General features: G+C 40.5%; 1 protein-coding gene and 1 long non-coding RNA gene across 5 annotated transcripts; one reads left to right on the forward strand and one right to left on the reverse strand.

The window, feature by feature from the left end:
• Positions 1–21,029: 21,029 nt before the first annotated feature.
• On the reverse strand, positions 21,030–68,590 carry LOC135253451 (uncharacterized). The gene is made up of 2 exons (XR_010329619.1): positions 68,479–68,590; positions 21,030–21,766 (listed from the first exon to the last, which is right to left on the reverse strand). It is a non-coding gene; the product is annotated as an uncharacterized LOC135253451 (long non-coding RNA).
• LOC135253444 (acyl-coenzyme A thioesterase 9, mitochondrial-like) lies at positions 30,993–91,829 on the forward strand. Of its 4 annotated transcripts, XM_064332738.1 has the most exons (16): positions 30,993–31,151; positions 40,264–40,358; positions 45,563–45,589; positions 47,709–47,754; positions 48,622–48,792; positions 49,138–49,175; positions 50,833–50,916; positions 51,238–51,341; positions 54,636–54,709; positions 54,824–54,891; positions 62,908–63,019; positions 63,722–63,812; positions 64,043–64,128; positions 77,039–77,126; positions 89,799–89,949; positions 90,681–91,829. In XM_064332738.1, exons 1-16 carry the CDS (start codon positions 31,003–31,005, stop codon positions 90,737–90,739), a joined length of 1,443 nt encoding a protein of 480 aa, XP_064188808.1. In that variant the 5' UTR covers positions 30,993–31,002; the 3' UTR covers positions 90,740–91,829. The 4 variants fall into 4 exon arrangements, with proteins under 4 accessions (XP_064188808.1, XP_064188809.1, XP_064188811.1 ...); XM_064332739.1 differs by lacking the exon at positions 45,563–45,589; XM_064332740.1 differs by lacking the exon at positions 40,264–40,358 and having other exon boundaries at positions 31,032–31,151.
• Positions 91,830–105,982: the final 14,153 nt, after the last annotated feature.

The following is a 105,982-nucleotide window of genomic DNA, read 5'->3' on the forward strand; positions in this document are numbered from 1 at the left end:
TCATAGCAAATATCTGCAATGCGTAGATTGTAAACAAAATTGAAGTGCAGGTTTTGTTTTTGCTGGTTATTCTGAAAGCTAACATGGTAGATAACAGACTGGTGTATCTTGTTTGTTTGTCTAGACTACTTGGTGATTAAAATAGATTTTTAATGGATAAATTGAATTTATGATTTAATCCCCCTAACACGGTATGAAGACGCTATGTGTTAGGCTACTTGCCAAGATTAGTCCGATCGTTGGCACGCTTGATAATAGAGGAAAATTTACTAATGAAAACAGGTTGAGATCAGTGATTAGTTTAGAGGAAAGTTTTGCGCCCCACCAATTTTCAGCTCACCAGTCGCCGCTGAAAAAACGTTATGTATGTCGGAAATATTTAATCCTATCTTAGCTGCTGACCAGAAACCTGCTGATTTTGCTCAAGCAATCAAAGTTGTCGTTAATAATAGCCGGCGTTCGTGGGGGCTGTTTATTCATCTCTCTTTAAAATGTTGCATAGATTAAATTACATGTAAATGAAATTACCTACCATGTCTGCTTCCAAACAATCAAGACAATCAACAATATTTTTCTTTCTGTGCCTGTCTATATAAACGACTGTTCCTCCTGTGTTTTTTTCTTTGGATTTTTGATTTGGTTGAGCAAGTAACTGGCTCAAGGGAACACATGGACAGGAGCATACGAAAAATGGACTGGATTGCCATAGTTATTTGTAAAACTGCCGGTCAAAATTAATTATTAATTTACCAAAGGTGGGTGGACGCCGTCCACCTGCGTCCACCCCAAATTTAACCCGATTCCAGTCTACATGTGTTCTGTGGATTTGGAGAAGGTCTATGACTGTGTTCCTTGGTGGTATTTTGCCGGAGGTTCTGCGGGAGTATGGGGTGCCGTGGTCTCTACTATGAGCCATTCAGTCTCTGTACACTCAAATGAGAGCTGTGTTTGCATTCTTGACATTAAGTCAAGCTCCCCTTCTGTTCCTGGTATTCATGGACAGGATCTTCTGGAGCAGACGAGGTCTGTAGTTTGTCCGCATTGGAGACACAGGGGTGACATCTCTCCTTTTGGCTTCATTGTACTGTGATGTTCAATGTATACTAGAACAGTTTGCTGTCAAGGATGACACGGATGGAATGAGGATCAGCACCTCCAAGTCTGTGACCATAGTCATCTCCTGGGAAGAGATGGCTTCTCCCCTTCAACTGTCCCCTCTCACATGGAGTTCAACTATCAGGAGGTCTTATTCACAAGTGAAGGTAACAGGGATCAGGAGATTGACCGCCATGCACAGTGCCTTCGGAAAGTATTCATTAACTTTTTCCACATTTTGTTACGTTACAGCCTTATTATAAAATTGATTCAATTAATTTTTATTCTAATCAATCTACACACAATACACCACAATGACAAAGTGAAAGCATGTTTTGAATTTTTTGCAAATTTATTAAAAATAGAAAAATGAAATATCACATTTACATAAGTATTCAGACCCTTTACTCAGTACTTTGTTGAGGCACCTTTGGCAGCAATTAGAGCCTTGAGTCTCCTTGGGTATGACACTACAAGCTTGGCACACCTGTATTTGGGGTATTTCTCCCATTCTTCTCTGCAGATCCTCTCAAGCTCTGTCAGGTTGGATGGGTACAGTTGCTGCATAGCTATTTTCAGGTCTCTCCAGAGTGGTTTGTTTGGGTTCAAGTCCATACTCTGGCTGGGCCACTCAAGGACATTCACAGACTTGTCCCGAAGCCACTCCTGCGTTGTCTTAGCTGTGTGCTTAGGGTGTTGTCCTGTTGGAAGGTGAACCTTCGCTCCAGTCTGAGGTCCTGAGCGCTCTGGCACAGGTTTTCATCAAGGATCTCTATACTTTTCTCCATTCATCTTTCCCTCAAACCTGACTAGTCTCCAAGTTCCTGCGGCTGAAAAACATCCCCATAGCATGATGCTGCTGCTACCACCATGCTTTACCGTAGGAATGGTATTGGCCAGGTGATGAGTGGTGCTTGGTTTCCTCCAGATGTGACGCTTGGCATTGTGGCCAAAAAGTGGCCAGCTCGAGTCCTGGTGGTTCCAAACTTCTTTCATCGAAGAATGATGGAGGCCACTGTGTTCTTCGGGACCTTCAATGCTGCAGAAATTCTTTTGTACCCTTCCCCAGATCTGTACCTCAACACAATCCTGTCTCAGAGGGCTACGGACAATTCCTTCGACTTCATGGTTTGGTTTTTGCTCTGACATGCACTGTCAACTATGGGACATATATATATATATATATATATATATATATATATATAGACAGGTGTGTGCCTTCCCCAATCATCTCCTATCAATTGAATTTACCACAGGTGGACTCCAATCAAGTTGTAGAAACATCTCAAGGATGATCAATGGAAACAGGATACACCTGAACTCAATTTTGAGTGTCATAGCAAATGGTCTGAATATTTATGTAAATGTGTTTTTTTATTTTTAATAAATTTGCAAACATTTCTAAAAACCTGTTTTTGCTTTGTCATTATGGGATATTGTGTGTAGATTGATGAAAATAAAAATGAATTTAATCAATTTTAGAATAAGGCTGTAATGTAACAAAATGTGGAAAGAGTGAAGGGGTCTGAATACTTTTCGAAGGCACTGTAGGTGCAGCAGCCGCAGTGATGTGGGCATTGTATTGGCCATTAGTGGTTAAGAAGGAGCTGCCAAATCAAGAGCTTTGCCAAAAGGGGGCCCCCTGTGTGCCTCCCTTTGGAGGTCATTTGGGGACATCCAACTGGGAGGAGACCCAGGGGCAGACCTAAGACACACTAGAGGGATTATATGTCTCACCTGGCCTGAGATTGCCCAGGATGAGCTGGAGGAAGTCAGTGGAGAGTGGGGCGTCTGGACTGCTCTGCTTGCCTTGTTGCTAACCGTGACCCTTACTTGGATCAAGCTGTGAGAAATTGTATGGATGTTGATACCCATTTTTATTAGGTACCTAATTGTGTAATGACATGCATTAGTGTTCAAATATATGTTTTAGTTACTATGTGACCTTCTGAAAAGATGTTTATAAACAGATAATGTAATTAGAATTTTTCCCTTGGTAGCTAGCCAGGTATCACCAGCACAAAATAGAAAAGCTAGCAATGCAGGATAAATCTACACCAGGTAATTGTGATATAAACCAATTTGTGTTGGTTAGTTGTAGGGCTGGGTGATCGTTTGTCTCTTTAGAGTGGCCTAATATTACCCGGAGGGATCACCGAATGTCTTGCCCAAGGGGGGGGGGGTGGGGATGGTAGGGGGGGATCTTGGGTTTCTCATTAACAGGTCAATTTTGCAGTTTGCCGTTTTGATTAGTAAAAACTGACTGACTAGCCTAGCTAGCAATATAGCAATATAGCTAGCTTCTCTATTTTGTGCTGGTGATAGCTATAGCTACTAAAAGGAAAGACTGTAATTGGCATGACCAAATTGTACTTTTAAAAAATCGTGTTACTCTGGCATCTGGCATTTCATTGAGGAAGAACAAGAGTATAAGAGTCTCTGGCTAACAGGTCTCTCGTTGCAGTTACAGGTCCACAGCAAACAACTACAGCGAGAAGTGTGGACGGTTGGTATGGCAATGGGGACTGGTTACCATCTTTTGAGGGTGATCAGGTAAAGGCTATGCCAGGTTAATGAGAAGAGAAAAAGAAAAACACTAGGCAAAAATAATACAGAAGAAAAGGAAGAGGGAGAGAAGGGGCCTATATCTACAAACTTCTACCAAGTGAAAAAAAACACTATATTGAGAAGATATGGTCAATAATCAGTGTGAAATCTTACAAATTGCCAGCTAGGTTCTGGAGTGGAGATCGAGACAAGCTATACCTTCCCACCTATACTTGGACATTGCTATTTATTATTAAAACATCTATGTGTAGTGTGGAAGAGCTCCTCTCATTCTCCAATCCAAACAGAGAAATGAGCTGTGAACAGGATCTTTTTGGGAGGGACACCAATACAACTAGACATTGGGCAAGGGGAATTTGATGTTTTCCCAAAGTTGTCCCACTGTCAAGTAACTGAAACTGAGACACTGTGAATGATATGACGTTATGTTAGCCTTGACGAAACAATATTGGAGACAACACTGGACATTGTTAGCCTGGATCCAGACCCCGAATTTCTGTGCCTGCATTATCGTTTTCTTTTTCTGGCAAGAAAACAAGAATGCTGACAAGACAATTCAGGGTCTGGATAATCCAGACAGATATTGCCTATTCTGTAAAACTATAATTCGTTCAACACCCAGTTGAGTAAGTTACCCAAGAGTAAGTGTATTGTCTTCCAAGCACACTTTGGAATAAATGATGAATTCCAAGTTTATGTCATGTGATTTAGCTCATAAGAAAACACTTCTGACAATGTGTATTCAGTGTCTAATGGCAGCCATGTTCTTACAGGGAGCAACTTTTCCTTTTAAAATTTGATTAAAACTAGAGTATACTTGATGCCTGCCAAGGATCATGTCAGTATCCAGTATGCTTCATGAGAAGATGATTCTTAACTATTATTTTTCAAGATTGAACAATGGGTGTAAAAGCTGAATTCTCAAATCCTCTCAACAAATATCTTTTTTCAGTATTGACACAATTCTCATTTTATCTTGTTCATGAGGTTATGTCCTTTCATTCAGTATGTGATTTAGGCCAATATTCTAATTATGGAATTAATTATTTACATAATTTTTTTACATTTAAAAAAATGGCCAGAGAATGCAGATTATATAACACCGTGTTGAGGCCCACAGAGTTTGAGAATGATTAGCTCTCATTTATGTTTAACCACAAGCTAGGTGGATCTTGATCACAACTCATTTCTCTTTTATTCAGTGAAACTTTCAGAAGATATAACACAAAACAAGACTGACTGTATAACACAAGCTGGCTGCCCCTTTTATACAGCCCTGGGCTCAGTATGCAAATCACACTCACAAAATCTCACACATTGTCTCACATACATCACACATTGTCTAGCTAGCCAATCTGTGGCTCGCTTGGTATTCCCAAACACTGTTACGACTCTCAGGCATCTAGGGGTAGGAGGGAGTACGTAACATATTTATTGTTAAATAAAATGACCGGGTGAAAAGGTGTTGAGAGCGTTTAGTGTAAATAATCAAGACAGACAAGATTGAAGATGCTATTAAAGGTGTTATATTATAAAAGAGTGCAAGGGAGGTACTATTTACATTTTTACAAATATTTACACAAAATAAAGACACCATTAGTTCACAAGGCCAAGGTACATGGATGTTGCCAAAGAAATGAAATAAACAAAACCAAACAGAGCTAGAACAAAAATAAGCGGATTAACTAACTAAGTACAACAAAAGACTGCCTATCTAACTGCCTTGACCAAAAATACATGGTTGGCACCCACCCCTTACCTAATGTGTCTATACAGAAGTTCCTTCTGCATGTAGCACCGGTGTATAGAGGCCTCTGTCTTACCTGCCCCAGGGCCTGAACCACACACAGACAACCACACATCCACACAAGCAGGGGAATGATCACCCACACAGGTCTTTGGATCTCTACACGTGCACACACACAGCGAAAATGGAGAGAGATGAATGAGAGAGACTGCAAGCAGCAGCAGCCACACAGATTTTATCTTCCAGAGGAGGGATGTGATTAGTGGAGGTGGGACCAGAATAATGATGATTGACAGCGGGGACAGCGAATGGAATGGTGAATGGCCTCCTGCAGCATTACAGGGGGAAAAACCACACACAACGACATGGAACGTAACACACACGAAACACATATACAGAAACACAAATGATATACAACTAGCTCCTGGGTAGCTGAACAACTTGGCTAGCCAGTTACACTATTCCTAATTTAAGCAACTCAGGAACAACTCCATTACTCCATACTTGGGGGGAGGGTGCTGCTTCCGGTACAGGAGAGGATAGTAGTTTGCCACACTTGATTTTGGCCTTTCCAGTGCTTGTGAGAGAAGTGCCAACAGAAGCCTGAAACCTTCGCAGGGCCATTGGTTTTTTCTTGTCTCTTCTGTAGAGGTTCCATGCATTGATGACTGCCACTGTGACAGTGTGCTACCAAATGTACAAATACCATCTTCGGGATTTGAAGCTGAACTTGTAAAGTGCAGACCGCATATCAAGGAGGTCAACACCTCCCATGAATTTGTTGTATGATTCAACAATGGCTGGTCTGGGAACCATTATGTGTGTTTTGGATTTTCGATGCCAATGTTTCACATTTCCCACTGGTTCAATGCCAACAAAAGAAGAAAGTAGGTTCACAGCTTTGTGGTCACACCATCTTACAATGATGTTGTTTTCCTGGTTTACTCTAAAATCCAGTGACCCTCTCCCTTTTTCTTCAAATCGTTTTCATCCATCATGTTGCATTCTTTTAGGTCTGCCCTGTTCATCTGCCTATGTGGTAGATTCCTCTTTCTTTCAGGTGTTCCACCAGTGGAACTGATGTAAAATAGTTGTCAGCAAAAACCTTGTGATTTTTTCCTGCTGGAAGGGTTGATGTCATTTTCAGGACAACATCTCTAGTAACACCAACATCAGATTTCTCTTTGTCTGGGTTTTCTGCACCTTGACAAACATCAAAATAATAAAGAAAGCCACTTTGTCCAGCACGTCCCCACATCTTGAAACCCCATTTGTGAGGTTTTGCTGGCATGTAGACCCGTAGATGATATCTTCCCTTGAATGGCACCATAATTTCATCAACTGCATGGCATTCTTCAGGAGGTATGCAAAGAAATTGTTCTCATAGTTTTTGTAACCATGGCCTGAGTTTCCACAACTTATCTTTCTTTGCATCATCAGACACATTGAGGTTGTCCTGAAAGTGAATCAGTGGCAGCAATTTCAGGAATCACTCTCGAGACATCACATCACCAACTGTGGAGTGCCTTGTCTCCATCTCCCAATAGGCTCGTACATTGGGCATCTGTACTAAACCCATGTGCATGAAGAACCTGTTTCATTTCCTTGGCAGTTGTGTTTACTGACTTTCCCTGTTCCTGTACACTGTACAAGTTTGTTTGTTCTGCAATTGTCTGTAGCATTTCATCAGTAACAAACTGTTTGAAATACATGTATGGTGTCCAGTCTGACCTGTCTTCTGAGGCTTCCTGAACACATTCATCAAATTCAACAACTGGAGGTTCAAACTGTACTTTTCTCCACCTATACGCTTTCCTTTTCATTTGCCCCCTCATCTGCTCGACACTTTCATCTTCCTCAACACTTTGCAAGTCTTCCTCATCACTACTATCTGAGCTTCCCTCAATACTCCCTGTATTAGGAGTCCATTCCTCCTCATCATCCTCATCCTCATCTTCCCCTAAATGCTCCATGTCATTAGAATTGCCATCCATAAGCATGCTCAATACATCGTAAACATTGTACCGTTTTGCCATATGAAAATACACACATTCATTTTTTTATTGTGTATTCGGAATTTCTTCTCTGAATTGGTCAATATAACAGACAGATTATGATAGCCAGGGCATTGTTTTAGTGAAAATCAATGAGAAAAAGACAATTATTAGAAAGTGATTCATTGCAACATAACTGATTATCATGATTGTGTTGGTTGCATATAAAAATACATTAAAATATCTAAATTTCCACTCCAAATATATCTTCATTTCAATCTTTAATTAAATAATGAAAATAGTGTATTATACATTGTGGTAGGCATAATGCATACTGCATCGTGAAATGCAATACAATGACGATTGAGAGGTTTACAGATAAATTACCTTATATACCTGCTGCATCACATTTAATACATACGATTTTACTATAAAATAACGTACAAAATATGAAGTTATTATACGTTTCTTCAGTACAGTGAATATTCATATTGAAATATTAGTAACAAGATAAATGTTATTCTTACTGTAACTTTTTCAAAATTAGAAAAGATTTCCCTGCAAAACACATGCCGCTCCCTACATGGAGGCAGCCATTTTGGGTATTACAACTGAAAGACCCTCTACTGCCTGCAGTGCACAGATAATCCACCAGTGGGCAGAACATATGTAGATTGTAAGATTGTATACAACAGGTTTTTCAGGAAAGTATTGATCATGTTGATGACCTATAAGTCTCAGAAACTCATGTATCATATGTGGTACAAATGGCGCTACAGGGTTAAACAATTAATATCCTATCATGCTCTGTGGCATGTATAATAATGCTGAGTGGGCCCAGTTGACCTTGATTTTGGACTGCAAGAGGAAACAATGTAAGTGACTTTGAGAGAGGGTTCATTATTGGGACATGGATGGCAGGAGCTTCAGTCACAAAGACTGCTCAACTGGCTAGTGTATCAATAGGGTCAATGACTGAAGTGGCATCGGCATTTAGATCAATGGGAAAGGCATCAGTAAATAGGGTCGAAAGTGCAGATTCAATGACCGTGGATGCTCGTGAATTAGTGCAATTTGTATTCATACAGAAGAACAACTGTTCCTCAAGTGACTGAGAATGTCAATGCAGGACATGGTCAAACTGTGTCAGCAATAACAATCTGATGACAACTACATAGAAAGGGATATTATACTAGGGTTGCAGTGCATAAACCCTTTATTACGAAGACAAATGCACATGGCCCCTACAGTGAGGGTCCGGTGGCTCTATTATGCCATGGTTGGATTTTTCTTGGTATGGCTTGGGTCCACTTGTCCCCTTAGAGAGAAGGGTCACTGCAAATCAATAATCAAGTTATTCTGAGTGATCACCTTAATCCCATGATGAAACATTTCCGTCCTGAAGGGAGTGGTCTCTTCCAGGAACACAAAGCCCCATCCACAGGGCACGAGAAGTCACTGAATGGTTTGATGAGTATGAAAATGAAGTGAATCATATACTATGGCCTTCACAGTCACCAGATCTCAACCCAATTTTACACTTATGGGAGCTTTTTTCCTGACATGTTAGACACTGCTCTCCACCACCATTAACAAAACACCAAATGAGGGAATATCTTTTGGAAGAACAGTGTTCCATCCCTCCAGTAGAGTTCCAGAGACTTGTAGAATCTATGCCAAGGTGCATTGAAGCAGTTCTGGTGGCACGTGGTGGACTTACTAAGACACTTTATGTTGGTTTTTCCTTTAATTTGTTATCCGTCTTTATATATATATATATATATATATATATATAATATATATATATATATATATATATATATATATATTAGGGCTGTCGACCGATTAAAAAAAATTAGCTGGTTAATTTTTTTCCATTAGTTGGATTAATCAGTCGATTAATCTGTAAATTTTAAACCCGTTCATTCCAATGAATTTTTACGTTCCAATGACATCTTGTTTCAGAAATCTCCTTTCTTTGCAATGAAAACTTAGCTTAACCACAGCGTAATCAATAACACAGATTTTGTTAATCAAAATTTTTTTATTGAAGCTTCTTTGACAAAATATATATTTTATCCCTTAGTAACATTCCAACAGGAATATATTTTTCTCCACAGAGCACTCTCCCTCAATCCTCCGAGTCCGACGTAAATGTCCATTTGAATCCCACGGAATCCGACGTAAGCTTATCTCTCCATCTATAGATTTCTCATGCTCTCTCTCTCACTCGTGAACCCTGAAAGTAGATAAGAGAACAGTATTAAAACTATTAGAATAGAAACTATTCAAGCGGACTATAGTAAGTTTGTCTAACAACATCACTGCAGCCACTAATGTTTCCAATAACATATAGCTACTGTAGCACTAGAACAACCATCGCATAGTTTTGTGCTGCCCAGTTTTTCAAAAGCTTCTCAATCACTATACTTGCAGTGCCATCTAATGATCAATAATGAACAAAAAAAATTGGCCTGTAGTTTAAATAGAAAATTCTTACCTGGAATTATAGTTTCATGTCCCTCTGAAGCCAGTTATGTAAGCAAAGGAGGATGTTGACATTCTCCGGGTTGAGCGGAGACCGCAGTTTATTCACAACCAGTCCTGCCATGCTGAATACCCTCTCACATGGTACAGAGGTGGCTAGGACGCAAAGCAGTCGCATGGCAAGCTTTGCAAGCTGTGGCAGTTGCAACTAGTGGATCTACCACCATTCAAGGGGGTTTGCAAAATCATCAGCCAGCGATTTGTAGACTGCCAATTCCCCTGCAAGTGTTAGCCTGGGCTGCTCTGAATCCACTAAGGTGTTATCGGCATGGAAACAAAGTTTTCTTTTCTTCTGAAAGACTGGAGCTATCCAGGGGGCTCGTCCCATCTTGGGAATTTCATCCCAGACACCTTCACGTCTCTCTGTGGCAATGCATTGAAGTGTCTTAAAGCGAGGGTCGAGAGCAGTGGCCACCTCGTATTTCTTGATCCATGACCAGTTGTCCTTTTTCAGAAATTGTCATCTGCGCCCGCAAGTGAGATACAGCTGGAATGACAACACTGCCAGTGACATACTTGCTTCCACCGAGCAATTCTGTAACATCCAAGCATGCTTTCAGTGCAATTTTCAGTTTGGCTAGCTGCTCCCACTCGACCGCGAGAGAGCCCTCAGTGTCGGTTTTGTTTCAATGATGCTGTCGACAGCATCTTTCACTTCAAGTAGACTGCTGATGATGTTGTGGGTACTATTCCATTGCGTGGGGATATCTTGTTCCAAACATTTGTCAGGGAGTCCAAGTTCCTCTACTTTTGAACATAGCTCGTTCTTGCTAACAGAGCTGTGCTTAAAGTGGCAAACAATTTTATGACAGCAACTCAGCAACTTGTCAATTGACGCAGTCTCCAAATCTTTCTTAATGCTCAACTGGAGTGGGTGTGCTGCACAAAACACACTGTCAAAGTCCGTTCTGCTCATGCCCAGAGCAATATTCCTTGCATTGTCCGTGCATACAGCCTCAATTTTGCCATTCAAATTCAATTCTTCGATGACATCTCGGTATTCAATTGCACACTGGTCCACTGTGTGGCGTTCGGTGACATGTTTTACTTGCAGAGTGGCACTACGAAAAATCCATCCATCATCAATCCAATGCGCTGTGACTCCCAGATAACTGTTATTTGATGTTGAGGTCCAAAAGTCCCCTGTCAGACTGACAAAGTTAGCTTTACTTAGCTCTTGTTCCAGCTTAGTTTTCCCCTCCTCAAACAACTGCTTTATGTTCGTTGTCACCGTCGATCGTGCTGGAATTCGATATTCCTTGGAATCCAATGCGAGTTGTAGGACTGCTTCTAACCCCCTGTCCTCAACCATGTTAAATGGCCGACCACTTGATGCAATCCAGACTGAAATTGTGTTGGTAAGTGCTTTTCTTTTTGATGCACTTAGTGTTGTTGACTTGAAACCTAGAGTAGTTTGCTTAATGTTATGTGCTGCTGAGTTAGCTGAGTCAGTTGTGACAGGGTGTGTGGAGGTTTTCCCATCACGATTTTCGTTTAGCTCACTAGCTACGAATGCATGCTTTGCTTGCATATGATACTTTAAACTACTTTTTATGGTCAGTCTTCCATCTGCATCTAATTTATAACCAAAATGTTCATGTAAATTCCCCTTGAGGGAAAGGGCAGCTGTCATCCAAAACGCCCATCGAGTGGACTTCAGAACACCAAACGGTTGTGGCGAGGTTTGTTGACATGCTTACACATCCACCTATACTAGCATATCCAGACTTTGACCTACCGTTTGTGTTACACACAGATGCTTCCAACGAAGGCTTAGGTGCTGTTCTTTATCAACACCAGCATGGTAAACTTTGGGTAATAGGATATGGATCCAGAACTTTGACCCCAGCAGAGCGCAATTACCACCTGCATTCTGGAAAGCTTGAGTTTTTAGCCCTCAAGTGGGCAATATGTGCTAAGTTTAGGGATTACTTGTACTATGCACCAACTTTTACTGTGTATACCGACAATAATCCGCTGACTTATGTTAACAGCACGGCCAGACTTAATGCTGTGGGGCATCGCTGGGTCGGTGAGCTAGCCAATTTTCATTTCGAGATAAAGTACAGGCCTGGCAAGCAGAATGCAGACGCAGATACTCTTTCGAGGTATCCTGTGAATCTACCAGACAACATGAGTTAGTACACCGAAACTGTGTCACCTGGTGTTGTTTCCACAGTGTGGCAAGGAGACAAAGCAGTCAGAGATGATGATGTGCCGTGGGTAGCTTCTCTGAGGCTCAGCTCATCAAACAACATGGAGGACGAGATCCAGTATGGCCATGTAGTCGAAGGTTTAAATCTCAGTGCTGGGGGGAAATACCAACAAGCTGTTGGTACACATAGCCTAATATTTGGTGATTAGTTTGAATGGCCTTGGGCTTAAGAGGTAGCTAAGCCACTGACTGACATGCTTGTCACAATCAACAATCTGAGCCGACCAGAGGAGGATGGGTTTCCCCCTTGAGCCTGGTTCCTTCCAAGGTTTCTTCCTATCTGCCACAGGGAGTTTTCCTTGCCACTGTCGCCTTAGGCTTGCTCCTGCGGGGGTTAAGGCCAGGGTTGTCCGTAAAGTGCACTGTGACAACTGCCGTAAAATACACTATACAAATAAATCTGATTGATAGAAGCCAAGGCCATATACGTAGGCATAGCCTTCAACATTACAAATAGTATTTTCCCCTGGTTAAATTTTACTCTTGCTTCAGGGGAAAGGCCAAAAAAGCTTGGTACACATAGCCACTGACCCACAATGTTAGAACGGCCTCGAGCTGACCGGATGAAGGGCCCTTCCGGTAGCCGAATGGCGTTTCACATAGTCATCACTTCAGCCGGAGACTAAGTACTAACAACATGTCGGCGTATGGTTGTTTTGGGGTTTTTTGCTGCTGCCCCCTCCCGGTCTTGTCCATGCATGCTGTATGGATGGCAATGAGTGAGGATTAATTTACACTGATGCAGGTAGTAGCATATTTCCCCCGGTTTAGTTTAAATCTCGGCGCTCGAGGGGAAATACCGACAAGCTGTCGGTACACATAGCCTAATATTACATCTCACATAGTATGTTCCCCTGGTTTATTAATTAATAATTCATCTAACTATTGCCCTCAGGGGAACGTCCAACATGCTGTTGGTACACATAACCACTGATCCATGTAAAAAATAGACGGCCTCAAGCTGAATGGCTCGACTGGACGAAGGGCTTCCTCCAGGTGGTCGTACACAGTCATCACATCAGCCAGAGACACTTATTAATATCATGTTGGCATATGGTTGTTTTGGGGTTTGGCTGCTGGCCTCCCGGCCTTATCCACGCGGGCTTCGTGGTTGGCGGGAGAGCTCCAGAAGAGAGCCATACCGCCAAACATAAGTGTATTGCCTTTATTGTCAATAAAGTTCTACTTTGATGACAGTGGTCCTGACAGAAATGGAGCATCGCATAGTTCTGGCAGGCCACGAGAGTCAAGCACTCCGGCTGAATCAGCCGATGGCTCAGCTGAGTGATGTTCGCCTATCACAGTACATTCACTAACACGGCGGTCTACTGAAACAGCCTCCCTCTACTCATTCGGCTGCTCATCCTGCATGCAAGCGCTGCACGTTGCTTCGTAAATCCCCTCCACCACCCCAGCTCCATCCCCATGCGTCAAGAATGTGCATTTCTCCATTCCTATGTGTTAAGAATTTGTATTGCTCCATTCCTATGTGTTAAGAAATTGCATTGCTCCATCCCTATGTGTTAAGAACTTGCTTTGCTGCTGGATCTGTTCTGTGTGTACCCCTCTAGGGGGGTTTGGCTGCTGGCCTCCCGGCCTTATCCACGCGGGCGGGAGAGCTCCAGAACAGAGCCATACCGCCAAACATAACTGTATTGCCTTTATTGTCAATAAAGTGCTACTTTGATGACAGTGGTCCTGACAGAAGTAACTTACCTGTTGTGACCGTTGTAGTGTAGTTGTAAAGAAAAAGAAGAGAACAAATACAGCCGAACACGAAGAAGAGGTAGCTGAGAGCTCTGAAGAAGAGGGATGGTACTATCCGCTCATGCTCCAAACCCGTTGAGCCAGAGTAATCTCAGACTAAAGAGGCCTCAAACAGAAGAAAGTACTAGATTGAGAGTGACAGCTGAAGAGTTTCGTCCAGTTACAGCACAAGAACTAGAACGTGTTCATGACGGTGAAGTCCAGGAAGCTAAAGACCAGGTCCAAGAGGAGAATGAAGTGGATGAAGAACGGGTTCAAGATGAACTGGAGGGGTCTGGCGGATTGGAGGAATCACTTCAGTCAGTGGAGATGTCACCTGCTGGACGAGAAACCGAAAGCGATTATAGTGATAAAGAGGAGGAACAGAAAACACTAAGAAGATCTAGCAGAACTGTTAGACCGAAAGAATTACGACACCCTCGGTGAACCATCATTCAGACAAAGTCAAGTCAATCCGGTTCAAGCTTACTTAGTGCCAGGAAGTTTAGTCACGTACCCTGTTGCAAATCAGTTTCCCTGGTGGCAAGCTTTCCCAGCTAGGCTAAATAATTTTCGAAATTGTCTCTGCGCCCGCAGTTGAGATACGTGTCTGGAATTGACAACCTGCCGTGACATACTTGCTTCCACCTGAAGCAATTCTGTAACATCCAAGCATGCTTCAAGTGCAATTTTCATTTGGCTATCTGCTCCCACACCTCTACCGCGAAGAGCCCTCAGTGTCGGTTTTGTTTCATGATGCTGTCGACAGCATCTTTCACTCAAGTCGACTCTGAGGATGTTGTTGGTACTGTCCTTGCGTGTGGATATCTTGTTCCAACATTTGTCGGAGTCCATTTCCTCTACTTTTGTAACCTAGCTCGTTCTTGCGAACGAGCTGTGCTTAAAGTGGCAAACATTTTATGACAGCAACTCAGCAACGTTTTCAATTGACGCAGTCTCCAAATCTTTCTAATGGCTCAACTTGGAGTGGGGTTGTGCTGCACAAAAACACAACTGTACAAATCCGTCTGCTCATCCCAGAGCAATATTCCTTTGCATTGTCCCCTTCTACATCCTCAATTTTGCCATTCAAATTCAATCTTCGATGACATCTCGGTATTCAATTGCCCACTGGTCCACTTGTGTGGCGTTCGAGGGTGGCATGTTTTTTACTTGCCGAGTGCACTACTACAAAATCTCATCCACCAAAAATCCCCCAAAATCATCCATTGCGTTGTGACTCCCAATCACTGGATATTTTGATGTGGTAGGTCAAAAGTCCCCTGTCAGACTGATCAAAGTTAGCTTTACTTATCTCTTTTGCCAGCGTATTTTCCCCTCCTCAACAAACTGCTTTCATGTTCGGTGTCACCGTGTTGCGTCGTAGCTGTAATTCTCGTCATTTCCTTGAATTCCCATGCGAGTTGTAGGACTGTGCTTCTATACCTCCTTTCCTCAACCCACTTTTTTAATGGCCGACCACTTGATGCATCCAATGAAATTGTGTTTGGTAAGTGCTCTTTTCTTTTTGATGCACTTAGTGTTGTTGACTTGACCCACCTAGAGTAGTTTGCTTAATTGTTTATGTGCTGTTAGCTGAGTAGCTGAGTCAGTTGTGACAGGGGTGTGTGGCTGGTAGGTTTTCCCATCACGGATTTCGTTTAGCCACTACTACGAATGCAATGCTTTTGCTTGCTAAGTACTTTAAACTACTCACACTACCCTGTACAACATGCTTCTGTTTGCAATGCAAACAATACCTCGGGTCGTTTTTTTTTATGGTCCAGTCGTCCGCTGCATCTAATTATAACCACAATGGTCTGTACATTCCCCCTTGAGGGAAAAGGGCAGCTTTCAGCCACACCGCCCATCGAGTGGACTTCAGAACACCAAACGGTTGTGGCGAGGTTTGTTGACATGCTTACACATCCACCTATACTAGCATATCCAGACTTTGACCTACCGTTTGTGTTACACACAGATGCTTCCAACGAAGGCTTAGGTGCTGTTCTTTATCAACACCAGCACGGTAAACTTTGGGTAATAGGATATGGATCCAGAACTTTGACCCCAGCAGAGCGCAATTACCACCTGCATTCTGGAAAGCTTGAGTTTTTAGCCCTCAAGTGGGCAATATGTGCTAAGTTTAGGGATTACTTGTACTATGCACCAACTTTTACTGTGTATACCGACAATAATCCGCTGACTTATGTTAACAGCACGGCCAACTTAATGCTGTGGGGCATCGCTGGGTCGGTGAGCTAGCCAATTTTCATTTCGAGATAAAGTACAGGCCTGGCAAGCAGAATGCAGACGCAGATACTCTTTCGAGGTATCCTGTGAATCTACCAGACAACATGAGTTAGTACACCGAAACTGTGTCACCTGGTGTTGTTTCCACAGTGTGGCAAGGAGACAAAGCAGTCAGAGATGATGATGTGCCGTGGGTAGCTTCTCTGAGGCTCAGCTCATCAAACAACATGGAGGACGAGATCCAGTATGGCCATGTAGTCGAAGGTTTAAATCTCAGTGCTGGGGGAAATACCAACAAGCTGTTGGTACACATAGCCTAATATTTGGTGATTAGTTTGAATGGCCTTGGGCTTAAGAGGTAGCTAAGCCACTGACTGACATGCTTGTCACAATCAACAATCTGAGCCGACCAGAGGAGGATGGGTTTCCCCCTTGAGCCTGGTTCCTTCCAAGGTTTCTTCCTATCTGCCACAGGGAGTTTTCCTTGCCACTGTCGCCTTAGGCTTGCTCCTGTGGGGGTTAAGGCCAGGGTTGTCCGTAAAGTGCACTGTGACAACTGCCGTAAAATACACTATACAAATAAATCTGATTGATAGAAGCCAAGGCCATATACGTAGGCATAGCTCTTCAACATTACAAATAGTATTTTCCCCTGGTTAAATTTTACTCTTGCTTCAGGGGAAAGGCCAAAAAAGCTTGGTACACATAGCCACTGACCCACAATGTTAGAACGGCCTCGAGCTGACCGGATGAAGGGCCCTTCCGGTAGCCGAATGGCGTTTCACATAGTCATCACTTCAGCCGGAGACTAAGTACTAACAACATGTCGGCGTATGTTGTTTTGGGGTTTTTTGCTGCTGCCCCCTCCCGGTCTTGTCCATGCATGCTGTATGGATGGCAATGAGTGAGGATTAATTTACACTGATGCAGGTAGTAGCATATTTCCCCCGGTTTAGTTTAAATCTCGGCGCTCGAGGGGAAATACCGACAAGCTGTCGGTACACATAGCCTAATATTACATCTCACATAGTATGTTCCCCTGGTTTATTAATTAATAATTCATCTAACTATTGCCCTCAGGGGAACGTCCAACATGCTGTGGTACACATAACCACTGATCCATGTAAAAAATAGACGGCCTCAAGCTGAATGGCTCGACTGGACGAAGGGCTTCCTCCAGGTGGTCGTACACAGTCATCACATCAGCCAGAGACACTTATTAATATCATGTTGGCATATGGTTGTTTTGGGGTTTGGCTGCTGGCCTCCCGGCCTTATCCACGCGGGCTTCGTGGTTGGCGGAGAGCTCCAGAAGAGAGCCATACCGCCAAACATAAGTGTATTGCCTTTATTGTCAATAAAGTTCTACTTTGATGACAGTGGTCCTGACAGAAATGGAGCATCGCATAGTTCTGGCAGGCCACGAGAGTCAAGCACTCCGGCTGAATCAGCCGATGGCTCAGCTGAGTGATGTTCGCCTATCACAGTACATTCACTAACACGGCGGTCTACTGAAACAGCCTCCCTCTACTCATTCGGCTGCTCATCCTGCATGCAAGCGCTGCACGTTGCTTCGTAAATCCCCTCCACCACCCCAGCTCCATCCCCATGCGTCAAGAATGTGCATTTCTCCATTCCTATGTGTTAAGAATTTGTATTGCTCCATTCCTATGTGTTAAGAAATTGCATTGCTCCATCCCTATGTGTTAAGAACTTGCTTTGCTGCTGGATCTGTTCTGTGTGTACCCCTCTAGGGGGGTTTGGCTGCTGGCCTCCCGGCCTTATCCACGCGGGCTGCGTGGTTGGCGGGAGAGCTCCAGAACAGAGCCATACCGCCAAACATAACTGTATTGCCTTTATTGTCAATAAAGTTCTACTTTGATGACAGTGGTCCTGACAGAAGTAACTTACCTGTTGTGACCGTTGTAGTGTAGTTGTAAAGAAAAAGAAGAGAACAAATACAGCCGAACACGAAGAAGAGGTAGCTGAGAGCTCTGAAGAAGAGGGATGGTACTATCCGCTCATGCTCCAAACCCCGTTGAGCCAGAGTAATCTCAGACTAAAGAGGCCTCAAACAGAAGAAAGTACTAGATTGAGAGTGACAGCTGAAGAGTTTCGTCCAGTTACAGCACAAGAACTAGAACGTGTTCATGACGGTGAAGTCCAGGAAGCTAAAGACCAGGTCCAAGAGGAGAATGAAGTGGATGAAGAACGGGTTCAAGATGAACTGGAGGGGTCTGGCGGATTGGAGGAATCACTTCAGTCAGTGGAGATGTCACCTGCTGGACGAGAAACCGAAAGCGATTATAGTGATAAAGAGGAGGAACAGAAAACACTAAGAAGATCTAGCAGAACTGTTAGACCGAAAGAATTACGACACCCTCGGTGAACCATCATTCAGACAAAGTCAAGTCAATCCGGTTCAAGCTTACTTAGTGCCAGGAAGTTTAGTCACGTACCCTGTTGCAAATCAGTTTCCCTGGTGGCAAGCTTTCCCAGCTAGGCTAAATAATCTGGCTAACGAATCTGTGCAAAATATCGCTAAAAGGAACACGGATCCCCTCTCCTCACCCCACCGGCGTAATGGAGGCATATGCTGAAGTTGTTCAGGAATTAGGCTACATATTTTAGCGAATGAAATAGGACACCGTATTCCTCTTAGTGATATTTTGCACAGGTTCGAACAGGTTTCAGAGGAGATTTGCCAGGCGTCGGCATCACACAACCTGCATATCGACAACCTAGTGTGGAGGAATTTATAAGATGTACGATTCCAACTACAACGGCAACTGTACCCACATCCTGGTCAGCCGCAGTGCAACATATCGCTATCAGCATTGTGATCATACGTCAGTTTTGGCCTGAGGGCTCCTGAAATAGCGGGTTTATTTGGAGTGTCAACAAGAATTTCCCATCGTAAATATGGTCAATTATGGTAACATTAGGAAGCTAGCTAGCTAGCTCGCTAACTTGGTGTATACCAGATTTCCCGGCTAGGCTAAATAAGCTAGCTAACATTAGTCAGCCATGAAGGGCTGAGATGGGGATACTATCACACCACTCCTTTGATTTTGTTTGTCTGGCTGTCATTTCTGATAAGTAGTTATTTGCTGATTTTGTTTGTCTGGCTGATAATTGGCTATTTATTTTCATTTTACCTTTTAGTGCTTGTACGATCTAGGACCCGTAGGTACGGGAAATTTAATCCTGAAGAAAACTGCTGCTGTCGCCTGTGTGATCTCTGCTCGATTGCTCTGTCTGTCCAACGATGCTGCTTAGACCTTGTCACCTCATTATAATATTGCGGCCCGAATGTGCCACATTCTCAAATATAATATTGGAGCAAGAAAATAGGAAATAGAAGAAGGAAAATACTAAATAGAAATACAATGAATATTGGAGCAAGAAAATAGGAAATAGACGAAGGGAAATACTTAAAAAAAAGTGGTGAAATTAAATATAAAAAATAAAATAATAAATCTGTGATTTGTGAGCAAAATACTAAATACAACAAATAAATTAAGTACTAATTAAATAATTTAAACTATATTTATTTGTGTCCATTTACTATTTGAGAAGGTGGCACACAGGGGCCCCCATACCATTTGAAATATGGCATTGGTTATCTATCGGTTTTAAAACTGTCTGGACAGCTATCGATCTTCCCTCCAACCCAAAATATCTGTACCACTCCTCTCTCTCTCTGACTCTTGCGCCTTTTTTTTCTTTTTTATCTCCTCTTCTCTCACTTTGCACCACATAGGCTACGGAAGCCTTCTCAGTCCAAAAGTATATGAATGGATACAGCAGTTCAAGCTCACGTCTCACAAATTAGTTGGCTGCTCCGAAGAACTGAACGGTCTTATCACTCTGCGAATCCAACGGCCGGCAAGAAAATGGCCAAAGATGCCATTGTGGCAGCAGCTGTGTAGAGGGGAGTCAAACTGGCTGACATTTGAACGAGCCTGGGGCCTGGGACTCATCCTATACTTCAAAGGACCCGAGAGTCTTGTAATAAAACAATAGATTACTCGGACTTCCTCTGGATGAGCAGGCCGTTGGCTCATCTGGACAAGACTGAGATAAAGGGAACTAGACTATTTGTGACAGGTGCTGGTGTTTTGGTCCGCAAGTAGGGCAAGGTCATTTTTCAGTTTTTTTACAGATTACGAAAGTGCAGATTATAAGCTTTCAAATGATGTGTCATACATTGAAATCTGAAAATAGTTGAAGAAGATATGCTTATTTGAATGTTGGTACTCCTAAAATCAAGTAGCAGAGAAAATCCCCTTGAAAGATCTTGAACTTTTCACACTTCTCACAGGGAGATAATAGGTGGGAACAATAGCTAGTTAACTCCACCCCAACCACTCCCCCACTAGAGTACCTGTAAATCCTTGACCATTTAGGGGTTACCCTATTTAAAGCTTTATAACTCCAGATGTGAATACCACAGAGACTAGAAAAATGTCTTAAATGAGGCAATACATTTGTACCATTTATAATACTAGCTTAGATTATTTCTTACAAAATTATGAATATAAAGTAAAGTGCCACAAATGCAATGGTCAAGGCAAAAAATCTAAAATGAATTTGCTCCTTTTTTAGTTCGCAATGAAATACTGGGAGATTGCGGGTTAAAGTATACATGTCCTGGATCAAAAACTTCTTGACCACAAGTTCATAAAATCTAAGGGTGGATATGTAGAACTACTAAAGATCTATGAAGCAAAAACTAAGCAGTGTACCCAGCATCTCCAAATCTACCCACAATGTCTCAATTATTAACACTGGTCTAAAATAGCTAAGGGTCCAGAAACAAATCCAAAATCTCTCCAAAAAGGAATATAATGCTTTTTGTCCATTGTAAAGCATATGAGCCCCTTATGAAGGTTTAAGATGAAACATAGATATAATTTAAACATAATGCAAACATATAGTCACACAATGCTGCACAGTACCTAAATGTGTAATAATTAACTCTTGTATGTAGCCTATTTCTATACTCTGTACACTCCTATGTTTTCTTGTATGGGAATGGGACGATATAAAAACATTTTTCAGCCGTCCACCACGTTTTGGCAATGTTTCAACACTCTCCTCATCACTGTTGTATGCGTCACAAAAACCATTACACTACTAACTAATGCTTACATTACAGTGTGAAATATCCACATTACATAATACCACTAACCTATTTAAAGACACTCAATTTCTAAAATAACGTAATAACCGAAATATTTTGAGCAGTAATACTTACATAGCAATGATTAAATCTTATCTATGTTCAGTAGATGGAGACAGAGACAGTAAATCAATGACAGTTATATCCGCTTCTGTTTTGCTCCAGAAAACGATGTCAGATAGGTCTATCAGCAAACATATGGCTTAGCTATGCCCAGAATTCCTCAATAATAATGGTATTTTCCAAGGAATTACGAAAAATCGTTGACAACGTTTCATTAGGTGCAACGTCTTTTAATGCTACCATATAGAGCGAATGCCATGGTAAGAAAATGTTCGGTTACGCTAACCTATAAAACGCTATTCCAAAAGCAAAATTAGACATGTTATACATCGTTAGAAAGCTTATACTCTCACCTACTGATTGAGCGTCCGCCATTTTAGCAACCTCACACAGTAAACAAACATAGGCTACTACCACACGGCTTTATTTATGGGCGGTGGCTTGACCGAAACAAAGTGACAATAGCCAACTAAATCAAACATGCTAATTAAACTGCACCCCCATCACGCCTCCAAAACCCGGCTGTAAGAATCACTAAAACAAGCCGACTTTGCTAACAAATTATAAGTATTTAGTGACCCTAAATATGTTGTTTATTCTATTGAGTGACTTCTTCAACACTTTAACTTTCGTAATATGAAAAAAAAGGAAAGGAAAACGGTAAAAAAAAATTTTAAAAACCTTTTTTGCCTCCTAGCGCGATTTCAAGATTTGCGACTTGCGGACCTTTTCTCCAGCACCCGTCACATTTGTCTATGGTTGTGTGTGCGTGTGTGGTTTGGGGCCATTAAGGGTGGAAAGATCATCAGGTCTCTGGCAAAATGGTAGGGCAACTACTCTTGACAGTACCACAGTGCCCTCATGTGGGCCCCTCTGTCATTACACTTTTTATTTCTTTCCTGGATCTGGACTCTAAACCGTCTGTTCATAATATTGAAAAACCCTGTAAAACCTTACAAACCGTGCACATGTTTTTGTTATATTGCTGTATTATGCCTTATGTAGTAATAACATGGATTGCATGTAAAATGGTTCAACAAAAGGGTATTTTCATGACAACTGCACCACAATATTAACATGTTTGGTATGGACGTATTCAGGGAAATTTAAGAAATTGAATGAAATTCAATGAAAATGTTTCATACCAAATAAAGTTTATAAAGCATAGTTTCAGAAACTCAGGGAAAAACTATCACAATGGAATGTCCTCTCTGGTAATCATCTCCTTTTCCCCTCCCCCCACTAATTGTTTTTACAACATCCTCCAAACGGTGGGGGCCTAAATTCCGGATTTTACCACCCGTCCAGGTTAATTTATGGCAATGCCGCCTGGATCAAACGCGTGATTTGGGTTAAAAGGGAGGGAGACAATCCAGTTGGGGAAGATTGTAATCGACTTCCCACACTGCGCATACTCTGTGTTCCGTGTGTAGCTGAACAGGCTGGGTAAAAACCTTTTACTCTGTATTTACGTTCTAAAAATTCCGTATTTTATTATTGACTGTGAATTCTAAGCTAATGACCTACCTGCCTGTTAATAAATTCTTCTTATTTTTAACTTATGTGGTCTTCATGACTGTAATCCAACTTATGTTATTTTCAGACAAAATTCTGACTAAATAACTCAGGGGGACAATTCTGACTAAGACCCACTGATCAGGGGTCTAGTACAGCGAAAGTCTTTAGTGAGGTCCTCAAGTTAGATTGGCGACCACGCTCTGCCCGCTAACGGGATTGGTGTTGTATTGGTTCTGGAGTTTTTGGCTTAAGAGGACCCTTGGGCGTTATACGTCGGTTCTTGTCAAATTCGCCTTAAGGAGCTTGATAAATGCGCACTGACCTGGGCTCATAACTGTCTATGCAAAGATGAATGTATTGTATTATGGTGGTCAGCCTTCTACCCTCTGTAGGCTTCACCGAACTGAGATTTAGCAGTAGTGCTAATCCTGGGAACATATACTGAGGAATGATGGCACAAGACAGAGTCCAGTGTAACCACTCCAAGCTCCACGTATGGTTAAAACCAAATTTTAAATTCTAATTTCATTTGGAGTCAGATAATTACGAGAGTAAACCATAGTAACTGTTACACCTACTTGCTGTGGTCATGGATATATTTGATGTGTTGTTCCGCTCCTTTGTGAATATTCTGATGCTCCCATTGGAATATTGACAGTCCGGCGACAGATCAGATATATCTCTGATGACAACATAGCCCCATGTGCGAACGGAGAGTAATAAGAATGTTACTGGTCCGTTTCAGGCCAGTCTTAAGCGGGATATGGAGCAGCGCATTCATATCTGACCCGTGGCGACGGATCCAGTGCATTCTTAAGTATAATTGTGCCCTGTTCTTACGAACAGAGGAAAAATAAATAACATCTCTGGTTTTGACTCCAGCCAAGGGAAAACACGTTATGCCTTCCCTTCCAGCTACAAACCCCCATTGGTCTAGCTGTGAGGTGTTTACAGCTGTGAGCATAGGCGTAGATTTGGGGGGGGACGCAGGGGATACGTCCCCCTCAATATTTAGAACACGTGCATATGTCCCCCCAATAAAAACTGAATTTAGTGTTTTCCTTTACATAAATAAATACAGGGCACAAATCGGTGCATAAAAATTCACCAGAATGCAGGAAATGAAGTGTTTGACGCTCAAAATTTCCTGGGGGAGGACCCCCACACCCCCGCTTAATGTGTCCCCCCAGTGTTCAAACAAAGTTGCTTCTGCTGAGTAAATATTAAATATAAAAAAATATATAAATGAATTTAAATGATTTTTTTCCTAATAAGTTCTTGTCATGGGTCATACTTTACCATCCATATGCTATAGTAGAGCCGCCACCAGTTTGATCCTAGCTGTTGTCATGGGGGGGGGCTGCTGCGCCGTGCTCTGCGCTCTGTATATTTTCCTGCTTTCTTGCCCTTTGCCACATGTCTGAATACTTTGGGATTGTCTCGGTTGTTGGAGATCATTGTAGAAAAATAAGCTTGCCTGGCTGTTCTGATACTCCGATTATAGCTTGCAAGATTATCTTTTAAAATTTCATAATGGATGTGCAATTTTGTTTTCCCCCACTTATGTTCTGCCTTGCGGCAGGTCCTTTTAAGCTGTTTTAACTCCTCATTTTTCCATGGGGCTTTGGGTTTGGATGTGACCAGTTTTTGTTTCAGCGGGGCCACAGAGTCAATGGTTGCCTTCAACTTTGTACATAAGCTATCTGCTAGTTCATCACAGGAGGAGGGCAGGAATGGTGATGGACTATCCTTAAAAAGCGACATACAATTTTCAGCTGAGTTAAGATAATGTTTCTTAACAGTACGTTCAGTATTGATTAGCGCATTGCATGCTATTACAGTAAAATAAACACAATAATGATCAGAAAAAGTAACATCACAGGTAGAGGTAATATCTATGGAGAGTCCCAGAGTAATAACAAGATCAAGTGTGTGTCCATGTTTGTGGGTGGGTCCTTTACCATGTTGTACAAAGTCCATAGAATTCAGAAGGTTAATAAAATCAGTGGCTTTAGAGTCTGCAGCATTGTCTACATGAAGGTTACAATCTCCCATAACAATAATCCTATCATAGTTTGAATGAGTGATTGGCAGCATTTCTGAGAAATCATTCAGAAACTATTACACTGTACAGGCCCCCTAAACAATGTCTGTGCTATAGTCTGTGATCATGTCAAACTTCACCTACATGACCATTCTGCTAAAACATATTGTTTCAACTACTCAATTTCATAATTTGTCCTCATTTCTCTCTTACTATTGTTATTTTATAATATGCAAAGATTGCTGGGACATATGCATCTACTCCTATTCTCCACTATCCAGTGTTCCGGTTCTACTACTTCCAATTCTCACATAAGATGACTGATCTCGCTAAGCAAAACAGCGAAGGATTCCTACATTCAGATAAGCTTATCAAAATGCCTTATAAACCTTACTAACACGAAAGGTGGATCTCGACGAAATAATAGAAAATGAACGACAAAAGGGTACACAAATTGCGACCTAGGGAGCTCTAATTCTACGAGCTTGTTGATAATTTTGTCAATCAAGGCTTGTTGAATGGCCGTCAAATCCGTGAGTACATACCAGAGACTGTAAAAATATGGACAAAGCTTCTGTGACGTCACCCATTGACTCTCCGTGGGTCTCTAAAACACGTTTTGAAGCTCAATGGCTCAAAAGCCCATCAACCTGAATGAAGGATTGCAGAATGAACTTGAGGCTAGCTGACTGTCTGCTGTTATGTTTTAAAATATACTATCAAATGTTTACGGAGTTTAATTTCCATCCGTGACTGTACTGTGTCATGTAATCACGTTATATGTGTATGACATTAATAATACAATTATGTTCAGTTATCTTCAATTTATGTTTCTCAGCAAAACGAATATGCTTAGCTAGCATATCAGCTTGCCAGTGAGCTAGGTAGGCTATCCGTGGTTAGCTCACGCATTAGCAATATGAACCACAGGGGAAGAACATTGACTACACTGATGGTCAATCAATCAGAGATGTGTAGGCTACTGGTGATTTGACTAGGCTAATTTTCATATAACTGTCTGGTAGACCTGCTGTTAACCAAGCAAGTTATCGTCGTAGGTTTTCGCCACAGTCAATTAATGAGCCAGTAACTGCTACTCCATCGCCGTTTGTGGTGTTCACTTGCTGGGTGACGCTAGCTGACCGATCGTTCGCATGTCACTTTTTACCGAATAAAAATTAACACTGTCAGCAGTGATTAACAAATCTACCAAGTATTTTAATAACTGATCTGCAGACATGTAAATATGACAACGCACTTTGTACAGCAAGTTTTCCACCCGGTGCATGAAGACAAAAATAATGTACATTGAATTTTCTAATTATTATTAGGCTAAACCAATGGAGAAAAGCCAATATGTCTTGTCTAACATTAGGCTAACTTAAGCTGTCTTTACTCTGCCGAGCCGGGTTAAAATGCTGTAGCAGACCTGGGATAGAATTAGTGATGATCAATTTCCACAAACGTTCTTTATCCACCTTTTGCTCGGTATGAACATCTTTACACTGCAGAGAAGAATTCGCGGGATTCGCTGTGGTTCGTGCAATTATGTATCTCGTGCACAATAAACAGTCTTTTTCGTGAATGATTGTTATGTGATATTTTTTGAAACAACTGCCTTGTTGTTTCTGGTTTTGCGAGCTAAACTGTTCGAGAATAAAGCTGAGCTGGGTGTTAAATTAGCAATCAGAACAAGAAGAATAAAACAAAAACAAAGGAGATTTCATCAAAAAAGGGCATCAAGGCTGAAGGAACACGAGGAAGCGTAATAAAATAATAACAACGCTAATCCATACTGCCGTATTCTTTTATTTAGTTTTCTCCGGCTTGACGTCTTTACACAGAAATCAGACCCGCTCTGCTCCACCTATACCCCGGCTTTATTCCGATCAATATATTGATGAACTTGATGGCAATGTAAATAACAATAACGTTAAGGCCAGTTCAGATCAATGATTCGCAACGAGACGAAACAGTTTTAGAATGTTGCAGAGAAAATTGCAGCGGTGTGAACTGGTTAGTTGCAGAGCGTCTGAAGCCGTTGCCTGGGGTCTCAAAAGACCCACCTTGTCAAATTGCTAAGTGCAGTTTTAAAACATTTAAAAATCAGACGTCTAGGAATTTTGCCTATTAATATAAATTAATATAATAATAGGCTCAATCACCATTGTGTTACCTAATTCAGCGATAGATAGTGACTTAACAGACATTTATTTTAATGAAAATCTTCGAGATTATTAGCCTACTTCAAGTAGTTTGCAGACTAGCAGTAGTTTCCAGTCAAAATTTCCAATACTTGTTTAACGCTGGGTAAATCAAGTAGCATACATTTGACTGCCTCTATTCAGCTTGCTGTAGAAGAAGTGTTGCAGATCCCAGTCATTAATAAGCAAGCAGAGACTTTTCAGAGATTTTTACACAACAATGTAGCATTCTACACCTCTACATACACAAGAGCAGAGAGGAGGCATAACTCATCTCTGAAGTTTACAAATGAAGATTTCGGTGAGCTGGAATTGTTTGTACATGTAATACAAACAGTGAATGCCAGCCAATTCCAATTATCATTGTAAGGTCCTATAACATTATGCCTGATGTTGTTTTTCTAACAGACAGCTCAGTGTGACATCAAAAAATATACTCATTAAACTTGAGATGACTAGCAGGACACATGCATATCTGCTGGCAGACATTGAACGCAAATGTATTTATGTGGATGGCTGGCTTCATTCACTTCCTAACAGATATGAGAGAGATTAGCAACACAGTTGTCTAAGGAAAATATGGCTAATGATCTGGTGGCAGTGTGGACACAGCTAAATTTAAGCCAGGGTTGTCCAAACAAGGTCGTTGGAATTTACTGTAATCCCAGTTTCACAGGTGGACTTGGAATCTGTCTAGTGCAATTATAAGAGCTTCACTAACTATTATCTGGATAACCAAGTTATGACTACATGGCTTTAATACAGTGGCAAACAAATTAAATGTCATGTTCCGGTGTTCCTGTCTGCGTTTTCCCTGTTGGGCCGCCAGATGGCGGCACTTCTGTTTTGTGTCCTGTTCCCCCCTGTTAATTGTATTATTGGTTGTCTCGTTATTCCATCATTGTTCCCACCTGTGTCTTGTTATCCCCTCCTTCTGGTTTGATTGTTTTTTGAGTTCACCTGTGTCTTGTTACCCCTTGTCTATTTAAGTTCTCTGTTCCCTTGACTCGGGGGCTGGTTCCTTGTGTTTGTTACCTGACTTACATGTACCTGCCTGCTTGTGTTTGTTACCTGACTTACATGTACCTGCCTGCTTGTGTTTGTTTCCGAGGTCTGTTTGAAAACCGTATGTACCTGCCTGTGTTTGTTCCCGATATCTGTTGGTTTCAACCGTATGTACCTGCCTGTGTTTGTTCTGACTTGTGTTTTGTTTTCAGACCGATTATACCTGCCTGTGTTTTGTTTGACCTGCCCTTGTCCTCTACCTGCCTGTGTTCTGCCCTGCCCATGTTTGTGAGTTCCTGTTTTCTGTTTCACTAGATTATTTTTTGAGTTTGTGTTTTTGTCCATTGTGGCCCTGTTTGTTTGCCTGTGTTAGTAAAGTCTTTGTTAAATTTCCCTTTTGAGTTTGTGTTTTTTTTTTTTTCTTCCCTCTGCGTTTGGGTCCCCCCTACCCGTACCGTGACATTAAATACATGGATACAACTGTGTTCCTTATTACATTTTTTTCTGCTCAATTTGTGATTATTAATGTTAATACTACATGCAGGAAGACAAACTGCTCTAAGTGCATTTGAAGCTTGGTGAAGCCCTAAATAACTTGATCACTTTGTTTCCTGTAAATAATAGCTACATTGCATACAGGATTTTGAATAAGCTGAATTTATGTCCAGTGTTATGAATCTGAGTGTGTGTGCATTGTGTGTTGTGTGAATTAGACTACATATTTATTGTTACACACCACTTCCTTTCAATATTTTCTTAAGTTTGTTATAAGGTAATTTAGTCTAACTTAATTTTCCTTATTCAGTGTGGACACTCAGCCCAATATTAAACTGGATTGCCTGTTTTCGTTTTGACAATACGAATATGGAAATGTGATTCTTCATCTGGTGTTAATGTTTTCTTCAAACATTTAATTGTGTTTAAAATTACTATGTAAATTATTACAATGGGATGAACTTTACACAATGTATAATATTCTACCGAAAATGTAGTATAATATCCTACAAGAATATTCACAATGATAAATTACCCCCGTAAATGACCTCCCTAGCTATGACCTCCTGGCTATTCCTAGCCAGCGTGACTCTGATCTCAAGCATAATGCACCGTTGTGAAAAGCGACTGCAGATTGGAACAGCTAGCTAATATAATTAACTTGATTTATCTGCTTTCTTTGACTTGAATGCCTGTTAGGTGCATGAGAAAAAGCAAAAGATTTAATCAATCAAGTTTTATTTTTTATTCAAATGGAAACATGCAATGTGCTTTATATTTATATGTATATTAACAATGTGTAGTAATAAAATAAGAGCTTGTCACCTACTGAAATATTGGCTCGTTTTACTTGTTTACAGGAAAAAGTACAATACGGGCAACGACAACCTGTCGATACGATTTGCTGTAGGCTACTGTAATGTTGTTAGTCATGCTGTCCTGAACGGGTAGTGACAATCTAAGCAGTACAAGGAGGAAATTATTCAAAATGCCATTGCCTAGTGCTGATAAATGTACCCCATCACTTAAAAACCGTCCCGGTTAATTGTGCTTTGTGTCTGCGTGTTCTTAAAAAATAATGAAATACACGCTAAGATCCAGTAAATCCACTAAAAAAATGAACGTTCGCATCCTTAGAAAAACGATGAGTAGCCTACAATTAAAAGGGAACCGCGAAGCGAATTCTACATCAGTGGAATTCGGTTTATCACAGCACACAAACAAATTTTCGCGCTGTGCGCATTGAACTATGAGTTAGCCAAGACAGAATAAATAAATGGGCAAAATGCAAAAATTTACGTAAACTCTTGATAAATTAGGCTTATGTATTATATTCATACAATCATTATCTTTGTAAATAACATGTTTATCATCTTCATCACCACTTCATCTTAACCAGCAGTAGGCTATTTGAAAGATAATTAAAGAACAAATTAAATATAGCCTATTCTCATTATTTAATTTATGTTGGCCCGTTTATTTTTCATAGCCTGTGATTACGTTGTCATCATCAGCACCATCATCATTCAAAGACAGAAATATTACAACTAATAGCATTTTAATGATATTATGCTATTAGTAGAAATATCAAAATGAGAATGTAATCTAAATAATATTGTGGAATCAGCATAACAGAATCTTAATTTAAGAGCCACATATGCTAGCTTTATTAGCTACTAAATATTTATTTGTTACGAGTCATTCACCATGAACAACGGACAAAAGAAAATTATGGCAGGTAACATTACTATTATTAATATATCAAAATAACAACATAATCAAAACAATAATGGCGGTGGATTCATGTTGTTTTAGGTCATGGTTTAATACTCTGCGCAGATATATTGGTTCCGTGCAAGCAACTCTGAATTCAACCCTTTTCTACATCGATGAGTCATGTACAGTCTTATACCCGGACACGTAGGCTATGAGACGAGCGGGTGTGCTTGTCTCGGCCAGAGACTGTAAAAAATAGCAGTTACGAGCATATAGTCTATGGTTACGAGCACTGTGACGTAAAACTATGCGGACCAAATTGGAATGAAATATAAAATCCTATATCTTCTTCTGTGGCTGAGTCGTAATTAGATCAGTGTGAAGAAATTTTAGAGATAAAAAGTTCTGTCCAAAACAATTTAATTTGGCCAGGGTAAATTCGTAGTTTTGAATGGACTTGAATGGGGAAATTTGCTTTTTGGCACCAGAGGCTTACTAAACTGCAATACCTTGAGTAACCACTGGAGTTTATGAGCTTCACTGAGAATGGCAATCCCTGGTCCCCTGGTTTGAAGGAAAACTTGTCTCTAGTTAAATATACAAGTCTATGGTTACGCGTCATATCTGTGCGGAAGTGCATTATAAATTTTCAGTTGTTGGAGGGAACTCTCCATCATTCCGGTTCCTCCATATTTCTGTTGGGAAGCTATATTCGGTTATTTGTTTAGGTGTAAGCGAAGACATGCTGCCATCAAGGTGAGTAGGCTATTCAAGGATAAGCAATATGTAGTAGTTAAGTTAACGTTTCTACTAGTTAATAACATGTCAGTTGTATTTGCATCGCAGTGGATTATTATTGTAGTTGATTATGCCACGAAGTGCACTGTCGACTGACTCGCAAATTTCTTTGCTATCTAACTAATTTCTCCATAGCTAGATTAGGCTATTTTGCGCGGTGAAGTTGACATGAAATTCTTCCCGACCGTGATAACTGTCTGACTTGTTTACATTTTGGACAGATGTGGCTTCTGAGTTTTTTCTTCTTCCGTCGCAGCATTTTCGACACACGCAATATCGGAAGCGCTATCCTAAAATTACCGTGACTTTACAGTATAGTCAAATGACAACATATAAATCGCTAATTTGCCAGAATATAACTGTTGTTTCCTATAATACGATTTTAAAAATAAGATGCTTCCCTTCGCATGTAATCACTGTCGTTTGAGGGAAATGCATCATCACCTGTGTGACGTTTAGGGTGGGGTTATCTGTTTTATAAAAATATATGTTAAAATGTTGTTCAAACTAGTTTTTCCGGTGACATAGCCACCAGAAAACATGTACACTGGCAAGCAGGTCATAGCTAGGTGTGACTGTTCGAACTCCTGGGGATTCGAAATCCAAAGACGGCGCATGTCTCCTATTCATCGTAATTACAAAAAACACCTATTCGTAAAACTCATGCTTTATACCACACTATAGACAAGACCTTGGCGAAGAAATACATGCAAGGATCTTGTTGTTCAAATGAGTTTTCCCCGTGACTTAGCCACCAGAAAACATGTACACTGGCCGCAAGTTATAGCTGGCTAAGGAATACTATAGCCTATCTGCTGGGGATTCGAAATCCAAAGACGGCGTGTGTCTCCTTTTCATCGTAATTACAAAAAACACCCATTCGTAAAACTAAAATGCTTTATACCACACTGTAGATAAGACCTTGGCGAAGAAATACGTGTTAAGGATCTTGTTGTTCAAATGAGTTTTCCCCGCGACTTAGCCACCAGAAATAATACAGTTACAAGCATGGGATGTATGAAAAAACAACACCGCAATATTGGAGGTATTTTCACGAATGTTCAGTTCACATTAGTTCGCACGTAGCGCACATTCATTCTGTCACATTTCACCCGGTGAAATGCAGTACATGCAAGTAAAAAGACGAGACCGTTTTTGGGGAGGGGGGCCGTGCTTCCAGCGTCTTGAGCAATATGCAAATTAAGTTGTGACGATGGTGCGTCTAATCCAATCAGCAGTGCCAATAACAACAGCATCCTGAGTTGCAGGCTGAAGTTCAAAATAAAAATCTGCACTAAAAGATGAAGACAGAAAAATATGCTTTTATGCTCACTACGAAACACAGCAGAACAAGTGGGATTTCAAAACTGCATGCAGTACAATGTATCACTTCAACGAACACAAAGTTACATTGAGATAGCAACAAAGTAAAAAGACTAGACACGTGTCTTCAGTAACTTGCTTTATTATATCAAAACCACTAGCATACGGCGCAATGTTAGGAAATTAAAACGATTTTGAAAATATAACGTTAGCTAAATATATAGCTAGCAAGCTGAATTATTTAGGAATCGCCCCTCACTCCTTCCCCAGCCCCAGAATACAGAATTGTCAGCATTCAAGGCAGAGCTTGGGTTGGACTTTAGTACATTTGCCACAGACAAGTCGCTTACACTTGTCACAGATGTCACAAGTTTTGTTCCCTCCACATCTGGATACCTGGCAGCGTTTTCTTTTTAGTGACTGCTCTCGCTGCGGTGTGTTGGGGGCTTGTGGACTGCACAGTGGCGTTAGGACGGTACGCCATGGAGTTTGGAAGCCTAGAGCTGCCTTTGCCATGTGACTTCCATCACATGGCAACTCCTTAGCTAACTCAAGAATAAAGCTTCTTCTACTAATTGTTTTGTCCATGCACTGCGTATACAAAACATGGGCATTGATAGCAGCCAGATACAAAATGTTGTAAAAAATGGCAACTGGCCAACGATGACTGCCCCCCCTTGACCGAATACAGCCATGCCATCTGGTCCAAAACATCCGCTCCCATTTTTGTGGCGTTATAATGGGCGATTGTTTCTGCCAGTTTTTTTGGATTGCTGTCGATCGATACTGTTTTGTGCATAGTGCTCAAGATGCACACATTTTTCTTGGGCTAGCACTGATAAACCGTGTTCAGCTCTCCAGATTGTGGTGGAAAATCTCTCTTTATTTTGTGCCTTCACAGAAGGGTACCTTCATGGTACCAACCTATGTAGTTTTTTTTTGCATGTAGATTGTTCGCCAGAGCTATTGAGGTGAAGAAATTGTCTGCGGTTATATTTCTTCCTTTTCCGATGAAGGGTTCCACAAGGCGCATTGTTCGCCGTCAGGCCTGGTCTCATATTTCCCAAGGTATGGGAAAGCGTTCAGCATATATTTGGTTTCAACGTCAGCTGCTATCCAGAACTTTATTCCAAATTTGTCTGGTTTAGTAGCTATGTACTGCATGAAGCGGCACCGTGCTTAGGTAGGGAACAACTGCTCATCAACAGTTATGTTTTCTCCTGGAGTGTAACATGGAGTCCTGTTACAAATTAGTTACAGATTTCGGAAATCATGGCAAATTTGTCTTTCTCAAGATGTGTTGCCCTTGTGTCCTTGTCATCAAATCTGAGAGAGTGCATGATGTCCCAAAATCTTTGCCGTGACATAGTTTTGTTGAAAAATTGATTTCCCAAGTCTGAAGACCAAAAGTCTTCTAAATCCATGCTTTTACCACCACTGATGCCTCGTATAGGGCCCAATTCTTTTTTCGTAAGACATTGCATGATATTTCTCTGCCCAGAGCATTACCAGCAGTCTGTTCTACTGTTCCATCGTTTGCCCTTCCGTCTCTCTCTGAGACAAGCTCAGCCTCATTCTCAACTTCAGAATCAGAATCAGAACCTAAATCACATTCAATATCAAGCTCAATCTCCTCATTGCCCGAATGCATTTCATTTGCATTCTGAATCAGGTCTAAAGCTTGCTTGGCAGTGTATCGCTGTGGTCGTCTGTACATCTTTGCAACCGATACCAAACCGAACCGGTCGCTTAAATAATTATGCTTCTCCTTTATAGCTCTCTTTTTGTAGCCCAATAGTAATTAAAATAGAAATTATTATAACTGCCCCGCCCATGCCATTATAGTTTCAGGTGTGAGGGGCATGGTGTGGTGTGTGAAAAGCCAATTCCTTGATGGGGTGTAAAATCCATAACATGTTACATTAATCTTTTCAATTAAAACTTTGATAATTATGTAGCCTATATTGTCTCAAATAGCCTAAATGTGAATACTAAGTGTAACATTTAAAAAAAAAAGATCAAGTTACACATAATAGCAACATGTGCAACATGTAGGATATTTTTTTTCCATTGTGTGGTATTTTAACATGGATGCATTTCATTTTAACCCTTAGCCTATATCAATTTTTCTACTTGCATAATAACTATGTAGGACTATGATTTCAGAACATAAACGAAAGGCATAGGCATTAATGAATGATAACAATACGTTTGCAATATTTAAAATATTTTTAAAAGGAATATAAATAATGATAGAATTTATTCCTGGTCCTTTGACGTGGTTCTTGCATGGGCTGTCAATAGCCGTGTTTCCACCGCAGGAACTTAACCCCGGAACTAGGAACCTTTTGAGGAACTCAGTGCGTTTCGACCGCAGGAACTAGGGTCTAAATTTAGTTCCGGGGGCTTTATTTTACCCCCAAAAAAGTTCCTGCTCGGGGGGTAGTACTTTCCAAAAGTACCGGAACCTTTGGGGTGGGGCGCAAGCGCTGAAAATTTCTGATTGGTCGACTACTTGCAGTGTTTTATTTCAACCGCCATGTTTAAAAATCTGCAGCCGCAAACCGATGTATTTTCATAATAACTTCAAATCAAACTTGTATGTTATGCGGCGCAGTAGCCTAGTTTTGGTTATAGCCTGCCAATGTCTTAGCATTTTATAAAACGAATACTAAAGCAAGAAAAGAACAGAAGAGCACACGTTATAATTCCAAGCATTCGTGCTGGGACAGCATATTACGTACCAAAACATTCAAACGGATTAATTCGGTTGCTGAATATTTTCTTCCGGATTTTCTTTGTTAGCCCGTTGTAATTGACTCAAAACGTTTGATACAGTTATGTGAGGTATGCGGTAGTTCTGCGTAATTCACATTGGTGATACAGTAAAAGAAAATTGGAAATCACCTTCCGAACTTTTTGTCAGGGTAATATAACAGGTTAATTCTAGTAATCGTCCCTTTAGCTTTTTCAGACTGCCGTAATTTTACTCTGCCATTCTTCAATTCCACAAAAAGACCAGGGAGACTATGGACTAATTTATGGTGCATGGTTCGCATCTGGAGGGCACGCTTCGCTGCTCGGCTAGCAGTAACTTCGAAGGAAAGCAAACGGTGGCTGTACCATTGCTAATTTAAATTTTCACGCAAGTCCAAGTTTTCGTTCTATTCTTGTCATTTTGCGATTAGCCTATATGGAATTGACGATGAGAAAGTAATCAAACAGCAAATTGTTTACAACGTGTGCATGTTTTCTGCTGTTGTTGCCAGTTATATTGGAAATGTGAATGCATTCTGTCGCCTCGGATGTCAAGACATGAAAGTGAATGTTCGCATAAAAACATAACATAACAAACATCTGTCCTATGATTTCTTCTGTAACCCCATACTACCACCGAAGTAGCCTACATTATTTTCTAATAACCGGGACAGCCCAGAGGGGTTTATTCCACTTATATACAACGGGCTACCAACAATGACTGTATATGGTTACTTTTGTATTTATTGATTTTTATCGATTTAATCACCTGGAATTGAAATATTCTTCTGCAGCCGTTTGGGCTATTTGGCTATTTTACCGTTGTCAAGCAAAACTGTTGTTGGTAGTTGAACTTGGACCGTTGTTATGCAACAAATAGGATATAACAGGCCAATAGTCAGATTGTAACTGTTTTATATATCCTCGCAAACACATTCATTATGTCTTGACATCCGAGGCGACAGAATGCATTCACATTTCCAATATAACTGGCAACAACAGCAGAAAACATGCACACGTTGTAAACAATTTGCTGTTTGATTACTTTCTCATCGTAAATTCCATATAAGCTAATTGCAAAATGACAAGAATAGAACGAAAACTCGGACTTGCGTGAAAATTTAAATTAGCAATGGTACAGCCACCGTTTGCTTTCCTTCAAAGTTACTGTTAGCCGAGCAGCGAAGTGTGCCCTCCAGATGCGAACCATGCACCATAAATTAGTCCATAGTCTTCCTGGTCTTTTTGTGGAATTGAAGAATGGCAGAGTAAAATTACGGCAGTCTGAAAAAGCTAAAGGGACGATTACTAGAATTAACCTGTTATTTTACCCTGACAAAAAGTTCGGAAGGTGATTTCCATTTTGCTTTACTGTATCACCAATGTTAATTACGCAGAACTACCGCATACCTCACATAACTGTATCAAACGTTTTGAGTCAATTACAACGGGCTAACAAAGAAAATCCGGAAGAAAATATTCAGCAACCGAATTAATCCGTTTGAATGTTTTGGTACGTAATATGCTGTCCCAGCACGAATGCTTAGCATTTTATAAAACAAATACTAAAGCAAGAAAAGAACAGAAGAGCACACGTTATAATTCCAAGACGTTGGCAGGCTATAACCAAAACTAGGCTACTGCGCCGCATAACATACAAGTTTGATTTGAAGTTATTATGAAAATAAATTGGTTTGCGGCTGCAGATTTTTAAACATGGCGGTTGAAATAAAACAAATAACACTGCAAGTAGTCGACCAATCAGAAATTTTCAGCGCTTGCATGAAAGGTTCCGGTACTTTTGGAAAGTACTACCCCCCGAGCAGGAACTTTTTTGGGGGTAAAATAAATTTAGACCCTAGTTCCTGCGGTGGAAACGCGGCTTTACACTTTTTTGCCTTTGCTACACATCCCCCCCCCCCCCCCTTTCGGACACCCACCACCACACCAAGAGATCAATTCCACAGGAAACACTGTGTAACGTGCAAGTAGTTGGCTATCTCCCTGGATATGAAGTAAATGATTTTACCAATAAATAATAAATAAATAAATGCGATTTTATCCATGGAAATAGCTATACAAAAATGCAAAATAAATGTTGTGTTTGCAATTGCCGTCGTAGATGTCAGAAGGAAATGTCACTGACAAAAAAGACGGGCTGGAAACGAGCTGTAAGAGCGGGATATGCACAACACTGCCTACTTATTGGCTACTGAATCTTACAACAATGTACAGCCTTGGAATGCTGGGCGCGTTTCAACAACAAAATGTCTATCTATGCTGACTGTTTGGCTAGCTAGCTAAGTTAGCTAAATGACCACGTTGTCGTGCACATCAATGTCACCAAGCTAACGTTATTAATAAACAAGTGAAGTCGTTATTTAGATGGCGATTACTACATCATGTAATGTTACAATGTATCGAACGTCACATTCATGCTACTAGTTTAACGTTACCTACACACTGCTTAAGTTAATATAAAAAGAATGTACTTACCGACGAGATGAAGTGATAACACAGTTTGTAACGAGGTTAGTTAGCCTACTAAAGAAATGGTGCCTTGCTAGGTACCGTTAGCTTGTGATAGTTGGAAGCATCAAGTGTTGAACGTCACTCTATGCACAATGAGGGTAAAGAACAGACCTGCTGTTTTCCTATAGTGCGTTCACGTTTTAACCAACAGATGTTGCTGGTGAGCTTTCCAACCAAGCCGCCCCACTGTAACTAGTTTAAAAAACAAAAATATGTTTAAAAAAAAAAAAAAAAATCCCTGATGCTTAGGCCCGGCAGGGGGTCTATTTAGGCCCAGCGGCCCGCCGGGCTTGCAATACACTGGCGGAAACCCTGAATATAAAACATTAGTAAATGTTAATATTAGTAAACATTAGTAAATGTTAATAGTAAATATAAAACATTAGTAAAAACAAGCGCAAATCCGCAATAGCTGCGACCGCGCGTGCACCCACAGGAGGACATTTTAGTGGACCGACCGACCAACAGCTAGCCTAAAGAGCTGCTGGTCGCCTCTATGCCACGGAGTTTGTAAGCTCAGAGCTGCCTTTGCCATCATGTGACTTGTACGCAACTCCGTTGCCAGCTTGGTCGATAGCACATTGCTCAAGACGCCGGAACAGCTTCCCCCCCCATCACAAAAAGTGTCTCATCTTTATACGTGCATGCATGAATGAATGCACGTATAAAGTGAAGAATGCTCTCATGGAACATTCACACGTGCCATGCTTCTCTAAAGCAGCTGAAGTTTTTGGTGTTCTTGGGTGGGAGAGTGTTCTATTCTATTAGTCCGGAACATAACATTATTATTGTTATAAATATTAACTACAAAGTGTAATATTACTCGTTACTCGTTTTGAAAGTAATAAAAGTACCTTACTTAGCCGTAATTCGTTACGCTACAAAGTATAACTTGTATTATTTTGCTACACAGCAATCTCTTGCTTATACTTTTTTAGTTTTTTCCATTTAACTTATACTGTTTGATCCAGTTTCCACGGAATAATAGCATACGACACATAAACACATCACAAGATACTTCACAATTGAGAAATCTTTTTTTATTGTATGTAATGGTGACATTTATTTTTCTCTCAAGTAGCCTAAATGTTAATACTATGGAAAAAAACTACAGTTGCACATAATAGCAATATTTGTAATGATGCTATTTATTCTAAGCAACTGCAAAGCCTAGCCTAACACGAACATCGTGTCACCCACCACTCGTGTGTAACTCACTCACAGGCTGTGATGGAAGTTTTCTCCACAATGTTTTTTTCCAAAACCTTTACTCTCTGAAACGAATGTCCCCTCCTTTCTAGTTCCTCAAGAGCAAAATGTGTCACAACTTTACCTTTTTACCTCACAGAAAATAGGATATGATACAGCTATAATTTTGAGAATGTTTTGAAAAGTACATTCACTATAATCTGTAATTTGGCAAATGGCAAATTTACATGAGCCTCTATATCACTCAGCACAAGGCTCAACAATATCTACGAGCGAGGTATGCTTCAGCACTCACAAAGTCCACTATTAACAAGTGCACTAAATAAATGTAGTCCCTATGGGAAAAATGCATTGGAAATTTGCCGAGGGAACCCATAGTGGAAGAAACGTCCGGGTTGGCCTACAAAAAGACGTCTTCACTGCAACACTCTATAAATAAACAAATTAACAGCTGAAACAAACTATGCTATGATTCAAAGATATTTTTTATCTTGCTGTATTGTACTGGTTTCTTTCTTAGATAGTTTTTGCAATAGAGTGTTACAGTTTGTAGTCCTAAAACCCGGAAGTAAATTGGCATTTTCGAGCCATGGGTTCCCTTGTCAGATTTACAATGTATTTTTCCCATCGGGATTTCGTTTTCTGACGAAAATAATGTTTGTGGTGAACATAGTGACTTGCAGCAATTAATTATTTAGTCATTTTGATTTGGACACACTGCTTACTTTTTGCTTCATAGATCTTTAGTAGTTCTGCATATCCACCCGTAGATTTTACGCACTTGTGGTCAAGGACTTTTTAATCCAGGACATGTATAAGTTTAACATGTTTTATATATGGGATCTCTCAGTATTTAATTCCAAACTAAAAAAAAAAAGAGCAAATTCATTTTTGCCTTTTTGCTGAGAAAATTGCATCTGCGGCACTTTATTTCTTCCTTAATTATGCATATAAACAAAATCTAAGTTAGTATTGTAAATGGTACAAATGTCTTGCTTCATTTAGGCTAAATCATTTTCTCTGAACAGTGTTTGTATTAAAGGATATAATTTTAAAGAATCATGCAATTTGGTTTGTTATCTCTATTGTTTGTTTTATACAGCCTTCTTTGCTCATCTTTATCAAGATTGTCAATAATTTTGGAGGGCACTGTACACAAATGGGGCTGAGAAGTAGTCTGAGCATATTGTATACATGTAGCCAGGCACATTTGGATGTCACTCACAAAACATGTCTTGTCTTATGCCAGATTCCAAGTGGTAAGAACGGCCTCTTCCTTGATGGCCCGGCCCCTGTGCCTTGGGTCCAGAGTCTTACAGGGGAAGGCCCCTGACATGGCAGAAGGTAAATCCGCTTCCAATCCAGATCAGAAGGACAGTAGCTACAGGACTACAGCTCAATGAAGCTTCACTACACGTAGCAGAGTTTCCCTGAGAAAAGATGTCTTGGGGGTGGGCATGTCGTCACTTGGACCTGAGAGTATTGACTTCAAGCTTAAACATTGATTTCATTAGCATCCATAACAGAAAACTACCCTAAATAAATAACTACAATTCAAATAACATTGCTACTTCACATATATATTGGATGTGGAGAAAAACATATTTCTGAGACAGGCTACTAGGTATTGCATATTCAACTGGCCATCCCTTCATGTAACGATTAATAATAACTCATAATCTTAAAATCTACTATCTGGCCTATAAAAAGAATGACTCAGAATAGAGAATAGGCCTACCAATTAATGAGCATTAAGACATGCTCACACAATCGGTAAAACAAGATTAAAGCCAGCAGCAAACAAAAAGGTAAGTAATATTATAAAATAAAATTAAGTGCAGTGAAACCCCCTGCAAAAGACTGCTAATAGGCTATTTTCCTGAAGGCTGTAACATATCTGAAGACAAACACATTTCAAACACACAAGTTACTTGCACATACAAAGCAGTGTCTATACGTTATTAAGACTTGCAAAAACCTAGGCTTGCCACTAAAAAGTACTGTTATCAAAATTAGACCAAATTTCAAGAAACAATATTGTCTATCTTAGCTCAAACAAATGAAACATACCATTTTAGAAGCGAAAACGCGTTCTCTGGAGTGGTGAATCACTTCACTATCTGGCAGTCTGATGGACAAATTTGGAGAACGGGGCCAAGGGAACGCTACCAGCCCAAATGCATAGTGTTATTTACATTTTGGTAGAGGAGGAATAATGGCCTGGGACTGCTTTTCATGGTTTGGGCTAGACCACTTAGTTCCAGTTCGGTGTGAATCTGTGTATCTGCGTGTGTGTTTGTCAAAGGGGATGCACATACCCATGCCCCTGACCCCTTTTCTTTTTCATCAGTTAAAATATGTGGCTTTCTTGTGGTCAGTTAGTTAAGTTTGGGCGACGTGGAAGGAAGTAGCTTTTGTAACAATTGGAAGGTTGCATTTGAGTCCTACATCTAGGCCTGCCATTCTACATTTCATCTCTGATTCTTTTGGTTTCTGCATTTTGAATTACTTTGGATCAAAAGCCGTGGTTTGATATCTGTTTCAGTCATTTCTTGTGTGACTGTCCATGTATGTATCCTTTGTTAATTGTTTTAAGGTAATTGAACCTCGTCTTTAGATTAGACGTGGACACTTGTTGTGACTTGTGTGTTTTAACTATTGATGCACTTGTGTTCGCGATTCAGTGTGCCAGATGTCAAATGAGGGTTTTAACGGTTAAAACTGCTGGGTTCTGAAAATGAAACATATTTTAATTAATCCTCACCTTGCTGACAGTGTGGAAGAACTCGCCTGCACAGAGCCCTGACCTTATCCCCATCGAACACCTTTGGGATAAATTGGAACGGCGACTGCGAGCCAGGCCTTATGCCGAACATAATAGCCCAACCTCAATGCTCTTTTGGCTGAATGGAAGCAAATCCCCGCAAACGTGTTCCAAAATCTAGTGGGCATGCTTCCCAAAAGAGTAGAGGCTGTTATAGCAGCCATATTAATGGCCATTGTTTTGGAGTGTTTTTAGAACGGCAGTGTCCTACCTAGGAATCAAACCTATGCCCTTTTGGTTATAAGCCCAGTTCCTTACCCTCTATGCTACACTGCTGCTCCAAACAAACTAACGTCAGAGAAACAATCAAACCACTTGAGCCACGTCCCAGGAACTACTTTTCAAGGAACTAAAAGGTTCCTTCAGCCCATTGTTGTCTGCGTTTCCACCGCGGTCTAAAAACCCGCGAAGATTAGGCAAATTAGTCCACTGACGTATGAATTCTTCTGTAACCCCATACTACCACCGAAGTAGCCTACATTATTTTCTAATAACCGGGACAGCCTGGAGGCGTTTATTCCACTTATACAATGGGTTACCAACAATGACTATATATGGTTCTTTTAGTATTTATTGATTTTTATCGACTTAATCACCTGGAATTTAAATATTCTTCCGCGGCCGTTTGGGCATATTTTACCGTTGTCAAGCAAAACTCTCGTTGGTAGTTCGACTTGGACCGTTGTTATGCAACAAATAGGATATAACAGGCCAATAGTCAGATTGTAACTGTTTTATATATCCTCTCAAACACATTCATTATGTTTTTATGCGAACATTCACTTTCATGTCTTGACATCCGAGGCGACCGAATGCATTTTCATTCCACAAATAACAACAGCAGAAAACATGCACACGTCGTAAACAATTTGCTGTTGAATTGATTAATTCGACTCTTACCGTCATTTCCAATATAGGCTAATCGCAAAATGACAAGAATAAATAGAATGAAAACTCGGACTTGCGTGAAAATGTAAATTAATATTGCAGTGGTACAGCCATTGTTTTCTTTACTTGAAAGTTACTGCTAGTGGAGCAGCAGAGTGTGCCCTCTAGATGCGAACCATGCACCATAAATATGTCTAGTCTTCCTGGTCTTTTTGTGGAATTGAAGAATGGCAGAGTAAAATTACGGCAGTCTGAAAAAGCTAAAGGGACGATTACTAGAATTAACCTGTTATTTTACCCTGACAAAAAGTGCGGAAGGTGATTTCCAATTTGCTTTTACTCTAGGCTATCACCAATGTGAATTACGCAGAACTACCGCATACCTCACATCAACCTCGTATCAAACGTTTTGAGTCAGTTACAACAGGCTAACAAAGAAAATCCGGAAGAAAATATTCAGCAACCGAATTAATCCGTTCAAATGTTTTGGTACGTAATATGCTGTCCCAGCACGAATGCTTAGCATTTTATAAAACGAATACGAAAGCAAGAAAAGAACAGAGCACACGTTATAATTCCAAGACGTTGGCAGGCTATAACCAAAACTAGGCTACTGCACCGCATAACATACAAGTTTGATTTGAAGTTATTATGAAAATAAATTGGTTTGCGGCTGGAGATTTTTAAACATGGCGGCTGAAAGTAAAAAAAATAACACTGCAAGTAGTCGACCAATCAGAAATTTTCAGTGCTTGCGCCCCACCCCAAAGGTTCCTGTACTTTTGGAAAGTACTACCCCCCGAGCAGGAACCTTTTTGGGGGTAAAATAAAGCCCCCGGAACTAAATTTAGACCCTAGTTCCTGCTGTGGAAACGCACTGAGTTCCTCAAAAGGTTCCTAGTTCCGGGGTAAAGTTCCTGCGGTGGAAACGCGGCTATACAGATATCACCCTGATCACAACAGGGTGAGAGCCCACAAGGAGGAAAATGACAAAAGCATAATGAACAATTTAAAATGATATAGTACGCTTGTGGCAAGCTGAGTGCCACCGCTCAGTTTAACAGACGAGAGAGAGACGGGATTTATTTCCAGGACGCAAATGCGTCTTTTTATTTTGCGGCCGCCACGCGGCTTTCGGTTTTGTAACACACACAAAGCTGTGCTGCAGGTTCTTGCAGCACTTCCTCCGTCTCCAGTCAGCCCCCCGTCTGCCTCCGTAGACCGCCTTTTAAGCGCCCAGGCTCACTGTCGAGGTAATCAGCACATTGTCAATCAATCATACAATTAAACATCCGTGCTGATTAGCAATCCCCAACAGCTGTGGCGCAAGTCCGAGAGCCGCCCCGCTCACTCTCTCTCTCTGCAGCCAACGCAAAACCACGCCCACCCTACCACAACGCTTTTTCACTACTGCAGTGTTTTTATGTACAAAGCTCAGATAAACAGTTGCGCTAAACATCTACTCCTGCGCAATGCATAAACGCAAAGTGAATGTAACTGGGTACGCAGCAGGGTAGCCAAGACATCATTTCAGCTAGAAGATAGCCATAAACTATGTTCGAAAGCTGTGTAAATTAGCTTGAAAAAGACAACACTGTAAGGTTATTGTGATGCATATGGGATTTCCAAGCAGGAGTAGAAAACACAATGGGTAGATCATAGAGAGGGTTGATTTTTTTCAGGTTGTAGCTGTTAGGTTATTTACTTAGCACTCATTTTTTCACAGTTTGTAAGGTAAGCAGTTGTTTTTTTAGAAAAATGGCACTTTTCGCATTTGACATTCTATTTACGTGTATAGAAATGCTCATTTTCAAATGCTCCTGAAAATGCTTTCAACTCAGTGGAAATAATTCATCATGAATAATGACTTTTGCTGGCCCGTATACAAAGGGATTGCTTAGGGATCAGAGGGGGATTTTAGTGATATCAATGCCATCACTGTAGTCTTGGCAGTTGTTCGACTTGTTTGTGGACATTTATTGGATTATAAAATACCATAATCATCAACCAGGAGTGTCCGTTTCAGCCCTCCTTCGGGGAAGGGGACTGCAATGTTATTTCTTTTGTTATCTCTAGTGATTTTGCCGATCAAGACTGGGTTTTTTTGCATCAAAGTGCAAAGAATCTAAGATTTAGAATGCTGTAGCGTTACACCAGTGCACCTTGAATCAGTGACCGATAAAAGCAATAATTTGAGAGAATGCTATTTTTAGATTCTGGTGTCTAATTGGGGCTATAAGAAACTATTGTGTAAAGAAGCTTGCATCACTTTAATAGTGAGCTTTGTGAGCTTTGTTGTTGGTATCTGCAGTTATAACTGACAGCCAGTGGAAGATACCAGTATTTGTGGCAATACTGTTGTTTACTTCCTTTGTATTTAAAAAAAAATGTGTAACATTGTATCTTTGCATATCACCCTTATCTTAGCATTCTATTGTCTTTAGCCGTGCTGGTATGGAACTAGCAATGACTAAATGGTCTGGAAATAGTTCTTGTCAGTTTATTGTGACAGTTCTTTCATATTGAGCAAATGAATCATAACCTATTCTCCTTGCAAGGCCATGCTGTTATATTTATTGTTAGTGAGAAGTCTCTCTCCACCCCAGAAATGTATGGACAAACACTATTACTTTTTGGGAGAATATGTCTGTTTAGAAGGAATTTCACTGAAAGCATAAAACAAGCAATACCAGGGCCAGTGGGTATTTAATTATCTTAATGTTCTATGTGGTCTGGTTCACAGGCTACTTAATGTAAGGTAGTGCCTTTAATGTGAGTTATTGCATCAGTAATGTAAGTACCCTAACTCTGGTGACCTTGTTTTGTATTTTTACAGGAAACTCACACTTACTTGTGACCAATGGTGTGTTGGTAAAAATTCCTTTCTTAATTCTGTCTTAATTGAATGTCAGCCCAATGGGAGGCGGCACCTGCTTTGCATGCAGCTTCACTAAGCTTTATTTATCTCTGCCTCTGCATTGGGTTCTGTCCGCTTGGACAAGCTGACCTCTGAATTATTAAATCTGATAATATCATTTATTTAATGCTTGCTAAGAAGGGAAGATTGTACGAATGAGCGATGATAACAGGCTATTTAGACTTGCTTGAAGTCACGTGTGCATCAAGCAGCTGATTCCAAAGAGCCTCACAAGCTCCTCTTACCTTTCCCCCAAGCTTTCATTTCAATCAAAAAAGGTTCCTGAGAGTTTTGGCAGATTAGAATAGTTGTTAAACTAGCTGAAAAATACAGTCCAAGCGTATTTAATATGTAGATCAGACGAGAAAAGCAGTACATCTGGTGACAGCAGACATAGGAGGTGCTGTAGCGGAAAGTATTCCTGTAAAATCTCTACAACCTCAACTGTTTAATCTTCTGATTCCATTGTTAACAGGCGGAAAAAAGTTATGTTGTTGCTAGTGTCACTAGTGTCAGTTTGCACCCTGATTAAGCAGTTTCCTCTGTCCTCTGCTGTTTTCTGATTCTGTATGGTCTCAACTCATGTGTGCTGCACTACACCATCACAGCCAGGTGATTGGTGCCCTGGTTGGAACACCAAGTATCAAAGGTTTTGACAAAAAAACTTAAATAAATAAATCATAGGTTTCTTGAAATGTTGCCACTTCTTGTAGAAGGCATGGAAGACATGTATATTGAAGTAAATATCCTTTGTTTGAATTGGCATATGTCTTTAAATACAGTGATAAATCAGGAATAAAACAATAAATGACAATGCCTTTCAGCTGTCTCTACCTTCATGAGCATGTCATTTAATTTGGCCTCAAATGGTTCTATTTATAGATTACCAATTGTTTAATCAGACAAAGCTTCTGCATGTAGGCTAACTGATTCTACTCTATAATTTGCAAATTGCAAGTTCAGGCAAACAGCCTGAACAATGGCAACAGTTATGAATCCAATAAAACTTTGAAGATACAGTATACACTCACCGGCCACTTCATTAGGTGACAGGAGTGGCACCCGGTATGGTCTTCTGCTGCTGTAGCCCATCTGCTTCAAGGTTTGACGTGGCGTTCAGAGATGCTCTTCTGCATATCTCGGTTGTAACAAGTGGTTATTTGAGTTACTGTTGCCTTTCTATCAGCTCAAAACAGTCTGGCCATTCTCCTCTGACCTCTGCCATCAACAAGGCATTTTCGCCCTGAGAACTGCCGCTCACTGGATATTTTCTCTTTTTCAGACCATTCTCTGTAAACCCTAGAGATGGTTGCGTGTGAAAATCCCAGTAGATCAGCAGTTTCTGAAATACTCAAACCAGCCGGTCTGGCACCAACAACCATGCCACGTTCAAAGTTACTTAAACCACCATTCTTCCCCATTCGGATGCTTGGTTTGAACTTCAGCAGATCGTCTTGACCATGTCTACATGCCTAAATGCATTGAGTTGCTGCCACGTGATTGGCTGATTAGATATTTGCGTTAACGGGTGCAGTTTGCAGTTGAACAGGTAGACCTAATGAAGTGGCTGGCGAGTGTATGCAGTCGCACAAAAGCACAACATAATTATATCATTGTATGATATTAAGTACATGTAATATAATTAGATTCAAACATGTCATAAGCAGGAACATTAAATGAGGTCATAATACAAAAATGTGAATACTTATTCACACCCAGATTCTACATGGTGTCAGATTTATAAAACCAGAAGTGTCATAGCAGATTGAAAGCCATTTCCGTCTGTCTATAATAGTCACACTGTCTCATTGTTATTGTGGACTCACAAAATGTCTGATCATTGGATAATCATGGTATGAATTCTAATAACATTATTGTGTTCCACAACCCGGCTTTCCAGTAAGTGCACTGTTTTGAGATTATATAGAACATCCATCTGTCTGTCCATCTGTGCAGCTTGCTGAACTCAGGCCCACATACTGTGTGATCACCCGAGAGTGAGAGAGTGAGAGAGTGAGAGAGTGAGAGAGTGAGAGAGTGAGAGGATACTCTGTTTGTTTTCCAGTCAGGAACAGACTGAGAGAGACCGTGGGAGCATCCACTAACTGGGGGTAAGCTTCTGCTTCCTGTTCTGTACATTACATTAAATTACTGGCATTTGACGGACACTCTTATCCAGAGTATATTTAAATTGAATACATTTATAAAGCTGTATGTACTGAATTGAACCTTTAAGGCCAGTTCCTTAACCCATTATACTAAACTGCTGCCCCTGTACAGTCTACTGGGTGTCTGAGCTTGGGCCACTACAAGAGATCAATCTCCTGAGCTTCTGGTATCAGACAGCAATAATATTGCCATAACAGGTTGTTGTACGCCGTGACACACTCCTTTGCTTGACAAAATAGTTGTACAAAGGGAGATACGAGAATCTGGGAATGTTCCGGTGTTTATTTGGTAACTGCGAGAGAGGGAGAATGTGGTCTCTACAAAATATAATCGCTTAGCCTTTCACCCTCATGGGATCCGGGTAAAAATAATAAAGCAACACAACAAACTAAAATAACAAATACAAAAATAACCAAACTACAAAACAACTTTTCAGCTTTTTTCATCCTCTTCCTCCGGGTTGTGTTCTCCCGGTCACAGAACCCTATTGGGAAGAAAGTACACTTTAAATACCTGGATTAATTATTGATGCACTCCAGGCACGTGTGCCTACTTAACCAGTAGGCGTGGTCCTCCGATTGCCCTGAACCTCTCCCACAAACCGAGCCCTGCCACACAGTTAAAGAGGAACTGTGCTTATATCCAGTCAAGAAACTCAGAAAAGTGACCAAAACTGAAACCCACCAAATTTAATTCAGCTCAGTTTTCATGCAGTCATATCTGCCACTGAACTGCAGACTAGTCTGAACTCTGCTAGCACAGAGCTTCAGAGCCATCTCTGCAGTGAAACAGGAACTGTATTCCTGTAGGGATCACCAACAGGCAATGGCAGAGAGGGCATCTCTGAGTTCCCAGCTTGCACGTTCACAAGATGAGCTACCTGTGCGGAGGATGAAGGACAGCTACATCGAAGTGCACCTGCCTTTAGGCACCCAGCCAGACCTGAGAGAGAAATACCTCACTTACCACAACAGTGTCAGGTAATTCCCCTCCCTAACACCGGCAACAGGTATTTCCACTCCTTCTTCACCATCTCGAATCACCATAGCCCAACACCTGTTACAGCTAATACCACTCTCAGCACCTACCACCACACTCCAGCCCCCACCACATATAATACTACAGAACGCCTGGCAGGTAATGCCACACCCAACACGTCACCTACCACCACACCTCAATACCTGCCAGAGGTAATTCTACATAGTATTATGCCCTGAGGCATAATACTGTTCTGCCCTGTATGGAAAAGTTGCTTTTTTCCACCTCATCTGCCACTGCCACTCTGCCCCATCTCCTCTGAATGCTTCTGCTTTGCCTTCCTGTAGGTTTGGCCGAATACTGGAAGACCTGGACAGCCTGGCAGGTACTTCTGAGCTGAGTAATTCTGTACTGAGATCTCAACAGTGTTGCAAACAAGAAAAATGTTTTCAGGGAGAAGCAGAGGGTATGTTGAACTAACCCTTGGAGACCTAGGGTGATTTTGATGTTTTTCACTCATCCTCAGTTTTTTACAGATTAAACAGGCTTATCTAATAAATAACCCCTCATTTTTTTACTAGACTTGTCCCTATCAGGAAATGTCAAGTTTAGAGAAAAGCCCTATTATTTGAGAAAAAAAAAAGCTTTATCTTACTAAAAAAATGCATTCACTTGACTACATCACCTAAGCCAATATTGTCAGCTGGGGTATATCATCTTACATTACAAGAATAGGATGTAGGAAGTAACAGTATCATACAGTCATGTCAATAGAACATACCATTGCTTTATAATGGGTAAAAATAGCAGTACCTAGAGGAAAGATGTTCAGAAAACTGAATTCGTAAAATAAAACTATTTTCTCTCATTTTGATGATACCGTTTTAAATAATTATGTTTAACAATAAAAATTAGTAAAATAAAAATAAATTAGCATGATATATAACTATTATAAAAACAAAAACAGTCTACCAAACACAGAACAACTGCAGGTTTCGCATTGCCTATAAAACAATGTTTATATGTTCCAATAGCTGTAATAGTAAATAGCAGTAAAATATATAAGTAGCTAGTAACGTTCATATTTTATTACACAAGACATTACTGTAGTGGTATTCACGCTGGATTCACGTCGTCCTTGATTGTGTCCATTGTATGGAAATAAAAATCTCCAGACAGTGCACTTTTACTTTCGCTTCTTGAACCATAATTTTTCTCAGTAAAATTGAGCTGGCTTAAACTGCCTGTGCTAATGATAATGTTTTTTTTTTTAAGTTCCTGAAGCAGTAAAACTACTAGGAAGTGAATTCTCCGTGGTCTGCGTGTGTTTTCAGCAGCTACTACTCGTGGTGATGAAACAGTGTAAACATCACAAAACATGGTGTGGTCTTCAAACTGGCTTTAATATCTGTAGATTCAACATATTTGAGAATCGCAAGTCTCCCCTGCATAACAAAAAAAGAAAATGATCCTACATTCAGAAATAAGAGCTATCCAACAGAGATGAAAGGGAGTGCCTTTTGACACAATTTGAGTCTCTCGCCTTCAAAAGGTTGAGATGCATGCTAACATACACATGTTTGTGGATACAATATGTTGCTGTTTGTGAAATTTGGGAGTTCCATCTTTGCTGACCCAGCTCCAAGATTTAATTCCACAGTTGAAAATTAACCAAAGTGAAATTTAGCAGATTAATTTTTAAACGAATATGACCAACCAAGAAAAAAGTGTGAAAGGACCCTAGCCAATCAAGCAGGACCACCAGACCTGAGTAACATCAATGGTGTTCCTCTCAAAGTGTGGCACAAATGACTTGTTTGCACTTCCTGTTCCTTTCGACACTTTGAAGTAGTGGATGCAAAGAGTCCACCCTTCATAGGGTGTAGGGTACAGGAAACACACTTCTCATGTACAGCACTTCTATTGTCTGATATTGGTTTCTTCAAGGCCAAACCCAACTTCCGAATGCCTGCTCATGTGTGAGAACACAAATACTCTTCCTCATGCATACTCACACATTTACTCTCTTTCTTTTTCTACAGTACTCATATGTTACTCCCACACAAAGAATGATGCCCTGCCACGGTCCCCTCTGTCCATTGTCACTGCCCTGGTGGACAAAATTGGTATGGCTTGCTGTTCATGTTCTCATTGAGAAACTTTTGTTCTGCTCATTAACTGTGAATCAGTTCTACTGATTGGCCAACAGTGGCATATGTGCTGCAAAGTCAAGGATTTAAGCATATATTTACAAAACAGGTGCAACAAGGAAACTTATTTCCGTAGTGGTATATTTTTGGAAGTGACTGCATGTTTTTTCAGGTGTTTATATTGAGAGCTTGAATTCATGACACCCTAAAAATGCAGGTATCAGCGTGACAGTGTACAGCACTGGGAGCTCTGTTGCTTCATAGGCTTGAGCTAAATATTTTTCTGTGCACCTGCAGACATGAGAAAACACATCATCTACCCAGATTGTGACATCAAGTTCACAGGTCATGTGACCTGGGTAGGCAAGACCTCCATCGAAGCCAAAATGTTCATGTCTCAGGTACCATCACCAACAAACAGACACAAACCTTTATACCACCAGATGGTATTACACATTATGTTTTGTTGTCCATTCATTGCTCACATTAAGACATTTAAAGAAATGTGTATATCTGTATGTACAATACCCTGTAAAAGTATGGTAGTGAAATTTGTAATTTCTGCCATATACATGAGACACTTCAATGAATTAAAATTTGAATATTCAAATTTTTGAATATTAATTTTCACGCTTAATTTCATTTTTTTTTTCTTCTAATCCAATAGGATTTGAACATCAAGCTATTGTTTTACAGTATTAATATACATGTTTTGATCTCAGTTCCAAATGTCAAAGTGTAAAGCTAAAAATAACAAATTTCACTCTACCATTAACATACTTACAGTTGAGGCCAAAAGTTTACATACACCTAGGCTTAAAACATTCAAACTAAATTTTTCACAACTCCACACATTTCATGTTACCATACTTTACCTGTGTTTAGTAAATTAGGGTATGTACTTTATTTCCATAAGAGGTCATTTCACAGTAATGGCTAAGAGGCAGATTTATTTCAGCTTTTATGTACTTATTTCAGATTTTCAGTGGGTCACAAGCAGTGCGTTTACATGCACAGTTGAAATCGATCTATGTTAATAGCTTGATTTGGCCAAAGATGAGATTTAATTGGATTATTGTCGTTCTCCCAATATACATGACTCGGAAAGAATCGATTTATTGACCGAGGTGTGTCTGCCGAAGGCTTCTTACAAATCCTGCTTCCTCCAGTTTTGTCACAACCTTTTTGAATAGTTTGCCATTCCGCGTTTTTCTTCCATCCATGTATTTTAAGATATTTAACTCCTTTAGTTGCGATAGCATAAAGTTGGTCTCCTCGTCCGTCCAGAAATGTGTTTTTTTTCGCCATGACAGAGCTTTAGAATGTCACCAGCAATGTATGCGCGTGAGCTCGACAATGCATTTCTCGCAGAAAAGGTCGTTTGTCGCCTTTTTTTAGTTCATTACAATGGTCATAGAAGTGACAATAATTAAGTGGTACTGTGCTGTTAGCCTTTATCGATCGCCGTTCAAGGTTGATGTGAAGTAGCTAGCACAATCGGACAGCACTAACCTCTAAAAATATACTTTGAATGTTACTTGCTCAATCGAACGGTAAATGTGGAAAAACATTTGATTATAGTCAGCGGCACCAAAATTTCACACCCTCAATAAACGGCAAGAGTCCCAGTAGAAAATTGAATTAAATCTTTTAAAGTTAAATATTTTCTGAAGCGTTATCAATTCTGCTTGGCCACAATGAGCGTATAGTTGCTATTGGGATGGCAGGTATGCCATCCCGCCAAGTTACGCCTTGGCGGGGGCATGCCCCATACCTATACAGCACCGAGAGTTTGGCACTTTTCAGGGTTCCCCACAGAAATAACCACAACAGCCACAGACACTCAGCCCTTAAAAACATTAAATTCTGTACATTCTGACCCCATTTCAACAGACAGAATTCATAAACAACTTCACATGTCCACACAATAAAGCCCCAAACTAAGGGGATTTTGCGTTTTCTCCTTCTTCTTCTTCTTCTCATTCTTATTTTTCCTGCCGCCTATCCCACTAACAACATGTCTCCCCATTGGACATTTCACTGACACCAGCCAAATCTGCACCTACACGACCCAATCAAAAACGCGCATACACACGCAAAATACCCATCCATTTTCACTCTGAAACATTTCCCGTTCAAACAGCTAGTCCGTCTGTGGCCTAGTGGGTAAGGTTACAGTCTTGGGAACATGGGGTCGTAGGTACAAGCCCAGCTTGGAACACGTTTCATTAACCTGCTTCAAAAATGGAGCTTAAAATATGTTCACATTTTACAGAATGCAATTCATATTTTCCTCATTAATGATGTATTATTTCACCCACCCACAACCCATCCGCTTTTAATCAGAATGTTAATTTTTATGACTCGGCCCGCCCGATCAGCGGATTAACTGTGGTGCCCGCAGATATAACTGCGATCCACGCATCACTAATACACACATTACTTATTTTTTTTTCCCCACCCGCATTCAGCGAAGAAGAATATCAGGGTCAGAGCCAATCAGAGGCAGAGTAGGGGCGGGTCTTCGCAAAATGCGGGTGGGGAAAAGAATAACGCTACGCACATACACAAAGAGACAGACCTGCTAAATGTCAGGCGCACCGGTGCGACCAATGAAAATGTTTAGTCGCACTTGACAGATTTTTGGTCGCATGTGCAACCAAAATGGTCGCACTCTGGAGCCTTGTTCCTCCAAAAGGCTAGGTCTTCATCCTGGTGATCACCTGCAAACTTCATTCTGGCTTTTTTTTATGCCGGTCTTGGAGTAGGGGCTTCTTCCTTGCACGACAGCCTTTCAGGCCATGGCAACATTGGATTCTTTTAATGGTGGATGTAGATACTTTGGTACCTGATGCCTCCAAATCCTTCGGGAGTTCCTTTGTTGTTGTCTTGATTTCAGTTGAACCTTTCAGACCAAAGTTTGTTCAGCCCTTGGAGTTAATTTGTGCCTCCTTCCAGAACGATGCAGTGTCTTTGTGGTCCCATGCATTGCATACAATTGTTTGTACAGATGCTCGTGTCTACCTTCAGTTGTTTAGAAATTGCTCCTAAGGTGGAACCAGACTTGTGGAGGTCCACAAATATTTTCTGAGGTTGCTGAGTTGCTTGGATTTTCCCATATCAAGGGCAAAAAGGCAGTGGCTCTAAAGGTAGGCCCTTAAATACAGCCTCAGGTGCCAATTAACTAATTATGACAATTGGTCAAACAGAAGCTTCTGAAAAGTCATTACATCAATTTCTGGAATGGTAAATGGTAAATGGACTGCATTTATATAGCGCTTTTATCCAAAGCACTTTACAATTGATGCCTCTCATTCATACACACGCCAATGGTGAAAGGCTGCCATGCAAGTTACCAATCAACTCATTGGGAGCAATTAGGGGTTAGGTGTCTTGCTCAGGGACACTCCGACATTCCCAGGGTGGGGGATCGAACCGGTATCCCTCCGACTGTCAGACAGCCGCTCTTACCTCCTGAGCTAATCTTCCAGACTGTTTATAGAGACAGTGTATGTAAACTTTTGACCCACTGGAATTCTGATATAGTGAATTAAAGCTGAAATAAATCTGTTTTCGACACACTTGTTCCTGGTTGTGGTTATACGCTTTGTGGTACGTCGCTCTGGATAAGAGTGTCTGCCAAATGCCTGTAATTTAATGTAATGTAGGACATCACAGTGTTGTTCTTTTCACAGTTCTATGATGGAGCCTACAGTCCTGTGCTGGATGCCACATTTGTCATGGTTGCCCGTGATCCTGAGAACAAGAGGTAAAGCAGTCCTCAGAGCCACAGGGTAGAGAAGTAGCCTGGATTTATGGAGGGTAGCTGCTGAATGAGCCTGTGTTTACTTCCTATTACATCAGAGTTTACGTCCTGTTCCAGGGCTGCATATGTTAACCCACTGAAGTCAGAGGGTCTTGAGGAGGAGAAACTGTTACAGGAAGGAGAGGGTAAGGGCACAACTCAAATGTTGTAAATGAATTACTCACAATTTTAAAAAAAAGCATTGTGCAAGTACAGAACACAACTTTCAAATATTAATTCACAGCCTGTGGTTTTGCAAAAATACTTAACGATCCAATATTTAAAGGAGTCATTGATATAATACAAATAGAAATGATGATGAGCAAATAAGAAGAGCATAATTTTGAACACTGTAGATAAGAAATGTTGCGTTTATTTAAAAAAATAAAAAATGTAATTCTTGGGTTATTGCTACACGTGCATGTTCCTGCTGCAGGTGCTTGTAGCAAGATAACTATTAGAAGAAATGCAAGACCGTAAGACACTATGGTCTTGCAAATATTAATTCTTCAACTCACATGTAGATAGTGGCAGATGGATTTTGTGAGAAGGAAAAAGCAAGGCAATGGCAGATGTGGCAGCAGGCTATCGTCAGTGGTAATTGTACAGCAACAGATATTCACAGTCCTATGTAGTTTTCCTGAATGAACACAAACAACTGAAATACAGTTGTTTGTGAATCAGCAAACAACTGTATTTTAAAATGTAACAATAATAATAATAATTATTATTATTAGTATTAGTTTTGTTATTTGTTATTGTTACTTAATTTTTTTTAGCACATTTGATACATTAATATGCGGCTCAAAGTACTTTCCAAGCATAAGGAAATAAAATAAAATGAAACGGCATAGAATTACAAAATGTATTAAAAAAAACATTAAAAATGTGAAAATAAAAGTATATAGTAAAAACGTTCAATTTGAGCAGGTTATTGCTCATCTAATTGACAACACTAGCTGAACAGCTCATCAAAATGATGGAATCAGGGACATTTGGTGAAACAGATGTAGCGGCATGTCATGTGCATAGCTGTGAAAGTTGACACCATATTTACAAATGATTATACCCAATGGAAGCATGTACAAGGAGAAAAGGAGTAGGCCAAGAATAGATCGTTGTGGTACACCACATGCACTTTCATGTACACCGATCAGCCAGAACATTAAAACCACCTGCCTAATATTGTGTAGGTCCCCCTCGTGCTGCCAAAACAGCTCTGACCCGTCGAGAGTTTTTAAAATCATGTGGAAATAATTCATCCTCTGACAATTTCTTAGCTTTTTATAGCCCTGTAGCAACTAATAATGTAATAAACTACCAATAGTGTAGTAACTCCCAATAATGTAATCCATTTCAAATGTTTTATGTAATAAAAACCAATAATGTAATAAGTAGTAGTAGTAGGGTACTTTATTGATCCCCGGGGGGAATTTGCACTGTTGCAGCATCAAAGACAACAAAGTAACACAATCAGATACAAATTTACAGTAGATACAAAATATCAGATACAAATATACAGTAGATACAAATATATACAGAAATCCAAATATACCAGAGGACACCTTCAGAGGTGGAGTCCTTGCCTTGACGGGTCAGAGCTGTTTTGGCGGCACGAGGGGGACCTACACAATATTAGATAGGTGGTTTTAATGTTGTGGCTGATCAGTGTACTCTTGACACACAGTCACCTAGACTAACAAAATATTTTCTCATAGTTATATTTTTTTGAGCATTCACAGTGTAAAATGATTTAATACACAATTGATACACAACATTGAAAAATAGAGTGAAGCAATGATCCTCACCTATAATGTCTGAAGACGAATGATCATCTTTAGTGGACATACACATTACATCCTCTACATCGACAGTAAAAGAACTGAAGACTGGAACTGTCAAGTTCATTTTCACAAAACAAGCATGCAATACACATTGCCTAATGTCTTTCTACAGTGTGTATATATATATATATATACACACACATACACAGTATATACAGTTTTCACATTGTTTCTTTCAAACAAATTACACTGGTGTCAATTTCATTATCACAAAATATCAGTCTTCAGTCTACAAGAAATTGGGATGGCAGGTATGCCATCCCACCAAGTTACGCCTTGGCGGGGCGGCATGCCCCATACCTATACAGCAGTGAGAGTTTGGCACTTTTCTGGGTTTCCTGTAGAAATAACCACACTAACCACAGACTCTCAGCCCTTAAAAGCATTCATTTCTCTAACTTCTGACATTTCAACAGACAGAATTCACAAACGACTTCATACGTCTGCACAATAAAGCCCCAAACTTTGCAACTTTGCACTTTCGGATTTTGTATTTTCTTTTTCCTGCCCGTTACATTATCGCAATGCTGCAAGCCCACAGACAATATGTCTGCCCATTGGACATTTACCTACACCAGCCAATCAAAATGTCACATACACATGCTAAATGGACTTATATGTTTTTCCCAAAGAAAATTTCCAGTCAAGCCAGCTAGTAAGTTTGTGGCTCACTGGTAACATCGTGGACTATGGACCACTGAGCCACAGGATCGAATCCCACCTGTAACTTAGGTTAATTTTTTATTTTTTATGCAGGCTTATTTTGTCACTAATTATTGTCTATTACTTTTCAACTATTGCTTTTGCAACTGTATAATTCTTCGGGATCCTTGTGTACCAAATCTAGCCGGTCTTTCACCAAACGTTTTGACTGTTTTATGACATGCCATCTACACATTCAGTTAACCGGCTACATTTGCTTTCATTGTGAAAGTTTTCTAGCCGGCTACAATATAGCCAAGCCATATGGAATACAACCGTAGCTCATTGCGCTTACTGGCCTGCTTTCTTTAAAACCATGAGCACATTTCACCAAGAAAATGGACAGTTACTTTATCGGTGGCTCTCTGCTAATGTTTTTGCCTTGGCATCGCAAAGTCAGAGGATTGAATCCCGCCTCGGCCTCAGTCAAATCTTTAATTTCTTATGCACAATTATTTGCTAATTAATAATTGTCTATTGCTTTTAAACGATTGCTTTTGCAGTTGTCAGAAGATCAGAAACTTCAATGCATATGTTTATCAAAAGGCATTCACAGGCAGCCATATGAATTTCATGAGGGGACTTTTATCGATTTTCTCAAAGTTACAACAGCTGACCACTGTGGTGTTTCTACTCACTACTTCTTTACTTGGCTACTGTATAAAACGTTCTTATCAGCAAATGGCATGTTTCTACATTCATGTTACCTCACCCTGTTCTCTGTCTCCCGACATACAAACAATTAGTACGTCTGTCGTGTCTTCATTAAAAACATCCCATTTAAAAACATGACTCATTCATAATTCTAACTACTAGTCGTCTACGTGATAAAACTATGTTTGTACAACAGTTTTTCTATTCAATTCCACGCCTTCTTTGCACAACTGTATATACAATCACTTTCTAATACCGTCTGTTTTATTGGGATGGCAGGTATGCCATCCCGCCAAGTTACGCCTTGGCGGGGGCATGCCTATACTATTCAATAAGGAACCTCATCTGGCTCATGGTCAGTATTTTCTTAGTACTAGTCATTTCTTTGGTACTACTGTTATTTTCTGATATGCAGAGATTGCTTGGAAATATGTCTGTGCATGCTATTGTCCAATGACAAGTGTTCTATTTGTCGCAACTGTTATGTAGTTTTTCTTCTCGAATTGTCACATAAGGTCAGTGATCTAGCTAGGGAAGGGAGCAAAGAGGGGTCCTACCTACAGCTAAGTGTATCAAAATGCCTTATAAACCTTATAAACACAAAAAGTGGATCTCAGAACAAATAACAGAAAAACGGACCAGGAAAGAAGGGTACACAACCAACAAGTCAAAACAAGCTGTATATCAGGTTTTCAGATTAAATAATTGAATTCAATAAGAAGCAGTCAATTATATTAATGAATTGAAAACATGCATTCTTTATTGAATGCAAGCACATTACTTCTAAATTACACAACAGAAGCCATAGAGCAAAATCTTAAACAACTAATCTAGAAATACCAGAAAATAGAAAGAGACGGATAAGAGAACGAGATAGAGAGGAACGGATCAGCCAGACCTTGCCAAAGTATCACCCACTTCCAATAAGCGCCACAAAGAAACCAGCTAAAAACACACAACCTAGCAACTACCACCAAAATAAAAAGTGGAAAACTCTTCTTCCAGGCTCCGAAACCAAACGCAACACAACACTTTTTCCTGCGGCAATCTTAAATACCTTACCCAGCATGGCTTTGATGTCTGCCCTGATTGGGTGATGGCGGGTTAAGGTTTAGGAGAGAAGGGAAGGGGGTCAGACTAATTTATGGCAAGGACTGACCTACCTAAAGATTGCGTTCAACTTAAAAGTAATGGGAAATGTTAGGCATGCAGGGTCTCCAACCCCCGATATGGTGTCCTGTGTCATCTGGTTTGTCTCTTCTGAGGAGGTGAGACCCATAGATTGTCAGCCTATATTAGGGTATCAGTGGAATTTAAAATTGCCCCAGTCACATCTGCTTTGATGCTTGTGACGGGGAAGCCAGGCCACATTCTTATTCACTGTTTCCCTCTCTAAGGCCAAAATCTAAACACTACATATCATACAATGCATACTTCTCAGTGTCTACATTTATATGCATTACTGTTTCATAACAAACTTTCTCATAACAAACAAAAAGACATATCTGAAGAAAAACACGTTTTCAACGGGACTGTATACTTTCCGAAGGCACTGTCCATGATTGGAACAAACATATTTCTAGATAGGTTTGCTAAGATTAGATTTTTATTTCAGAGGCCAAAATATTTGAAAATTTTATATGTATTTATTGACACTTCACTTTTTCCACATTTTTTTTACGTTACAGCCTTATTCTAAAATTGATTAAACTCATTCTTATTCTCATCAATCTACATTACATTACAGGCATTTAGCAGAAGCTGTTATCCAGAGCAATTTACACAAATTTTTACATAGTATTTATACAGCCGGATATATATTGAAGTAATGCAGGTGAAGTACCTTGCCTAACGGGGACTCGAACCTGCGACCTTTAGGTTACAAGACCAACTACACTGCCATCTACACGCAATACCCTATAATGACAAAGAGAAAACAGGTTTAAAATGTTTTATTTTTTTATTTATTAAAAAATAAAAAACTGAAATATCACATTTACATAAGTATTCAGACCCTTTACTCATTACTTTGTTGAGACGCCTTTGGCAGCAATTGCAGCCTCGAGTCTTCTTGGGTATGACGCTACAAGCTTGGCGCACCTGTTTTTCTTCTCTGCAGATCTGTGTTATATCAGGTTCATGTCCGGGCTCTGGCTGAGCCTCTCAAGGACATTCACAGACTTGTACCAAAGCCACTCCAGCATTGTCTTGGCTGTGTGCTTAGGGTCATTGTCCTGTTGGAAGGTGAACCTTTTCCCCAGTCTGAGGTCCTGAGTGCTCTGGCACAGGTTTTCATCAAGGATCTCTCTGTACTTTGCTCCGTTCATGTTTCCCTCGATCCTGACTAGTCACCCAGTTCCTGCCGCTGAAAAACATCCCCACAGCATGATGTTGCCACCACCTTGCTTCACCGTAACGATGGTATTGGCCAGGTGATGAGCGGTGCCTGGTTTCCTCTGGAAGTGACGCTTGCCATTGTGACCAAATAGTTCAATCTTGGTTTCATCAGACCAGAGAATCTTGTTTCTCATAGAGATGGTTGTCCTTCTGGAAGGTTCTCCCATCTCCACAGAGGAACTCTGGAGCTGTGTAAGAGTGGCTATCAGGTTCTTGGTCACCTCCCTAACCAAGGCGCTTCTCCCCTGATTGCTCAGTTTGGCTGGGCGGCCAGCTCTAGGAAGAGTTCTGGTGGTTTTCTTTCATTTTAGAATGATGGAAGCCAATGTGTTCTTCGGGATCTTCAATGCTGCAGAAATCTTTTTGTTCCCTTCCCCAAATCTGTATCTCTACACAATCCTGTCTCAGCGATCTGCGGATAATTCCTTCGACTTCATGGCTTGGTTTTTGCTTTGACATGCACTGTCAACTGTGGGACCTTATATAGACAGGTGTGTGCCTTTCCAAATCATGTCCAATCAGTAGAATTTACCACAGGTGGACTCCAATCAAGTAGTAGAAACATCTCAAGCAGGGTCAATGGAAATAGGATGCACCGGAGCTCAATTTTGAGTGTCATAGCAAAGGGTCTGAATACTTATGTAAATGTGATATTAGTTTTTTTTTTTTTTTTTTTTTAATTTCTAAAAACCTGTTTTCACTTTGTTATTATGGGGTATTGTGTGTAGATTGATGAGAATAAAAATTAATTTAATCAATTTTAGATTAAGGCTGTAACGTAACAATGTGGAAAAAGTGAAGGGGTCTTTCCGAAGGCACTGTATGCTGCTTCTGAGTTTCTATAACAAACATGTTTTTTGCTGTTTTGCTGTTTACAGAATTCCATCAAAAGATTAAACGAGAGGTCCTGGAGAGGGCCATCGATTTGGGGATTAGGGACAATGGACATTGTTGAAAACCATCTACATCTAGTGTCCTTTTGGGGAGACCTTAGGCATTTTCAGTGGTGTTTAATATTTATTATAGAAGTCAATTTTACTCATCAACATGTTTGGCTTTTTAAGATAGTTCAGTGTGTAATGTTAAATGTGTTCAGCTAATTTGCTGAGAAACAGCCACCTGATCACAGGCATTTATAATAAGCACAATCCCGATTAGTCTGTATGAACTGTATTGGCTTTATAAAAGTTTAGCTGGGTGTTAAGAAACAAACAAAAGCAATTGTGGACGGTACCACAATTTACTTCATGGTAAGGTACAAAGTTGCTTGTACGTCAGTGTTTACGCACTGCCTTTTTTATTTGATAAAGCCCCATGCTTCATAATCTGATGATGTGGCCCGGTTGCATGTTACTATTGGAAATGTATTTTCTTAATTAATATTTGTATGTGCGGAAAAAAAACGTGTACCCGCATAATAGGGTCTTTTCATTTACTGTTACGGTTATTCCGCACCTCTGTTACGGTCATATCAACTATGTGGTAGAATGTAATATTGGACTGCGTGTACTTTTTGCTAGCATGTACTGCGTGTTTTAATTATATCCGACTGGATTAAGTCATGAATGTGATTAAAATGGCTAATGACTACTTATGTTAAAGCTGTTTGACATAAAATTTCATAGTGCTAGGCTAAATATTTTCTGAGCAGAATCCAAAATCTTACAATTATTGCGACTCCTCTCCTACTCTACCATGCTGACGTTGTTTCCTAATGGCAACTGCCGTAATGCCGATCTTGTGCCGGAAAGAATGTAACACCTGCTATTCCTAGACATTAAAAACAGAAACAATTACCTTTTCCACAAAGGCCACCAGCCATGATGAATCAGCTGTAGCAGGTCATATGCATAAACCTCCATTCTCTCCTCCCATGTTTTTGTTGTCTAATATCAGAATGCCCTAAAATACATATTAACCCAAACCTTCACTTTTATGGATGCTGCTCATTTTACCAGTGCACACCTCTGGTGCTGCACCATAGTAAATATGGAAAAATACTCTTTGTCTTGTTAGTGTCTATAAAAGCCCTGCAAATCCTTGGTAAATATGGCCCATGGTTTACTCTGTGACAAGGTGATCAGAACCAGCCCAACCCAATAAGTGATATAAGCAGCAGTTTAGGGGCCTGTGATCACTAGGAGGTGTCATAATTATGATTAAAAAAAGATATATTTTTTATTCAGGGGATGGATGGGCTGGGGGGCCCCAAATTGAATCCTGCTTAGGGCCCCTGAAAGGCCTGGGTCTGATCTGGCTGTAAACTAAGGACAGTATCATGCAGTCTGTTTAGTGCATTTAACGCACTGTATGTTTATCCACTCACCTGTGTAATCGTCCGTGCCCATACATTAACTTCAAAATACCAGTTTTTTTTCTTTTTGTTCTTTAAAAATTTTTTTTTTTTTTTTAAAACATCCTCCCAAAGGTGAGTAAGAGTTTAATTCAGTCCCCAATGCACCCCATAGTGGCAGGTATTAATAATGTTTTCAAGTTGTGCAAGTTGTGATTCCATGGTTGTGCTAATCTCATGTGGTTGTACTCACAGTTTCTTCTCCTCCTTAGCCAATAAGAAGCGGCGTGTGGAGCTAAGCACTGCCTCCTTGCTGAAAGTCGCACCCACTGCTGAGGAGAGGATGGTCATACATAGTCTCTTCCTCAACACACTGGACTCCAAGTAAGCCCTCATGCCACTCTCGGCACACATCTCTAGGGCTGGGCAATATACCTCAATGATATAATATTGCATACAGTAACAGTCTTTGCCACCATGTGGTGTATTTTGACTTTAGTCTTTTTTTTTTTAAATTATACCTGATGCAGTAGTAAACATCCAAACTTCAGAGACTGTGTGAAATTCTTCTGGAGAAGAAAATGTTGTCAGTGTTATTTATTGGGTGTTCATAAGAAAGCCAATCCGCAGCAAGGCCTTGCAGTTTTGCATGTGACTGTTAAAATCACATCACACGATGAAATGGAAGCCATATGACCTTGTTGCTGATTGTCCTGTCAACATCCAATAGATAAGTGGTGACATTTTTCCCTAGAAGAATTTCACATGACCTCTGAAGTTTGGATGTTTATTACTACATCCGGTATAATTAAAGAAAAAAAGACTAAAAGAAAGGCAATACTTCACCTAGTGATGATGACCGTTATTCCATGCCATAATTATTGTTGCGGTATATTGCCCAGCCCTACACACCTCACAGACACCACACCTTGCACACATACCACTGTACACACCACAAGCCACACCTCATATCACCCACACTTCAGGTGTGTGTTACCTGTGGTAGGCTGCTTCGTTCTGCTCCTCTGGTAAACTCGCAGAAATGCTGCCTGTGGTAACTTCCCTTGTATCTGGTTCTCCCTGCAGGACGGTGAGTTTCCGCAGTAGAGTTCTGCCTCCGAACTCTGTGTGGATGGAGGATGCCAAGATGAAGGGACTGGAGATTTGCCACCCACAGGTGAGAGGGAGGGGAAAAGTGCCACACTGGTATATGCTGTCACTCACCTTGTTCTCCATGTTTAATGTATCAATACATGTTGTGCGTTTGCAATGAGTTTGTGGTTTGTGTGTGTGTGTGTGTAACGTGTAATGTGTCCAACGCAAGTTGTGTGCGTAATATGTTTCAATGGTGCGTTGTGAGTGTGTAATGTAAATATAATGTGAATGTATAATGTTCCCATGTCTCAGGAAAGGAACATATTTAACCGGATATTTGGGGGCTTCCTGATGAGGAAAGCGTATGAGCTTGGCTGGGCCAACGCCTGTGGATATGGGTGAGAGAATGGCACTACCACAGACCTCCTGCAGGGACAGTGTCTCACTATTAGGGCCCATGGAACAGGACTAGGGTCCAGCCATATTGGGCAATGGTGTGTCTGAGGCATAGAGCGTACATAGGAACTGGCAATGGAGCCTAGGAAGTAATGGGAAACAGCCTCTACTGCGCATGCTTGAGGGCAAAAACGCTTGCTGCCCATTGAATTCAATGTAGAAATCCAAGGTGATTTAACAACCAAAGAATTTAATTTTTTGTGATCATTTCAATAAGTGCAGCAGTTTCTGAAACAATGGTTGTTATGGTCCAGAAGTCTTGGGAAATATTTATTAAAATGTGCATTTTTTTTATATAACACACATAAGTCTACTAGTCTACTATTCATGTGAAACGTAACGGTCATCAATCAAGTTCCCAAATACCATCAAGTATGTGTTATTTTGCCTTAAGAAGTCTGATATTTCCCATTCACTTTAATGGAAGCTCCAATGGTTTGCCCTCAACATGTGCAGTACATGCTTACTTCTGGGTCTTCACATGCTTAGGTTTGCTGAAGGAATGCCTCCCTGTCTAGTTAAATATGCATGTCTATGGTCCCAGGAGACCCAAGGTACACTACATTTCCAAAAGTATGTGGACACCCCTTCTAATTAGTGGTTTCAGCTGTTTCACCCACACCCATTGTTCAACAAGTACATATGTGACGGGTGCTGGAGAAAAGGTCCGCAAGTCGCAAATCTTGAAATCGCGCTAGGAGGCAAAAAAGGTTTTTAATTTTTTTTTTTTACTGTTTTCCTTTTTTTCATATTACGAAAGTTAGTGTTGAAGAAGTCACTCAATAGAATAAACAACATTGTTAGGGTCACTAAATACTTATAATTTGTCAGCAAAGTCGGCTTGTTTTAGTGATTCTTACAGCCGAGTTTTGGAGGCGTGATGGGGGTGCAGTTTAATTAGCATGTTTGATTTCGTTGGCTATTGTCACTTTGTTTCAGTCAAGCCACCGCCCATAAATAAAGCCGTGTGGTAGTAGCCTATGTTTGTTTACTCTGTGAGGTTGCTACAATGGCAGATGCTCAATCAGTAGGTGAGAGTATAAGCTTTCTAAAGATGTATAACATGTCTAATTTTGCTTTTGGAATAGCGTTTTATAGGTTAGCGTAACCGAACATTTTCTTACCATGGCATTCGCTCTATATATGGTAGCATTAAAAGACGTTGCACCTAACGAAACATTGTCAACGATTTTTCGTAATTCCTTGGAAAATACCATTATTATTGAGGACTTCTGGGCATAGCTAAGCCATATGTTTGCTGATAGACCTATCTGACATCGTTTTCTGGAGCAAAACAGAAGCGGATAGAACGGTCATTGATTTACTGTCTGTAAACATCTACTGAACATAGATAAGATTTCATCATTGCTATGTAAGTATTACTGCTCAAAATATTTCGGTTATATACGTTATTTTAGAAATTGAGTGTCTTTAAATAGGTTAGTGGCATTATGTGATGTTTAAATTATATCTATGTTTCATCTTAAACCTTCATAAGGGGCTCATATGCTTTACAATGGACAAAAAGCATTATATTCCTTTTTGGAGAGATTTTGGATTTGTTTCTGGACCCTTAGCTATTTTAGACCAGTGTTAATAATTTAGACATTTTGGGTAGATTTGGAGATGCTGGGTACACTGCTTAGTTTTTGCTTCATAGATCTTTAGTAGTTCTACATATCCACCCTTAGATTTTATGAACTTGTGGTCAAGAAGTTTTTGATCCAGGACATGTATACTTTAACCCGCAATCTCACAGTATTTCATTGCAAACTAAAAAAGGAGCAAATTCATTTTAGATTTTTTGCCTTCACCATTGCATTTGTGGCACTTTATTTCTTACAAAATTATGAATATAAAGTAATCTAAGCTAGTATTATAAATGGTACAAATGTATTGCTTCATTTAAGACATTTTTCTAGTCTCTGTGGTGTTCACATCTGGAGTTATAAAGCTTTAAATAGGGTAATCCCTAAATGGACAAGGATTTACAGGTACTCTAGCGGGGGAGTGGTTGGGGTGGAGTTAACTAGCTATTGTTCCCACCCATTATCTCCCTGTGAGAAGTGTGAAAAGTTCAAGATCTTTCAAGGGGATTTTCTCTGCTACTTGATTTTAGGAGTACCAACATTCAAATAAGCATATCTTCTTCAACTATTTTCAGATTTCAATATATGACACATCATTTAAAAGTTTATAATCTGCACTTTCATAATCTGTAAAAAACTGAAAAATGACCTTGCCCTACTTGCGGACCAAAACACCAGCACCTGTCACATATGGGTGTGATAGTATATTCTTATTTGTCTTTATTCCCCAGCATATTATGGCTACAAGCTTGAATGCTTGGAGCTTGTGTGCCCTCTTTCCTGGGTAGAATTTGGTTATGTCTGGGCTCTGTTCGGCTGTATAAGGTGCTGGGCCTGCTGCAGCAGGGCTGGTGGAGCACCCTGGTCACCCCAATGTACAAATAACCCCACCCACCCCCTCCCTTATTGTATTGTATGACGTTGTATTGGGTTAGTTTGTAGTTTTATATTAAGAGCCTTGCCCCTCATATCAACTTTGAATGTAAAAATTATCAATAAAGTTTTTCAAAAAGAATAAAAAGTGACAACCTCCAGATGCATTTACATGCTCAGAAACTTGTGGCATTTTACATGATTATATCAGCCCATTAATGTTTCACAATGGGATTTTTTTTAATAACAGACTTGAGAAACGACTATAGCAACCTCATAGTGGTGAGAGGAGGGGCCTGATGCTTACAGAATAAGTCTGTGGCCCTACTCTTTATTGACAATACAGTGTAGGAGAGGGCAGCAAAATCACACACCTCGTTGGGGACAGTGTTTTTCATGCTTTAGTGTGTGAGATACGAGTGGAGTTTCAGAATGGCCAGCAGCAGGAGGGACAGCTCACATATAGTGTAGGTCCAGTGTTTATTTGACTAAGCGCAGAGAAAAATTCAAACAGTGAATTCAGCCTCATTCACAAAGCATGCATACAAACAGATTTGATCACAAACTGTGCTTATGAATCTTTCCAGGAACATTTCATTATTCATCATTTTTAGGGGGCCAAGCAGCAAATCTGTTGACACCCTATTGTGTTTGTAGGAGTTATTAAATCTTGTGACGTTTCTCTCATTTCTAGCAAGTGTGGTCCAGGGGTTGACATTCAGGTCAATTTTCCATCTGGGCCATTGCATTTTCAAAGTTACTGGCCTGCACACTGAAAATACTGGCCCATTTGCAAATCACTAGGTTTTGGTGCTGCCAATTTAGTATTCTCATACAGGCATGTGCATATCTAAATTGTAACTCAGATTCAACTTTATTATGCACTTCCTTTGAACTATTTTCTTATTTTCAACTGCTTAATAAATAAAAGTTGAAAAAATATACAGATATGTATGCAGTGGCGATTTTAGCATGGCATTTCTGGTGGGGCAGTTTTGTATGACGTCACCATCACAAAAAATAAAGGTAGCCAATTAAGCCACTTTTCCACTGCAGGGCTGAACCATTACCAGGGCCACTCTGTGCCGTTCTGCGCTGCTCAGTACTTGTGGGAATGGTTACGGTTTCTGTTTCCACCGTCGGGCTGCTAAAACCAGGACTAGGAAGTATCTAGTGAGGACAGCAAGTGACGCGGTGGATCAGCGACGGCGTCCCGTTGTGAATGTAATATGCGCCCGTGGTTGCTCCCCATACTGTTTTCTTTTTGTTATGTTATGTTTCGTTGGCTGACGAAACAGACGAGGATTCTGTGTATTTTGGTCTGTTTTTGGTTTTTCTTTTTAGCGTATCCTCCACTGACCATCACTGTTGCATGCATGCAAAAAAGTACTAACGCTTACATTACAGTGTGAAATATCCACATTATATAATACCACTAGCCTATTTAAAGACTCTCAATCCAAAAATAACGTGTAGCCTATAACGGAAATATTTTGAGCAGTAATACTTACATAGCAATGATGAAATTTTATCTGTGTTCAGACGGAGTGGGTAAATCAACGAGTTCAATCCGCTTCTGTTTTGCTCCAGAAAACAATGTCAGATAGGTCTATCAGCAAATATACGGCTTAGCTATGCCCAGAAGTCCTCAATAATAATAGTATTTTCCAAGAAATTATGAAAAATCGTTAACAACGTTTCATTAGGTGCAGCGTCTTAATACGTAAGTGAATGCGATGATAAGAAAATGTTTGGTTACGCTGACCTATAAAACGCTATTCCAAAAGCAAAATTACACGTTATACATTGTTAGAAAGCTTATACTCTCACCTAGGCTACTGAATAAATGAATTGTCAATAAAGCCAGACTGTACTAAAAACAGCAACAACGCCGTAAACGATACGTGTGGTGTCTTGCACAGCTATTTTGAATGTACCCAGGCATCAATTTCATAAACGGATTGTCCAAGACAATATATGACCACTCGGTCTCAAAAGGGACATCTCTACGCGTAAAACCAATGGTAAGGTTATGTAGCCTATTTATTCAATATTTAGTCCCAGATATTGACTGTAGAATGGCATGGTATCATTTTTTAAATCTTTGTCCGTTTATTTCATTATTCAGTGAGCAGATTTTTCACTGCTGTATATCTGTATGGCTATTGTTGGGTCTATCTTGTTGCTATGACGGAATACGATTTTTGATTGGCATTTTTATTTATATTAGCGCTCTCCACTGACCTAGCTTACGGAAGAGGACGTGAAGAGAGACCGTATGCGGAGTCACAAAACTGACGTAATGTGAAACCAATCAGTGAATACGTCATTAAGCCTGCCCACCCAAACGGTTCTGCTGCACTGAGCATGGTTGTCTAACCCTGCCAAAAATATTGTACTGGGCACGGTTTGTAATCATTCCGTGCCAGACCGTTTCCAGGTGGAAACACCATCGGAACCGTTCCTCTCCGTGCTCAGAACTGTTCGGCGCTGCAGTGGAAAAGGGGCTTTAGTCTACGGTAGGCCTATTCTATTATATGGGCTGCACTGTAAGTGCCAGGGAGCAGAAAGATTTACAAACTAAATAATAAAATAAAGACTCGTTCAAACTTGAACTTAAGAACCTTCAAAAATTAAAATAAAATCACACGACTTGAAATTGAAAACTTTAGCTAGCTAGAGTGAGAGCACCTATTGTCGACCACCCGAGGGGGGGGGGGGGGATGTGTATCGACCACCCTAACTGCTAGTGTATTTACTTCGTATTTATTAGAGAGAACTGGACATCGTTGCCTATTAAAATGTAAGTCCTGTAAAAATACACATAATAAACTGTCTAAATGTAAAATTACTTCATACGTATACATTTAGTTATATTAATACAGCCTTATTTACAATGTCAACTTTAAGATAAGCAACACGCTCGGAATTATCTCATCGCGACCCATTAAATGCAATGGCGCAGAGGTTGCTTCAAAGAACTGCTTTCCTAAAGGCTATTTTGCGTCCTGCGACTTGGGTTACAACAGTGAATATGTACGGATTCCTAGACGTGCTGATAGCTACCACCCTTTCTCTCATTAAACTCAAATGCACAAGATAGGACACTTATACAGTATGCTAGCAAATTTGTCAAGTTCCATTCATTTATATGGGGTAGTCGATACACGTCCCCATGGCTAGCGCTGGACGACCTCTGACTTATTTGCCGGCACAGAAAACAATTGCGAAAGTACTGAAAAAATAACTACTGAAGGATGACAAGGACATTTTTCCCTACATAACTAGGTACAGGTTGTTACCGATATTTCGCCTATTTCATATCAAATTTATTTACGTTTTCTTGTCTGTCGAAGATAATAGGTGCTCTCACTCTAGCATTAGCAATAGACGTACATCAACCGATTAACAGCTTTTTTAATTATTTTTTTGCTACCTCAGGTGGCTCACCTGTTGCTAGGCAGAATTCCGCCCAACCTAATTTGCGGGAGGTTTTCCCTGCTTACGCTGATCATGCTCACGTTGTTCCCCTAGCAACGATGGGGCAGAGTGCTCTGCTGCCCCACAGCAGAGAGATAGGACAGGGAGCGCAGTCTGCAGCGCGAGCACATACATACACACAAAGGAAATTACTCCAAAACGGCACTATAAGGATTGCGAGTCAAGTTTATTATATTTATACACGCCAATTTCACCACTGAATCACTATTTTGTATTAAATATAAAATACATTATGCCACAACGTTCAGATGTTCGAGAATCTTGCACCACAGCGCCATCTTTGGTGGGGCACTGCCCCACATGCCCCTAATGTAAAAACGCCCCTATATGTATGTATATTTCTTTCAGCACGTTCCCATATATGTTTTTGGAATTTGCATCGTTTCTTGATTCAGAGCATGTTTCCCTTCATCTGTATTTGATCGACATTGGCCCACTACTATTTTTATGAGGGTCACTCAAATGTTAGGGGGTGTCGGACAAGCAAGGATTAATTAAAAATATGTTTATTTTCCGAATCCAGCGGTTCCAACAGTGAATGCCCTTGTTAAAATGTTCAGCACTCTGAATACTGAACCAAGTGATATTACATGCTAGAACCCCTCACTTAACCTACATGTAAATGTATTATTAGATTTAATTTAATAATTATGTTTAAAATTAGAATTATCAATTAAATCGCCAAATTCTTTGATAGGTCGGTCTACAGAAAACTGGTGGAATCAACCCACAAGTCAAAACAAGCTGTATATCAGGTTTTCAGATTAAATAATTGAATTCAATAAGAAGCAGTCAATTATATTAATGAATTGAAAACATACATTCTTTATTGAATGCAGGCACACTACTTCTAAATTACACAACAGAAGACATACAGCAAAACATTAAACAACTAATCTAGAAATACCAGAAAATAGAGTGAGAGAGACGTATAAGAGAGAGAGAGAAACGGATCGGCCAGACCTTGCCAAAGTATCACCCACTTCCAGTATAAGCGCCACAAGGAAACCAGCTAAACACACAACCTAGGAACCACCACCAAAATAAAAAGAGGAAAACTCTTCTTCTTCCAGGCTCCGAAACCAAACGCAACACCACAACCTTTTTCCTGTGGCAATCTTAAATACCTTACCCAGCATGGTTTGAGGATGTTTTGCCCTGATTGGGTGATGCTGAGTTAAGGTGTAGGATAGAAGGGAAGGGGGGTCAGACTAATTTATGAAAAGGACTGACCTACCTCAAGATTGCATTCAAACTTAAAGAGGACATGGGAAAGAGAAATGTTAGGCATGTAGGGTCTCCAACCCCCGATTTGGTGTCCTGTGTCATCTGGTTTGTCTCTTCGGAAGGGGTGAGACCCATAGATTGTCTGCCTAGATTAGGATATCAGTGGATTTTATATTGCCCCAATCACATTTGCTTTGATGCTTGTGACGGGGAGGCCAGGCCACATTCTTATTCACTGATTCCCTCTCTAAGGCCAAAATCTAAACACTACATATCCTATAGGGGTTAATATTAATAAATAACATTAAAAGCATATTAAAGGTTGAAGCCGCGAAGCCTCCAAAAAAGGGAGCATCTTTGCCACAATAACCAACCCTGCCATTCATTTTTTTTTTTGCCATTTTTGACAATCTTTTGTGAACTAGTCCTCGAGTATAAAGCTTATGCTTAGGGCAAAATTAGGCTTTAAAGAGTCTGTAGTCTGCAACTGAATAATTATCAACAAAAAAAGTTTAAAAACTCTATGGCCGCCAAATGCAAAACAGCACTTGTGGTCATGGCCACTTTTACTAAAACATCACTTGTACTTTGTTCGATCATGAAACCTGGCATACATGTACAGTTCAGTCCAAAAGTTTACATACACCTAGGCTAAAGACATTATAACTCAATTTTTCTCAATAAAAAATCTCAATACCTCTGATGTGAACAAAGTTAGATGCCTTAATTGACTTACCAAAAGAAATTACTTACCAAAAATAAATCACAGGACTGGATAGAATCATCACTCTCTCTCACAAGGTGTACTGAATGTCTGGCCATGAGTTGTATGTATAACTAGACACAAAAGGAGTTATGTACAGTCTGAAACTTTAAATCTCCTTACAGTTAACGTTTACAGTTAATCATTGAAAAATTATCATAATTGTAAGGAATTTGTTTGAAGTTTTTCTTATAAACAGAAACCAGGTGTTTGAAAATTAATGTAATTTTTATATGTACCATAACGCTTTAATATTTTTGAATTTCTGGACAGATAGCTTGTCGGGATGTCAGAATGAAATGAGTGCTGGTCTCTATTAGCGTTTGCTGGACTGGAGTGCCTGATGTTGGTGTTTTCTGACCAGTACATTTGTACACTGTATCCAATTAACCACCTTGCACATTTGGCTCGATTTCGCCAAAAGCTAGCATCCTGGCACGTCAGGAAGTATTTCATTTTTAGAGGGCAGATCAAGGATTATTATGATCAAAGTCTAATATTATGGCCACATGAGCATAAGGATCTATCCAAAAACAAACCTCTGAAATCTTTGGGAAAAAAACTTTCAAATCTTTCTCATTTTTCACATAGAAAGAATATCTTAGCTACTGAACATGTGCAGTTCAAGCTTGTGACACAAAGAAGATATTTAGCGTGTTACATCCAAACAGCCAACGCTGTTACATCCAAGCATCTGTTCTCCTGTTACAACTGCCAAACTCCAAACTTGACAATCTAACTTCCACACGTCTTTTAGATTGCTTCTTTGCAAAACGATTTATACTTTTAAAATTCACACTTTTAAAAATGGTCCCCCCTGACTTAATGTTGGTAGACGTAATATCAGCTTACAGCAGAATAGACCAACAATGACAGTTGAACAAACAAGCGTGCTTTACACTAACTTCACCGATATAGTCTAACATTAACTAAACAGACTTGCAGGTAATGGCTGGTTGGCCAATCAGCTAGCTAAGCTAACAAGGTAATAGTGTTTTACTTCTGTGAAGCAAGCTAAGTAGGTAGCTAGGTCACATTGCCAGCTAGTAAAGTTGCATTACTGCAAGACATTAACTACAAATAGGCCTACATGATGTGAAATAAATAGATATGGTTAGCTACAGTGCCTTCGGAAAGTATTCAGACCTCATTTTTATTCTCGTCAATCTACACACAATACTTAATGATGAATCGAAGACAGATTTTTAGAATTTATTTAGCAAATTTATTAAAAATAAAAAGCTGAAATTTTTACATAAGTATTCAGAACCTTTGCTATGACACTTAAAATTGAGCTGAGGTGCATCCTGTTTCCATTGACCCTGCTTGAGATGTTTCTACTACTTGATTGGAGTCCACCTGTGGTAAATTCTATTGATTGGACATGATTTGGAAAGGCACACACCTGTCTATATAAGTGCATGTCAGAGCAAAAACTAAGCCATCAATTCAAAGGACTTGTCCGTAGACCTTCGAGACAGGATTGTGTCGAGGTACAGATCTGGAGGAGGGTACAAAAAGATTTCTGCAGCATTGAAGCTCCCTAAGAGCACAGTCATTCTTAAACGGAGAAGTTTGGAACCACCAAGAGCTGGCCTGCCCGACCAAACTGAGCAATAAGGGCCTTAGTCCGGGAGGTGACCAAGAACTCGATAGCCACTCTGACAGAGCTCAGAGTGGCATGAACACACGGTGAAATCACACGCACGCACGCACGCACGCACGTAAAATCAACCAAATCACTTGGTTTTACAACACTCGTTAAAATGATTGGATTCAGAGTCAACATACGCACGGAGCCCCCAGGGTGAGTTTGAGAACCACTGCCTTAAAGAATCTCGTCAGTCTCTATAATGCTAAAAACATGTTCCTTTCTAAATGCCAGTCTTACAATGCTGGTTCTTTCATCAACATTGGAACCTTGCATTAATGTCTGCTATTTGTGTGCATGCGTGCGTGTGTGTGATTTCACTGTGTGTTCATGTTATCCAGCTAACTAAAGCATAAAGTTTAAGACTCTGAATTTGCTTTGTGAAACTGAGAATTCTGCAGTTCATCCCAAAATGTCAGCAAATTGTTTGGGATTATAGTTAGCTGGCACATCTGTGAAACACAGCCCAGGTAGACATTTACAGAATGTACTTGACTGACAAGCCATCAAACATGTTTGACAGATTATACATTTGCTGGCTAGGGTTAACAAAGCCTAGTTTTGTCCACTTAGAATCAACCAAATCACTTGGTTTTACCCAAGTGAAATGAGTGTCTGATAACTAATCATTATGAACACATTTTAAACTTAGAAACTATTTTGCATTTGACTGAAATACAGGGCTTAGTCAAAAAGAGAAAATGGGTAAATAAAGAATATTTCTTTTGTGGGGTTCCAGAGGTACCTCAGTGGAATTAGCATCTGGAAGTGGAATATGGCTGAGGAAAAAGATATACTCAATATTCCAATTTGGAGAGGTTTTGTGCCATCTGGAGAGGTTTTCAGGAGTTTTGGGCCTACCTTTGGGAAAACTCATGTCATATTTTACTGCTTTGTTCAATCCACTCCGAACTTTCTTTCCTGGTGTTGTGTACAGTGCCTTTGGAAAGTATCCACATTTTGTTACATTACAGCCTTATTATAAAATGGATTAAATTCATTTTTATTCTCATCAATTTACACACAATACCCCATAATGACAAAGTGAAAACAGGTTTTTAGAAATTTTTGCAAATTTATTAAAAATAAAAAACGGAAATATCCCATTTCGTAAGTATTCAGACCCTTTACTCAGTACTATGTTGAGGCACCTTTAGCAACGATTACAGCCTAGAGTCAGTATTCTTGGTTGTGACACTATAGGCATACCTGTTTTTGGGGTATTTTTCCCATTCTTCTCTGCAGATCCTCTCAAGCTCTGTCAGGTTGGATGGGGAGTGTTGCTGCACAGCTATTTTCAGGTTTCTCCGGAGATGTTAGATCGGGTTCAAGTCCGAGCTCTGGCTGAGCCATTCAAGGACAATCACAGACTTGTCCCAAAGCCACTCCTGCATTGTCTTGGCTGTGTGCTTAGGGTCGTTGTCCTGTTGGAAGGAGAACCTTCTCCCCAGTCTGAGGTCCCGGGTGCTCTGGTGCAGGTTTTCATCATCTCTCTGTACTTTGCTCCTTTCATCTTTCCCTTGATCCTGACTAGTCTCCCAGTTGCTGCCACAGAAGAAAATCCCCTGCCACTGCTTAAACTTTTGACGTTAATATTCAGGTACTAACATTCTGCCACCAACATGCTTCACCGTAACGATGGTAATGGCCAGGTGATGAGCGGTGCCTGGTTTCCTCCGGATGTGACGCTTGGCATTGTGGCTAAAGAGTTCAATCTTGGTTTCATCAGACCAGAGAATCTTCTTTCTTATGGTCTGAGAGTCCTTTAGGTGCCTTTTGGCAAACTCCAAGTGGCTGTCATGTGCCTTTTAGTGGCTTTAGTCTGGCCACTCTACGATAAAGGCCTGATTGGTGGAGCGCTGCAGAGAAAGTCGTCCTTCTGGAAGGTTCTCCCATCTCCACAGAGGAACTCTGGAGCTCTGTCAGAGTGGCCATCAGGTTCTTAAGGTCCTTTAGTGCTGGTTTGCTCAAGATTCCAAAGACAAAACATAAACAAAGTGGAGAGTTAGCCTTTTGTTTTTATGCCCCAAAGATGTGGGACACTCTTCCAGAACATATCAGATTTGCACCGTCAGTTGACAGTTTTAAAACACAGCTGAAAACGCACGTATTTAGGATGGCTTTTAGTTAGTTTTATTATCAGTTTTATGTTGGATTTTAATGTATTTTATTTTTTTATCGTTTTTATATGCATCTTATTATTCTCCTATTTTATGTACAATGCCTTGTATAATTGCATTATTTTTATTGTATATATTTTCCATTGCCTTATTTTTTCTGTTTTCCATTTCTTTTAATTGCAAATGCTTTTCTGTACTTTGGGCTGCAAACCATTGTATGAAAAGTGCTATATAAATAAAGTGATTATTATTATTATTATTATTCTTGGTCACCTCTCTGTCCAAGGCCCTTCTCCCCCGATTGCTCAGTTTGGCCAGGCGGCCAGCTCTAAGAAGAGTCCTGGTGGTTCCAAACTTCTTCCATTTTAGAATGATAGAGGCCACTGTGTTTTTCTGGACCTTCAATGCTGCAAAAACTTTTTGTACCCGTCCCCAGATCTGTACGTTGACACAATCCTGAATTTACCACAGGTGGACTCCAATCAAGTTGTAGAAACATCTCAAGTATAATCAATGGAAACAGGATGCACTTCAGCTCAATTTTGAGTGTCATGGCAAAGGGTCTGAATACTTATGTAAATGTGATATTTCAGTTTTTTATTTTGAATAAATTAGCAAAAATGTCTGAACCTGTTTTTGCTTAGTCATTATGGGGTATTATGTGTAGATTGTTGAGAATATAAATTAATTTAATAAATTTTAGAATAAGGCTGTAATGTAACACAGTTACACAGTTGGAGGGGTCTGAATACTTTCTGAAGGCACTGTATTTCCATTTAGCCCCAGTCCCAGTTGTATTGCATGTGCTGGGTATGACTGGCCCTAAACATGTGTAGTGTCTGTAACTTATTATGTTTATCGTAATGCTGCTGCCTTGGCCTGGTCTCTCTTGCAAAAAAGATTCTTAATGTCAATGAGATTTACCTGGTTAAATAAAAGAAACATTTGAATGCTTTCTCATTGCATTTTGGTTTATATTTAACATTGTACACATTTTAAAGCTTTTTTTTTTTGAATTGATTAAACATCACGGTTAGTCAAGGTTAGTAATGAACACTAACAATTTTATTAAGTGTTGTATGGGCATTTCTTGAATGTGCTTTAATCAATGCCCTTTGTGTCTTTCAGTGGGTGTCGACCTAACCTTGTTGCTGTTGATGACATCCTCTTCCAGAAGCCGGTGGAGATTGGCTCCCTTCTGCTTCTTTCCTCACAAGTGAGACCTGCCTATCACTGTCTTTCTGTGTGTCAGCCCACCTGTGAGTCTATTGTTCTGTCTTTCCAACCACCAGATCCCAAGTGGAAGTGCAGTTCTGCCCTGAGTAAAGTCCCAAGCTTGATTAGCTTTAGTGTGATGATCTGCTGTCAGATGCAGCACAGCAACTATCCTGAATGATATGTCTGCTGAGAATATCCAGCAATGGCAATAGCATCATGTCTTTAGCTGTGGATTCTCAAAAACAAGCGCCCTTGAGGACCTTCACCTCTTTGTTCAACAACCGTTAGAGATTGCAGTTCAGTGGCTGTTTAACATGCCTATCATAGAATAATATCAATCTCATAAAAAACACGTTTTCAAGTGTGCATAAATGCCAGGTTACTCACACATACAAAGTACTGTCTATAACTCATTCGTTCATACTGGCAAAATCTAGGCTTCCATTAACAGTATTGATATCAAAATGATGCCAAGTTACTGAATTAGAAACAATATAGGCTATCTTGCCTCACCAAAATTAAAGAAGCTGTATTCCGAATGCTACCCAATGTTTCCTAAATTATTTCAAGTCACTTGGCCCTGTGTGTATAAGCATACAGTACATGGACAGGCCAAACATATGTGTGGATGGGTTTGTAAGAGTCAAGATTGATTGAATAGGCCTCAATATGTCCAATTTGTATTGGTATGTATGTATTTAGCTGCCCAGTTTTTCTGCTGCATGAATGATGTTTCTTGGTATAAATGTCTGTTCGTAAATGTGAATGTAACATGCTGCGAGGGAAATGTCCCCATGGGGATAAGGAAATATTCTATGTATGTATGTACATTATTTATTTTACGTGCAGTATTTATTGTAAGTAGAAAATTTACAAGAACTTGTACATTTAGTAAAATGAAGTTGACAACCAAGTATAAATGTATGTTTTGTGGAGGAATATGCTTCCTGTAGGTATTCACCAGCAGTTTTGTACATGAATTTAAATGTGTTGCATGAGGCAAATAGAGATATTTGACACTTTGATGTGACACAAAGTTTGAATGACATTGTAAAATAGTAAGATTAAAAAGCACAGGGCCAAGTGACTTGAAACAATAGTGATATGAAAAGATCTGCCTGGGGGTGAGGCAGGATTCAATCGCCCGACCTCACACTTCCCAGTCAATGTCTTTAGCAGTGCGCCACCGTCATGCAGCTGTTCCAGGCGTGAATGTTCTTGGTCAAATCTGTCCATGGTTTTAAAGGAGAACACAGGCCAGTAAACACAGCTGAGCTCTGGTTTTATCCATATGGCCTGGCTGTGTAGCTGGTTAACTGAACGGGTAGATGGTATGTCATAATGCAATCTATACGTTCGATGAAAGACAGGGTAGATGTGGTGCAAAAGCAATAGTTGAGAAGTAGTAGACAATTATTAGTGAGCAAATGAGCATGTGTTAGAAATGGAAAAATTTGCTTCAGGCAGGATTTGAGCCTGTGACTCAACGATCCACAGACCATGACATTTACCACTGAGCTATGAACGGACTAGCTATTGAGACTGGAACTTTTGTTGGGTAAAAAGGTATGTCCATTTTACGTCTGTATGTGAGATTTTGATTGGCTGGTGGAGGTGAAGAATTGGCTGGTATCGGTAAAATGTCCAATGAGGAGATAATCTGTGGGTTAGAATTTTTGGAAGTAAAGAAGGAGAAAAAACAAACCCCCTTAGTCTGGACCTTCATTGTGTGGACATGTGAAGTTGTTTATGAATTCTGTCTGTGGGAATGGGGTCAGAATGTACAGAAATTCATGTTTTTATGGGCTGAGAGTCTTGCGGTTGTTTCTGTGGGGATCCCTGAAAAATGCCATATAGGTATGGGGCATGCCCCGCCAAGGCGTAAACATTGTAGGCATTTGTGATCCCTTTATTGTATTATTCTGTCGCTAGAATTTAAACCATAAAAGGACATTGGGTATTCTTGACTTTATAATTTCACATTCATGGCCAAGGCAATTCCATTACAGGAGTGTTTTGAAGCTGAAATTAGATACCTGCCTGGGAGCAACAGACCCCTGTCCTCATTGCAAACACAATGCAGCTGATGGCACCTTTAACCTCCATGGCAATTTTCATTGCAACTTAGCAAAAACATTTATATAGAAGCAATGTATTCTTTAATGTGTTAAAACCCGAAATCCACCTGCATCACATGCCAAAAGTTTTGACAAACTGTCACAAACTCCTTTCACAAAGCAGTCACCATGAGTAAAACCACTCACCTCATTGCTATATGCAGGTGGAACCACAATTTGATAAATAATGCTCAAGTCATCCTGAATTGGAGCGTCAGTTGGTCTTCACTTGGATATCAGAAGTACCCTTTTGGCACTAAAGCAATTTCCTGCTCGAGAATTGCACTTTTGAAGATATTATAAATGAGTCTTTCTTCAGCTCAGCAATCAGCTATTTTTGTGACAGAGACAGCTGCTTAAGCCCATTGACACTTTCAGTTTTACTGGCCTCCTTCGCAAGTGTGGTTTTATCCCTGTCTGCAGCAATAATGGGAGACTGTAAATCAAAATAAATTTTGTGAAGAATAAATCACTTACAGTAATTCATAAGTGCTATCTGATGCAAGGATGTTGCAAGCCTTCGTGTCAGGTATAGTCACAAGTCCTTTGGACATAGCATGAGTGACAGCACAAGCAGGGTATTTCTTCATAAATTCATCAGACAAGAGGGGCAGGTGTCACCTCAGGGCTAGCAAAAATACTGCCCCCAGCTAAGTCATTCTCCAAAATGAAGGTTACCCTTTCTGCAGGAAGACCTTGTCACATGCCTATAATAATGTGGCCCGTCAGGAGGTCAGACTTGAGCAGAATAGTGTGCAGTGGCACATCAATACTGCCCATTTCAAACCTCTACACAAGGGCACTGGTGCCAAAAGGAGATTTCTCAGACACGGGCAAAACTTCCTCCAAAATTAATAATTGCAGTGCCAGTGTCTCTCAGTATTTTAACAGTTTTTTGCAAACCAGGCTTGCTAGTCAATGACGCAAAATTATGCTTAAGGAATGGCATGTAATATGCTTAAGGTTTGGCATGTAATCCTGGAGAGCATAATCCTTTTGAAGGGATGACATTTCACGAAAGCCAGGCTCAGGCATGGAAGTTATCACAGAAACACCTTTAAATGATTCCTTCTTTCTCTTCAGGATGTGGCCATCAACATACTTTCCCTTTGGCTACTTTGAATGGTAGATGGTACCGTATTATTATTTTCAACATTGGTAGACTACAGCATAAATTGCGTCTTTTGTTTATATTCAATATTAGTAATTGCAGCGAGAAACTGCAGCTGTAGACACAAGAAAGTTTGTTATATTATGGTAGCAACGGAACGAACCGAAATATTTTGAGCAGTAATGCTTACATAGCAATGATGGAATTTTATGTGTTCAGTAGATAGAGACAGAGACAGTAAAGCAATGTTACTATCCGATTCTGTTTTGCTCCAGAAAACAATGTCAGATAGGGTTATCAGCAAACATATGGCTTAGCTGTGCCCAGAAGTCCTCAGTAATAATAGTATTTTCCAAGAAATTACGAAAAATCGTTGACAACGTTTCGTTAGGTGCAGTGTCTACTGCTACCACCGAGTGAATGCATAAGTGAATGGGATGATAAGAAAATTTTCAGTTACGCTTACCTATAAAACGCTATTCCAAAAGAAAAATTAGACATGTTATACATCGTTAGAAAGCTTATACTCTCACCTACTGAATAAATGAATTGTCAATCAAGCCGGGCTGTTCTAAAAAGGGCGACAATGCCGTAAACAACACGTGTGGTATTACACACACCTATTTTTAAAGGTACCATGCATCACAGATGAGCGTATATTTAATCTCATAAAAAACACGTTTTCAACGTACAAAAATGCCAAGTTACTCACACATACAAGACATACACCGTCAATAACTCATTCATTCAGACTGCCAAAATCCAGGCCTGCCATTAAAAGTATTGTTATCAAAATGACGCCAAGTTACGGTACTACAAACAATATAGGCTATCTTGCCTCACCGAAATTTCATAACATGTATTCCAAAGCAATGCTACCCAATATTTCCTCAATTCTTTCAAGTCACTTGGCCCTGTGTGTATATAAGCGTGCAGTACATGGACAGGCCAAACATATGTGTGGATGGCTTTCTCACAGTCAAGATTGATTGAATAGGCATCTATATGTCCAATTTGTATTGGTATGTATGTATTTTGGTGCCCAGCCTTTCTGTTGCGTGAATGATTGTATGTTTCTTGGTATAAATGTCTGTTTGTAAATGTGAATGTAACATGCTGCGAGGGAAATGTCCCCATGGGGATAAAGAAGTTCTCTATGTATGTATGTAGGCTACAATATGTATTTTACATGTATTTATTGTACGTTGTAAATATACAATCACTTGTACATTTACTCAAATTCAGTTCAGAAGCAAGTATAAACATATGTTTTCTGGAGAAATATGCTTCCTGTAGTGATTGACCAGCAGTTTTCTACATGAATTTCAATGTGTTCCATGAGGCAATACGAAATATTTGACACTTTGATCTGACACAACGTTTGCATGACATTGTAATATGGTAAGATTACAAAACACAGGGCCAAGTGACTTGAAAGAACTGAGGAAATATTGGGTAGCATTGCTTTGGAATACATGTTATGAAATTTCGGTGAGGCAAGATAGCCTATATTGTTTGTAGTACCGTAACTTGGCGTCATTTTGATATCAATACTTTTAATACCAGGCCTGGATTTTGGCAGTCTGAATGAATGAGTTATTGACGGTGTATGTCTTGTATGTGTGAGTAACTTGGCATTTTTGTATGTTGAAAACGTGTTTTTTATGAGATATCATTTCTTTTTGCAAAGCGTTTTATTACGAGAGTGAGAAATGCCAAGTGACCCTGTAAGAAACGGTTGTGGATTATGGCTATCCTTGTGTGAATTTGTAGTCTGATGAGCGTTTACGTTTAGCAGTTTCGGTTTGCTATATATGTAAAACAGTGGCTGTGACAATTGGTGCGGTGGCGTAATTGTAAACGCATCAGAAAAGGTGAAATATGGCCAGTGTATGTAGGCTACTCACGGATTTGATGGGCATCCAACGAGCCTTGATTGACAAAAGAATCAGCAAGCCCATAGAATTAGAGCTGCCTAGGTCGCAACTTGTGTACCCTTCTGTCCTGCTCCGTTGTCTGTTATTTCGTGAAGATGCACTTTTAGTGTTTGTAAGGTTTATAAGGCATTTTGATAGGCTTATCTGCAGGTAGGAATCCTCTTTGCTGTTTTGCTAAGCTATAACCGGAAAAGTTGATAGTGGAGAATAGGAGCAGACGCATATGTCCCAGCAGGCTTTGCATATGAGAAAATAACAACACCGTGAGATAAATTAGGCGAAATGATGAAATTGCGTAGTTGAAACAATATGTTTTTAGCAAAATGGGCATGTAGGTGAAGGTTGACATGATCACAGACTATAGTGCGAAGTAAATGAAGTGACCATGAGCAAGCTTAGTTTCCTTGTCAAATGGTATATATAACAGTCTGTATTAAATGTTAGTTGTTGAAGTGGAGGGTTAAATAACATGTGCAATCTATTGCACTAATGTGTTTTTCTCATGTTCAGTGCTAGTAGTTATATTTATGAGTGAATCATGATTTTAAATGTAATGTTTTAATGCGGAGTTGCAGAACGTACATACGTAGTAATTGTTTGTATGTGGCTAGATAGAGAACAGGGCGAGGTAACATGAATGTAGAAACGTGGCGTTTGTTGATAAGAAGGTTTTGTATGGCAGCCAAGTGAAGAAGTATAGTTAGTAGAAATGACACAGTGGTGAACTTGTGTAACTTGTTAATAAAAGGAACACATTTGCCGTCATGAAATGCATATGGGTGGCCGTGAGTGAGTTTTGGTAAAGAAAATATAAGCGTAAGAAAACGTTAGTGTAAAAGAGGAAATGATCTGCCTGAGGGTGAGGTGGGATTCAAGCCTTAAACCGGAGGTTTACCAGTCTGTGACTTCATAAGTGCAGCACCATGCCATAGCTATGCAATGCGTGAAATATCATTAGCAAACCTGCCGGTGGTTTTAAAGAAGAACACAGGCCAGTAAGCACAGAAGAGCTCCCGTTGAATCCATATGGCTTTGCAATACTGTAACTGGTTAATAACTGAACGTGCAGACGGTACGTCATAATGCATATGGCTTAGCAATATTGTAGCCGGTTAATAACTGAACGGTGAACAGCGGGTAGATATGGTGCAAAAGCAATAATTGATAAGTAGTAGACAATTATTAGTGAGGGTCGAAGCAGGTTAAAGGAGTAACATGGTGATTGAACGTGACACTTCCCAGTTGTCTTTAGGCAGCAACAAAACGAATGTGCATAATTTTTTTATTATTCAGTCATTTCAATGTACTTGAAAACGTATTTTTCTAAGCCTAAATTTCCCACTATAAAAGTTCACCCAAACCTTCTGGGCATGGTAATGAGAACTGTCAGTTAGCTATGATTGACAGACCGTGCCCCGTTACCATTAGCTACCCCCATGATAAGCACTATTTTTGGGAGACTTTTCACAAGCTAGCTAGCTTAATAGTATATCAAGTATCGATAGATAGCTAAGATAAGGACGTTGACTTATATCCAATTATAATTTTTGCTATCTAGCTAGCCAAGTTAAGATGAAAGCAGAACTATAACGTCCTCATAAAAGCAAACTAGCTAGCTGACGTTATCGATAACATAGCTTTTGAAAGCGAACTACCTAGTTAGCTAACGTTAGCTAGCTAGCTAGCTAAATGAATATAACCAGAAATAATCTAATAGTCCTTAAAAGGCACTCTAATTTAAGTGAACCTAACGTTAGTGAAATATTTGCATTGTCTTGCCCGTAAGCCAGCGGCGCAAACTATGGGTCTCAAGTTATCCATGGGTTTACGGGGCGTGGAAAGGGGAGTGGTTACTGTGTTCGTGAGGCACCAAGTTGAGAACTTTCTCAACCGGTTGAAAATAGGTCGATAAATTTAAAACGCATATTTCTCCAAAAATACAGAACGGACATATTTAATACTTTACTCATTGTGTTTGTTCAATGCCTCTTGTGCAAATAGCACATAAAACCAAGAAAGTGTGAAAATCACCATGGTACTCCTTTAAAGAAAGGTGTTCCTAGCTGGGCTTGAACCTACGACCCCGTGTTCCCAAGACTGTAACCTTGCCCACTAAGCCACAGGCGGACTAGCTGTTTAAACTGGAAACATTTCAGAGTAAAAAGGTATGGGTATTTTGCGTGTGTATGCGCGTTTTTGATTGGGTCGTGTAGGTGAAGATTTGGCTGGTGTCAGTGAAATGTCCAATGGGGAGACATGTTGTTAGTGGGATAGGCGGCAGGAAAAATAAGAATGAGAAGAAGAAGAAAGAGAAGAAGAAAGAGGAGAAGAAGAAGGAGAAAACGCAAAATCCCCTTAGTTTGGGGCTTTATTGTGTGGACATGTGAAGTTGTTTATGAAATCTGTCTTGAAATGGGGTCAGAATGTATAGAATTTAATGTTTTTAAGGGTTGAGTGTCTGTGGCTGTTGTGGTTATTTCTGTGGGGAACCCTGAAAAGTGCCAAACTCTCAGTGCTGTATAGGTATGGGGCATGCCCCCGCCAAGGCATAACTTGGCGGGATGGCATACCTGTCATCCCAATAAAGGGATTGTCCAAGACAATATATGACCACTCAGTCTCAAAAGGGACATCTCTAAGCGTAAAACAAACAGTAATGTTGTATATTTATTCAATATATAGTCCCAGATATTGACTGTAGAATGACATGGTATCATTTTTTAAAACGTTGTCTCATTTATTTTGTTACTCAGTGAGCAGCGTTTTCACTGTCGTATTGGCATATCTTAGGGCTATTGTCGGGTTTATCTTGTTGCTATGACGGAATGCGATTTTTGAGTGGTGAAAGAATATTTTTATGAATGCCCAGATAGATAATATTGTCCATTATGAAGTTCAGACCCTCCCCTCACTGATAAAAACTATACTTAGTTGCGTCACCATGGATGTCTTCTAGCCACTTGCCGTAAAGGAGTTTACTAGATGTCGTAACACTTTTGATTTGGAGCTACAGCTCTTCTGCGCCGCAACTAAAAAAAAACAAGTCCAAATGGCGGGAAAACAATATGGCGGACATAGGTGGTCCCAATAGCACAGTTGTAGAGCACATTCAGTTGCTTCAGTTGATGAAGTTTTGTGTTGATCTGACTTATGGTGTGGGAGTTATGGCTTTTTACGCATGACCTTTTGTTATAGCGCCACCATCTGGCCGACATAGGTGATTTGTAGTGCCTGAGTAGTGGGGGGCCATAGGAACCCACCTACCAAATTTGGTTGCTCTAGGACTTATTTTTGCTGAGCCTCAGACACTTTTAGCGGCGAAAAATAAGAATAATAATAAGATACAATAGGGTTCCACCAGCTTCGCTGCTTGGACCCCTAATAAACGGGTGTATGCAATTGGAAGTAATGCGAAACCACCTCAGCAATATCCACAGCCTGAAGGAAGACCCAATTGAGCACAAAGTGATATATAAAAGGCAAACAGGCATTTATTACATGGCAAAGCAGGGAGTTGGATCTATATATCCCAAAGATCTTAAAGGCATATATACAGGCTCAGTGCAGGTTGCAGGGCTGGTAGATGTAACCCACTCCAGAGTGGGTCTTTTGCAAAAGTCCGTCCTCCAATTCCTAGTAGATCTCCTGAGATAGAAATTGGGGTAATCACTGACTATCCTTACAACCTGCTACTCTCATCTCAAATAATTTTCTATAACTAAGTAGCCTAGTACAGGCTATGCTGGTGATTTAACAATCACATTATAGAAATGTTTGTGGCTGAGCACAGAATTGACGGTGTTGTTAGGATCATCAGATGACCAAGAGCGGACAATAGACAGTGGATTGTAGACAAAAGACTGAACCGTGGACAATAGACTAACTGAGAAGATGCACATTATCTTATAGTTCAGCTTCTTTCTTATAGCATTGCCCTGTGGTGATCCCAGCATCCTCAGCAACAGGCATCCTTCAACCTGGTTGCTAGGTGATGGCTTGTGTCCCTCTCTCTGATGCATCTTCATATCTGCATCTTCGCAATGGGATCGTGACATCATTCTCAGTCTGTAGGGAGACCAAAACTAATGTGGCAGCAAAAAAACGCAAAGCACAAAAACACTGGGTTGTAACAAATGTGAACCAAATATTCTTAAAAACGGGAAAATGGATTTTCCAGTTTGCTGACGGCCCATAAACCCCAGTTTGGGAATTTCTGCTTTCTGCCTCTGGAGAAAAGTGGCTTATCAAGTCCCCTGTAGTATATTTGTTGCATGATTATCTTTACATTACATTACATTACAGGCATTTGGCAGACGCTCTTATCCAGAGCGTCGTACAACAAAGTGTATAACCATAACCAGGAACAAGTGTGTTGAAAACCCTAGGGAAGTACAGTGCCAAGTGCAGGGAGCGACCGGGTAGTTGAACTTGGACCTTTTAGGTTAGCCTGTTAGCGCAAAGCCCCCTAGTGGTCAGCACGCCGGCATGCCGAGATTACTGAACTCAGACATTCGGTGCTACTGCAACCAAAGTATGAGGTAAAAACAGAAACACATTGTTTTATTTTCATTAGTAGACAATAGACGACAACTATGCCGAATACGGAGTTTCACAGCGCCACCATTGTCGCTCTGGTCGTTCATTTAACACGCACCCCCTCCCTGCAGTCTCATCTACAACTACACCCCCCACCCATGACATAATGGACAATATTGTCTATCTTGGTATTCATAAAAATATTCTTTCACCAATAACAAGATAGCAACAAGATTAGAGACTACAGGGAGGTAGGGAGGGATGGGGAGAGGTGCAGCCTGAAGAGGTGAGTCTTCAATCGTCACTTGAAGGTGATCAGTGTCTCAGCTGTTCTGACCTCCACGGGAAGGTCCTTCCACCATCGTGAACAGAACAGACAGGAGACGTGACTGGGAAGCACAAGTGCGAAGAGGGGGAGGTGCCAGGCGTCCTGAGGTAGCGGAACGGAGGGGTCTGTCTTGCATGTAGGGTTTGAAGATCTTATGGAGGTATACTGGGGCTGATCCCTTGACTGCCTGGTATGCTAGGACCAATGTTTTGAATTTGATGCGAGCCATGACAGGCAGCCAGTGGAGGGTAGTGAGCAGGGGGGTGGCGTGGGAGTGTCTGGGGAGGTTGAAGGCCAGACGAGCTGTAACATTCTGGATGAGTTGCGGGGGTCTGATGGCAGATGTCGGTAGGCCAGCCAGAAGAGAGTTGCAGTAGTCAAGGTGGGACAGTACCATTGCGTGGACCAGGAGCTGGGTTGAGTAGGTGGTGAGAAAGGGGCGGATTCTCCGGATGTTGTACAGGAAGAATCTGCACGCCTGGCTTACCGCCGTGATGTTCTTGGAGAGGGACAGCCTGCTGTCCATCACCACTCAGATTCTTGGCACAGGATGATGACGTCACTAAGGTGTCCCCTAGGGAAATGGAAAAATCGAGGAGGGGAGAGGTTAGAGCAGGAATAAAGATTAGCTCCGTCTTACCCAGGTTGAGCTTCACGTGGTGATTGTCCATCCAGTCTGGATGTCCTCAGGCAAGCGGAGATGCGTGGAAGGGACCGTGTGTCTCCGGATGGGAGAAGGAAGAAGAGGTTGTGTGTCTCAGCATAGCAGTGATAAGTACAAACCATGGCAGAGATTACAGGGCCAAGGCCTAGGATAATGGAAAGAGAGGGGACGAGGACTGAGACTGGGGAATCGTGCAAGGGGACGGGGCGGCGATACTCTACCAGCCCAAACAACCTGGAAGGAGCGATCAGAGAGGTAGGACTCAATCCAGTCCAGGATTGTGCCGCAGATCCCTGTTGCTGCCAGGAAGGATAGGAGGATGGAGTGCTCAACAGTGTCGAAAGCAGCTGAGAGATCTAGCAGAATCATGACAGGAGAGGGAGGCTGCTGGTGTGGCATGAAGTGACTCACGGACAGAGAGGAGTGCAGTCTCTGTCGAGTGGCTAGGCCTGAAGCCAGACTGGCGGGGGTCGAGCAGGTTATTCTGAGAGAAGAAAGCAGGGAGTTGGTTAGATGCAGCTCATTCAAGCGTTTTAGATAGAAAAGGAAGGAGAGATAATGGGCGGTAGTTCTGGATTGCGGAAGGGTCTAGTGTGGGCTTCTTCAGCAGCAGGGTGATGTGGGCCCTCTTGAAGGATGAGGGGAAACATCCAGAAGACAGGGAGGAGTTCATGAGGGAGGTGACAAATGGGAGGATATTTGGTGTGATTGCCTGGAGGAGAGATGAGGGGATAGGGTCAAGAGCACAGGTGGTAGGGCGGTGGGAGAGCAGGAGCTGGGAAACGTCAGCGTCTGTGAGGGGAGAGTATGTGGAAAAACAGGGGGAGGGCGCAGGGGGGAAGGATGGCGCAAAGGAGGTGCGGATATCTGCAATCTTCTCATAAAAGAATACTGCGAAGTCATCTGCAGTGAAGGAGGACTGAGGTGGGGGAGGAGCCATGCTGAGGAGAGAGGAGAAAATAGAGAACAGTTGACGAGGGTTAGTAATGGAGTTATGAATTTTTGCGTAGGGGGTCAGACATCCATGGACTGGGAGGGGATAAGCGTGCTGGCCTTGGGACAAGAGGACAGATAGAGTCGAGTGCTGAGGAGAGAGATGAAATTAGGGTGAGGGATGCAGAGTCAGTGGGGAGTTTGAAGAATGATGAAAGAGAGGGGAGCAGTGACTCTGGGAGCGAGAGAAAAGGGTGAGAGGGAGTGGAGGTTACGACGGACAGTGACAGTGGGGGTGGGAGGAGGGGAGGGAGGATGGGGAGCAAGAGGGAGGGAGAAGGAGAGGAGTAGTGGTTGGGAGGCAGCAGACTAGGAGGCCTCTTGTTGGATGTTGAAATCTCCCAGGAGGATCAGCGGGGTGCCGTCCTCAGGGAAGAAGCTGAGCGGGGTGTCTAGCTCATCTAGGGAACTTCCCAGGGGCCCTGGAGGACGATAAACAACAACAATATAGAGGTTAGTAGGGTAGGTGACAGAGACAGGGTGGTATTCAAAAGTGGATATAGACAGGTCAGAGAGGGGGAGAACAGAGAATTTCCAGGTGGGGGAGATCAACAAACCAGTACCACCATCACGGCCAGATGGCCCGGGGGTTTGGGAGAAGGAGTAGGAGGACGAGAGGGCAGCAGGAATAGCGGAGTTGTCTGATGTGATCCAAGTCTCAGTGAGGGCAAGGAACTGAAGGGATAGGAGGGAGGCATAGGCGGAAATGAAGTCAGCCTTGCGCGTAGCAGACTGGCAGTTCCATAGCCCCCCTGAGACCATGAAGTTCTCACGGGGACAACGGGGGGTAGCAGAGGTTGGAGAGGTTAGGTCGTCGAGGGGGACTACGTCGCTGGAAGCGCCTTCTGAGGGGGAGGGAGCAGACTGGAATGGGGAGTTGGCACATAGAACTGAGAGGGAGCGCTCAGAGTACACCTAATTAACAATTGGAAACCTGATTCAAATAACGCGCTGATTACACTAATCTTTATCTCTTGCCTGCAGGTTTGCTACACACAGGACAAGTATATTCAGGTCCGAGTTCATACGGAGGTGCTTGACCCCTTGACAGGCCAGCACAACACCACCAACATCTTCCATTTTACCTTCAGCTCCCCAGAGGACGTACCAGCGATCATGCCCAGAAGTTATGGAGGTAAGACTGCTCTCTTCTTCTGTTCTCTCTGTTATGTCTCTCCTGTAATTCCTGCATTATTTGTTAGTAGTATAGTCTCATCTGCAATTGCTCTTTTGTTGATGTCAGTTGTGTGATTTCTGCAGTCATTATTTTTCTTCATGTCAGGTCCATGGGGACCTGTAGTCCCTGTCATTAGCCTGGTCAGAGGCAATTTAATTACTGAAGTGACAGTACAGTGTGTGCCTGTGTGGGATTATTATGGAATACAGGGGGACATTGACACTTGCTTTACTGACTGGTAGTTCACAAGAAAGGTGCCCAAAAATGCATCAAAATTAGGAATCATATGCAATCATCAGAGAGGACATTTTTTTCCCTCTTATCCTGAATTATCAAGGTGTGCTCCTCAATTTTAAGTTGCATTATGTAGGTTCAATGAGAAAATGTACTTTATCAGAGTAGGCTGAGTTCCTTGCAAATGCAAATATACCCATAAGACACCCCTAATAGTAACAGAGTTGTTCAATGGATGCATCTTTATAGCTAAAATTAATTACAGTTGTCTCCCTGTATATTATAAAGATGATAATGGAATGGTTATGTGCTTCTCCGCTGTGAAGCATGTATCTTTACCATCTTTTAACAGAGATTACCTTTAGGACAGTCTCAGCTGAGTGTTACCTGATTGCCTGAAAGCAGATGAATGCATAGCGATAATATAGTATATGTTTCTCTTGGTTTACCCACAGAATCTATGCTGTACCTGGATGGAAAGCGGCATTTTGACATGACAATGAGCAGCCAATGATGTAGTGAACTGTCACAGAATAACCTTCAGAGAAGCTTACTGCTAAATCCTTAACTGTTTCATATTTATACAAAAGATACTAATCATCCCATAGGTGTATGTGCACATTAACATGTAGCAGGAAATTTGCTGTTACAATTCACTTTCTTTATTAGCAAGCAACTTAACATTTGTGAGCTCATTAACTAGTAAGTCAAAAGGAATACTGTTGTGTCCACTGTACTGTAGGCTGTATGTCTTGGTTATGCTTTTATCCTACTTTCATTGCATCATTACCTCTTTTTGAATATTCAACAGCCACTTGTTCAGACAACAATGATTGGTTATGCATGGATGCAATCAGCCTATGAAAATAACAGATTGGTCATTGGTTGTTTGAGCAAGGAAAACCCACTAGCATTGGCAGGAAAGTTCATTTGGCAATGTACTGTGTTCCATGTGTGATTGTCAGGTGTGAGAATTGCACCTCCACTTGGTATTTCAAGCAAGGTAAGGGAGGTAGGGTAAATTTATCTTATGATAGCTTTGTCCCAGAATTTTGTTCCAGTGAGGCACCGTTCTAACACCAGCTCATATCAGAGCTTTACACCTGTACTATTCATTTATCCTGATGGTTACCTACTTGCATGCTATCCACCCCACCACCAGGATGAAAAGCTGTACAGGTGTAAAGAATAGATGTTAAAAAGGTACTCGCTGAAATCACTGTCAGTTTGAGTATAAGTAACTTTAAAAAAACCATTTAGTTACTTGCACGCCACAAGCTACTTCCGACTTATTGCCTAGATACAGACTCTCATCTTGCTGCTAAATGGTGTTATGGTGTCACTGATCTGGAGTACAGAATGTTACAGCACTCCAAGCCTTTGTTGTCATGATAGTCTTACACGCCTTATACCTGCAAAGCACACAAGTTTCTCAGCGTCTTGTAAATCTTTTTGTATTCAATATTTTTATACTCAAGTAATGTCTGTACAGATTGCTGTAGTCTGTATATGCATGCTTGTATGCATGTATTTATGCATATCAGGAGTAGCCCTTTGCTGGACTCTTTTGATGTTATTGGAAATAAAATATTTTTAAGAATAAAGTTACCCGTCTCTGGAGAATTCTTTCCACTGTTCTGGAAGCTGCCAAGACTAGTGAATTGTGATGGCAATGATGCATAGGGAAGCGTGTTTAGTAGATGGTATTGTGATTACTGGGGTTGGACCAAATAACGGAAACAACACGGAGAGGGGCATAATCGCTATGAACTAAATAACAATTACAAAGGCAGCTGCACAGGTGTGAAATACTAAGTTGAAAGCCAATTAGCAGTATTTGTCAGACCTTTTATAGCTGACTATCTTCGATTTTATATGTAAATTTTAAACACAAGGCAAATAACAGAGTTCCTAAGAAGCCAAGTAGTTGGTGCCACAATTGCAGGTCCACCAGAGTCAAAACCTGCTAAATTAATGTAAAAAATGATAACAACATATGCCAAATATGAACAAACTGCAATGGCAAAGAGAAACAGTATTTGCAAGATGGGGCCATATGTTCTGATACTTTTTTGCAAATAGTAATTATTACTTTCAAACGACCCAACAACAAGAACACTCAATACAGTAAAAATACAAGTGAAATAAAATCAAATGGCTGAACAACACAAGATAAACAGACATAAATAAATAAATAAAATAAGGAAATATAGCTGCACACACAGCCAGTATTATAAATTTGGCCTTCCAAGCACCACTATGTGGTCCGATAGGCCTATTTCACATTTCCGGGTATGTAAACCGGATGTAGGGGTCTCTCATTTCCGGTTATCTTAACAGCCACCAAAACAATGGCAGCGACAAAGAGCTTTTTTATTTTGTAGCGTTCCCCTGTGTACCAGTGCGAAAAAGAATTTATTTGCCCTTTCACAGGTTTCCCACAGATTTACTCCAAAATAAGAAAAAAACTTGCTGGGTAGCATGCAAACTAACATAAACTAACTCATTCATCATGATAGCTAGCTAGTTAGGTACTGCTTTGTGAATAAGGTTACACTCGATATTAAACTTTTCTCCTCGCATACATTTGAGTCTAAATGTCTGAGTCCCCTACCAACTCCTGTTTTTTTTTTTATCATTCATTGAGAACTAATGCGGTTTCAGTCATGTGGTACTTGTTACTCAAGAATGTAATAAAATCAGTTAGCTAGCTGTATTTTATGTTATGATTAGCAAATTACGTTTTAGCCAGCTAGCTTGTTAGCAAGCACATATTTGGATATTAATTACATTACATTACATTGCAGGCATTTAGCAGACGCTCTTATCCAGAGCGACTTACACAACTTTTACATAGCATTTTTACATTGTATCCATTTATACAGCTGGATATATACTGAAGCAATTTCGGTTAAGTACCTTGCTCAAAGGTACAACGGCAGTGTCCTACCCGGGAATCGAACCTGCGACCTTTCGGTTACAAGCCCAGTTCTTTACCCACTGTGCTACACGCCGTCCCTATTCAATGTTGAAACTGCAGATGCATGTTTATTTTAGTTGTTAATTATAATTATAAAATGTATTGACGGACATCGACAAGCCTACTTAAGATATATCAGCTGATTTAAAAATGTGTGGGTAGTTTTTATCAGCGATGAAAACAAACAGCTCGGTAGTGAACTGAACATCGGCATTACACAGGCGATTTGACAAGCAATATAAATCTTTATTAGAACAAGTACAGCACAAACAACATGTCACAAAATAGTAACGGTTGTACAAAACTTAGTTCAGAGATATTTCACTTCAGTATAACATAAGTAATTGTATGGAGCCTAACACATTGTACTTACATAGCGCCTCCCCTGCTGACTGTCAACGTTAACAGAATCGCTTTTCCTCACAGTTGTCAGGCTCCCTAATAATTCATTTTCGGGACAACCGAGAGGAACAGAGACGCTGTTAACGGACAGCAGATGTTGCTTCACGCTACGAAAACACAATGGAGTCACCTCCAGAAAATAATTTATGTTATGTTGAAGTGAAATATCTCTTTAATCGGCTAACTTGCTGTGGTTAGCAAGCTAGCTATTTCGCTTTCTGGCGAACCAGAGCTAACGTTATACTTACCTTCATAACCGAATATAAACTTCTCAAAAAATAATTTATAGCCCTTGTCTAGTTTAGACCGCTTAACATTCACTGGCAATGCTTCGACAATGTGGATAAGATCGGACACTGAACTTTGGCAGACTGTGAGAACACGTCGCTGTTTAGGCTAAATTTTTCGCTGTCAGAAATGGACTTGCGTCCGTAGCAACGGTAACCGGAAACAAAGTATCCCTACATCCGGTTTTGGTCGCCATCTTGTGAAATAGGCCTATTGGGTCAATACTTTGCACTTTGGCTCTAGACATAACTGCCAACTCTGCTACCAAATTTAATAAATTTTCTAAAACTTTGATAGTAGCACTTTGGTGATAAGCCACACCCACATTAATATTAATTGGCTTCTTATCTGTCCATATTTTAATGTATCAGAATTCTGTATAGAATTTTTGTGGAGCTTGGTCTATGGAGGCTGTGCATCAAGTTTAATGTAAATTGGTAAATTTAAGTGTTTTTGAAAAAATGCAAAATTGTGGAAATCCAATATGATGGACATGATAGTTTACAGAGGCAAATTTGTTCTCCAGTCAGAGACATGTATGGAGATGAAATGCTCATGACAGCAGTGCAAACTGAGTGAGAAATAAACTTTTGAAATACACAAAAATAATGAATTACTGTAGCACCACCTATTAGCCAATTCCACCAAGTTTTGAATGCTAGTATAAGTGCTAGTGCATGCTTACCAGTAATACATTGGTACTGTTATGACCCGAAATACAGTTTTCTACCTGCATCACAATAACCGGGTGTACGCCATCAGACATAACAAAGCCAGTTCTTCACATCTCAATGGCTAAGTCATACGACAAGAGCAGTATTCTGAGTGAGCACATGACCAAATATAGAAGGAATCTAGACGTTCGACATAAAGTTGTGAAACTTGGAATGTACATTGACGTTAAGTTTGTAAGTTCATGGCATGGTCCAACATCTTAGTTGGAACACAGTACAGTTGAGGCCAAAAGTTTACATACACCTAAGCTAAAGATATTCAAACTCTGTTTTTCACAACTCTGCACATCTCATGTTACCATACATTTATTTTAGCAAGTCAATTAGGGCATCTACTTTGTTCACATCAGAGGTAATTTTAAAACAATCAATTAGAGACAGATTTATTTCAGCTTTAATTCACTATATCAGAATTCCAGTGGGTCAAATGTTTTTATACAGTTGACTGTCGCTTTAAACAGTCTGGAAGATTCCAGAAATTGATGTAACTTTTTAGAAGCTTCTGATTGGCCAATTGTCATAATTAGGAGTTAATTGGGAGTTAATTGGCACCTGTGGCTGTATTTAAGGGCCACTTGCAGAGCAGAACATGCTGAAATATTGTGTAGACAGCATGAAGGAGTGGGAAGTATTAAGTTGAATGGAAGTTCTACTAAAAACCATGAAGGAGTAGAAATTGTACAGTACAAGCTTCCCCTGGCCAATCACTTGAATACAGTTTAAATTTCCAGTGGAATATGTCTTTTAATTGTATGAAATGTTACAACTAAACATTTAGTTTATACACAAGCTTTATATGACCAGTTATTCCTATTTACTTGAATACATCTCAGTGGACAATTTCAGTGGAATATACACTCACTGGCCACTTCATTAGGTACACCCATTCAACTGATCGTTAACGCAAATATCTAATCAGCCAATCACATGGCAGCAACTCAATGCATTTAGGCATGTAGACATGGTCAAGACGATCTGCTGAAGTTCAAACCAAGCATCAGAATGGGGAAGAAAAGTGATTTAAGTGACTTTAAATGTGCCATGGTTGTTGGTACCAGACGGGCTGGTTTAAGTATTTCAGAAACTGCTGGGATTTTCACACACAACCATCTCTGGGGTTTACAGAGAATGATCCAAAAAAGAGAAAATATCCAGTGAGCGGCAGTTCTCTGGGCAAAAATGCCTTGTTGATGGCAGAGGTCAGAGGAGAATGGCCAGACTGGTTCGAGCTGATAGAAAGGCAACAGTAACTCAAATAACCACTTGTTACAACCGAGGTATGCAGAAGAGCATCTCTGAACGCACAACACGTTGAACCTTGAAGCAGATGGGCTACAGCAGCAGAAGACCACACCCGGTACTAGCAAGTACCTAATAAAGTGGCCGGTGAGTGTACATCTAATTGTATGAAACGTATGACAGTTGCAGAATTTTCAGCACTGATAAATTCTCTATGAAGTAGGCAGTAGTAGTGAAAAGTAGAAGCATAAGTTCTATTAAGTCTATTTAGTACATTAATTACCATGTGAATTATACAAATGTATGATGCTGCGAGAATGTGTGATGTCATTCATTTCTTTGGAACAAAAATGTACTTTTAAATTAAAATATATTAAAAAGTAAACGGTATGAATACCACAAGTCATAGTGAGGTGCTAGAGCAGCATTTCCCAACCGTTGTGCCGCGGTACTCTGGTGTGCCGTCACGCAAGGTCAGGTGTGCCGTGTGAAAAATCCTTTAACAAAATTTTTAATGTTCAAATGAATTTAAAAAAATTAAATGAACAAATCCTATTCACAAAAGCCAAAATAATTGTCATTAAAATGCATATAGCTTAATTAAAACCCCAAAAGGACATTTAGGCCAACGTGCATGTGTGTGTGGAGGGGGGCTGCAGGGTTGTTTATGTTTTTAAGAGTGGTGTGCCCTGAGATTCTGTAAATTTGGAAAGTGTGCTGCGGAAGGAAAAAGGTTTGGAAATGCTGTTCTAGAGTCTTACTAGATTAGGGTTTCTCAACTTTGCACCTCTTATGACTATTTCTCTCGTAGCCAAGTAGGTAGTGCCATTGTCTATTGGTTGGAACTGTTTACAGGTCTGAGAGACCCAGATCCAATTCCCCCCTCGGACTGTAGCAAAACTCAGTACACCGACTTGCTTGCCTAACTTGAAATACAACATTTAAACTATTGCTTTTGCATTTGTTAAATATTTCCAGGACAGTTCCGCTTTCGGCATTTTCAGCGTGTTTAACGTGAGCTACCTTGTGTCTGAGTAACTTCCCATTCTTGTACGTTTAAAAACATGTTTTTTATGAGATTGGGATGGCAGGTATGCCATCCCGCCAAGTTACGCCTTGGCGGGGGCATGCCCCCATACCTATACAGCACCGAGAGTTTGGCACTTTTCAGGGTTCCCCACAGAAATAACCACAACAGCCACAGACACTCAGCCCTTAAAAACATTAAATTCTGTACATTCTGACCCCATTTCAAGTCAAGTTCAATGTGTTCCATGAGGCAATTCGAAATATTTGTCTCTTTGATCTGACAGAAAGTTTGCATGACATTGTGAAATGGTAAGATTAGAAAACACAGGGCCAAGTGACTTGAAAGTTTCGGTGAGGCAAGATAGCCTATATTGTTTGTAGTATCGTAACTTGGCGTCATTTTGATATCAATACTTTTTAGTAACTTGGCATTTTTGTACGTTGAAAACGTGTTTTTTATGAGATATCAGTTCTTTTTGCAAAGCGTTTTATTATGAGAGTGAGAAATGCGACCCTGCAAGAAACGGTTGTGGATTATGGCTATCGTTGTGTGAATCTGTACAGTCTGATGAGCGTGTACCGTTTCGGTTTGCTATATATGTAAAACAGTGGCTGTGAGAAAGGATGCAGTGGCGTAAGCGTCAACGCAGGAGAAACGCAGATGGAATATGGTATGTACTCACGGATTTGACGTCCATCCAACGAGCCTTGACTGACAAAATAATCAACACGCCCGTAGAATTATAACTCCCTAGGTCGCAACTTGTGTAGCCTTCTGTCCTGCTCCGTTGTCTGTTATTTCGTGGAGATGCACTTTTAGTGTTTGTAAGGTTTATCCTTCTGTCCTGCTCCATTGTCTGTTATTTCGTGGAGATGCACTTTTAGTGTTTGTAAGGTTTATAAGGCATTTTGATAGGCTTATCTGCAGGTAGGAATCCTCTTCGCCATTTTGCTAAACTAGAACCGGAAAACATGATAGTGGAGAATAGGAGCAGACGCATATGTCCCAGCAGGCTTTGCATATGAGAGAATAACAACATTGTGAGAGAAATTAAAATGAAATGACGAAATTCCGTAGTTGAAACAATATGTTTTTAGCAGAATGGGCATGTATGTGAAGGTTGACATGATCACGGAGTATAGTGCGACAGAAATGGAGTGACCATGAGCGAGCTTATATTCCTTATCAAATGGTATATATAACAGTCGGTATTGAACATTAGTTGTTGAAGTGGAGGGTTAAATAACATTGCACACATTATTTGCCTGTAATGTAATCTATTGCACGAATGTGTTTTTCTCATGTTCAGTGCTAGTAGTTATACTTATGAGTGAAACATGATTTTAAATGTAATGTTTTAATGCGGAGTTGCAGAACGTACATACGTAGTAATTGTGTGTAGCCTATGTGGCTAGATAGAGAACAGGGCGAGGTAACATGAATGTAGAAACGTGGCGTTTGCTGATATTAAGGTTTTGTACGGTAGCCAAGTGAAGAAATATAGTTAGTAGAAATGGCACAGTGGCGAACCGGTGTAACTTTTAAATAAAAGGAATACATTTGCGTCATGAAATGCATATGGGTGGCCGTGAGTGAGTGAGGTTTACCAGTCTGTGACTTCGTTAGCTAATGCCATAGCTATGCAATGCGTGAAATATCATTAGCGAACCTGCCGGTGGTTTTAAAGAAGAACACAAGCCAGTAAGCACAGAAGAGCTTCCGTTGAATCCATATGGCTTAGCAATATTGTAGCCGGTCAATAACTGAACGTACAGACGGTAAGTCATAATGCATATATCTTAGCAATATTGTAGCCGGTTAATAACTGAACGGTGAACGGCGGGTAAATATGGTGCAAAAGCAATAATTGATAAGTAGGCTAGTAGACAATTATTAGTGAGGGTTGAAGCAGGTCAAAGAAACGTGTTCCAAGCTGGGCTTGAACCTACGACCCCATGTTCCCAAGACTGTAACCTTACCCACTAGGCCACAGGCGGACTAGCTGTTTGAACGGGAAATGTTTCAGAATAAAAATGTATGGGTATTTTGCGTGTGTATGCGCGTTTTTGATTGGGTCGTGTAGGTGAAGATTTGGCTGGTGTCAGTGAAATGTCCAATGGGGAGACATGTTGTTAGTGGGATAGGCGGCAGGAAAAATAAGAATGAGAAGAAGAAGAAGAAGAAGGAGAAAACGCAAAATCCCCTTAGTTTGGGGCTTTATTGTGTGGACATGTGAAGTTGTTTATGAATTCTGTCTGTTGAAATGGGGTCAGAATGTACAGAATTTAATGTTTTTAAGGGCTGAGTGTCTGTGGCTGTTGTGGTTATTTCTGTGGGGAACCCTGAAAAGTGCCAAACTCTCGGTGCTGTATAGGTATGGGGGCATGCCCCCGCCAAGGCGTAACTTGGCGGGATGGCATACCTGCCATCCCAATTACTTATTTTGTACAGCTATTTCTAGCCGAGAACAATGAACACTATTCTGGTCTAACATCTGCAAAGCCAACTAGGCAGAAGAATAAGCTACAGTATTAGGACAAATACAAATTACCAAGAAGTGCAGGGATGGGGTAACATGTAACAAGTGACAGGAAAAAGGGTTTTTTTTTTATTTATTTTTTTATCACTCCCCCTAGTGTTCCTGCCTCGCCCAGGGTTCCCGCGCCGCCTAGTGTCCGTGCTCCCCCTAGTGTTCCCGCGCCGCCTAGTGTCCGTTGTGGCAAACACGCCTGCCACAGGCCACCGAAGTGGTTTTCCTTGGGGCCCTCCAGCACAGAGACACAGGGAGAAGATGTTCAAACAGTCCAGATTTATTTCACGAGGGTTTGGCAAGATGGTAACAGCCAAAGTGAGCAGATGTAACCCAGTCATGACCGAAGCTCCCTGGTGTGGGTGGGGATGGCAGATTTAACCTGTGCGCAGTGATTACCTCACTACGCACAGGTGCAGCCACTCCTGTTCCTGGGTCCAATTAGCCTGGCCAATTATCTAATTCTTATCCAATTATCCAATTGGCCAGGTCTAATTAGCTTGACCCAGGGCAGGTGTGGCTGCTTAAACCAGCCATCCCCACACCACATCCGTGCTCCCCCTAGTGTTCCCGCTCCCCCTAGTGTTCCCACGCCCCCTAGTGGCCGTGCTCCGCCTAGTGTTCTCATGCCCCCTAGTGTATCCAAGCCATCACTGCCCCTACCCAGTGCCCAGAGACCTCGCCCTATCCACGTTCCCAACCGTGTGTCTGTCTGTTCAACTGCACCCTTGTCTATTTGTCTGCCCGCTTGCCTGTCTACCTGTTTGCCCGCATGTCTGTCAGCCAGTATGTTAGCTTGTATGTTTGCCCCGCAGGCCGTCGGCCAATCTGTTCTCCTGCCTGTCTGTCGGTGTGTCAGTCTGCGTGTTTTTTGTCCTGTCTGCCTGTTTGTCAGTTGGTATGTCAGTCCTTGAGTTCACCCCTCTCCTTCCCTGTCTGTCTGTCCCTCAGTATGTCTGTAGGTCTTGCCGTGTGCCTCCCCGCCTGCTTGCCCCTTTGTCTGTCCTTGTAGGTCTCCCGGTGTTCCTGTGTCAGTGTCAGTCTGGTGTTTCTGTCGCGTCCCTGTCCAGTCCGGTGTTTCTGTCTCGTCCCTGTCCAGTCCAGTGTTTCTGTCGCGTCCCTGTCCAGTCCGGTGTTTCTGCCGCGTCCCTGTCCAGTTCAGTGTTTCTGCCGCGTCCCTGTCCAGTTCGGTGTTTCTGCCATGTCTTGGTCCCATCCAGGTTTCTGTCGTGTCATAGTCCCTTCCAGGTTTCTGCCATGTCCAGTCCTGAGTCTTGTTCCCTTCTGAGTCCAGTCCCGAATCCTGTCTCCAGGCTCCCACCCTCTGTTCACTCCCTCCTCCCTTCCCAGGTCGGCCTCCTGGGACGTCAGGAGCCTTGGTTGTGTTTGGTCGTGTTTCTGGTCGTGTTTCTGGTCATGTTTAAGTAGCTCCCTGTGTGTTCTGTTTTCCATGCATTTGAGGAATTTTGGATTTTCTTTGTTCCCTAAGTTTTGAAGAGTACTTTGTGTTTTTTAAGAGTTGCCCTGCGAGGCCTTTTGTTCCCTTCTTTTGTTCTGGATGTGTCAAGTAAAGTCTTTTTTTCAATTCCGTTTTGGAGTTGAGTTTTTTCCCCCTCTGCATTTGGGTCCTAACCCCCCACGCACGCACCCTGACAATTTACCTTGCCATCAAGCTCTTCAGTATATTATAATGATCGGAATAAAGCTGGGGTACACGTGGAGCAGAGCCGGGTCTGATTTCTGTGTAAAGATGTCAAGCCAGAGAAAACTAAATAAAAGAATACAGCAGTCTGGATTAGCATTGTTATTTTATTACGCTTCCTCATGTTCCTTCAGCCTTGATGCCCTTTTTTGATGAAATCAAAATCATCAAAATCATTCTATGGGAAGTAAGGTCCAAAAACACACCTGCAATTATCGCTTCTTGCCATTGATACCGCCAAAGAGAATGAAATGGAAATCTTCGAGATTGTAACTTTAAGCTAATATATGCATAGGCTCATAATCAGATCATAATCAGCATATTAACCATAACACAGAAGTCTGTCTTTCAAGAAAAAAGGATATGAGATGTTTTTAGCCAGACAAAGTTTTTAATTCAACATGTTTGAAAAGAATGATGATATGTACAGTAGTAGATTTGTAGGCCGTAACATGTTATGCCTATCTTGTATTCAATTTAACAATTCTTTTTATACAATCATACTATTTGGGATTCATATCGATGAGTGGACAGGAGAGTGAGCGTGAGCAACCATTCTCAATGTGACAACCATTTAATTTCACTTTTGTGACTGGTAACCTATATTTCTTTTTTATTTTTTATTTCAATTCCAACCTTGGTACTGAAGTAATATTTATCAATGGGTTGTTTACGTTTATATAGCCTGCATCAAACAACATGGTAAGAATGCACGGGGCGAAGTATCTAAGATGCGCTTTTAGTAGTCCACCTTTGGAACATTTTGTAGTTTCACCACGGCAGACGCACGTCAATAACATCTGCCGTCGTATAATTATGTAGCCTAGTGTAAGTGCAGTCGGATTCTCTTAGCACCGCGGTTGTCTTTTCCTAAGTCCTTATGAATTCTCCTTCACATCTTTCCTTGACCTCGTGACGTTTTCCTTCGAGGTCAAGGAAAAGTGGTTAGGAAAAGACATAGGACGATTTTTTTGACTATTCGGGCGCAGCGCAGGTATCAAAAGTTCAACTGAAAAAACACATTGGGGACCGAAACTTTAACCCTGTGTGTTCCAAACCAGTTTCTATGTGGGTTACATAAAGGAAAAAGATTTGGCAAAAAATTTTGTGTTATTTTAACTACATGATATATATACTTTGACACAATAACAGATTCACATGGGTATGTGCATTAAAATTAATCAAACTACAGCTTGCTGTATTTCTACACAGGGGCCAATCTGAAAAATGTACCTGTGTTCATAGGTGCCTAAACCTGAAAACAGCTTATCAGCTCAAAATGTTGCTCAAAAAATATCTTCCAAAATGAGTTTGTGCTTTATATCTATGAATTTATGATATTAATGAATTTGGCACTTGGCAACCAGGAGGAACAGCAATGTTGACAATGGTCAGCAGGAGCATCTGATGTTGCTAGTATTTATGTTTTGCTAATACAGTGGGCTATTCTCTACAAAATTGCTTGTAATGAAAGGGAGAAATATCAATTCAAGTGTAGTTTTACCCCTTCAACAACACAATAGGTTTGAATTTTTGTTCCTCTTTTTCAAAGACACCAGTATTATCGTATGCTGACTTAGTCCAGTTCCTTCAAACAGTTATCATGTGTAGTAGCTGCCTGTAGGCCTGTAAGAATGTCAGTTCTATGACTGGAACAATGGCCACATTGATCTTATTGTGTATCTCAAGTTTTAAAAAATTGCATGGCTTTCTTTTTGCAGGAAAAGATAATTTGGAACTTTGCTTAGGGTGTGGACAAATCACTTATAATTTAAAACTGGCAAAAGTAAGAAAATAAATGTTATGCCAATAAATTATTCCATAGAGCACCTCATGGAACTACAACAACTGATTATGTTTCTTTCAAATTGTAAATAACATAATGCCCAAAGTCTAAGCTATTGATTTGTTTTTTGAAAGAGGATGCACCCATGCCTGTGTCAAATTCCACTTTCCACTTTAGAATGCTTTGTGATTTGAAATGGCAGTCTATCGTTGTCATTTAGGTGTGTGGTCTTGTGATAAATTGCACACTGCACAATAGTAATAGTAATTATTTCCCGGTCTCTTACATACTATACTTCTTTACTACCAGCTTGAAAGACAAATCTGCGACATTTAAGTAAAATCAGTGAGTAAAAAACCTAATGTCTATTATTTGTCTTAGTTTAATCTTGTTAGAAAGAGTTAATTCAGGAAAAAATATATGATAATAATAGCATAGCCCTGCTTCCAACAAGGTAAGTTCACATTAATAGATACAGTTGAGGCCAAAAGTTTACATACACCTAGGGTAAAGATATTCAAACTCAGTTTTTCACAACTCTGCACATTTTATGTTAGCATACTTTTTTTGGCAAGTCAATTAGGGCATCTCTTTGTTCACATCTGAGGTAATTTTAAAACAATAGATTAGAGACAGATTTATTTCAGCTTAAATTCACTATATCAGAATTCCAGTGGGTCAAAAGTTTACATACACCAAGTTGACTGCCGCTTTAAACAGTCTGGAAGATTCCAAAAATTGATGTAATTTAGCTTTTTAGAAGCTTCTGATTGGCCAATTGTCATAATTAAGCGTTAATTGGTACCTGTGGCTGTATTAAAGGGCCTAACTTTGGAGCCACTGCCATTTTGCCCTTGATACCATGGGGAAATCCAAGCAACTCAGCCAAGACTTCAGAAAACAAATTGTAGACCTCCACCGGTTCCTCCAAACAACTGAAGGTACCACAAGCAGCTGTACAAACAATTGTATGCAAATATAAAAATCTTGGGACCACACAGACACTGCATTGTTCAGGAAGGAAGCACAAATTACCTCCCAGGGCTGAATGGTTCAACTGAACACTAAGACAACAACAAAGGAACTGGTGAAGGAGTTGGAGGCATCAGGTACCAAATTATCTACATCCACCATTATTAAAATCTTACTTCGCCATGGTCTGAAAGGTGGTCGCACAAGGAAGAAGTCCCTACTCCTCGACTGGCATAAAAAAAGCCAGAAAGAAGTTTGCAGGTGATCACCAGGACAAAGACCTAGCGTTTTGGAGGAGTGTTCTCTGGTCAGATGAAACAAAAAGTTTGGCCATAATGATCAGCGCTATGTATGGAGGAAAAAGGGTGAGGATTTTAATTCAAAGAACACCATCCCAATTGTGAAGCATGGGGGTGGCAGCATCATGTTGTGGTGATTTTGCTGGAAAAGGGACTGGTGCACTTCAGAAAATAGATGGCATCGTGAGGAAGGAGGATTATTGGAGTGGCCATCACAAAGCCCTGACCTGAATCCCATAGAAAATGTGTGGACTGAACTGAAAAAGCGTGTCCAAGCAAGTAGGCCAACAAACCTGACTGAGTTACACTGTCAAGAGGAATGGGCAAAAATTCCGGCAAAGTATTGTGAGAAGCTTGTGGAAGGCTACCCCAAGTGTTTGATTCAAGTTAAACAATTAAAAGGCAATGCCACCAAATACTAACAAAGTGTATGTAAACGTTTAACACACTGAAAATCTGATATAGTACTTAAAAGCTGAAATAAGTCTGTCTCTTAGCTATTATCTTGAAATTACCTCTTATAAAAACAAAGTAGATACCCTAATTGACTTAACACAGGAAATGTATGGTAACATGAAATGTGTGGAGTTGTGAAAAAATTTGTTTGAATATCTTTAGCCTAGGTGTAAGTAAAGTTTTGGCCTCAACTGTAAGTACACGTCAGCTTTTAGGTAGACCAGTCCTTCTTGTCATGAATGAGTCTGAGCCCCCCTCCCTTTCCTTCTACACCTTTACTTGACATCACCCAGTCAGGGCAAACATCCACAAGCCATGCTGGGTAAGGTATTTAAGATGGCCCCAGAAAAGGTTGGGTCATGTGGCAGTTGGAGAGATGGTTTTGTTCCTTGCTTGTGTGTTTTTAGCCTATTTCCTTTAATCCTGTGGCACTTAAAATGGAAAAGGGTAATACTTTGGCAAGGTCTGGCTTATCCATCTCTCTCTCTGCTCTGTGGTACATTCAAATTAATTATTTTATATTTTGTTTAATGTCTTCTGATTTGTTATATTTAGAAGTAGTGAGCCTACATTCAATTAAAAAAATGTATGATTTCAATTAATTATCTTGGAACAGCTGGATTCAGAATATAAACATATTTTTTATTAATCCTCGTTTGTCTGAAACCACTAACTTTTGGCCTTGTCGTGTATGCGGTATGTGATAGTGATGGATTTTTTATATTTGTTGCCTTAATATGGACAGTGTCAGATACGTGTAATGTGGAAAATTTGGTTTGTATTATCATTCTGATTGTTGCTGTTGAAGAAGGATGCACTAGGCAAAGAAGACAAAGACCCCTGTAAGATTCATATTCCACAGCCAAAGTGAGACACAAACTGAAGCTTGTCCCTCCGCCCCACTCCACATCCAGTACACACACACCCAAATAAATACACCTGCACATACATACTAGGGGTGGAGGGAAATGCTACTATTTGTATTTGAATCTGTATTTGTTCAACCAACAAAATTATTTTGTTCATGGTTGTATTCTAATTAAAAATTAGAAGTAGGAGTGGTGTAAACCGGAAATGGGCAGTTTAACTCAGAAGTTGTGTAAATGCCAAAAATCCCTGATGTTTACCATTATAGTCTCCGGCACTGCTATTTTTCAGATATTAAAATCATGGTTTTACAATGACATCAATAACAATCCAGTTTAACAAGAGGTCATTTGCTTTTTAAAGCTGTATTTAACAAACAATGACCTATATATTATATAGCCATAACAGGCTTGTATAACACTGAGGAAAACAAGCAGTCAAATCAAGTTTCAAACATAGACACAAATTCACT

This window comes from Anguilla rostrata, chromosome 4, assembly GCF_018555375.3.
Source record: "Anguilla rostrata isolate EN2019 chromosome 4, ASM1855537v3, whole genome shotgun sequence".
Taxonomy (NCBI): domain Eukaryota; kingdom Metazoa; phylum Chordata; class Actinopteri; order Anguilliformes; family Anguillidae; genus Anguilla; species Anguilla rostrata.

Coding starts and splice junctions, on each gene's coding strand:
- LOC135253444 (XM_064332738.1), top strand. CDS start 31,003: ATGGTTACGCGTCATATCTGTGCGGAAGTGCATTATAAATTTTCAGTT. Junction 49,176..50,832: donor AGACCTGGACAGCCTGGCAG/GTACTTCTGAGC, acceptor CTTTTTCTACAG/TACTCATATGTTACTCCCAC. Junction 77,127..89,798: donor TTCTGCTTCTTTCCTCACAA/GTGAGACCTGCC, acceptor TCTTGCCTGCAG/GTTTGCTACACACAGGACAA.